This window comes from Bos indicus x Bos taurus, chromosome 9, assembly GCF_003369695.1.
Source record: "Bos indicus x Bos taurus breed Angus x Brahman F1 hybrid chromosome 9, Bos_hybrid_MaternalHap_v2.0, whole genome shotgun sequence".
Lineage (NCBI taxonomy): Eukaryota > Metazoa > Chordata > Mammalia > Artiodactyla > Bovidae > Bos > Bos indicus x Bos taurus.
In genome coordinates, this window is record NC_040084.1 from 46,901,364 (window position 1) to 47,045,542 (window position 144,179).

Sequence of the window (144,179 nt, forward strand, 5' to 3'; positions counted from 1 at the left end):
AATTTTAAAAAATTATCCTCTTGAGAATTAAATAAAAATACAGCTTTCTGAATAACTATTGAATCAAGGCAAATCAAGGCAAAACAATCAAGCAAAATTAAAATTATTAAATCAATGAAAAATTTAGATGAAATATTATGGTATATGGGCTTTCCAGGGGGCTCAAGTGGCAAAGAATCCACATGACAATGCAGGAGATGCAAGTTTGATCCCTGACAGGAAGATCTCTTGGAGGAGGAAATGGCTGCTGCTGCTGCTGCTAAGTCGCTTCAGTCGTGTCCGACTCTGTGCGACCCCAGAGATGGCAGCCCACCAGGCTCCGCTGTCCCTGGGATTCTCCAGGCAAGAACACTGGAGTGGGTTGCCATTTCCTTCTCCAATGCATGAAAGTGAAAAGTCAAAGTGAAGTTGCTCAGTCGTGTCCGACTCTTAGCGACCCCATGGACTACAGCCTACCAGGGTCCTCCGTCCATGGGATTTTCCAGGCAAGAGTACTGGAGTGGGGTGCCATTGCCTTCTCCGGGAGGAAATGGCAACCTACTCCAATATTCTTGCCTGGGAAATCCCATGGACAGAGGAGCCTGGAGTGCTATAGTCCATGGAGTTGCAAAGAGTAGTACATGACAGCAACTGAACATACACACACATTATGTTATATAGACAAAAACTCCACTCAAAGGAAAATGTACAGTGTTTTCTTTTTTTTTCTGTGGACAAGTGAAAGAATAAAAAGATTAGCATACTTCAATAAAATGTTTAATCTTAAGCATTAATGTATAAGAAGAATAGTAAAATAAACAGAGTGTGGCAATTGAGTTTTATTGAAACAAATTTGAAGTAATTAAGTAAAACAGCAGGGAAACCAAATATCAAATAAAATTAAGAGCAAGTTTTTCCAAAAAATGAATAAGACATACAATCCTCTGGTAAGGCTTTCTTTTTGAGAGCCTAAGATACAATTTCATATACCATACAACCTTTATTTAATGTACCAAATTGACTTTTAATGTATTCACTAGTCTGTGCAATTATCCCCACAATTTGAATTTAGAAGATTTATTTTCCTCTGGAAGAAACTCCACACATACTGACAGTCACTTCTCATTCTGCCCACCCCTCTAGGGTTGAGAAACCACTAATATGCTTTCTATCTCTATAGATTTGCCCATTCTAGACATTTAATATAAATGTAATCGTACACTATGAAATCTAGTCTTTTGTGACTAGATTATTTCATTTAAATAATGTTTTCAAGGCTCATCTATTAACATAGTCATAATTTTTATCCTTTAGTCTGTTGATTTTACGGAGCACGTGAATTGATTTTCAAGAATTGAAACCTCCTTTCCTATCCATTCTATTAGTTGTGGTATATAATTCTTTTTATACATTCTTGGAATAATTTTGCTAATATTTACTGAGGATGTTTGCATTTATCATGAGAGATATTAGTTTTTTATTTTCTTTTCTTATCATGTCTTCTTTGGTTGGAGTATTAAGGTATTGCTGGCCTCAATGAAAGAGTTAGGAAGTTTTCTCTTGGCTTCTATTTTATGGAAGAAAGGTTGGAAAATCAACATAATTTCTAATCCAACTGTTTTATAGAAATTATCAATAAACATCTTATTTTATAAAGTAATTAGCTAATTAATTAAATTTCCTTAATAGGTATAGACCTACTCAATAATCTAGTCCTTCTTGTGTGAATTTTGGTAGACTGTGTATTTCAAGGGATTGGTCCATTTCATCTAGCTGATCAAATTTTGGGGCACAAAGTTCTTAATATTTGGTAATACCTTTTTAATATCAATGAAATTGATAGCAATGGTCACATTTTTTCTGATATCGGTGATTTGTGTCTTTCCTCTTGCTCTCTTAGCCTGTTTCATTGATTTTGCTGATCTTTTCAAAGAACCAGCTTGTGTGTTCATTGAATTTCTCTACTGATTTTCTGCTTTCAATTTCTGTGTTCTGCTCTAACTTTTATTAGGACAAGTAAATGGCAACCCACTCCAGTATTCTTGCCTGGAGAATCCCATGGACGGAGGAGCCTGGTGGGATACAGTTTACAGGGTTGCAAAGAGCCGGACACGACTATTATTTATTTTCTTTTCTTTACTTTGGACTTAATTTGACTTCCTTTTCTAGTATTTTAAGCAGAAGCTTTTTATTTTATATATTTCTTCTTTTCTAATAGATGAATTCAGTGATTGATACAAAATTTCCTCTAAGTGCTGCTTTTGCTATATCTGGCACATCTTGAAGCTGTATTTTATTTTTTCATCTGTTAAAACTATTTTTTATTTCTCTTGAAACTTTTTGGATTCCATTTTTATCTGAGAACATTTTTGTATGATTTTTATTATTTTAAATTTGTTAAGGTGTGCTTTATGGCCCAAGATGTGGTCTCTTGGCGAATATTCTGTATATTTGAGAAGAATGTGTATTCTGCTGTTCTTACCTGAAGCAGTTTCTAATACTAATTACATTATGTTGGTAGATTTTGCTATTCTTTTGAATTCTCTTATTTGGAATTTGTTGGGATTCATGTACATATAGATTAATGTTTTTCATCAAGTTTAGTAGGTCTTTATCTGTAAGTTTAGAAAAATGATGTATCTTCCTTTCCTGTCCTTTTGATACTCCTATTATGCATAAGGTGGTGTGCTTAATGATGTCCCATATTTCTCTTAGACTTTCTTTATTATTTTTTTTCTTTCTGATTTTCAGGTTGTATAGTCTCTATTCATCTTTTCAAGCTCACTGATTCTGTCTAATGAAATCTACTATAGAATCTCTCCAGGAATTTTTCAATAAATAAATTGCAAATTCAGTAAATTTTTCAATAAATAAATTACAAATTCCAACTCCAGAATTTTAATTTTGTTAATTTTTAAAAATTTTAGTAACTTTATATTCTGTATTTGGTGAGATGTGGTCATCAGACTGTTTTTACTTACTAAAGAATGATGTTCTCTCATTCTCTGAAATGTTCATAATAGCTGTTTTGAGTTCTCTGTCACATAAGGCCTATACCTTGGCTCCTTCATTTGGCAGCTCGTTGGAGCAGCTTCTTTCCAAGCAGGGAAAGAAAGCCACTCATTTTCTACTTGTGGCTCTGTGGTCTCTCCCACGACTTCCAGATTTCCAGGTGACTTCAGATTGTCGATGTGGTGGAAGAGAGAGAGGGCATTCACTGCCTCAGCTTAGATATTTGCTTCTTTTGAGACAGGCCTGGGATGTGGGATCCTTGGCTGCAGTGCCCTTGGCTCCTTCAAAAGCAATTTCTATCATCTATTATTATTTTCCTGTTTAATGATACTTTTATGTTGGCCTGCCTTGTAAAATTTTTTTAACTGAAAACTGGACATTTAAAAAAATGTATCTTTGCTACTGTCGATGCTGAACCCTTCCTCCATGTAGCTGTTGTTGTGGTGTTCTTCATTGATTATTTACATATTTATTGACTTAGATGAATAGTTTTGTGAAGCATATTTCCCCTTCAATGTGCAGCTTCTGATGTTCTTCCACCATTTTTCCTCACCTTTGTGTTTAATCTCAGATTAGCTGCTTAGTGGTCATCTCCGAACGATCATCATCTACTTATTGGTCAAAGATTGTGCTTATGCTCATTTAGCCTGTTAAGATTTTTGACTTTACAGTTGGATGTGTTAGGTACTTGGAGTTCTCTGTTACACTTAGAGGATTTACTTTTTTTTGCTCCAAAATGCTTTTTTTGCCCCACAGCCTTGAGATTACTCCTTAGTGGGTGCAATCCTGTGCATGCACAATCTTCTAGACTATCAGGGATAACTAATATAATATTTATCCTGGCTTTCTTGGAGTCAACCCTAAGTCAAAGTAGCTTATTCTTCCTCAGTGTGTGGCAATGGTTATGTCCAGGTCTTTTGTGCCGTGAGGCTCCGGCCCTACTTAGATTGGTCTATGTGCAGATTGAGAAGAATTAAGAAAGGCCTCCCTTGAAGTTTCCAGTAAAATTCAGAGATTGCTAAATGGCTTTCTGTAGCTTTTCCTTATGCAGTACCAGTCAAAGCTCTGAAAACTACTCTTGGACCACAAAAGTCCTAAATGTAGTTTTGTCACAAATCAGTAGAATTAAAAATGCTGATGGATACATGACTGTCAAATATTTTTTCTGTTGTAATAAATCTATACCTACAATAAAATGTCATCATTTCCTCAGAATAGCTAACATTTTCAAAAAGAACAAGCATTTTATTAATCAGTTTAGTCTCTCAGTCATGTCTGACTCTTTGCGACCCCATTAACTGCAGCACACCAGGCTTCCCTGTCCATCACCAACTCTCAGAGCTTGCTCAAATTCATGTCCAACAAGTTGGTAATGCCATCCAATCATCTCATTCTCTGTCATCCGCTTCTCTTTCTGCCTTCAATCTTTCCCAGCATTAGGGTCTTTTACAGTGAGTCAGTTCTTCCCATCAGGTGGCCAAAGTATTGGAGTTTCAGCTTCAGCATCAGTCCTTCCAAAGAATATTCAGGACTGATTTCCTTTAGGATAGACTGGGTGGATCTCCTTGCAGTACAAGGGACTCTCAAGAGTCTTCTCCAACACCTAGTTCAAAAGTATCAATTCTTTGGCATTCAGCTTTTTTTTATGGTCCAACTCTCACATGCATACATGACTACTGGAAAAACCATAGCTTGACTAGATGGACCTTTGTCAGCAAAGTAATGTCTCTGCTATTCAATATGCTGTATAGGTTTGTCATAACTTTTCTTCCAAGGAGATAGTGTCTTTTAATTTCATGGCTGCAGTCACTATCTGCAGTGATTTTGGAGCCCACAAAAATAAAATCTGTTACTGTTTCTACTGTTTCTGCATCTATTTGCCACGAAGTGATGGGACCGGATGCCATGATCTTCACTTATTGGATGTTGAGTTTTAAATCAGATTTTCACTGTCCTCTTTCACCTTCATCAAAAGGCTCTTCAGTTCCTCTTTGGTTTCTGTCATAATGGTGATGCAATATGCATTCCTGAGGGTATTGATATTTCTCCCGGCAATCTTGATTCCAGCTTGTGCTTCATCCAGCCCAGCATTTCACCTGATGTACTCTGCATAAAAGTTAAATAAGCAGAGTTACAGTATATAGCCTTGACATACTCCTTTCCCAATTTGAACCAGTCCATTGTTTCCTGTTCGGTTCTAACTGTTGTTGCTTGTCCTGCATACAAATTTCTCAAAAGGCAGATAAGGTGGTCTGGTATTCCCATCTCTTGAAGAATTTTCCACAGTTTGTTGTGATCCACAAAGTTACAGGGTTTGGTGTAGTCAATAAAGCAGAAGTAGATGTTTTTCTGTAACTCTTGCTTTTTTAATGATCCAGCAGATGTTGGCAATTTGATCTCTGGTTCTCTGCCTTTTCTAAATCCAGTTTGAACATCTGCAAGTTCATGGTTCATGTACTGTTGAAGCCTGGCTTGCAGAATTTTGAGTATTACTTTGCTAGTGTGCAAGATGAGTGCAATTGTGTGGTAGTTTGAACATTCTTTGGCATTGCCTTTCTTTGGGATTGGAATAAAAACTGACCTTTTCTGGTCCTGTGGCCACTGATGAGTTATCCAAATTTGCTGGCATATTGAGTGCAGCACTTTCACAGCATCATATTTTAGGTTTTGAAATAGCTCAACTGGAATTCCATCATGTCCACTAGCTTTGTTTGTAATGATGCTTCCTAAGGCCCACTTAACTTCACGCTCCAGGATATCTGACTCTAGGTGAGTGATCACACATCATGGTTATCTGGGTCATTAAGATCTTTTTTGTATAGTTCTTCTGTGTATTCTTGTCACCTTTTCTTAATATCTTCTGAATTCAGATTGGCATGTCTTTCCTTTTCTCCTTTGCCTTTAGCTTCTCGTCTTTACTCAGTTCTTTGAACGGCCTTTTCAGACATCCATTTTGCCTTTTTGCATTCCTTTTTCTTGATGATGATCTTAATCACTGCCTCCTTACAATGTCACGCATCTCCATCCATAGTTCTTTAGGCACTCTGTCAGATTTAATTCCTTGAATCTATTTGTCACTTCCACTGTAGAATAGTAAGGGATTTAATTCAGGTCATATCTGAATGGTCTAGTGGTTTTCCCTACTTTCTTCAATTTACAATTTTACAATAAGGAGTAATTTTATTACTATGAAGGGCAAAAATAAATTAATGTTATAATAAAATAGAAACTTCAACTGTATAATCATAGTACTATGGAAAACTAACTACACTGCTGATGTCTTTTGCATTTACATTCGGACTGGCAAATATTTTATCATAGCAATTGTTCACAGACCAGACATTGTCAACCACATTCTAGTGTAACTACCCAAAGGAGACTTACATTTTATTTCTACTAAATATCTCTGTCAACTGCTTGTCATGAGTACTCAGTAGCTCAGTCATGTCTGATTCTTTGTGACCCCATGGACCCACCAGGCTCCTCTGTTCTTGGAATTTTCAGGCAAGAATTTTGGAGTGGCAAGAATATTGGAGTGGGTTGCCTGTTCCTACTCCAGGGGATCTTGCCAACTCAGGGACCAAACCAGCACCCCCTGTGTCTTCTTCATTGGCAGGTGGATGCTTTACCGCTGTGCCACCTGGGAAGCCTCAGCAGCTAGTCAGTTACTATTAAATTATTTATTCATAAAAGTAAATCTTATTGAGGACCAGAAAACAGTTAAGGTCCTTGGGATATATTTGTTATTTGTTTTCAATAAAAAAGAAAACAAAATATATATGTAAATTATACACTGAATTAAAAAGTGGTAGTTGCTATGAAAAAATAGACCTGGGTAAGAGGGCTTGAGAGAGTTGAAGCAGCCTGAGGGAAAGCATGTTCCATTATATATGGAAAGGTCATGTGGGTATATACACACACTCATACATAAGTACACCCATACTTACACGTATGCATAGTGAAAGTGAAAGTGTTAGTCTCTCAGTCATATCTGACTCTTTGCAATCCCATGGACTATAGCCTGTCAGGTCCCCTGCCCATGGGATTTTCCAAGCAAGAATACTGGAGTGGGTTGCCATTTCTTTCTCCAGGGGATCTTCCAAACCCACATGTGTATGCATATGCTAATGTATACACATATATCCATTCATTTATATATATATATATATGAACACACACACATATATATATATAAACTCTGTATCTATAAAACTCTCTCTGTTTATATATAAATATATATAAAAAACTCTGTCTCCTAATTTTTTTGAATTTGTATCTACTTCATTTTGTATATATGATATGTATATGTATATGCACATGCTGTTGCTACTGCTGCTGCTGCTAAGTCGCTTCAGTCGTGTCCTACTCTATGCGACCCCACAGACGGCAGCCTACCAGGCTCCCCTGTCCCTGGGATTCTCCAGGCAAGAATACTGGAGTGGGTTGCCATTTCCTTCACTAATGCATGAAAGTGAAAAGTGAAAGTGAAGTCGCTCAGTCGTGTCTGACTCTTAGCAACCCCGTGGACTGCAGCCCACCAGGCTCCTCCGTCCATGGGATTTTCCAGGCAAGAGTACTGGAGTGGGGTGCCATTGCCTTCTCCAGTATATGCACATACACACATATATATGTATAAGCATATGTATATATACACATACATATACAAGTCTAATTTCTAAAGTTAAAACTATTTTCACTTGAACTCATAATCTTACTTTAATGTAATTTACTTTTCTCTTCTTCACTATATGTTTGTCTTTGTGCCATCTTTCCCTTTCTTTTTATTTATTTATCTATTTATACATTTTTTATTTGTTTAATGCTGACATGCATATAAATTACTCTGGTCCACCACTTTCATTTCAGCTGCTTCAGCTCCTCAGAGTTCTATTTTCTTTCCTTTCAGATCTGACCTCTCACTTTCCCCTTATTAGTTGGCAGGCCATTGCTTTTACTTCCCTGCTCTTCTATATCAGTGAGCATTTAAGAGATGAGCAATGTCTAGAATTGTAAATCTTACACTTTCTCTTGCTAGCTTTTAGTAGGCCATGAATTTTAGATGAGATTTTCTTCTTACAACATAACATACAGCTTTTGAACACAAACTTCATCAGCCCCTCCTGATGTCTGCCTACCCTCCTCCTAGCGTGCCCTGCTTACTGAGTACAGCTTTATATAATGTTTGGTTAGTATTGTGTGAACAATTTTTATTAACAATTTAAAAATCCTATCTTTCAGCAGTCAGTGTTTACATATACAGTTATTTGTACTGAATATTACTTTTCTTTTAATAAATATATTTTAAATCCTTAACTTTATATTGCATATGTACGTTCCCAGTAGTTTAAGGAAGTGCATTTTCTGTGTCAAGTTATCAAAGTATCTACCTCTTTTATTCTTCTTTTTGGTCAAATTATTTCTTAAATAGTTTCACATTACCTCAGTCAATATCACTGATTATTCACAGTGCAATATATGAAAATTTCAATGGATACTACAAGTAAGCTTCCAGTCATTCTGTAATACTTTCTCTTTGGCTTGTGTTTGAATCACATTTTATGAATATCATTAGAGGTAAAGTTATCTAATTAAATATATTGTATAAAACAGCAGGAAAAGCTCTAATGGCAATAGTTCCACCTTTTATTTTCTTCAAAAAATACTAATATAGTCCATGGTTTCCATTATGCAAATACTCCTGTATGTCCAACTAATGAATATTTGGGAGAAGATAATCTAAGTTCTCCATAAATTAGCTATAGTACTGTTTCTTATTATTTACCTCATTTGATGCTCTGTATGTCAATAATATCAGTAAATTAGATATATATTATTTCATTTCATCTCCTCACGGACTTACACAAATTGTTAGTGCATGCTTTCAATTTTTTTTTTTTTTTAACTACAGACATTTGTCTTTCCTTGTTAAATAAAAAAGTGGGGCATTTTCCTAACAGGAAGTTGGCATTAGATTGCATCTGTAAAATATTAAACTAAAAATTGATAAAGGATTATTTTTATTTAATTATGAGCCACAAATCCCATTACTTTAAGGCTTCAATCTATTTTTAATGAATATTGAAACTGTGTGTGCAAAGTCGCTTCAGTTGTGTCCTATTCCTTGCTAACCCGTGGACTATAGCCCACCGGGCTCCTCTGTCCAGGGAATTCTCCAGGCAAAAATACTGGAGTGGGTTGGCATTTCCTTCTCCAGAGGATCTTCCCTACACGGATCCAACCCACATGTCTTATGTCTTCTGCATCAGGAGGCGGGTTCTTTCCCACTAGCACCACCTGGGAAAGATTGACTACCTCTGTTTTTATGAATTCTAAGTCCATGTGGGAATAGGAATGCCTGGTAAGCAGAATCTGGCAGTGATATTTTATGATATTATGTGATCTCCAGTAAGCCTGATCTTCCCAACCCAGGGATGGAACCCAGGTCTCCCGCATAGCAGGCAGACACTTTAACCTCTGATCCACCAGGGAAGCCCACAAAATGGATCAGACTTTGCCTAATACAGACAGAGATACTTTCACAGAGCACATGGCATGGTTCTCGAATTCCCTCCCACCAAATCCACTGCCTTCCTATCATAATACTTTAGCCACTCATATCTATTTAATAAGGAGCTGATCATCCCCAAAGGTCCAGCTCACCTGCAGAAAACTGAGCAATTGCATATTATCTTATTCATGTGAGTAGCCTTCCAGACTTTTCTGTCCATGGAATTTTTCAGGCAAGAATACTGGAGTGGGTTGCCATTTCCTACTCCAGGAAAGGAGATGCATGGGCAAGCAGCTTCTTTAGCACTGAATCACCTGGGAAGCTCCTATTCATTGCTAAGCACATAATATCTGAAATTTTCATATTACAAAGAGAATGTGAAGTCGCTCAGTTGTGTCCGATTCTTTGTGACCCCATGGACTGTAGCCTACCAGGCTCCTCTGCCCATGGGATTTTCCAGGCAAGAGTACTGGAGTGGGTTGTCATTTCCTTCTCCAGGAGATCTCCCCGACCCAGGGATTGAACCCGGGTCTCCCGCATTGTAAGCAGATGCTCTTACTATGACATAAATCCTTGCCTCCCCAACTCATGCAACAAATATCCTAAGCAATCTTCATCATTCTTAATCTACAGACTTGTTGACAGGGACCGCAATAAAACATAAGGATCTAGCTCTCCTGATCTTAACACATTCTTTCTGAGTTAGCTTGGAGACAAAGAAAGGAAAGGTATCGTGTAGATATTTGGACAAGCAAAACAGTTCCTACTTAAATAAAAAGTATCTTTCATCAACTAATGTAATAAACTTGAAAAAATAGTCTATTTCCTAAGAACTTGTTAACAGTATTTTAATTCAGGTAATTGGATAACATTATAAATAATATTGGGCCTTAAATTTTACCTCACACAAATTAAAAACAAAACTACTGTGGTAGGTATCCTCTCCATGTTTTGAAATCAGTACTGAGTTTTGATAAAATGATCTCTCCAACAATGGATTTAAGGATACTGACTATCATCATTATGTTATCTAGTCCATGGGTAATATGGTGTTTTGAGTCTTCCTCTGCATAATGAAGAGTATTTTATTTTATTTATTATTATTTTTATTTAAATTTATTTATTTTAATTAGAGGCTAATTACTTTACAATATTGTATTGGTTTTGCCATACATCAACATGAATCCGCCACGGGTGTACATGTGTTCCCAATCCTGAACCCCCCTCCTACCTCCCTCCCCATACCATCCCACTGGGTTATCCCAGTGCACCAGCCCCAAGCTTCCTGTATCCTGCATCAAACCTGGACTCACGATTCATTTCTTTTATGATATTATACCTGTTTCAATGTCATTCTCCCAAATCATCCCACCCTCTCCCTCTCCCACAGAGTCCAAAAGACTGTTCTATACATCTGTGTCTCTTTTGCTGTCTCGCATACAGGATTATTGTTACCATCTTTCTAAATTCCATATATATGCATTAGTATACTGTATTGGTGTTTTTCTTTTTGGCTTACTTCACTCTGTATAATAGGCTCCAGTTTCATCCACCTCATTATAAATGAAGAGTATTTTAAAAATGATTATTATACATAAACATTGCATTTATATAATGTGCATCTTGAACTGAAGAATATCATGACACTATGATCACACAAGGTTGTGCATTTTGTCTCAGAGAGGTTAACATTGAAAGTAAGTAAGTCTTCATCTATCTTCATACCAAAGTGTTGTGGTGTATTTTTAAATATACTATGTTTGTGAGTCTGTGATGCTAATCACAGAAAAAAATATAATAACAATAAAAGGATGTAAATAAAAATAAGTTCACATCTAATATTGGAAAGAAATGAAAGAGTCACATTTGTTTTTCTCCATGAATAGGATGAATATACATACGTTTATTACTATAAACATTTTAGCACATTATTTAAATCCTTTTTTCCCCATAAAATGAATTTCATGTTTGACTGAAAATATTTCTTTAATTTTGAATTATTGTGAAAACACATTTAAAGCAATGTAGCTTTAACATGAAATGAACTTTTTATCTGTAATAGCTATATTTTATAATGTTTATCATTGAATTATTCATATAGTTCCAGAATTCAAAGGTTGTAGTAAAGGACATTAGAACTTATCTGACTAAAGTATTTATTTCCATCTATTCTAATTCTAGGGGAAAAACCAAAAACCAAAATATAAAAATAAACATACATACAGAGGTATATACATATATACACATACCATATTAGTATATATATTTACTCAGTCTACCAATTCAAATGCTAATCTATGCTATAGATACCACTACAGACAAATCCAGAAATAAAGGAATTCGTTACCAGCATTCTAGGCATCCCTTAGCCCAGTCAACCTGACACATAAAATTAACCATCATAGCACACATATTTAAAAGATCCATGAAAAGCTGACAGAAGACTCTCACGCACACGAGTGAAACTTGTCTACTGGTAGGTTTCACTGTTGGCTGTTTTGATATGAACCAAGTGGTTCAATTGATGTTCAAAAAATGGAATAATTAACAGAAATTTTTTTTTCTTTAGATAATCCACATTTTTTAATCCCCTGTCCAGAAGTGTAGGTTTAACCTGGAAGCCTACATGCTGTTTTCCTGTGAATTATATATTTCATATGATTCAGTGAGGACTTTTTTCATTGAAATATATCTGACATATAACATTATGTAAGTTTAAAGTATACACCATGTTGATTTGATACATTTATACATTGCAGTGACTGTCATTATTAACCTTAGCTACTACCCTTATTAGGTCACAAATTATGTCTTTTTTGCAGTTGAGAATAATTAAGATCCAATGTCTCTTAGTAGGTTTGATATTTATAATACAACGTTGTCATCTATAATCACCAGGTTAGATTTATTTTATCTACTAGTTGCAAGTTTGTACCCACCCCTGAGGCCCTGGCAACTACCATTTTACTCTCTGTTTTTACAAATTCAGCTTCCTTTTATCCCCCCACTTTTAAGGGACAACTGGAGGTACATTTGAGTTTAGAGGGTTCTTTATAAAATAAAATTTTTGTATAATTGTTTTTAAAAAAGGAAAGTTACACATTGAAATCTAACTTTTCTGATATGCTTTAATTTTATTTTTATGACATAATCATTTGGGACTTTAATATAAGCATATTGTAAACTATTATTCTAACTACTAGCAATTAATAGTAAGCAAAATGCAATTCAATTAAGTGTAATTAATTTAAATGTACCTGTTATTATTTTGAATATAAACAACAAAAATAAAATTCATTTATTGCCAAAGAGAAAGATAAATAAAATACTTTACAAACTATTTTGACTAGTTTTACAAAAAAGAATGAGTTAAGTCTACTTGGCTTAATACAGAAAAATTCTAATTTAATCCCACTCAGATTTATCCAGTTATTATTTCAAGATTCTGTGAAGGCTATTAAATATTAGATAAGTTAATAAATCCTGGTATTTAAACATCTGGCACTTAAATTACAAAATGAAATGGCATGTTGTGTTTAATCAAAATTAATTGATGTTGTTAAAGAAATCGCACCTATCTGTAACAGTTTCTTGACAAATATAAACCTGAAAATAACTAAAAGCAACACTTTTTTAAACAGGAGCATTATTTTTCAGAGGTATAATTATTTTCCTTCAGCTCTATTTGAGAGAATAGGATTGACACATGTATATTATCATATGTAAAATAGATGACCAGTGCAAATTCAATGCATGAAGCAGGGCACTCAAAGTCGGTGCTCTGGGACAACCCAGAGGGATGGGATGGGGAGGGAGGTAGGAGGGGGGCTCAAAATGGGGAAACACGTGCACCCGCGGGAGATTCATGTCAATGTATGGCAAAAACCACCACAATATTTTAAAGAATTATCCTCCAATTAAAATGTTAATTAATTAATAAAATAAAAATCACAGATCCTATAAGTTAAATTAGACAGCAATTAAATTTGATAATGTTATACATTTTGGAATATATTTAAATGATTCCATTACATATTTTATTCATTTAGCAAATCCAACAGGAATTTAGAGAATGTTCTCCATTCCCCGCACTCAACAATTTCAGCATTTAGTTTACATTATACCTTTCAACTGAAAATGTGGCACACGTACACACACAGAGGCACACATATAAACTAATTTAGCAGTAACAGGATTTCTACCCAATAGATGTGGATGACCTTCCTTAAGTTTAGATATTTATCACTGATTTGTTCATCCCTGATCTGTCTATTCAATGTTCTCTAAAGTTACCAAATGTCCTCCTAAAGTAACATGTAAGCAGGTTCAAATGGCTATTTAATTTTAATTTTCCTAAACAATCACAGTCAGTGTTTTCAGGCTACTATGACAAATTACTAAAGACTGCTTCTGCTGCTGCGAAGACTAGGCAGCTTATAAATGACAGAAATTCATTTCTCAGTTTTGGAGGCTGAAAGCCTGAGATTGGGGTGCCAGTATGGTTGGGTTCCTGTGAATACTTCCCTTTCTTGTTCATAGACAGCCTTCTTCTAAGTGTCCTCACACTGAAAGACAGGAAGAGTGAGATCTGGGGCTCTTCTATAAGAGTACAGATCTCATTTATGAAGGCTGCATCCTCAAGACCTTGTACCCCCATCTCTCCAAGAATTTTCACAGTTTTTTGTGATCCACAGTCTAAGGCTTAGCATAGTCAATGAAGCAAAAGTGGATTTTTTTTCTGGATCCTCTTTGCTTTCTCTATGATCCAACAAATGCTAGCAATTTGATCTCTGGTTCCTCTGCCTTTTCTAAACCCAGCTTATACATCTGGAAGTTCTCTGTTTAAATGCTGCTGAAGCTTAGCTTGAAAGATTTAGAGCATTACCTTGCTAGCATATGAAATGAGTGCACTTGAATGTAAGTGTAAACATTCTTTGGCATTGCCCTTCTTTGGAATTGGAATGAACACTGATATTTTCCAGTCCTGTGGCCACTGCTGAGTTTTTCAGATTTGCTGACACACTGAGTGTAGCATTTTAAAAAAATATTTATTTTTAATTGGCGGAAAATTGCTTTACAATATTGTGTTGGATTCTGCCATACATCAACGTGAACCAGCTGTAAGTATACATATATCCCCTCGTTCTGGAACCTCCTTCGAACCTCGCAAGCCATCCAAGCACTTTAACAGCATCCTCTTCTAGGATTTTAAATAGCTCATATGGAAGTCCATCACTTCCACTAGCTTTTTTCCTTGTAACGCTTCCTAAGGGCCCCTTGATTGGCATACCTGTCTCCTGAGAAACTTGTATGCAGATAAAGAAGCCACAGTTAGAACCAGACATGGAACAAAGGACTGATTCAAAATTAGGAAAGGAGAACATTGGGCCAGTATATTGTCACTCTGCTTATTCACCTTATATGCAGAATACAAAATGTGGAATGCTGGGCTAGATGAATCACAAGCTAAACTCAAGTTTGCCAGGAGAAATATCAACACCTCAAATATGCAGATGACACCACCCAAAGGGCAGAAAGTGAAGAGGGACTGAAGAGCCTCTTGGTGAGGGTGAAAGAGAATGAAGGTTGGCTTAAAATTCAACATTCAAAAAACTAAGATCATGAGTTCTAGTTTCATCACTTCATAGCAAATAGATGGGGAAAAGTAGGAACAGTGGCAAGACTTTATTTTCTTGGGCTCCAAAATCACTACAGAAAGTGACTGCAGCCATGCAAATAAAAGATGTTTGCTCCTTGGAATGAAAGTTATAACAAAACTAGACATCATATTAAAAGGCAGAGTCATCGCTTTGTCAACAAAGGTCCATATAGTCATAGATGTGGTATTTCCAGTAGTCATGTATTGATGTGAGAGCTGGATCATAAAGAAGACTGAGCATTGAAGAATTGATGTTTTTGAATTGTGGTGCTGGAGAAGACTCTTGACAGTCCCTTGGACAGCAAGAAGGTCAAACCCAGTCAATCCTAAAAGAAATCAACCCGGAATATTGATTGGAAGGACTGATGCTGAAGTAGAAGCTCCAATACTCTGGCCACCTGATGTGGAAAAGACTTCAAAGCTGGGAAAAATTGAAGGTAAAAGAAGTGGGTGGCAGAGGATGAGATGGTTAGATAGCATCATCATACCAAAGGACATGAATCTGAGCAAACTCTGGGAGATAGTACAAGACAGAGGAGCCTGGCTTGCTGCAGTCCAAGGGGTCCCAAAGAGTTGGACGTGATTTAAGGACTAAATAACAACAATCACCCTCATGACCTAATCATTTCTCAAAGGTTCCACCTCCAAATTATATCACTTTGGGGGTTAAATTTCAATATATGAATTTGAGAGGAACACAAGTATTTGGTCTACGCCAATCACTCTATACTACTATTGATTATTTTTTTAATTAAAATAAAAACATATTGCATGCTGACTATACTCCAGAAACTTTTCAAAGAACTTCACATTTAATCTTTAAAATATCCCTTTGCAGAAGGTCTCTGTTATCTCTGATTACAGGTCATGAGGACAGCAGTTAGCTAACTTGACCAAGACTATAAACCTCTAAATGTCTGAACTGGAATTCAAACCCAGGACTGTTACTCTCCTAAGTATGGTCTTGCTTTTCCAGAAGTTTCTCATGTTCTGAGAAGGGCATACACATATTAAAGAAAACTATATTCAAAAGAGAAAATAAGAATACCGATATTGCTTCTTTCAACATGACAATGATCTTGATTCCCATATATAATTTAGCATTTTAAGAAATTCATTTGAAATCATAGGCATAATCAACTTTTAGACAACATAGTGAATACAATTTAAATCCCATGGTGTGTTTTGCTATCATTTAGCATGAAATCTACAAAAGTTTGCCTTGAGGGTATATTCTGACAGGATAGTGTTAAAAGATAATATGAAATTAGACAGTTTCTACAGCAATATGCTCCACCTTAAGATAAGGTCCAAGAAAATAATTGTTTTAAGACAGCACACTGAGATTTGGGGGGAGGCTGTCAGGACATTTAAATGTAACAAAACACATCATGCACCATACAAATATAAACCTCATTTGCATTTTCACACCAACAAAGAGCTAGCTATTTGAGAAAAATATACATAAAGTATTAAATTGCAGAAAATAACATTTCCTATAAAAATTCCATTTACTCAACAGGAGGATCTCAGTTTTAAGATGACATCTTTCCCCCACAAGTGTGTTAATCCTGCTCCCAGTCATTATGTTGGTATAGAGGCAAAGTTTTCTCCAAGTATTATTTGATCTTGCAAACTGATTCCAGAGTCACTAAACCATGACAATAACAGAATGAAGAGGCTAATCCCTTTATTGTTTTTTTTTTCTTTTAACTTGGCCAAAGAATTAGAGAAAATGGGGAAGTCCTTTTTCCCCAGAATCTTATAACTGTCTTTTCCCTGCAGATATGACTGGCACAGTCACTAGAGACAGGAATGAGTCACAGCACATAACTCAAATTCACAGCTGCAGATGGTTTTGTGGTTCAGAGCAACCCTCTTCCGCCAATAATTTTTAGAAAATAAAATAAGAGAAGGCAAAAGTGTAAAGAGAATGTAAGCAATAGAAGCTACTTCAAATCGAATAAAATACTTTTATTTTATTAATCAGTGCATTAAATAAAACTATGAGATACAATCATATCCAGGCTCAAATAGAGCTAGTCTCTTGAACTTCGTTGGTGGTGCAGAGGATAACAATCTGCCTGCCAATTCAGGGGACACAGTTTCAATCCCTGATCCGGGAGGATTCCACATGCCATGGAGCAACTAAGCTTGTGCACCACAGCTACCGAGCCTGTGCGCCCACAGCCTATGCTCCTCGACATGGGAATTTGCCACAATGAGAAGCCAGTGCAGAGCGACGAGAGTGACCCCTCATTCACCACAACTAGAGAAAGCCCATTCACAGCAGTGAAGACCCATTGCAACCATAAATAAATAAATAATTTTGAGTTTAAAAAAAAAAAAAAGAAAAGCTAGCCTCTAACAAAATGTGAAGGACATGGCAATCAACTTTGTAAATCAGTTTTCATAATGACATTTTATCTGGCTATCAATTTTTTAAAAAAACTAAAGCTCCATTCAAACCAAAAACATAATTCTAAAGACAGTATATATATGCACATGTAGATATAGAAACACACACACATATATTAGTGTCAGGAAAACTTAGAGAAACTAGAAATGGCTCTAGCAAGTCTAGCAATGGCTCTTAGATTCCAATTAAACTAGTTTTATATTTTAAAAACAAAGGGGATTTAGGGGCTATATAGGCATAATTTGTTATGTTTCAAAATTATGCATATTATACAAGTAATTGAACAAGCATTATCTCTTTGTAAGATAAATTTTGTAAACAACTGTCTTGCTTATTTCTATTTTTTTAACCCAAATTTAGGGCTTAAGTGTTTTAAAAATATGCTGACTATCTCCCTGTCAGCAAGTCCTTTTCTATCTCCCTGGTTTGATTTATACTTAGTATATTGAATGTGCTCTACATTTTCTGAAGACAGAGAGTATAATGGATACTGTCATAATATTAGGAAAAGAAAGTACTGTAATGTAAAGAGAATAAACATCCATTCAGATAGAACTGAGTTTGAATTGGAACTATATTTCTTAGTATGCGACTTTAGGTGAATTTCTAAACCACCTAGAGTCTCAAACTCCTGTATCTATTTAGTAATATAATTAGTAGTACCTATATTGAAAAGTGTTTATAGGCTTTGAAATTCTGTTTATAATGCATTGCTGCTGCTGCTGCTGCTAAGTCGCTTCAGTCGTGTCCAACTCTGTGCGACCTCAGAGATGGCAGCCCACCAGGCTCCTTTGTCCATGGGATTTTCCAGGCAAGAGTACTGGAGTGGGGTGCCATTGCCTGCTCCGTTATAATGCATTAGGATGTGTTAATATTCTAAAACTTGCATTCTCCAATATGGAAGACACTAGCCAAATGTGGCTATTAAACAAATAAAATGTGACTACGTACTGAAACTGAGATAATGCATTTCTAATTATATTTTATTAATTGATTCAGTTCAGTTCAGTTCAGTGGCTGGGTCGTGTCCAACTCTTTGTGACCCCATGAATCACAGCACGCCAGGCCTCTCTGTCCATCACCAACTCCCAGAGTTCACTCAAACTCACGTCCATTGAGTTGGTGATGCCATCCAGCCATCTCATCCTCTGTCGTCCCCTTCTCCTCCTGCCCCAATCCCTCCCAGCATCAGAGTCTTTTCCAATGAGGTAACTCTTCGAATGAGGTGGCCAAAGTACTGGACTTTCAGCTTTAGCATCATTTCTTCTAAAGAACACTCAGGGCTGATCTCCATTAGAATGGACATGTTGGATCTCCTTGCAGTTCAAGGGACTCTCAAGAGTCTTCTCCAACAAAACAGTTCAAAGGCATCAATTCTTCGGCACTCAACCTTCTTCACAGTCCTACTCTCACATCCATACATGACCACTGGAAAAACCATAGCCTTGACTAGATGGACCTTTGTTGGCAATATAATGTCTCTGCTTTTCAATATGCTATCTAGGTTGGTCATAACTTTCCTTCCAAGGAGTAAGCATCTTTTAATTTCATGGCTGTGGTCACCATCTGCAGTGATTTTGGAGCCCCCCAAAATAAAATCTGACACTGTTTCCACTGTTTCCCCATCTATTTCCCATGAAGTGATGGGACCAGATGCCATGATCTTCGTTTTCTGAATGTTGAGCTTTAAGCCAACTTTTTCACTCTCCTCTTTCACTTTCATGAAGAGGCTTTTTAGTTCCTCTTCACTTTCTGGCATAAGGGTGGTGTCATCTGCATATCTGAGGTTATTGATATTTCTCCCAGCAATCTTGATTCTAGCTTGGGCTTCTTCCAGCCCAGCGTTTCTCATAATGTATTCTGCATAGAAGTTAAATAAGCAGGGTGACAATATACAGCCTTGACATACTCCTTTTCCTATTTGGAACCAGTCTGTTGTTCCAGGTCCAGTTCTAACTGTTGCTTCCTGACCTGCATGTAGGTTTCTCAAGAGGCAGGTCAGGTGGTCTGGTATTCCCATCTCTTTCAGAATTTTCCACAGTTTATTGTGATCCACACAGTCAAAAGCTTTGGCATAGTCAATAAAGCAGAAATAGATGTTTTTCTGGAACTCTCTTCCTTTTTCTATGATCCACGGATGTTGGCAATTTGATCTCTGGTTCCTCTGTCTCTTCTAAAACCAGCTTGAACATCTGGAAGTTCACGGTTCAGGTATTGCTGAAGCCTGGCTTGGAGAATTGTTATTAGTTTTCATTTAATTTAAGAAATTGACCAATATTATTATGAATTGACAAACTTTAAAATATTTAAATTAATGTAAATTATTATATATAAGTATTATTAATTAGTTAATTTAAAAACTGATCATATTTCAAAATATAATCAATATAAAATTTTTGATGAAATGATTGATAAAATATGGAAAATTTTAAGTATGCTTGCAACAGTTTGGATATATGAATCTAATTTTTCATTCCTAAATTTTATGAATGATTGTAAGACATTTCATTAAAAATTTGTATATTAGTTTCATTTGAGATGAATGTATTTTGTATATATTAGGTAAAATTAAATATCTTGTTAATTCAATATGTTTCTTTTTATGTTTTTAATGTGGCTACTAAAAATTTAAAATTGTGTGCCTACACATATTTCTAGTGGCTAGCATTGCTGTACTGTGCTGTGCTTAGTCATTGGCATTGCTATATAGATACTGTTTGTCATTAAGCATACTGAAAAATAACAAGCTATAATTCTGGGAGAAGAAAAGATAATTGTTTCTTTTTCTTTTCTTTTTTTTTTACCAGTCAATGGGTTTTGCCTTTGGCTTCATATTAGGGTTACCTCGAGAGCCTGAAAAAAAAACAACAAAAAAACTCCCAAGTGTGGACTCTACCACAGAATAAAACAATTATGTCTGCGGCTGAGAAACTCTGTTCTAGATTTAAAATAAAACATATTTTTGCATCTGGGAAAGAAAGGATCAAAAAGTCTCAGCTGAGAAGCAAACTTCACTTTAGAGTAAGTGAGTGAAAGTTGCTTGGTTGTATCGAACTCTTTGTGACCCCATGGACTATACAGTCCATGGAACTCTTCAGGCCAGACTACTGAAGTGGGTAGCCTTTCCTTTTTCCAGTAGATCTTCCCAAACCAGGAATCAAACCCAGGTCTCCCACATTGTGGGTGGATTCTTTACCAGCTGAGCCACAAAGGAAGCCCAAGAATACTGGAGTGGGTGGCCTATCCCTTCTCCAGCAGATCTTCCTGACCCAGGAGTCAAACCGGGGTCTCCTGCATTGCAGGTGGATTCTTTACCAACTGAACTATCAGGGAAGCAGAATTTACAGTAACTCTTCATCTCCTTTTTCCTTTTCTAAGTCTTTTTGTATATTTCATTTTTTACACAGTGACGAGGTCTGTATAATAGAATCATGAACACCTAAAGGTAGAAAGGATATTGGAGTCAATAAGAGCAACCTCTCAGTCACCACGGGCTATGTTCCTAAGTTACTCACCTAGACCCTGTTGAGCACTTCCCAGGAGTTGGGTACAAGGAAGTAGTGGTGCATTCAATGTAGTCACATGAAATCACCTGATGTTCCTTTTTTATCCAAATCATATCATTTTTTAGTTTCCATTTCTCAATGAATGTCTTTTGCAAATACATATTTTTTTCTAGTCTGTGGCTTATCTTTTCATTTTCTTGATACCATCTTTCACAGAGCAGATTTTTTAAATAATTTTAATGAAGTCCAGATTATCAAAGATGTCTTTCATAGATTTTGCCTTTGATATCGTATCTAAAAAGTCTTGGCCAGAGTCATTGTCTATGTGTATGTGTGTGAAAGTTAATATTTTTTATCCATTCATTTATCAATGAACACAAGCAACACAAGTTGCTTACATTTATGATCTTGACTATCATAAATAATGTTACAACGAACAAAGGAGTGCAGATACCATTTTGAGCTAGTGTTTTCATTTTCTTCAGATAAATACCTAGAAATGGAATTGCTGGATCATATATTAGTTATATTTTTAATTTTTTGAAGAACATTCATACTTTTTTCTCTACCAATAGAGCACAAGTGCTCCCTTTTCTCCACAACCTCAATAACACTTGTTATATCTTTTTGATAGTAGCCATTCTAACTGGTATGAGATGATCTTACTGTGGTTTTTATTTGCTTTTCCTTGAATATTAATGATGATGCATCCTGTTGCCCATTTGCATGCGTTCTTTGGAAAAATGTCTGTTCAGATATTCTGCCCATTTTTCAACTGAATTGTTTGATGAATATATTGCTATTGATTTTGCTATTTGCTATTTTTAGGTTTGCTATTGAGCATTGCTATTTGTTTGATGAATTTTTGCTACTGAGTAGCATTCTCTATTATTGAATTATATTAACCATTAAGTTATATTTCATGTACATAAAAGGTAAATATTTTAATAGTCTCCAACTGAATTGAATCTCTTAGCAATATGAACACATATATACAAAAACCATAAATACACACATGTACTTACAACAATATTTGGGCTGTTATATATCGGTTCAGTGGTTAAGAATCTGTCTACCGATACAGGAGGCTATTTTGATTCCTTGATTGGGAAGATCCCCTGGAAAAGGGAATGGCAACCCACACCAGTGTTCTTGCCTGAGAAATCCCATGGACAGAGGAGCCTGGTAGGCTACAGGCCATAGGGTCACAAAAGAGTCAGACATGACTTAGCAACTAAACAACAACAACAACTGCTATATATAGTACAGTTTTGGCCTCAAGTTTATTTGCTTACATATAAATAGTTATATAATCATCTTTTGATTACTATTTGCCTCAGTTCAGTTCAGTTCAGTCCAGTCCAGTCGCTCAGTCGTGTCCGACTCTTTGCGACCCCATGAATTGCAGCACACCAGGCCTCCCTGTCCATCACCAATTCCTGGAGTTCACTCAGACTCATGTCCATCGAGTCAGTGATGCCATCCAGCCATCTCATCCTCTGTTATCCCCTCCTCCTCCTGCCCCCAATCACTCCCAGCATCAGACTCTTTTCCAACGAATCGACTCTTCGCATGCGGTGGCCAAAGTACTGGAGTTTCAGCTTTAGCATCATTCCTTCCAAAGAAATCCCAAGGCCGATCTCCTTCAGAATGGACTGGTTGGATCTTCTTGCAGCCCAAGGGACTCTCAAGTGTCTTCTCCAACACCACAGTTCAAAAGCATCAATTCTTCGGCGGTCAGCTTTCTTCACAGTCCAACTTTTTGCGTAGCACATATTTTTTTCACATATTCGCTTTGAAGTCATCCCCTTGTACTTTAGCAGGCTTCATATTTTTAAAATGTAGCTATGTATTTTTTTCTTCTACTGTTATATAATCATCTTTTATTTGACAATATGCTTCATTCATATTTTAGTAATTAATGCTACATATTCATTTCTGAAACCACATATCAATTTTCTATGAATATCATTGTCGTTTCTCTGTTAAACTTCATGCACTCCTTTCTAAACTCATCTTACATAGTTATGTATATCCCCTGAAGAATAATTTATGGTGGCTATAAATTATAGCTAAAATTAACCATTTTGCAATTAAGCCAGCATAGCAGTTTTTCTCTTGGGGTTAGAATGAATTATCATTGTTTACCAGGACATCAGACTAATAAGTTAGACAATAGTTTGAAGCTTTGATGGAATTTAATTATTTTTATGCCCTGGATTCTTGTACAAATAGAAAGGAGCCATGCATCAAGTGAGTTTACAGAAATTATCTATGACAAGATCTTTCTTAGCCTTATGCTAATTTAGTGGAATTGAAATAATTGTTTGTCTTTTGGTTTAAATTTTTCATTTTGCTTTATTTTCTTTGGCTGCATGCCTATGGGCCATAGTGGAATTCGGGAAAACTAAGTGTTCATACAGTGTTTATCTGCTTTTTAACACTACAATCCATGTTCTATCTGTTTCCGCTTATGGTTCTTTATCCAAGAATATGTTTATTAAAGGTTATACATAAGGCATGAATCATCTATCGAGGCACCCTACAGCTTTCTCTTTATACTCAGTTCGTCAAGTATGGTACCAATTATCACACCTAAAATCCAATCAAGTGATATGAGCATGATGACTTTCACATATTTCTACTTAATGAGCTCTCACATGCACTCTCATTCTGTGTTACCTACAGACATGCTTTTGAGCAATATGCTATCAAAGTTTGAACATCAAATCAACTGATTTCACTCTCAGATTCACACTCTAACTTAATTTATGATAGTCTCTAGATTGTTTCAGCAATTTTTTTATTCTTTTAGACTATAAAATTTTTAGTAATTTTTGCTTCTGGTTACCTTTCTACATCTCCTCTAAAACTCATAATTTACTTTTTGAAAGTTTCTGTATATATCTCTTTATCTCCATAAACAGTACCAGAGCTTCTACATTTCTTACTGAAATTATTTCAATGTCATCTAACTGCCTTTTTTGTTTTGTTAAATAAGCAAAGATTGTTTTAAAATTCTTTAGTAATTTAAATTACAAATTTTACCACTTTTACATACCTTTCATGTATTTTTATTTTTTATGTTAGTTTAACTATTTTTTTTATGTATGTTTAACATACATAAAATAGTTAAACTATTTTTTATGTATGTTTAACTAGCTATCATGTTAGTCTTTTTGTCTAAAATATACTTAACTATTGCATTTTATCTAAATTCAAATTTAACTATCATTATTTTATAGTAACATACATATAGTACTATATACAATTTATTAAGTACTCATTTTGCAACATAGAAACATATGCTAAAAATACCTTGTGTTTAAAACTCTAAACTATTCCTAATACAATAAATATTGCTCTATTTTATGGTGTGTCTTATTTTCATAGAAATAATTTTCCCTTATCTAACTAAAATGTATACATATCTCTGTTCTTGCACAGATCATCTTTATATGGCCAATTGTTTATGTGTCTGCAATGTATGAGACTATTATTGCCTCAAGGGCAGAGATGATGCCTTGTTCATCTTTAATTCCCTAGCATATAATACAGTGCTCAGTAGATAGTATTTATTTGGTATTTGCTTGTGAATTGAATTGAAAGTGGTTTACAAGTGTTTCTCAAAATTAAAAAGCCAGTAACACATGATTTTCAAGTGATTCTAGTAAATGGAACTGAATAGGTTATATATTTTTCCTTAGATTATCATCTATTACAAATAAATACTGACTTCTTCAATATTTTAACAGGAACTAGTATAGTACATTATTGCAATTTTAACTCATGACAATGAGACATCTTTTGCATAAACAAAATCAAAGGAGCCATTAAAATTATTATTAAAATTAATATTTACTACCATTTACACATATTCTTTGAAAGGACTGATGCTAAAGCTGAAACTCCAATACTTTGGTCACCTCATGCAAAGAGTTGACTCATTGGAAAAGACTCTGATGCTGGGAGGGATTGGGGGCAGGAGGAAAAGGGATGAGATGGCTGGATGGTATCACTGACTCTATGGACATGAGTTTGGGTGAATTCTGGGAGTTGGTGATGGACAGGGAGGCCTCACTTCAGTTCAGTTCAGTTGTTCAGTCGGGTCCGACTCTTTGCGACCCCATGAATCGCAGCATGCCGTATTCACAGAAAACTAGTCAATATGATCACATGGACCACAGCCTTGTCTAACTCAATGAAACTAAGCCATGCCGTGTGGGGCCACCCAAGACGGACGGGTCATGGTGGAGAGGTCTGACAGAATGTGGTCCACTGGAGAAGGGAATGGCAAACCACTTCAGTATTCTTGCCTTGAGAACCCAATGAACAGTATGAAAAGGCAAAATGATAGGATACTGAAAGAGGAACTCCCTATGTCAGTAAGTGCCCAATATGTTACTGTAGATCAGTGGAGAAATAACTCCAGAGAGAATGAAGGTACAGAGCAAAAGCAAAAATAATACACAGTTGTGGATGTGACCGGTGATAGAAGCAAGGTCCGATGCTGTAAAGAGCAATATTGCATAGGAACCTGGAAAATCAGATCCACGATTCAAATTTGAAGTGGTCAAACAAGAGATGGCAAGAGTGAACGCTGACATTTTAGGAGTCAGTGAACTAAAATGGACTGGAATGGGTGAATTTAACTCAGATGACCATTATATCTACTACTCTGGGCAGGAATCCCTTAGAAGAAATGGAGTAGCCATCATGGTCAACAAAAGAGTCTGAAAAGCAGTACTTGGATGCAATCTTTAAAATGAAAGAATGATCTCTGTTCATTTCCAAGGTAAACCATTCAATATCATCATAATCTAAGCCTATGCCCCAATTAGTAATGCTGAAGAAGCTGAAGTTGAATGGTTCTATGAAGATCTACAAGGCATTTCAGAACTAACACCCAAAAAAGATGTCCTTTTCATTATAGGGGAATGGAATGCAAAAGTAGGAAGTCAAGAAACACCTAGAGTAACAGACAAATTTGGCCTTGGAGTACAGAATGAAGCAGGGCAAAGACTAATAGACTTTTGCCCAGAGAATGCACTGGTCATAGCAAACACCCTCTTCAAACAACACAAGAGAAGACTCTACACATGGACATCACCAGATTGTCAACACAGAAATCAGACTGATTATATTCTTTGCAGCCAAAGATGGAGAAGCTCTATACAGTCAGCAAAAACAAGACCAGGAGCTGACTGTGGCTCAGATCATGAACTCCTTATTGCCAAATTCAGACTTAAATTGAAGAAAGTAGGGAAAACCACTAGACTATTCAGGTATGGCTTAAATAAAATCCCTTATGATTATACAATGGAAGGGAGAAATAGATTTAAGGGGCTAGATGTGATAGACAGAATGCCTGATGAACTATGGACAGAGGTTTGTGACATGGTAAAGGAGACAGGGATCAAGACCATCCCCGTGGAAAAGAAATGCAAAACAGCAAAATGGCTGTCTGAGGAGGCCTTACAAATAGCTGTGAAAAGAAGAGAAGTGAAAAGCAAAGGGGAAAAGGAAAGATATTCCCATTTGAATGCAGAGTTCCAAAGAATATCAAGCAGAGATAAGAATGCCTTCTTCAGTGATCAATGCAAAGAAATAGAGGAAAATCACAGAATGGGAAACTCTAGAGATCTCATCAAGAAAGGACAGAAATGGTATGGACCTAAAAGAAGCAAAAGATATTAAGAAGAGGTGGCAGTAATACACAGAAGACCTGTACAAAAAAGAGCTTCACAACCCAGATAATCAGGATGGTGTGATCACTCACTTAGAGCCAGACATCCTGGAATGTGAAGTCAAGTGGGCCTTAGAAAACATCACTATGAACAAAGCTAGTGGAAGTGATGGAATTCCAGTTGAGCTATTCAATCCTGAAAGACGATGCTGTGAAAGTACTGCAGTCAATATGCCAGCAAATTTGGAAAACTCAGCAGTGGCCACAGGACTGGAAAGGTCAGTTTTCATTCCACTCCCAAAGAAAGGCAATGCCAAAGAATGCTCAAACTACCACACGATTGCACTCATCTCACATGCTAGTAAAGTTATGCTCAAAATTCTCCAAGCCAGGCTTCAGCAATACCTGAACCGTGAACTTGAGATGTTCTAGCTGGTTTTAGAAAAGGCAGAGGAACCAGAGATCAAATGGCAACATCTGCTGAATCATCGAAAAAGCAAGAGAGTTCCAGAAAAACATCTATTTATGCTCTATTGACTATGCCAAAGGTTTTGACTGTGTGTATCACAATAAACTGTGGATAATTGTGAAAGTAATGGGAATACCAGACCACCTGACCTGCCTCCTGAGAAACCTATATGCAGGTCAGGAAGCAACAGTTCGAACTGGACATGGAACAACAGATTGGTTCCAAATAAGAAAAGGAGTACGTCAAGGCTGTATATTGTCACCCTACTTATTTAACTTATATGCAGAGGACATCATGAGAAATGCTGGGCTGGAAGAAGCACAAGCTGGAATCAAGATTGCCAGGAGAAACATCAATAACCTCAGATATGCAGATGACACCACCCTTAAGCCAGAAAGTGAAGAGGAACTAAAAATCCTCTTGATGAAAGTGAAAGAGGAGAGTGAAATATTTGGTTTAAGCTCAACATTCAGAAAACGAAGATCATGGTGTCTGGTCCCATCACTTCATGGCAAATAGATGGGGAAACAGTGGCTGACTTTATTTTTTGGGGCTCCAAAATCACTGCAGATGGTGATTACAGCCATGAACTTAAAAGACGCTTACTCCTTGGAAGAAAAGTTATGACCCACCTAGATAGCATATTAAAAAGCAGAGACATTACTTTGCCAACAAAGGTCTGTCTAGTCAAGGCTATGGTTTTTCCAGTGGTCATGTATGGATGTGAGATTTGGACTGTGAAGAAAGCTGAGTACTGAAGAATTGATGTTTTTGAACTGTGGTGTTGGAGAAGACTCATGATAGTCCCTTGGACTGTAAGAAGATCCAACCAGTCCATCATAAAGGAGATCAGTCCTGGGTGTTCATTGGAAGGACTGATGCTAAAGCTGAAACTCCAATACTTTGGCCACCTCATGCAAAGAGTTGACTCATTGGAAAAGACCCTGATGCTGGGAGGGATTGGGGGCAGGAAGAGAAGGGGAAGATAGAGTATGAGATGGCTGGATGGCATCACCGACTCGATGGACATGAATTTGAGTGAACTCTGGGAGTTGGTAATGGACCTGGAGGCCTGGTGTGCTGCGATTCATGGGGTCACAAAGAGTCAGACATAATTGAGCAACTGAACTGAACTGAACTGAACTGACAGTAGCTACTTCCAAGCATGCTTCTGTCTTACTGCTTTCATTTGTACCTATCTTTGAATTTAATACTCACTACTTCCCTCTCCAGTTCCAGGATATGCATCTAAGAACAGATTTAGAAATAGATTAATTGACTGAGACAGAGACACACTAGGTTTCAGTTCACTTCAGTCACTCAATCGTGTCCGACTCTTTGCAACCCCATGGACTGCAGCAAGCCAGGCTTCCCTGTCCATCACCAACTCCAGGAGTTTACTCAAACTCATGTCCATTGAGTCGATGATGCCATCCAACCATCTCATCCTCTGTTGTCCCCTTCTCCCACCTTCAATCTTTCCCAGAATCAGGGTCTTTTCCAATGAGTCAGTTTTTCTCATCAGGTGGCCAAAGTATTGGAGTTTCAGCTTTAGCAACAGTCCTTCAAGTGAAGATTCAGGACTGTTTTCCTTTAAAATGGGCTGGTTGGATTTCCTTGCAGTCTAAGAAATTATCATAAGGCTTCTCCAACACCACAGTTCAAAAGCATCAATTCTTCAGCACTCAGCTTTCTTTATAGTTCAACTCTCACATCCATACATGAAAAACTATAGCCTTGATTAGACAGACCTTTGTTGGCAAAGTAATATTTCTGCTTTTTAATATGCTGTCTAGCTAACTTTCCCGAAGGGGTAAGCATCTTTTAATTTCATGGCTGCAGTCACCATCTGCAGTGATTTTGGAGCCCCCCAAAATAAAGTCTGTCAATGTTTCCACTGTTTCCCCATCTATTTGCCATGAAGTGATGGCACCAGAAGCCATGATCTTAGTATTCTGACTGTTGAGCTTTAAGCCAACTTTTTCTCTTACCTCTTTCACCTTTATCAAGAGGCTCTTTAGTTCTTCTTTGCTTTCTGCCATAAGGGTGGTGTCATCTGCATATCTGAGGTTATTCATCCCAGCAATCTTGATTTCAGCTTGTGCTTCATCCAGTCCAGCGTTTCTCATGATGTACTCTGCATATAAGTTAAATAAGCCCGGTGACAATATACAGCCTTGACGTACTCCTTTCCCTATTTGGAACCAGTCTGTTGTTCCATGTCCAGTTCTAACTGTTGCTTCCTGACCTGCACACTTATTTCCCAAGAGGCAGGTCAGGTGGCCTGGTATTGCCATCTCTTGAAGATTTTTCCACAGTTTGCTGTGATCCACACAGTCAAAGTCTTTGGCAAAGTCAATGTAAAAGTAGATGTTTTCCTGGAACTCTCTTGCTTTTTCGATGATCCAGCAGATGTTGGCAATTTGATGTCTGGTTCCTCTGCCTTTTTTAAATCCAGCTTGAACATCTGGAATTTCACAGTTCACATACTGTTGAAGCCTGGCTTGGAGAATTTTGAGCATTACTTTACTAGCTTGTGAGATGAGTGCAATTGTGTTTTAGTTCGAACATTCTTGGCATTGCTTTTTTTTGGAATTGGAATGAACCTGATCTTTCCCAGTCCCGTGGCCACTGCTGAGTTTTCCAAATTTGCTGCCATATTGAGTGCATAACTTTCACAGCATCATGTTTTAGGATTTGAAATTGCTCAAGTGGAATTCCATCATGCCCATTAGCTTTGTTCATAGTGATGCTTCCTAATATCCACTTGATTTTGCATTTCAAGTGTCTGGCTCTAGGTGAGTGATCATACCATCATGATTATCTGGGTCATTAAGATTTTTTTTTTTTTTGTACACTTCTTCTGTGTATTCTTGCCACCTCTTCTTAATATCTTCTGCTTCTGTTGAGTGTCAAATTTACAATTATAGAGAAGATCTTGAATACAATTTGTATTGGTCCATGAAATGATCCCCCAAAGTCTGCACACGTGACACTACTATGGGCCTCATGGGCAACATCTTGGCTCTTACTAGCTGAGTCAAATAAATGAGGACTCTTTTATTTGGACATGGGACTTTCATGTTTAGAGTTAGGCTTTCAAAGTAGAAGTCAAAGATAGTTTCTGTTGGTCATATTTATCTTTTCTCACTTAAAGAATTTATGTTTTAACATTGGAGAGTATTTTACATCAGCAGTCTTGCTAATGTGTTTGTGCAAGTTTAAAGTTCAATGGATATATTTACTTGTATGTTACATGCTGTTACACAGATTATTTCTAATACCTTTAATCTTATATTTACTTTGCAATAATATATGCCAATAAGTGAAGTGTTGTTTGCATTCTTGAGTATTTTAGGATATATACCTGTGGTGGATTCATTTCGATATTTGGCAAAACGAACGCAATACTGTAAAGTTTAAAAATAAAATAAAATTAAAAATAAATAAATAAATAAATCTGACAAAGAAAAAAAATAAAAAAATAAAAGTAGTTCTCAGGATTCCTTTGGTGAGCATGAGGTTTGACTGATGTAGCCCAAGAAGAGGCAGAGAAGACAGTTGTTTTTCTTCCTAAGTTCCAACAGGAGTTCTGTAACCAAGGAAAGATCCTATCTCTTCTACTACCATCACTTCCGATGTCTCCCCAGATGGTGATGATGTGTTTAGGTAGTGGAAGATAGAAGAACAGGGTATTTCTTTAGACTCTTGGAGTAACACATGTGGCCACATGTCAAAAAGGAAGAAACGAGTTCTGCTTCTAACAGTGAGGTCAAAGCAGAACTAGCCACTGTCTAGAAGTAAGCACTCTGAGCATATGAGGAGTGAGAATGCATGCTGATAATCTGGGTAGGGAAATTCAACTGCTATATTCCAGTGCATTGGAGGGATAATAACTATTTGTACATCAGACCGTGAAGCAGAAAAATTTCTCATATATGTTGTTCAAGAATATTATAATGCTTTTCTATAATTACAAGATTTGTAACTATAAAGACTATATATACACACATATATGATACAGTGTAGAAGAAAACCAGTGCATCATAAACCTTGAATAAAAAATAAACTATTATTTGAAAATATTAGCTATATTATGTTTGACTTCATACATTAGATCAATTATAATCCCCAAGGAACATCACAATTATTGTTCTTCAAATGATGTTTTGTACAATGCTAGAAGTACGTACTCACAATTTTGTTGTTTACCATGAGGGAAAAGTGCTCATTTTGTGCTTTCTGAAAATGCAAACTAAATTATGCTAAAAGAGATATAAAATTGTGTCATCTACATGTAAATTGGTTTTGAAGCCTGAGGGAGGGATGGGTTTGTATATATTATGTTAAGATTCTATCATAGTATCTACAAGATTAGATTTTATTAAGTACAATAAAAACGTTTTTTTTTCCAGAAACTAGATTGAACTGAAGTAGATAATTAATTACTGAAACTCTTAAATTCCTTCACAATAGAGTTATAAAAACAGTAAAAGTGTAATGCTTTTAGAACATTAAAGTGTACACCCTTCTCACCTAATGAAGCATTTAACCCTCTAGCTACTACATAAATGAAGGTTTTAAAATCCAATTATACCTAAAAATCCTTTCAAACCTGAAACCAATAATGACACAAGATTGTTTTTACTGCCCTTTTGTCTAATAAGAAAGACCATTGTTTTTGGCGGTTTCTTGAAAAGGTCTCAATTTTATAAGTCTTTAGAACTCTAACTGTAAAAAACAAATTTTGCAAATAGGAGCAACTCATTAACTTCTTTAACATTAGAAGGAAAATATATTTGCTTGAAAGTATAACTTAGCTAAAATACTTTAAATACATTATACTATTCTTGAATTGTGAAGATAATGCATTCTACAAATATTTTTCATTGGGCCTCTATCTGAGGGTGGAAAGATTTATGTTTTAGAATATCATCAAACTGATAACATGAAATAGTTTCTAACATCAGTTTATTCTATTTCTAACTCTTCATTAAGAGGAAGGCATGGCACCCACTCCAGTATTCTTGCCTGGAGAATCCCCATGGACAGAGGAGCCTGACAGGTTAAAGCTCATGGAGTCGCAAAGAGTTGGATATGACTGAATGACTAAGCATAGCACAAGAGTGATAAATGCATCACATGGTGGTTAAAAATATACACATACTCCTTTAGAATGTCTGTATCACACAGTTTATTTGTGACTGAAGAGGTAGACAGTTAACTAACATTTAAATGCATAATTAAAAAACTTAGAGATTATTTAGTTCAACATTTTCTTATTCATTAATTAGGAAACTAAAGCTAAAATCTGCTTTTAAAAAAAAGTACATAGGGTTATATAGTAAGTTAATGACAAGGCTGGAGTTACAACTTTGAACTTCTATCAACCTAGTAAACCATGCCTTGCTATTGATAGAGCCAACTGTCGACCAAAATTTCTGCTCCCCTTCCACAGTACAGACATGCTAGGTAAGCAATTACCTAGCCAATTTAGCAATCCAGCTGTGGTTATTTGACTATTTCTAGCAGGTTTGGGGCTCCAAAATCACTGCAGATGGTGATTACAGCCATGAAATTAAAAGACACTTACTCCTTGGAAGGAAAGTTATGACAAACCTAGATAACATATTCAAAAGCAGAGACATTACTTTGCCAACAAAGGTCCATCTAGTCCAGACTATGGTTTTTCCAGTGTATGTATGGATGTGAGAATTGGACTGTGAAGAAAGCTGAGCGCTGAAGAATTGATACTTTTGAATTGTGGTGTTGGAGAAGACTCTTGAGAGTCCCTTGGACTGCAAGAAGATCCAACCAGTCCATCATAAAGGAGATCAGTCCTGGGTGTTCATTGGAAGGACTGATGCTGAAGCTGAAACTCCAATACTTTGGCCACCTCATGCGAAGAGTTGATTTATTAGAAAAGACTCTGATGCTGCGAGGGATTGGGGGCAGGAGGAAAAAGGGACAGGGGATGAGATGGCTGGATGGCATCACTGACTCGATGGACATGAGTTTGGGTAAACTCCAGGAGTTGGTGATGGACAGGGAAGCCTGGTGTGCTGTGATTCATGGGGTTGGAAAGAGTGAGATACCACTGAGTGACTGAACTGAACTGAGCAATTCACTTAAAGTGAAAATAATCTCTGTTATTTCCTGGTCAGACCTTTAAAAACTCAATATGTCTTTAACACTAACTTGCACCAGCTGGAGAGAAATAACAATGATTTCCTAATGGATGACAAAACCCCAACCAAATTCAAAGACTGGGTCTCTCAATTAATATTGGGAGGAAAAAAAAAAAAACTGTCTTATGACTTGTAGTTTGAACCTTGTTATCTTGGGTGAGAAATAAGCTTTTATTGTTAAGTCTATAAAATTTCAAAACATTTGCAGATTGCTTACTGAATACAATACCTTTTCCCATGTGAAATGAGATGTTTCAATAGAATTAACTCTACTATCTTTAATTTCTTTATTTTTTAAACCTATTCCTATGTTCTTAGAAAAAAGAAATAGAATTTGGTTGAGTTCTTAACTCATTTTTATTTTTTCCTTAGTTATCTTTGTATCATGCCTTAAATTTTATAAGGTGATAAAAGCATACAAATTTATTCTTCAATATACATTTGAAAAAATATTCATTTAATAGAATCTCTATTTCACTAATAAACCTGCCTGCCAATTCAGGAAACACAATAAATGTGAGTTTAGTCCCTCAGTTGGGAAGATACCCTGGAGTAGGAAATGTCAACCCAGTCCAGTATTCTTGCCTGGAAAATTCCATAGACAGGCGGGTTACAGCCCATGGGGTCACAAAGAGTCAGATGTGACTGGGCATGCATGCATGAACATGTATATATATGCATACATGTGGGGCTTATTGTTTATAATATAAGTATTCTATGGGCAGTAGTGTGTATGTGTGTGTGTGTGTGTGTGTGTGTGTGTGTGCGTGTATATATATATATATATATATATATATATATATTACCATGAACAACCCTGAATGAGGGACATTCTGTATTGTATTCTAATGAGGGTGGTCTAAAAACAAGAATCATTTGTCTAAAATACATAATCAATCTACTTACCAAGTTGTGTAGTTATTAATAGATTTATAGGAGACTATTTTTGAGTTCCTGCCTTCCTCCTCCACCCCATTTACAGGAAACTCTAGAAAACGTATGAAGAGTTGGTAACAGGCCACCTATTTAAATTTATTCTGCTCTTTTCTGGGACTTAGTCAATATCATCTTGCTACATGTTTCTCAGGTATTATTGTTTTTTTATAATTTCCTTACCACATATTATAATATCTCATATAAAGGAGTCAATAAACACCCCCAATGACAATGATTTGAACTTTCTGAAGTGAAGTGCAAATTATGTTACTTTGAGCATGTATCTACAAATTATGTTACTTTGAGCATATATCTCTTCACCTAATTATTCCTTGATATTCTTTTTCTTTGTTTGATCATTGATTTTCCTCTATCAACTGGTGTTATTTAGAAGTTTTAATATGTGTTAACGACAACATTCAAGTTTATTTATTTTTAAGAATGAGGCCCATTTATTGGTTTTCATGGCTTTTATATCAATTAGAGTTTTTTTCTTAGTTTTGCATAATACTTTCTAACTTTGGAACTCATCATTTACATAAAACTTGTTTTTATTTAATTTTATCAATAAACCTGTACAGGTTTTGTTATACTTTATTATGCTGTATCAGAGGTATTGGGGAAGTAAATAACATATAGCATCATTTCCTTTCTTATCTTATTAGAAAAAAAATGTGTTTTCCTTGTATCATATATTCCTGGTGTCCTGCGTGTTTAATAAGGGTTACTATTTACTAAATTCTAGATTTTATGTTGTTTGTGGATGTAATCATTTCCAGACACCACAGTACAATTTTTACAGAGAATTTTAGATGCCACAGTTAGAGAACAATAAAAAGACCTTATTGTTCAGTTACACGCTACACAGTGGTAATTGGCATAACTCATTTATTTTCCTTGATTCTCTAGTGTACTGAGCCACAGCTTTTAATAATGTTGAATCATTGGGATTAGATGTCCAGTGGTCTCCTTGGAAAGGACAAAAACCTTCTAAAAGCAACATTGAAGGGAAAGGTATTAGAGTACAGCCATTATTCAATGGGCGCTTTATTTGGATCTCTGCTGTATCTCCAGCTGCACCACTGTCCTGGAATTGAGCTTTATCAAATATCCCTATTTGGATTAACAATAATGATTATTATTTGAGTCCTGATGATGAGCCTGCAGAAATGTTATTTCCACCTGATTCAATACTGTAAATCCAGATTCTACTATTGCCAATGAAATTTGGCATAGTAGGGACACTGCTGATCAAGCCAACACATATTTGCCACTGAGCACTGGTAACATCCATGTTGTTTGGGAAAGTGTTTTACTATTATGTGTACCCTAGTGCTCAAATATTGCTTCCCAGGTGTCACAGTTAGTAAAGAATCCACCTGCCAAAGTAGGAAATGCCAGTGATCCCGGTTTGATCCCTGGGTCGGGAAGATCTCCTGGAGTAGAAAATGGCAAGCCATTCCTTATTCTTGCCTGGAAAATTCCATGTACAGAGGAGCATGGTGAGCTATAGCCCATGAGGTCACAAAGAGTCTGACATGACTGAGCATACACAGGACAAGAGCTCAATTGTTGTGTTTGACCTAAAATATAGCTCTTTTGGGGGTAAACCATATATTTTCCATAAGTATTCTCAGAATTGGGTTGTCTGTAATTCCATGCCACAAATCACACTTAAATCCATCTAACTTGATGCTGTTTTCAATTTAATCTTTTCTTAAATGAAACCCATCCAATGGGTTTGAAATATTTTTTTTCTGAAAATACTAGTAGAGTTCACCAACCTGGATGCCAGTGTCTTTTCTCATTTCTCCTTGATTAACTAGGCTAGATGTGGAGCCTTTAAGAGGTTATTGGACAATGAGGATGACACTCTCACAAATGGGATTGGTGCCCTTATAAAAGGTACCCCAGAATACTCCCTTGCCCTTGCCACCATGTGAAGACACAGCAAATTGTCGCTGCCTATTAACTAGAAAAATGTCTCTCAATGGACACTAAATCTGCCTATACCTTGTTCATGAACTTGCAATGAGATTTGCACCTGATGACCTTCAAAAGTAAGTTTATGTACTACAATGCTGATACAATAATTCCTTAGAGGAAGAATCACAGGATTTAAGAACTAAGTCTCCTATAACACCACTAGAGAGTGGCTCACACACAACTAAATGTAAGGCCCAACCCAGTCTGTGAAATGTTTGCCAACTACATGAGCAGGAGAAACTAGGAACATCCCTTGTAGTGTGAGACATAAATCATTATTTATTACTGACAGTGCCACTGAATAAGAACCCCAGAAACTGGCAAGACTGGACTTGGGCAAAACCATGTTGCTCAGTTAGGATTACTGCTGGCCTCTATTCACAAACTCACCAGAAAGATATGGATTTGAAAGGGCTTTGAGCAGAAACAGGCATTAAACTCTTCACAAAGGTTTGTGGCCTAATTCCCATTGGGATCTCATGACCTGACTTTTCAGATGATTTTAAAAGTGCCTACAACTAGAAAGCATAGCATGAACCTTTGGCAGAAACTGAATAATGTTACTCAGCAAAGACCACAGGGATTTTAGATTCAAAAGCTGCCTGATGCAGCCATTCATTATAGCCCTTTGAAAGATAATTCCTAGCTTTTTATTGAACATTTGTAGAAAATGTCCCCACCACAGAAGTACATAAAGTAATCCTGAGACAGGTAATACCTAAAGCATTTTGGGTAATATAAGAGAAACATTCAAGTACAAAAGGAACTGATCAGCAGAGCTCATTGATAAAATGGAAATGTCATATTCAAGATCATAAAACATTAAGGAGATCGGGGGAAACAGAAACACACATAATCAGATTGCCTGAAGGGTCATGACAGAACCCTCTGAGGTCTGCCTGCTCATTGTTCTGTTTCTGAATCCTGTGATCAGCTCCCAGCCACGACAAAACAAGCTGCCTGATTATCTGTTGGGAACTCCCAACAGATGGAGGTTTGCTTTGCTTTCTTGAAATTGGCTTTGATATATCCTTACAGTTCATCAAACTCTGATAGAAGAAAGCAAGTCAAATTTGCACAATCAGTGGAGCTATGTGCTACTTATCTAGGGATGGAGGAAGTCTTATTTTGCAGCCCTGCACAGAGTGGCCAAAGAGTGGTATGGTAGCCATATAACACTATTGTCTCTCCTTTCTTGCTTCTGAGGAGCCACAGCCAGACCGAGTTGTGCCTGAAGCTAGAGTATCGCCAAGTAACTATTATATAGAGTACACTGTAGCTTTAAAAAAATAATAATTAATTTGGATGCACCAAGTCTTAATTGCAGCACATGGGATCTTTGAACTTAGTTGCACAGTGCAGGTTTGTATAATCGCAGCATGCAAACTCTTGGTTGTGATATGTGGGATCTAGTTCCTTGACCAGGAACTGAAGTAGGGATGCACTGGGAGCATGAAGTTTTACTCACTGGATTACCAGGGAAGTCCCAAAACAGTAGCTTTTTTTCACATGGTCTACTCAAAATACAGATTTATGTGCACATGAAAACTTAAACTGTACTCAAGCCAGGGTTATACAATGTCAACAGTACATGTAGGTGATTAGCCCAGGTCCCCTTGTGCCAAAATTTGAGATCTAGTCTCAGATTACTATGTCAAAGAAAACTTACAATCTGGATACAAATCATTAAACTAAATAGACTTGCCTATTTATTAGGAACACTCCGTGGTGTGGAAGTAAATTTTATATTAAGCAAACAAATGTTTATGCAGTGCCTACTATGTGCCTGGCATTATACTAGAAGTTAGAATGATTAAGTCCTTGCAGCAGAAGCTCTGATGTTCTTCCTGTGTCCTCATGGTGATCACCAAGCTCTAGCAAGATCATTTAATAGTTTCTAAGATGGCCACAGTTGGTAGTCATCTTGGGAGATTCATAGACTACAAGAGGACTGAAAGTGTCAGCCACGTTGATAGATTACGAAAACTGTCAACCTTGCCTGAAGAGGGCTACAAGCTCACCCAGCAGGAACTGTTAAAGATTTTGATCATTCTAAATTGTAATATGGTTACAGAGTTGATTTACAGCTGCAGTGGGAACATTCTCTCTTTCTCTGGGGATGCCTGGATATCCAATTTTTCATTCTTGGCCAGGATGAGTGCAGGGAGATTTATGATATGCTGTTTAGAGTCTGAAGCCTCTGTTGATCCCCAAGGTTAACTTTTATACTAATGATTTACATATGGGCTAGTAGGTTTGAAAACCCTTCTTGTTTCCTTAGAGGGCCACTGAGAGCTTTTTCTGGCTGTTTTCTTCAAATAAATATTCCTGCCACAGACCTTAGTAGTTCAAGTCAGAGACTCAGCATGGTCTCAACACAACATTTCAACTGATGTGGCGCTTGTGCTATTGATGTCTCTCCAACCTCTGATCATTGCTTGTCTCTCTCTCTCACTTCACTGTATAATTCCCCTTTGAACAAAAAGCCTTATAAGACTGCACACTGTGGAGTCAGGTGATGGTTTTCAAATACTCACACTTAGAAAACAATACAAATGTCGCTATAGGTTAGAGCTAGAAGCTCAATTTATTGAGATGCATTTATGAAAAGGATGCCACTGGATAGTGTGGACTCATATTTTCTAATGACAAGAATACCATGGATAAAAAGGTAACATGTCTGTCTTGTGGTAGAGATAAAACAAATAAATTATCAATACAGTTTCTCTCTATACTAAAGGGGATATTATATAATAATACTTTGAAACTGATGTCACTAAAATCTTGTATATGATATCTGAGGTACAATTATGCCCATAAGCTAAATAGGGTATGCAATTTAATGAATAATATCCTCTACTTACATCCCCTCTTACTGAAGATGGGTGGTAAACAGGGTAAAGAGATTTCCATTGGAAAGTAATGAAAATGATACTATAAGTTAACTAATATATGGTATGTTAAAAATTACCTTACTTGATGGAGTTATATGGTGTAACAAGGACTGTGGATTTATTAATAGAATTAAGTGAAGATAATATGTATGTAGCTAGTGATTCCCAGGATTACAAAAGATTTTATGGGACCAGTTTGAAGCCCTCAACTGATTTGATAACTAAAAAAAACAATAGGGTAGGGGGAAAATGAAACAGGTCTTTCTTAGAAAATCTAAACATATAATTACATCTCCTCATCAATACATGTATAAAAATTCAAATAGCTATTGATGTTGGAATAGAAGAATAACTTGGTGTTTAAATAACATCAAAAGTTCTGTGAAAGAGGGATATTGTTGCAATTAATATGTTATGTAGAGGTAGTTACCACTCTATATTGGATGGCTCAAGACCAAGCCATCATCAGTGGCTTCAGTTCGGTTCACTCGCTCAGTCATGTCTGACTCTTTGTGACCACATGGACTGCAGCACTCCAGGCTTCCCTGTCCATCACCAACTCCTGGAGTTTACTCAGACTCGTATTCATTGAATCAGTGATACCATCCAACCATCTCATCCTCTGTCATCCCCTTCTCCTCCCACCTTCAATCTTTCCCAGCATTGGGATCTTTTTAAATGAGTCAATTCTTTGCATCAGGTGGCCAAAGTATTGAAGTTTCAGCTTCAGCATCAGTCATCCCAATGAATATTCAGGACTGATTTCCTTTAGGATGGAAGCTCTATACAGTCAGCAAGAACAAGACTGAGAGCTGACTGTGACTCAGATCATGAACTCCTTATCACCAAATTCAGACTTAAATCGAAGAAAGTAGGGAAAACCACTAGACCATTCAGGTATGACCTAAATCAATTCCCTTACAATTATACAGTGGAAGTGACAAATAAATTGAAGGGATTATATCTGATAGACAGAGTGACTGAAGAACTATGGACAGAGGTTCATGACATTGTACAGGAGGCAGTGATCAAGACCATCCCCAAGAAAAAGAAATGAAAAAAGGCAAAATGGTTGTTTGAGAAGACCTTACAAATAGCTATGAAAAGAAGAGAAATGAAACACAAAGGCGAAAAGGAAAGATATACCTATCTGAATGCAGAGTTCCAAAGAATAGCAAGGAGAGATTAAAAAAAAAACCTTCCTCAGTGATCAATACAAAGAAATAGAGGAAAACAATAGAATGGGGAAGACTAGAGATGTCTTCAAAAAAATTAGAGATACCAAGGGAACATTTCATGCAAAGTTGGGCACAATAAAGGACAGAAATGGTATGTACAAAACAGAAGCAGAAGATATTAATAAGAGGTGGCAGGAATATACAGATGCACTTGGCTATTTCTTGATCCTTTAGAAAAATAATGTTTTTTAATTCATAAAATAATGTTTTATGAATCTTTCATAAGGATTGATGTTGAGTAGAATATATGATTTCTTGTGAGTCTGTTTTGATAATTCAACCATTTGAGTTAACACAAGTCTAACATCATAAGCACCATACCTAAAGAATCTAACTCAAGAGAAAATATATATATAACTCAATTAGAAGCACAATATTGAGAAAAGTGAATTAGTAACTTAAAATATACACAAATTCACTAATAAAGAGTCAGTTTCTTTTATGTCCATGTTTCAAAAAAATTTCAAGGAAGCACTACACATATCTCAAAAATAAAAAAAAATTAAAAACTGAAAATAATAAATGTCCTTCAATAAGCACAATACATTATTAAAATGATTTCAATTAATATAAAATTAAAACCTTGCAAATATTAGTAAACTCTTTCAATTGATATTAAATTCACACACACACACACATCATACATCATTGGTCAATAAATTTCTAATCAGGAAATGATAAGCTTGTTTCACATTAGAAAATATATTAATGTAAGCTAGCATGCTGATAAATTAAAAGAGAAAGTTATATGATCATATTAATAATAAATGTTATCACAATACAGAATGATTTGCAAGACCTTTCTTAGTCTTCAGAAGATAGAGCTTTGCTTTTTGTAGCTGAGTGCTAAAAACTAAGCTCAGAAATTTAATCTGTGTGATACTGAATTATAATAATAGTTGAATGCATGACTTTGCCATGTATTTTAGGTGTTAGCAAATATGCTGATTGAAAAAAATGTGCATTCAACAACTAAAATAATCACATCTGGTAAATTGAAGACAGTGAAAAATATCTGACTGAAATGTTCCATATGTATAAAGCATTTTCCCTGATGCCTCCATTTCCTAAGAAAGATTTTCCTTTAGAGGAAAAAGCTTAAAAATTATTTTAATAACCTACTCATTACTGTTTTTTTTTTTTACATAAAGCATAAATGCAGTTCATCCAAACATTTACATTATCATACTACATATGGCAAGATATAGCATCATCAAACTTATTCATTATAGATAAGTTAACTATTAACATATAGATCTAGTTAACTGTGTGCCTGAAGAACTATGGACAGAGCAGTAAACAAAGCCATCCCAAAGAAAAAGAAAAGCAAGAAGGCAAAGTGGTTATCTTAGGAGGTTTTACAAATTGCAGAAGAATGAAGAGAAGCAAAAAGCAAGGGAGAGAGAGAAAGGTATATTCAGTTAAATACAGAGTTTCAAAGAATATCTAGGAAGGACAAGAAGGCCTTCAATTAACAGTGTTTAATAATAGAAGAAAACAACAAAAGGAGAAAGACTAGAAATCTCTTCAGGAAAATTGGAAACATCAAAGGAGCATTCACCCAAAGATGGGCATAATAAAGGGTAAAAATAGTAGAGACCTAGTAGATGCTGAGAAGATCAAGAAGAGATGGAAAGAATACATGGAAGAATTGCATAGAAAGATCTTAATGAACCAGATTACTATAATGGTGTGGTTAGTCACCCAGCTCCAGACGTTAAGGAGTGCAAAGTCAAGTGGGCCTTAAGAAGAACTTCTATTAATAAAGCTAGTGGATGTGATGAAATTGCAGCAGAACTATTCAAATCCCTATAGGAGGATGCCATCAAGGTTTTGTGTTCATTATGTCAGCAAATCCAGAAGACCGAGCAGGGGCCACAGGACTAGAAACGATCAATCTTCATCCCAATTACCAAGAAGGTTAGTACCAAAGGATGTGCTAACCATGGGACAGTTGCACTCATCTCCCCTGCTAGTAAGGTCATGCTTAAATACTGCATACTAGCCTTCAGCATTATGCAAACCAAGAACTTCCAGATGTCCAAGCTGGGTTTAGAAAAAGAAGAGGAACTAGAGATCAAATCGCCAACATTTGCTGGATTATAGAGAAAGCAAGGGAATTTCAGAGAAACATCTATCTCTGTTTCATCAATAATGCTTAAGCTTTTGACTGTGTGAATCATGACAAACTGTCATGATCAGATGGAAAGCTCTTAGAGAGATGGGAATATCAGGCCATCTTACCTGTCTCCTGAGAAATCTGTTATATGGGTCAAGAAGCAACAGTTAGAACTCTGTAAAGAAAAACTGATTGTTTCAAGATTGAGAAAGGAGACTACAGGGATGTCGGCTGTCACCCTCTTTGTTTAATCTACACTGAGCACATCATGAGAATGGCCAGGCTGGATGAATTACAAGCTGGAGTCAAGATAAGTGGGAGAAACATCAACAACTTCAGATATGTGGGTGATACCACACTAATGGCAGAAAGCAAAGAGGAATCTCTTGATGAGAGTTAAGGAGGAGAGTGAAAGAGCTGGCTTAATATTAAATATTAAAAATAATAATAATAAAACTAAAATCAGGGCATCTGGCCCCATTACTGCATGACAAATAGAAGGGGGAAAGGTGGAAGTGGTGACAGATTTCCTCTCCTTGGGCTCCAAAATTACTACAGATGGCGATAGCAGCCATGAAATCAGAAGATGATAGCTTCTTGGCAGGAAAGCAATGACAAATCTAGACAGTGTGTTGAAAAGAAAAGCAGAGATTCTGCTGACAAAGGTCAGCCAAGGAAGACTATAGCCAAGGTTATAGTCTTCCCGGTGGTCATGTATTGTTGTGAGAGCTGGACTGTAAAGAAGGCCGAACGCCAAAGAATTGATGGCTGCCTTCAACCTCTGGTGCTGCAGAAGACTCCCAAACGTCACTTGGAAAGCAAAGAGATCAAACCAGTCAATTTTAAGGGAGATCAACCCTGAATATTCCCTGGAAGGACTGACGCTGAAGCTCCAATATTTTGGTATTCTGATGAGAACAGATGACCCATTGGTAAAGTCCCTGGCTTCTCTGGTGGCTCAGATGGTAAAGAGTCTGTCTTCAGTGAGGGAGACCCAGGTTTGATCCATGGGTCGGGAAGATCCCCTGGAGAAGGAAATGGCAACCCACTCCAGTATCCTTGCCTGGAAAAGCCCATGAATGGAGGAGCCTGGCAGGCTACAGTCCATGGGCTCCCAAAGAGTCAGACACAGCTGAGCAACTTCACTTTCACTTTCTGATGCTGGGAAAGATCTAGGGCAGAAGGAGAAGAGGGCCTCAGAGGATGAGATGTTTGGATGGCATCACCAATGCAATGAACATAAACCTAGGCAAACTCCAGGAAATGGTGAGGGGCAGGAAGGCCTGGTAGTTCATGGGGTTGCAAAGAGTCAGACACAATTGGGCAATCGAACAACCACAAACACATATAACCATCATGTACGTCAAGAAACAGAGCATTATCAGCACTCTTGACAGTCCTCTATGTGCTCAACTGATGACAGTACTTTCTCTTTCTCCAGTGGTAACCACAACTGATTTTTGAAACAGTAATCATCTTTTTTTTTTTTTTTTTTAAATTTACATCAGTGAAGTTTGCTGGGGTCCAGCCCCGGTGGATCCAGGGAATTCGAAGGGGAGACGGCATCGGCGATCAGGAAACAATTGCTTAATTAAACGTTAATTAAGGATATAAAGAGTGGTTAAATAAGGATAGCTCAGTGAGGAAATTCAGTGGAGAAAAGAGGCTGAAATAAGGATAGCTCAGTGAGGAAATTCAGTGGAGAAAAGAGGCTGAATAATTCAGCCAGAAGGTGAGAGAAAGAACGACATGGGGAGACCAAGTTTCGGTGAATAAGGCCCGCACTTTATTTTCCAAAGTAGTTCTTATACCTTAAGTTATGCATAGAGGATAATGGGGGAAGGGGTAGAGTCATGCAGTAAGCCAGGCTTTCTTCCTGCAAACTTATCATATGCAAAAGTTTAGGTGATTTGCATCATCTTCTGGCCTGGAGGCCTGTTAACGTTTTAAAACCTTTTCTTCAGAAAACTTAGTTTTCTCTAAAGGTGATTAATCAGGCGCCACCCTCCAAAAGCCTTAAAGTTGCATTCCTATAGGGCAAAGGTGTGGTGGGCTACAACAAGAAAAAGAATTAACTCAAGGGTCCAAGGTTACAAACATTAAAGGTACTACTTACACCAATTATATTAATCAATACACTGCCAGGGACACAGCAGGTAAGGGATATGGAAACTTAGCAGCAAATATTGGCCCAACAAGTGAAAAACCCTTCACCAATACAATTTCTAATCAATATTTTAACTGCTCAAAGGAATCTGTATTTAGACAGTTTAGAACATCTCATGCCTTTCACAGTTGGGAGGCTCTGAGCAATCACATGTGGCCGGAAAAACCTATTCAGGCAGGCTAGAGGACTTCCAAAGGAGTTTGTAGGTTGAAACAGTATCACACCCAGGAATTTTTTAACTGGAGCTTAAGTTAACTCTTTTTTTTCAGAGAGAGGTAGTGGGGGACAGCCCCCCATAAAGTCAGAGGTGTGGGTGAGAGCACAAAGCAGAAAGTAGGCAGACTCTGGTTTTGGGGGGTAGATGCTCGAGAATTTCCAAGGGGACTCCTGAGGCTCGATCCCCCCGCCTTTGTGTAAGCCAAGCCTCCTTCCTCATGACCTTTGCCACGGGCGGAGCTCCTGCTCCTGACAGAAGTTATACTGTGATTTTAATCTTTCACTTACTGTTATGTTCATGAGATTCTTCTATATTCTTCATCTTCATTGCTTTGTAATAGCATTACTCTTTTGATTGTTAGTCAGAATGAAAACTCACTTTAGTCAGTTGGTATAAATGTGAAGGGAGGGATTATACTCAATATTCTAAGGAAGGGAGGGATTATACTCAAAGAGAATATAAAGTATTTACTAATATATACAAATGGAAATTTGGGGAATAATTATGGGAATATATTTTAAGGTGCTTAACCAAAGAGAATGGAACATACATTTAGCTTAAATTAAACATATATAAATCTGAACCAAACTCTAGCCCTGGAAATTATGAGGCCAGAAAGTCCATAGTATAATACAGAGGAGAAACATGGCCTTTCAATAATGTCTTCCATTTACTCCTGTCCAATGTGCTTCCACAGTTCTAGAGATTTACCTTCATTCATGCCATGAAATGCTACACTATTACAACAAATACTTGTATATGATTTCTCTACATTTAGAGTTCAGTTCAGTTCAGTCACTCAGTCCTGTCTGACTCTTTGGGACCCTATGAATTGCAACACACTAGTCCTCCCTGTCCATCACCAATTCCTGGATTTAACCAAACTCACGTCCATTGAGTCAATGATGCCATTCAGGCATCTCATCCTCTGTCGTCCCCTTCTCCTGCCCCCAATCCCTCCCAGCATCAGTCTTTTCCAATGAGTCAACTCTTCGCATGAGGTGGTCAAAGTACTGGGGTTTCAGCTTCAGCATCAGTCCTTCCAATGAACACCCAGGACTGGTCTCCTCTGGTATAGACTGGTTGGATCTTCTTGCAGGCCAAGGGACTCTCAAGGGTCTTCTCCAACACTGCAGTTCAAAGGCATCAATTCTTCAGTGCTCAGCTTTCTTCACAATCCAACCCTCACATCCATACATGACCACTGGAAAAACCATAGCCTTAACTAGACGGACCTTTGTTGGCAAAGTAATGTCTCTGCTTTTGAATATGCTATCTAGGTTTGTCATAACTTTCCTTCCAAGGAGTAAGGTCTTTTAATTTTGAAAGGTTGTTGTTGAATCACGTGAATACACCGGGATTCTTGGCCCCCAGAGGAGAAGAATTCAATCCGGGGCCAGAGACGAGGCTTGATCGCTCAGAGCTTTTGTGTAATAAAGTTTTATTGAAGTATAAAGGAGATAGAGAAAGCTTCTGACATACATCAGAAGGGGGCAGAAAGAGTACCCGCTTGCTAGTGTTAACAATGAAGTTATATACTCTCCAGTGAATCCAAAGAATGTCTGGAGGTTGTAAAGACCTCATCAGACCTACTCCCATAATTTACATTTTAAGATAACAGAATTAGCCAGAAGGTTTAATCCAAAGTCTGTCCTTAATCCAGAGACTGTCCTCAGGCAGGATACATTATTGTTATATAATCCTAAGGAATGTGGAGAAAGAAAAAAAAGTTTGTCCTTTCTTCCTCCTTGAGAATTCCAGACCCCTCTCTCCTTGGGGACCCCTAGACTCCCTATCAACCTGCCTAGGAAATGACTCTCTCAATTTCATGGCTACAATCACCATCTGCCATGATTTTGGAGCCCAGAAAAATAAAGTCAGCCACTGTTTTCCCATCTATTGGCCATGAAGTGATGGGTCCAGATGCCATGTTCTTCGTTTTCCAAATGTTGAGCTTTAAGCCGACTTTTTCACTCTCCTCTTTCATCAAGAGGCTTTTTAGTTTTTTTTCACTTTCTGCCATAAGGGTGGTGTCATCTGCATATCTGAGGTTATTGATATTTCTCCCAGCAATCTTGATTCCAGCTTGTGTTTCTTCCAGTCCAGCGTTTCTCATGATGTACTCTGCATATAAGTTAAATAAGCAGGGTGACAATATACAGCCTTGATGTACTCCTTTTCCTATTTGGTACCAGTCTGTTGTTCCATGTCCAGTTCTAACTGTTGCTTCCTGACCTGCATATAGGTTTCTCAAGAGGCAGGTCAGGTGCTCTGGTATTCCCATCTGTTTCAGAATTTTCCACAGTACATTTAGAGTTGGTAACTGGAAAACAGTGGAAGTGAGAAATAGATTTAAGGGCCTAGATCTGATAGATAGAATGCCTGATGAACTATGGAATGAGGTTCGTGACATTGCACAGGAGACAGGGATCAAGACCATCCCCATAGAAAAGAAATGCAAAAAAGCAAAATGGCTGTCTGGGGAGGCCTTACAAATAGCTGTGAAAAGAAGAGAAGTGAAAAGCAAAGGAGAAAAGAAAAGATATAAGCATCTGAATACAGAGTTCCAAAGAATAGCAAGAAGAGATAAGAAAGCCTTCTTCAGTGATCAATGCAAAGAAATAGAGGAAAACAACAGAATGGGAAAGACTAGAGATCTCTTCAAGAAAATTAGAGATACCAAAGGAACATTTCATGCAAAGATGAGCTCGATAAAGGACAGAAATGGTATGGACCTAACAGAAGCAGAAGATATTAAGAAGAGGTGGCAAGAATACACAGAAGAACTATACAAAAAAGATCTTCACAACCCAGATGATCACGATGGTGTGATCATTGACCTAGAGCCAGACATCCTGGAATGTGAAGTCAAGTGGGCCTTAGAAAACATCACTATGAACAAAGCTAGTGGAGGTGATGGAATTCCAGGTGAGCTATTTCAAATACTGAAAGATGATGCTGTGAAAGTCCTGCACCTAATATGCCAGCAAATGTGGAAAACTCAGCAGTGGCCACAGGACTGGAAAAGTCAGTTTTCATTCCAGTCCCAAAGAAAGGCAATGCCAAAGAATGCTCAAACTACTGCACAATTGCACTCATCTCACAAGCTAGTAAAGTAATGCTCAAAATTCTCCAAGCCAGGCTTCAGTAATATGGGAACCATGAAATGCCTGATGTTCAAGCTGGTTTTAGAAAAGGCAGAGGAACCAGAGTCCAAATTGCCAACATCCACTGGATCATCGAAAAAGCAAGAGAGTTCCAGAAAAACATCTATTTCTGCTTTATGGACTATGCCAAAGCCTTTGACTGTGTGGATCACAATAAACTGTGGAAAATTCTTCAAGAGATGGGAATACCAGACCACCTGATCTGCCTCTTGAGAAATCTGTATGCAGGTCAGGAAGCAACAGTTAGAACTGGACATGGAACAACAAACTGGTTCCAAATAGGAAAAGGAGTACGTCAAGGCTGTATATTGTCACCAGGCTTATTTAACTTATATGCAGAGTACATCATGAGAAACGCTGGACTAAAAGAAGCACAAGCTGGAATCAAGACTGCTGAGAGAAATATCAATAACCTCAGATATGTAGATGATACCACCCTTATAGCAGAAAGTGAAGAGGAACTCAAAAGCCTCTTGATGAAAGTGAAAGTGGAGAGTGAAAAGTTGGCTTAAAGCTCAACATTCAGAAAACGAAGATCATGGCATCCGGTCCCATCAATTCATGGGAAATAGATGGGGAAACAGTTGAAACAGTGTCAGACTTTAATTTTTTGGGCTCCAAAATCACTGCAGATGGTGACTGCAGCCATGAAATTAAAAGATGCTTACTCCTTGGAAGGAAAGTTATGACAAACCTAGATAGCATATTCAAAAGCAGAGACATTACTTTGCCAACAAAGGTTCATCTAGTCAAAGCTATGGTTTTTCCAGTGGTCATGTATGGATGTGAGAGTTGGACTGTGAAGAAGGCTGAGCCCCGAAGAATTGATGCTTTTGAAGTGTTGTGTTGGAGAAGACTCTTGAGAGTCCCTTGGACTGCAAGGAGATCCAACCAGTCCATTCTGAAGGAGATCAGCCCTGGGATTTCTTTGGAAGGACTGATGCTAAAGCTGAAACTCCAGTCCTTTGGGCACCTCATGCGAAGAGTTGACTCATTGGAAAAGACTGTGATGCTGGGAGGGATTGGGGGCAGGAGGAGAAGGGGACGGGAGGATGAGATGGCTGTATGGCATCACTGACTCGATCGATGTGAGTCTGAGTGAACTCTGGAAGTTGGTGATGGACAGGGAGGCCTGGCGTGCTGCAGTTCATGGGGTCGCAAAGAGTCGGACACAACTGAGCGACTGAACTGAGCTCAACTGAACTGGAAAATATGCAAATGAAGTGATATACCTGATATCAGCAAGGATAAGAGAAGCTCAAATCACAAAGCTGAATTATCAAAATGCTTATCAAATTAAACATCTGGGTGGCATAATCAAATTTAATATAATGGTCTGAGTGTTTTTCATTTGCTTAACAGGCAACTGTATTACATATAAATAATGTTAAAACACAGATTCCTACTGAGTAGGTTGGGGGTGAGATCTGAGATTCTGAATTTCTAAGACCTCTCAGGTGATGCCTATCTGCTTATCTATAGGAAAAAAAGGTTTTAGTATCAGGGGTCTTGCCCAAAGAGATCTCTCCATGAAGTTAATGAGTCATAATTTTCTAAGCAACTGAAAGATAATACACCAAAGCTTTGTTTGATTTATATAATAAAAACTTAAAAAACTAAAAACTACCTTTTAGGGAACAAAATCTGTTAATCTTCTCAATGTCTGTGTTAACATGTACAATTTCATATACAGTGGCCCTGGCCTCATTCAATTTCCAGAACTAATTAGCTTATAGAAGGATAGCATCTTAAATGAAAGAAAAGCAGATTCCTTGATATAATCCCCCAAGTTCATAACACATATTTTCAAGTCTGCTTTAATGGTATCCATGGTCATTTACTATGGCAAGGGAAATCTCCAATTTTTCAGAGATGACTAGATCCTTGTTAATGTGAAGTGTAACCTCTAAGCATACAGAAACATCCAGTATTCAGCTTGAGAACTAGGAACATACATGATTAATGTTCTTTTTATCTGAATTGACTTTACAGTAGGACCACTGGATCCTAGCACTCAACATTGCCTAGTTCCTGTGTCTAAGATTAACTATCCTCAGCAACTGGTATGATTCCTCCAATGTCTTTCTAACCTATAAAATAAGAACTACCATTGTAGGAGCACCTGACTAAAAGTCATTTGTCTCCCTCCTTCTTTGCCAGACAGTGCACCAAAAGCAAGACTAAATCCCTGAGGAAATGGCAGGGGACAGAGACACAGTCAAAGATTTGAAATCACGTTCATAACTGATATGTACAAAAAATACTTAAGGATCTTTGGAAATGACATAGTATTAATATAAATCTAACTGCATGATGAAGTTAATTAAAGCTGCTGTTCTAGATGAGATATGCTTACCAGAACAAATTAATACAACCTTGGCACCTAGGTGCAGCTTTAATGTTATGAATATTAATATGAATATGTATATATACATATATATATATTTAAATAGCTTTCCCTAAGTTAATACTATGATTTTCTCTCAAAAGCAGTCCAACTTCAGTTATACAAAAAACTTGGACAGCATAATGTACCAAAGACCCTATATATCTTGTTAAGATCCAGGTATATATATATATATATATATATATATATATATAAAATATATATATATATAATTATCAAACCTTGAGATAAGTAATCTTTAATTTAACTCAGTTGTGTCAACTGCATAGAGGAAGTTCAACCTAAAAGTTGTAGGTTAATTGGTAGCATAAATTATTGATACTATAATCAAATTTTCTTTCCTTATTTTTTACAAAAGCAAACTTTCTTTACTCTTGACTGTGTATTTCTATCTTTTCAGTACTTTTGTTGAATAATTACGTGCTATGTTTCATGTTTTATGTTTATCTGGTGAAACTACGAAAGATTTTTATACATTTTTTCAACTTTATGTGTTTATTGTATTCTTCTTTATGCATTTTGTTGGTTTGACTCTTAATAAAGTGAAGTCTATTTTATAGGAACTAGTTGTAAAAAGTGAATTATTCTTAAAGGACCTTTTCTCTATTCTTTTTTTTTTTTTAAGCAGGGCTGTTGGATATTTTTGTCTTTCAAGGAGAGGTGGCTCTTTATATTTTTGATGAAATTGAAATTAGAAGTCCTAAATCAATATAAGATTCTATTGTAAACTCTGTTAGAGGCTAATTAGTTGCCTGTTCATCTAACAATTTTAATCTATCACAGTTGCAGTCATTATAGGAAATTTCATTATGTTTGTTTGACACTAAGAAACAAAGCTGATAAGGAAGCATCTATAAGTATTATAAAAATTTTTTAAGTCCTTCACTTATTTAGTGATTACTTCTGAGTGTCCATTTTTAACTTTATATTAATAGTTCAGAACCTACCATTAGTAATTATGAACTAAACTGGGTCAATACTTGGTGAAAGAGAATCTCTTCGATGTTTCCACACTATCCCTCAGAATAGTATTTGAATCAGAGTGGGCACTCAGTAGCTATCTGTTGAAAGACTGACTGGATAATGATGATGACTCCGTCTTCATCTGAAGGACCATGGCTTCCCCTACCAACAGTCATCTACTTGCCAATGTATGTCACTGTTTCTTCACTTAGCTTATTGCTGAGAAAATAACTATCCTTGTTTCCACAGACTTAAATGTCTTTAGCTGAGAGAGTGGAGAAGGCAATGGCACCCCACTCCAGTACTCTTGCCTGGAAAATCCCACGGACAGAGGAGCCTGGTAGGCTGCAGTCTATGGGGTCGCGAAGAGTCGGACACGACTGAGTGACTTGACTTTCACTTCTCACTTTCATGCACTGGAGAAGGCAATGGCAACCCACTCCAGTGTTCTTGCCTGGAGAATCCCAGGGACGGCAGAGACTGGTGGGCTGCTGTCTATGGGGTCGCACAGAGTCGGACACACTGAAGCGACTTAGCAGCAGCAGCAGCAGCAGCAGCTGAGAGAGAATTTTTTTTTTTTTCCAGTAACATTTACTGCCTAGGTGAACAAGTAAGTTGGATTATTTGGTATATAATTATAGCTTAGATCAAGTTGGACAGAAAGCAGAAAACCCTCATGTCCAGGAGAACGTGTGCCTAAAGGAAGAAACAAATGCAGCAAATGTTGGGTATTTCATTAAACTTGTTTGCTGGGGTGGCAGTTCTTAAAATATGGTTTCAAGACCCCTGGGGTTCTCTGAGATTTATGAGAGAATTTGCAAGGTCAAAATTCTTTCCAAAATAATCCTGAAATATGATGTGATGTGCCTTTTCACTTTCATTCTCTCAAGAGTATGGAGTTGAGTTTTCCCAAGACTGTAAGAGGTATGAATTCACATACATGGAATGGAGAAACAGAGATTCTTGATGTCTTCTATTTAGCAAGACATTAAAGAAATCTGCAAAACATAAAAATGTGTTTTCATTCGAATTTTTTTCTGGACATATTGCCACTTTTCATAAAAAATTTTACTTTTGTTAAAAAATACTAGATTCATTATTGCTATTTAAAATAAATTAATAATACAATAGTTTGAAAGTTTTCTGTTTTAATTTCTTAACCACTGATTATCAACAGATATAACACAAACAAAAGCTCTGTGCTTCTTCACTACTGTGTGTGTAGGAGCCTGGTAGGCTGCAGTCCATGGGGTCACTAAGAGTCGGACATGACTGAGCGACTTCACTTTCACTTTTCTCTTTCATGCACTGGAGAAGGAAATGGCAACCCACTCCAGTGTTCTTGCCTGGAGAATCCCAGGGACGGGGGAGCCTGGTGGGCTGCTGTCTGTGGGGTCGCACAGAGTTGGACACGACTGAAGTGACTTAGCAGCAGCGGCAGCAGTGTAGTGTAGTTGCTCAGTCATGTCCAACTCTTTGCGACCCTGTGGACTATAGCCCACCAGGCTCCTCTGTCCATGGGATTCTCCAGGCAAGAATACTGGAGTGGATTGCCATTTCCTTCTCCAGGTGATCTTCCCGACCCAGGGATCAAACCTGTCTTGCGCATCACAGGCAGATGCTTTACCCTCTGAGCCACCAGGGAAACCCAGTTTACGTGTGTATGCTATGCTATGCTAAGTCACTTCAGTTGTGTCCGACTCTGTGTGACCCCATAGACGGTAGCCTACCAGGCTCCCCTGTCCCTGGGATTCTCCAAGCAAGAACACTGGAGTGGGTTGCCATTTCCTTCTCCAATGCATGAAGTGAAAAGTGAAAGTCAAGTCACTCAGTCGTGTCCGACTCTTAGCGACCCCATGGACTGTAGCCCACCAGGCTCCTCCGTCCATGGGAGTTTCCAGGCAAGAGTACTGGAGTGGGGTGCCATTGCCTTCTCTGTTTACGTATGTAAAGGGGTCTAAAAAGAGAGAGTGAGTGAATTGCTGCCAATGAGAAGTTGGCAAGCAAGAGAGAGTCTTGAGTGGGGAGCAGAAAAACATGTCAGAATAACCTGTGGTATCAAAAATTCAAGGTTATCTAGTTTAAATTGCTTCAACAAACTGCCAACCCCACATTTCTTTTTCTGCAAGATTTTTACATAATGTTCATATAACGTTTCATTTAATATTCACAAAGACCTGCTTCTCTCTCCTTCTCTTCACATGCCTAGCTAATTGCTACACAGTTTGTAATGTTGGTTCATCCTGTTTTTTTGTTTTGTTTTCCTTTTTAAAAATCTTTTCTTTATCTTCCACTAAGTAATATCATTCCCAAGGAAATGGAGGCTATGTAAATTTAGGTTGAGCAAAATTGAAATAAAAATTTTTACAGTTTCTATATTATATTTATGAGGCCATTTTAAGAATTTAGCATTTTTGCTAGTCACTTTGTACTCAAAAGGTACTAATTTGTATTGCTCATCATTCCATTTTGCTTTCACTTCACATGTTTATATTCTGTGAATGTGTGTATGTTAGTTGCTCAGTCATGTCGACTCTATGTGACCCCATGGACTGTAGCCCACCAGCCTCCTCTGTCCATGGGATTCTCCAGGCAGGAATACTAGAGTAGATTGCCTTGCCGTCCTCCAGGGGATCTTCATAACTCAGGGATTGAACCTAGGCCTCCTGCATTGCAGGTGGACTGTTTACCATCTGAGCCACAAGGGAAGTCTCCTATTATATAAATATATACTTATGACTCTGTACTGGTTTTTGGCAAATAATTTAATTTTTCATCCTTCTAAACTCTTTAATATTCAGAATTTGATTAGCTTTATTTTTTCAGCATTTCAATTGGTAATTCAATTTCCAAGGAAGGATAGTAGTCCTGCTATTTCTTGAAAATGTACCATGATTTTTCACATAGCCATCTTGAAAAACATATTCAAAGTCTCATACAGAGCCATGCACACAGTATTAATGCGTCTAACACAAAAGCTGGAACAGTGCAGTTGACTCAGTTGGGATTTAATACTATGGACTGCATTCACTATGATTATTATGGTGAGATCAAGACCCCATGAAATAATCTCTTCTAGCTTGAAATTGTTCTATCACTCAAAAATATAAGCAAGAAGGAAAAGCAAAGGAAAAGACTAACTAAACCCAGATACCCTATTCTGGAGTGGTTAGAAGCATTAAGTTGTTCATGAATTGATGTCACTATAGCTTTGTTCAGTAGAAACACATTCTTAATGATTAAAACCTTACTGAAGCTTTTGATAAAACAGTTTTATAAGCACAGTGGGCTGTAAGAAGCTTCCTTGAGGATGATTTTGTTTCATCTTATTACTTTCCTTAAAGAATCGTGGTTGTTTACTTATTTTAAACCTCACCATATCTTGAGGTAATTGAACACTAAAGAAACAAACTTCAGCTTAGATGTTTCTTAGCATTTCAGTCTGTTGTGCACAGTGAGCTGGAAACATGTAAAGGATTATTTGAACTTACTCCCAGGACTTATAAACATTGTCTGTTTCACAAACAACTTTTCTAAGACATAATGACAGACGAGCCTATGAAAATAGAAATTATTGAAGAATGGTTTGTTCAGTGTCCTAAGTGGAATAGCAGGTCAAGCTATCATATAAAGGGCTCTGATATGTAGGTCGGAGAGACCAGAGTTTGAGAATATTTGGCTTATTTTACAAATTATAATTATTTCTCACAGTAATATACCAAAACAAAATTAATTCTACTTTAATGATTAAAGGGGCATTGTCTGAGAAATATGAGTGTAATTCATAAGTTGACCTTAGGAATAGAAATATTTAAATCACATTAATAAAACTATTATTTGTAATAAAACTGACAGATTTCACAATATAGAGCAATTGTTGTATCCTTCACAGGTCAATTTGGTCATTATATGTTTATAAAGGAAAAGAAGTAAACATTGATTTAATAGCAAAACATTGTATTATCATCATACAATTTAAAGTAAACAGTATGTAGCAGTGCTGCAGATTTACTTTTTGCAGTTTGTATTTTGCAAATTTTCAAACTAAAGCAAAGTTTAAAGAGGAATACAATGATCACAACTTGGCCAAGCTTTAGCTTTATTTACTCAGTGTTAACATTTTGCTGAAACCCATTATCTGTCTCTCCCCCTTTTCCTCTCCCCCTCACTCTCCATTCTACTTAACTGAGAATTGTATCATCTGTGTTCTCACCTTCTGGGCCACTAATCTCCTCAGCATATTAAAACCTAGACAGTATATTAAAAAGCAGAGACATTATTTTGCCAGCAAAGGTCTGTCTAGTCAAAGCTTTGGTTTTGTCAGTAGTCATGCATGGATGTGAGAGTTGGACCATAAAGAAAGCTGAGTACTAAACAATTGATGCTTCTGAACTGTAGTGTTGGAGAAGACTCTTGAGAGTCCCTTGGACTGCAAGGAGATCAAACCAGTCAATCCTAAAGGAAATCAGTCCTGAATATTCATTGGAAGTACTGATGCTGAATCTGAAGCTCTAATACTTTGATCACCCAAGCAAAGAACTGACTCCTTAGAAAAGACCCTGATGCTGGGAAAGATTGAGGGCAGGGGGAGAAGGGGACGACAAAGGATGAGATGGTTGGATAGCATCACCGACTTGATGGACATGAGTTTGAGCAAGCTCCGGGAGTTGGTGATGAACAGGGAAGCCTGGCATGCTGTGGTCCAGGTGGTCACAAAGAGTTGGACACAACTGAGCGACTGAACTGTATCATCTGTATTCTTACCTCCTCAGCCACCGATCACTTCCTCTCCTTTTTGTGCAACTTCTACCTCTATGCTAGGCTCTGGACCTATGGATGGATTTGGCAATTCATTTCCATATGGACATATAGTTTGAAATTCACTATATTCTTCTCCTAATTGTATTGTGGACAGAGGCTATAAACTGCTTTATTTGTTCTTAATCTGTACTAAATATTATATTGTATGTTCATCATTATTCTATTGGAAACATACTGAAATATTTTCCCTTTCTCTCAGTCAAGTCATTTAACTTAGCTATAAAGATAGTTCAAACTGAAACAAAAGAATCCCTCTCAGTGCCTCTTGTACCCCTCCAGTTGTTCCTATGATTCTATTTATAACTAAATTTCTCAATTTCTCAATTTTCTTTCAATTATTCTCTCTCATTCTGGCTTTACCTTAGCTTACTTCGCAGAAATAACTCACTATTTCTGCATCAGTTTCCTTCCATATTATATATTTTATTTCCCCTTGTTTTCTCAGGAACACTCAATACTTTCAATGGTCCATCCTGTAAAAATGCTGGCTTTTGTTTTGTTTTGTCTTTTGTGAATTGTCTTTTAATGTAATGCCTACCTTTCAGTACATACCTTCTGGGTCTCCTTTGTTGCCTTATTATTTTCCATTTGGAATTTAAACATTCTACTAAGTACATTTTATCCTAAATCCTCTTCTCTTTCCATGTCATGCGTTCTTTAATAGATGAAATTTGCCTAAAACTATAATTACCCTATGCCTACAAATTACTCACAGTTAATATCCAGCATGATACCCACCATTCCCAGATGCCTCTGGATATCTCAAAAATACTTCCTTCTTTGGCTGTTCTAAAGCAACCTTCGGAGAAGGCAATGGCACCCCACTCCAGTACTCTTGCCTGGAAAATCCCATGGATGGAGGAGCCTGGTAGGCTGTAGTCCATGGGGTCGCTAAGAGTCGGACACGACTGAGTGACTTGACTTTCACTTTTCACTTTCATGCATTGGAGAAGGAAATGGCAACCCATTCCAGTGTTCTTGCCTGGAGAATCCCAGGGACAGGGTAGCCTGGTGGGCTTCTGTCTGTGGGGTCGCACAGAGTCGGACACGACTGAAGCAACTTAGCAGCAGCAGCAGCAGCAGCAGCAGCAGCAAAGCAACCTTATTACCATATTCCACTCACCTTTAAATTTACTTTTTCCAGTTTTCCCGATTGATTATACAATCATTATTTATCAAGTCCCAAATATCAAAAGTGTCTGTGATACCATCTGTTTTTTTCACAGCATTATGCAATCATTCACAGCATTATGCAATCATATGCAATCATTATGCATCAAAATTCTTTGATCTTTGCATCCTATATATCTTTCAAACTCACATCTTTTCCTTTTATTTATACCCCTCTATTCTATTCCAAGTGATTATAATTTCTTTTCTGGACTCTCACACTCCTTATATGCCGTTTTGTATTCTTCCAATTTATTTTCTACATTGCTATGCACATAACTTTTTCTTATCTATAATTTGATTATGTTATCCCCTCAACAAGATGATAAAATAGAAAGCTGACTTTTTGGCTTTGGCTAAAGATGATAGTCAATTATGACCTCCAATCACCGACACTGTTTGACTTCTCTCTAACTCTCTGTCTTCAACTCCCTTTATATTACATTTTCTGTTTCTCAAGTCCCATTTCTAAAATTTTCCATTTTCGGATGATGGAAACCATTGGGAGAAAATACAACATTGTATATCTATATTCATTTTTTATCAACTCCTCCACAGTAGAATATGACTGGAGTAAGATGAATCTTTTTTCAGACTATAGAGTAAAGGAGAGAGTATATATGATGTTCAGTGTGAATACTCACTTCCAAAGTACAACTGTGGAGTGGGTAGATATTATACCTGCCTGAATGCATAACTGATATATAAACTATAGTTTTCTAAGTCTGTTAATATAGTGACTATGGATACCACTTTAGCCCTGTAAGTAGCTTCTTTCCCATCTATAAATATCAGGTTTCAAAGGCTAGAGTACACAAAATAGCACCATATCTCAGTGCATTCTGGAGATTTTATGGTGAATTCTTTTACTTTACAAAATTGTAATAATAGTAACAGAAGAAAGGAAAACTGTGTGACTACCAGTGTCTATTTGTGTTTTCCTAGAAAGTTAAGGAATGACCCACATTTAATTCCAATATCTATTATTCTAAGTAATTAATAACATCCTTACACAATAAATTTATTCTCACACATTTAAGTTAACTCAATGCTAATTACCCCAATAGTAGTGCTTTTTGTGCTTTGCTTAGTTCTTCAGTTGTGTCTGACTCGGAGACCCTTTGGACTGTAGCCCACCAGGCTCCTTTGTCTATGGGGTTTTCCAGGCAAGAATACTGGAGTGGGTTGCCATTCCCTTCTCCAAGGGATCTTCTGGACCCAGGAGCTGAACCCACATCTCCTGCGTTTACTGCACTGCAGGCAAACTCTACCTGCTGAGTCACTGGGGCTCATTTGGACCCTGATAATAGGCATGAATTATCTCCTTAAGGAAATCAGAAACACTTTCCTTTTTTGAAAATTCACTTTAAAAGCATGATAATATAACTTACCTAAAATATCCACGATATTGTGCTGTGCTGTGCTTAGATGCTCAGTCGTGTCCAACTCTTCACAACCCCATAAATCTTCTGTCCATGGGATTTTCCAGGCAAGAATAAAGGAGTGGGTTGCCATTCCCTACTCTAGGGGATCTTCTTGACCCAGGGAATGAACCCAGGTCTCCTGCATGGCAGGCAGATTCTTTACCATCTGAGCCACCAGGGAAGCATTTTGGGGAGATGGACAAAAAATGGGGGAGATGGGCAAAATATTGTGGAACACCCTGCAGTATGTTGCACAAATAATACGGAATCTGGAGAGGTCTTACATAACAGCTAGGCCAGGATGCTTGTTATGGGTCATCTAAAACTTTTTATGGAAAAGACTTTTGGTAACTCAAAACACTTACTGTTCTACTATATATAGATCAGGCAGTTGGGAGAGATCGGTTTTATAACCTATCTGTTATGTTTCGGCAAGGAAGAAACAAAACAATCATTGACACTCCATAGATATATTTGGTTCTCAAAGCAGTTTCATAAGCTTCAATCATAAACTGTGCTCATATTAGCTTTAAATGACACAAAGTGAATATCCAAAAGGCAGGCCTGGAAAGCAGTCAGTGATAAGCAATTCCTGTCACAACACAGCTCTGCTTCAGGAAATGTGTGTAGGGTAGATGACAGCAAGATGCCCAACAGCTGCTGCCTGCTGAACTAACATGAGATGACACAGGGGTGGCAGGCAGAATAAATTCTTTAAGGATATGCTGAAATGAACCATAATTTCACATGGGGAAAAGGCTAGAAAATAAGATCAGCTTAAGACGAACTAGTTCTTAAAAAATCATAGAAAGTGTAACTAGATTAAGTTTAAGACCCGTTTTGTTTAAAGAGAAAAGTCTTCAGTCATTCATTTGTTTTTTAAGCATGTCCATGTATGTATATGATTTTTGTTTTAGATGAAGAAACTGTTGATTTTAAAATATTTTTGATTTATTTTAGGCATATTTACTCTCGGCTGAAGCAAAGTAAATAATACTGAGTTAAATTTGTTTTAAACAAAAATATCCCATAATCCTGCAAACCATTCTAGAACATTAATCTTTTGTACCTTTTCAGGGTCAGTCTTGTCAAAGATAAGACTGTCTTCTCTATCTGACAGTTACAGTTTATCTTTTCAGTAAATGCATTTTCTCCTTTGGAAAATTGACAAGGAGCACATCCACATCCCTTGTAGCTAATGGCTGTTATTGCTTTAGGTTTACAGATGATAGATTTTCTTCTAAATACCCTCAAGGATGAGCTTCACTGTCAGTACTGTCATCCCTTGAATGGATATAGTTGATAGAATTATGCCAATGCAGCAGTGAAATTTCTCCGTGACCAAGATTTTACTGTATTTTATACTGATGGTACTAACAAATTGGCATATTATGCTCTTTTCTACCAAATTATTTATGAAAGCTATAGAGTATAAAAACTCATAAAATAATAATAATAATAATAAATATAAAATTTATTGTATTTCATGATACTGAATAAAACTGGTGCTTTCAGCATCAAAAAAATAAAAATCTGACAATCACTTAAATGCTACATTTGCAGTAATATCTCTTAGCTGAATTACTTTTTCACTGAGATGAAGATTAATATAGAGAAGAGTGCAATCTAATTTAAGGTTTCAGTTTTAATACAAACTGCTTGAGAAACCATGGTGATATGCCTATCTTCTATTACTCTGTCAAAATATTTCCTTAACCCAACTTCTTGAATATAACCATTATGTATGACAAAACATCACCTCTTTTTAATAATAATCTCTAAAAGTTCAGATTGACAAACATTTATTCTTGAAAATATTATGGTATAATGTCTGTGAATTCTGAGAAAAGAGCATACCTGTAGTATAACAAATATAGTAGTTCACATAAGATATAAGAAAAGTAAAGCTACTGAATGTTACTGATAGTGTTCAAGTCTTCATGGTAACATTATTAAGAAATAACCTCAACTCTGTAAGAGTGATTTATTCTGAAATACTGTAGATTAAATATATTTTTCAAAACATATCCTGAATACTCTTTTTGAAATGATCACACTTTTTTTGTAGCAGGCAATCCAGGATAGTAGTAATATTGCCTTATTCACTGATGATCTTGACTACATAACTTCCAAACTGTTTTCCATGCTGAAGTGTATCAACCATGACATACAATATGATCAGAGCCACATCTTAGTGGTAGTGATACTGCTGACCTCAATTTGTTTTAACGCAGTGAAAAATATTTCATGTTATTATGTGCATCTGGATTTTAGCCAAGTTTCAGTTTGTTGGAGAGTAGCCAGCAGAAATTGATATGCAGTTTCAACAAACATCACAAGTTACACATTTGTAAGGAAAATTTAAAATGTAAGTGAAAGTATGTTTATTTTCATATCACACTTTAGTAATCCTGTATTATGGGTATATATTTAATATATCCTGACCACTTAGATGAATTATTACTTTTAATTTGTAAATCAGCATTTGAAAGCATACATTTAGGAGGAAATCTTAATGGAAGACATTAGTATGTACATACCCAGGTTTACAATATCTACAGGTTATTCCCATAACATAAAATCCACAGGATTCTCCAGGCAAGAATACTGGAGTGGGTTGCCATTTCCTTCTCCAATGCATGCATGCATGCTAAGTCGCTTCAGTCGTGTCCAACTCTGTGCGACCCCATGGATGGCAGCCCACCAGGCTCCCCTGTCCACAGGATTCTCCAGGCAAGAATACTGGAGTGGGTTGCCATTCTTAAGTTGTGTAGTAATAGGGTTGGATTCTAGAAATTCTAAAGTCCCTCTACTTTCTAAACTTTCATATATCTGACAGAATTTGTAAGCAAAAACTATTGCTAAATGCTTATTAAATGTTTTGATATTTTCCTTCTAGCAGCTGTTTTGGTTAACTGCTTAATGGAGCTCTGAATGCACTTCTGTATGCGCACATGTATATTTTGTAATCATTAAAAATAAAAGCTTAACTTCACAAGTTGAATTAAGCTATTTAGGAAAGTTTTGATATCCATTACAATATTTTAGCACCCAGTTTAGCTCCCCTCTTCAACTTAAAACCTAGAGACACAACAATGGTATATTATTTTAAGAATGGATTCATTGTCTTTCACTATAAACAGATACTTAGTATGACCAATACGGCAGTACAACCACAACACAGACTCAGGAGAGCTGGGATTTTTAAAAACCACTTTTAATTTGGCAGAAATTCTTAACTATTATGCAATTGCCATCAAACTGATGGCTTCAGGGCTTCCCTGGAGGCTCAGTGATACAGAACCCACCTGCCAATGCAGGAAACAGATCTCACATGCCATGGAGCAACTAAGCCCATTCCCCAGAATTATTGAGCCTGTGCTCTAGAGCCTGGGAACCTCAACTACTGAGCCCACACGCTACAACTACTGAAGCCTGCGTGCCCTAGAACCTGTGCTCTGCAACAAGAGAAGCCACTGCAGTGAGAAGCCTCACACTGCAACTAGCGAGTGGCCCCTGCTTGCTGCAACTAGAGAAAAGCCCATGCAGCAATAAATACCCAGCATAGCCAGAAATGAATAAATAAATAATTTTTAAAAATTGAGAGATATGAGTAGAGGTTAACAAAATCATATGGTCATCCTGAGAAGGGGTGATTTTAATATATTTTATTTACCTTTTAAAGTCATACTTGCTGCAACTCTCCTTCATTGATCTAAGATTTCTTTGAATGGTTTGATGATCAGGCTCCAGGGTTAATTGCTTTCCTGTTATCTTCAGAAAGTTATTGCTTTGGTCATCTGGCATTGTGATTGTTGCCTTTTTGAATGTTGAATTGCTGACATTTATTTCCTCCTGGAAAGTAATTGCATTTATATTTGATTTTTTTGACATGTGAACAAAAATGGAACAAAACAGCAGGATAATGAGCATCCAATTCTAAGTTAATTGTGGCACTGTACATAATTTGTATACATGAATTCTGTTTCAGCATGTAATTTGATCTGAGCTTCACTTCACTAAATCTAAATGAGGTGTCTCACACACACACACACAAAATCACCCTATTTTTATCCATTGTAAACATGCCAATTTTGAGGGCCTTTGGGAAAGTGCACAAAAATAGCAACATAAATTGAAATAAATCCAAGAGGCAAAATTTTAAATTATTTAATAAAATAAAACATGTAGAATCATTTCTTAGTAAGCCTTGGAACATGAGAAAGGTTAAGTTTATTATAAAATTAATATCGAAACTGTTGCACAAGCAAATGCACTGATCTAAGTGCTACAATGCATACTAGATTCTTCCAGATCTCTGTTCCTCAACACATGATCACTAAAAAGATACAGATATACATCACTAAAAAGATATAGATCTGCATGAATTATTTGTGTATCTGTAATACCCACATTTCGGAGAAAGCAGTGGCACCCCACTCCAGTACTCTTGCTTGGAAAATCACATGGGCGAGGAGCCTGGTAGGCTGCAGCCCATGGGGTCGCTAAGAGTCTGACACGACTGAGCGACTTCACTTTCACTTTTCACTTTCATGCACTGGAAAAGGAAATGGCAACCCACTCCAGTGTTCTTGCCTGGAGAATCCCAGGGATGGCGGAGCCTGGTGGGCTGCCGTCTATGGGGTTGCACAGAGTCGGACACAACTGAAGTGACTTAGCAGTAGCAGCAGCAGCAGCAATACCCACATTTATCGGGTCCATTATTGTCAATTACAGGTTTTTGTATATTTAAATGATATCAAATTATCTATAAGCAAGATTCTTATTGTGTATCAGTTCATATCATAAGCCACTTTGTTATAAGAAGTCTCACACATAAGTATTAATAAGCCCTACCCTGTTTTACTGATAATTTATGAGGAAGTGAGATATCACGGAGGAAGAACATGATCCCAAAATACTTGGGCTACTCATACTAGCTGCTTCATCTTAGACAGACTACTTTATCTTTCAGAGTCTCAATTTCTTCATCTGTAACCTGAGACTGAGACTTTTATGTGAATTTGCAATGTGCAAAGTATCTCAGTTCAGTTCAGTCACTCATTCCTGTCTTTGCCACTCCACGAACTGCAGCACACCAGGCTTCCCTGTCCATCACCAACTCCTGGAGCTTGCTCAAACTCATGTCCATCAAGTCGGTGATGCCATCTAACGATCTCATCCTCTGTTATCCTTTCTCCTTCTGCCCTCAATCTTTCCGAGCATCAGGGTCCTTTCCAATGAGTCAGTTCTTCTCATCAGGTTGCTAAAGTATTGTAGCTTCAGCTTCAGCATCAGTCCTTCCAATGAATATTCAGTACTGATTTCATTTAGGATGGACTGGTTGGATCTCCTTGCTGTCCAAGGGACTCTCAAGAGTCTTCTCCACCACCACAATTCAAAAGCATCAGTTCTTCGGCACTCAGCTTTCTTTCTTTTTCTTTTTTTTTTCCACAGGTATACATGTGTTCCCCATCCTGAACCCTCCTCCCTCCTCCCTCCCCATACCATCCCTCTGGGTCATCCCAGTGCACCAGCCCCAAGCATCCAGTATCGTGCATCGAACCTAGACTGGCGACTCGTTTCATACATGATATTATACATGTTTCAATGTCATTCTCCCAAATCTTCCCATCCTCTCCCTCTCCCACAGAGTCCATAAGACTGTTCTATACATCAGTGTCTCTTTTGCTGTCTCGTATACAGGGTTATTGTTACCATCTTTCTAAATTCCATATATATGCGTTAGTATACCGTATTGGTGTTTTTCTTTCTGGCTTACTTCACTCTGTATAATAGGCTCCAGTTTCATCCACCTCATTAGGACTGATTCAAATGTATTCTTTTTAATGGCTGAGTAATACTCCATTGTGTATATGTACCACAGCTTTCTTATCCAGTCATCTGCTGATGGACATCTAGGTTGCTTCCATGTCCTGGCTATTATAAACAGTGCTGTGACGAACATTGGGGTACACGTGTCTCTTTTCCTTCTGGTTTCCTCAGTGTGTATGCCCAGCAGTGGGATTGCTGGATCATAAGGCAGTTCTATTTCCAGTTTTTTAAGGAATCTCCACATTTTTCTCCATAGTGGCTGTACTACTTTGCATTCCCACCAACAGTGTAATAGGGTTCCCTTTTCTCCACACCCTCTCCAGCATTTATTACTTGTAGACTTTTGGATCGCAGCCATTCTGACTGGTGTGAAATGGTACCTCATAGTGGTTTTGATTTGCATTTCTCTGGTAATGAGTGATGTTGAGCATCTTTTCATGTGTTTGTTAGCCATCTGTATGTCTTCTTTGGAGAAATGTCTATTTAGTTCTTTGGCCCATTTTTTGATTGGGTCATTTATTTTTCTGAAATAGTCCAGCTCTCACATTCATAACATCCTGGTGGCTCAGACAGTGAAAGCATCTGCCTACTATGCGAGAGACCTGGGTTTGATCCCTGGGTCAGGAAGATCTCCTGAAGAAGGAAATGGCAATGGAGGAGCCTGGAAGGCCACAATCCATGGAGTTGCAAAGAGGCGGACACGACTGAGCGACTTCTCTTTCTTTGTTTCTTCTTCCTTCCTGTTTCTCCTTCCTTCCCTCTCTCCCTCCCTCTCTCTATCTCTTTCTTTCTCATCCATACTTGACTACTGGAAAAACAATAGCTTTGACTAGATGAACCTTTGTGGGCAAAGTAATGTCTCTGCTTTTTAATATGCTCTCTGCTGCTGCTGCTGCTGTTAAGTCACTTCAGTCGCGTCCGACTCTGTGTGACCCCATAGACGGCAGCCCACCAGGCTCCCCTGTCCCCGGGATTCTCCAGGCAAGAACACTGGAGTTGGTTGCCATTTCCTTCTCCAATGCATGAAAGTGAAAAGTGAAGTAAAGTCACTCAGTCGTGTCCGACTCTTAGCGACCTCATGGACTGCAGCTTACCAGGCTCCTCTGTCCATGGGATTTTCCAGGCAAGAGTACTGGAGTGGAATGCAATTGCCTTCTCCATTAATATGCTCTCTAGGTAGGTCATAACTTTTCTTTCCAGGAGCAAGCGTCTTTTAATTTCATGGCAGCAATTGCCACCTGCAGTAATTTTGGAGCACAAGGAAATAAAGCCTGTCACTGTTTCCATTGTTTCCCCATATATTTGCCATGAAGTGATGGGACTGGATGCCATAATCTTTGTTTTTTGAATGTTGAGTTTTAAGCCAACTTTTTAACTCTTCTCTTTCACTTTCAAGAGGCTCATTAGTTTCTCTTTGCTTTTTGCCAGAAGGATGGTATCATCTGTATAACTGATGTTGTTGATATTTCTCCTGGCAATCTTGATTCCAGCTTGTGCTTCAGCCATCCCAGCATTTCACATGATATACTCTGCAAATATGTTAAATAAACAGGGTCACAATATACAGCCTTGACATGATCCTTTCCCAATATGAAAACAGTCCATTGCCCTGGTCCGGTTCTAACTGTTGCTTTTTGACCTGCATACAGGTTCCTCAAGAGGCAGGTAAGGTGTTCTGGTATTCCCATCTGTCTAAGAATTTTCCACAGTTTGTTGTGATCTACATAGTGAAAGACTTTAGGGTAGTCAATGAAGCAGAAGTAGACGTTTTTCTGAAATTCTCTTGTTTTTTCTGTGATCCAACCCATGTTGGCAATTTGGTCTCTGGTTCCTCTGCCTTTTCTAAATCCAGCTTGAACATCTGGAATTTATCAGTTCACATACTGTTGACGTCTAGCTTGGAAAATTTTGAGCATTACTTTGGTAGTGTGTGAGATGAGTGCAATTGTTCAGTAGTCTGAACTTTCTTTGGCATTGCCTTTCTTTGGCATTAGAATGAAAACTGACCTTTCCCAGTCCTGTGGCTGTTGCTGAGTTTTCCAAATTTGCTGGCATATTGAGTTCAGCACTTTGACGGCATCATCTTTTAGGATTTGAAGTAGCTCAATTGGAATTCTATCATGTCTACTAGCTTTGTTCATAGTGATGCTTCCTAAGGCCCACTTGACTTCACACTCCAGGATATCTGACTCTAGGTGAGTGATCATACCATTGTGGTTATCTGGCTCATGAAGATATTTTTTGTTTAGTTCTTCTGTGTATTCTTGCCACCTTTTCTTAATATCTGCTTCTTCTCTTAGGTCCAAACTGTTTCTGGTCTGTCCTTTATTGGGCCCGTCTTTGCATGAATGTTCCCACATGCTTAGTATGCTCTAATATGCTTAAAATGCTAGTTAATAACAGTTGTTAGTATAAACTCTAACAGTTTAGTTAGACTAAACCAAATAGAATGAAGCAGTTTAGAAGCTGAATTTCAGAACAAAACTTCAGAAGGCATGGCTGCCCACAAGTATTTCACGTGTGTGTGTATACTTGTGTATTAATATGTGTTTGTGTGTTGCTTAGGCTTCCATGGTAGCTCAGATGGTAAAGAATCTGCCTGTAATATAAGAGACCTGGGTTTGATACCTAGATTGGGAAGATCCTCTGGAGAAGGGAATGCACCCTAAACCAGTATTCTTGCCTGGAGAATTCCATGGACAGAGGAGTCTGGAGGGCTACAGTCTGCGGGGTCTCAAAGAGTAGGACACAACTGAGTGACTAACACTTTCACTATACATATATTTCTTAAGCTGTGAAATAATAGGTTTGGATTCTAGAAATTCTAAAGTCCACCTGCTTTCATATATCATATAGAATTTGTAAACAAAAACTATCACTAAATATTTATTAAGTATTTGATACTTTCGTTCTAGTGGCTGTTTGTGTTAACTGCCTAATGGAGCTCTGAATGTACTTCTATACGTGTGCATGTATGTTTATTTTGTGATTATTACAAATTAAAGCTTAATTTTACAATCTGTCACCTATCCAGATGTTTGACAAAATTAAATGACATTGAACATGCATGTTTACTTCAGATAATATGATAGAAATGTTTTGCAAACATGAATTTTAATAACTGCTTAATTGTATGGATAAATGCATGAAATGGGATAATTCCACCGTGATATCACATTTAGTATTTTGAAGTTATTTGTTAAAGCAGACAATACTTCAATGGATAAGTTAGCACACAATTATTTTCATTTATCTTAGACCTTTTCTTTAAAGTAAACTGCTATGTATACTATTTGTGTTTTAAAGTGCACAAACAATTGAAAGCTCTTCATATACAGATTTCCCTTTAGAAAGATGGAACCATTGTATACCAACAGCAATTATCCTGGTGATAAAGCACATTTTTATCAAGGCCTTTGTTAGAATCTTTTTTTTCAAAAGTCTTTCATGTTTTAATGACATGTATTTTACTGATAGTTATTTGTTAGATAGTGAAGTTATGTCTATTGGTAATTTGCATTTATTTTGTCAATTCATTTTGTGAATTTCATTTTGTTTTCTCTTGCCCAGTTTTGTATTTAATTATAAAAACTCCTTGTAGATAAAGAAACAGACTTTATAGATAAAGATACAAGCTTTGTCACACATGCATCCATCAGTATCTTTAAGAAAACTGAATGCAGAGAAATATATGAAATTATAGGTATACTTATGGCTGATTTGCTTTGCTGTACTGAAGAAACCAACACAACATCATAAAGCCATCATCCTCCAATTTAAAAAACAAAAGCAAAACAACAAAAAAAAGAGATTAATTCACAGAAACTATTATGATATATTTAAAGTAGTAAGGGATTAATTGAGTCACTTTTCCATATAATTACTCATAAAAATACTATGTATTTTCAGAAATACTATATTTACTTATATAAATACTATACATATATCCATATTGAGACTTGTACCAATTATCTTTACTACCTCAATATACAATTATGTTGCTATTTTGACATTTTTGTGTAGACAAATTAAATATGTTACTATCAAAGTTAAATTCAATATAATCCTCTTTTATAAATATATAATCTATGTTAGGAAACCCCATGTGTTATTATCAGGTTGGTGCAAAAGTAATTGTGGTTTTGCATTTTTGAAACTTACTGTTTGATATAGGCATACATCCTTAAATGAATGTGGTTGTGTTTAAATCATTTAATGCACATTTCTCACTTTATATTCTTTTTTTGATAAAGACTTATTACTTGCTGTTTATTTTATATTTATTTTACACCAGGGAAATTATGTTAGACAAAAAGCAAATTTGAGAAATTTACTTATTTGAGTTCAAAATGGGTGGTAAAGCAGCGGAGACAACTTGCAATTTCAACAATGCATTTGGCCCAAGAACTGCTAACAAATGTACAGTGCAGTGGTGGTTCGAGGAGTTTTACAAAAGAGACGAGAGACTTGAAGATGAGGAGTGCAATGGCTGGCCATCGAAAATTGGTAACAACCAACTGAGAGCAATCTTCAAAGCTGATTTAAAATTACACGAAAAAGTTGCTGATGTACTCAACTTCAACCACTCTATGGTCGTTTGGCATTTGAAGTGAATTGGAAGGGTGAACAACCTTGATAAATGGGTGCTTCATGAGCTGACTGCATATCAAAAAATCAGCATTTTGAAGTGTTGTTTTCTTTTATTCTATGCAACAACAACAAACTGCTTCTTGATCAGATTGGATTGTGACACACAATGAAAAGTGGATTTTATACAACCAGCAATGACCAGCTCAATGGCTGTACTGAGAAAAAGCTCCAAAGCATTTCTCAAAGACAAACTTGCACCAAAAAATGGACATGGTCACTGGTGGTCTGCTGCCCATCAGATTCACTACAGCCTTCTGAACCTGACGAACCAATGCATCTGAGAAATATGCTCAGCAAATTGATGAGATGCACCAAAAAATGCAATGCCTGCAGCCAGCATTGGTCAACAGTAAGGGTTCAATTCTTCTCCAGGATAACAACCAACGGAGCATTGCACAACCAATGCTTCAAAAGTCTAATAAATTGGGCTATGAATCCTGAAGCAAGGGTGTTTAAACTACAGGAATAAATAAATTTATTTCTCATTGGCAGAAACGTGTTGACTGTAATGGTTCCTCCATGTGTGCATGCTGAGTCGCCATAGTTGTGTCCAACTCTTTGTGACACTGTGGGCTGTATTCCCTGTACATGTGATTCTCCAGACAAGAATACTGGAGTGGGTTATGGTGCGCTTCTTCAGGGGATCTTCCCAACCCAGGTATCGAACCCACATCTCTTGAGTCTCCTGCATTGGGAAGTGGATTCTTTACCACTAGTGCCACCTTGTCGCTCAGTCATGTCCTACTCTTTGTGACTCCATGGATTGCAGCACATCAGGTTTCCCTGTCTTTCACCATCTCCTAGAGTTTGTTCAAACTCACATGCATCAAGTCAGTGATGCCATTCAACCATCTGTCCTATGTTGTACACTTTGCTTCCTGCTTTCAATCTTTCCCAACATCAGGGTCTTTTACAATGAGTTGGCTCTTTGCATCAAGTGGCCAAAGTATTGGAGCTTCAGCTTCAGCATCACTCCTTCCAATGAATATTCAAGGTTGATTTCCTTTAGGACTGGCTGCTTTGATTTTCTTGCTGTCCAAGGGACTCTCAAAAGTCTTCTTCAACACCACAGTTTTAAAGCTTCAATTCTTTGGTGATACAGCCTTCTTTATGGTCCAACTCTCACATCCGTACACAACTACTGGAAAAACCAGAGCTTTGACAGATGGGCCTTTTTTAGGAAAGTATGTCTCTGCTTTTTAATATGCTGCCTAGGTTTGTCATAGCTTTTCTCCCAAGGAGGCTGTGTCTTCTAATTTCATGGCTGAAGTCACCAACCGCAGTGATTCTGGAGTCAAAGAAAGTAAAGTCTATCACTGTTTCCATTGCTCCCCATCTATTTGCCATAAAGTAATGGGACCAGATGCCATGATATTCATGTTGGAATGTTGAGTTTTAAGCCAGCTTTTTCACTCTCCTCTTTCACCTTCATCAAGAGACTTTTAGGTTCCTTTTTGCTTTCTGCACTGAGCTTGTTGTCATCTGCATATCTCAGATTATTGGTATTTCTCTGGACAATCTTGATTCCAGCTTGTGCTTCAATCAGCCTGGAATTTAACATGTACTCTGCATATAAATTAAATAAGTAGGCTGACAATATACAGCCTTGACATAACCCTTTCCCAATTTTGAACCAGTCCATTGTTCCATGTCCAGTTCTAACTGTTCCTTCTTGACCTGCATACAGGTTTCTCTGGAGGCAGGTAGGGTGGTCTGGGATTCCAAACTCTTTAAGAGTTTTCCACAGTTTTATCTGATCCACAAAGCATAATCAGTAAAGCAGATTTTTTTTTCTGGAATTCCCTTGCTTTTTCTATGATCCAGTGTATGTTGGCATTTTGATCTTATGTTTGCTCTCATGTGAATGTGTGCAATTGTGTGGTAGTCTGAACATTCTTTGGCATTGCCTTTCTTTGGGATTGGAATGAAAACTGACCTTTTCCAGTTCTGTGGCCACTGCTAAGTTTTCCAAATTTGCTGGCATACTGAGTGTAGCACTTTCACAGCATCATCTTTCAGGATTTGAAATAGCTCAGTTGGAATTTCATCACCTCCACTAGTTTTGTTCATAGCAATGCTTCTTAAGGCCCACTGGATTTCATACTTCAAAATGTCTGGCTCTAGATGAGTGATCACACCATCATGGTTATCTGGGTCATTAAGGTCTTTTTTGTATAGTTCTTCTGTGTATTTCTGCCACTTCTTTTTAATATCTTCTGCTTCTGTTCCATACTGCTTCTTCTTTATTGTGCTGAGTAAAGGACAGAAACAGTATAACAAACCACTTCAGAATTCTTGCCTTGAGAACCCCATGAACAGTACGAAAAGGCAAAAAAATATGACACTGGAAGATGAACTAGCCAGGTTAGTAGGTACTGAATATGCTACTGGAGAAAAGTGGAAAATCGCTCCAGAAAGAATGAAGATGCTGAGGCAAAGTGGAAACAATGCCCAGTTGTGGATGTGTCTTGTAGTGCAAGTAAAGTCCGATGCTGTAAAGTACAATACTGCATAGGAACCTGGAATGTTAGGTCCATGAATCAAGGTAAATTGGAAGTGGTCAAACAGGAGATGACAAGAGTGAATATTGGCATTTCAGGAATCAGTGAACTAAAATGGACTGGGATGGGCAAATTTAATTCAGATGATCATTATATCTACTTCTTTGGGCAAGAATTTCTTAGAAGAAATGGAGTAGCCCTCATAGTCAACAAATGAGTCCAGAATGCAGTACTTAGGTGCAGTCTCAAAAACGACAGAATGATCTCGGTTTGTTTCCACGGCAAACCATTCAATATCACAGTAATCCAAGTTTATGCTTCAACCACTAATGCCCAAGAAGTTGAAGTTGAACGATTCTATGAAGACCTACAAAACCTTCTAGTACTAGCGCCAAAAAAATGTCCTTTTATCTTAGGTGAGTGGAATGCAAAAGTAGGAAATTAAGAGATATCTGGATTAACAGGCAAGTTTGACCTTGGAGTACAACATGAAGCAGGGCAAAGACTGACAGCAGTTTGCCAAGAGAACGTGCTGGCAAGAGCAAATAAACTCTTTCAGCAACATACAAGAGACAAGTCTACACATGGGCATAACCAGATGGTAAATACCAAAATCAGATTAAGATAGTCTTTTCAGCTGAAGATGGAAAAGCTCTACACAGTCAGCCAAAAACAAGACTGGGAGCTGACTGTGACTCAGTTCATGAACTCCTTATTGAAAAATTCAGACTTAAATTGAAGAAAGTAGGAAAACCACTAGACCATTCAGAGATGACCTAAGTCAAATCCCTTTTTATTATACAGTGGAAGTGACAAATAGATTCAAGGGATTAGACCTGATGGAGACAGCACCTGAAGAACTACAGATGGAGGTTTGTAACATTGTACAGGAGACTGACCAAAACCATCCCAAGAAAAAGAAATTGAAAAAGGCAAAATGTTTGTCTGAGAAGGCCTTACAAATAGCTGAGAAAAGAAGTGGATGCTAAAGGAAAAAAGGAAAGGTATATCTATCTGAATGCAGAGTTACAAAGAACATCAAGGTGAGGAGAAAGCCTTCTTATGTGAACAATGCAAAGAAATAGAGGAAAACAATAGAATGGGAAAGACTAGAGGTCTCTTCAAGAAAATTAGAGATACCAAGGGAATATTTCATGCAAAGATGGGGCACAGTAAAGGGCAGAAATGGTATGGAACAAACAGAAGCACCACCTAATGATTCCCAATTTGGTTAACAAAAATGTGTTTGAGCCCATTTACAATGATTTAAAATTAATGGTCTGATACCGCAATTATATTTCACCAACCTAATAAATAAACCTTATTTTATTTTCTAAATTGTTTTGTTAAAATTCTGCATTGATATTTGTTCATTGTAAAAAATCTAAAATTATATGACAAAATACAATATCAAATACTGTCTATTTACAAAAAAGTAAACAAAAAATCTCCAATTCATTCCTGTCCCCAGAAGTAATACTATATATATTATTCTGACAATTATTTTGTAATTTGAGTTCTTATAGAAATCATTCTTTTTAATGCATACTTATATTTCCATAGATTGGATTATTACATCTGTTTATGTAAATAATACAATACTGAACATGATTTTTATAAACAATTCTATAAAGTGCTCTTTCTTTCTTTCTTTTTTTTCTTTTTGCTTATATAAGCAATGCTCCAATGAAGCATTTTATAAAAACATATTTTGTATACACATGATTTTTTTTTTTTAGGATAAAATCCTAGAAGGAAATGTTGGGTCAGTGATTATGTGTATTATATTTTTTGACTGATATACGTATAAATTGCTCTCTTAAACACAATATTACTGTTCATTCTCAACAACAAGATGTGGAAGTACTTATTTCACCACACCTTTGTTTTTAAAAAATTGGGTATGTGAATAACATCTTGTTTTTGTATTAATTTACTTGCTCCTAAATAGCATCACCCTTGAATATTAGAACACATTTTCATTTCTCAAAATTTAAATATGTTTTATCTAGCTGCTTTTTTTTTAATCAGTAATAATGACTCTGAAACAAATGGCATTTACACTGTTAGGCAAGGAAAAAAAATTTTTTTCATGAGAAAGAGAAAAGGAGGGCAAAATGATTCAATTATTCTCAGTAAAACTAGTGGGAATCAATGCAAGTGGGTCAGAAGGGCACTACTTCAATCCAGAAACAATCTGTTCTGAATGTAGATAAAGTGTGTTTGTGTTTGGTAATTAGTTCAATGTAGATAACGTCTATTCATCCTAAAAAAGGCTAGCAACTAATAAATTTATAAACAGATCTGACAGGCTTATTTTTGCTCTGGGCAAGGGCATTATAAGTCACAGCAGCCATAGGAGAATGGGAAAAACATCTTAAGTCCACTCAAGTGATGACTGTAGTGTGACTTTAGAACAGAAGATTGAGTTTAAGCTCTAAAGAAGGTTTCCACATTATAAAGGTGGTAAAACACACATTTAAAAACACTGGATTAAGGCACTAATGTAGCAGATGAATATCAGTCCAATATTAATACATGCTTAAATTATAGTGGTACTTCAGAAATTTATCTCTCCACAGTGAAAGCTGCAATCACTTTTGTGCATTACAAAATATTAATGATATTTGAAATTCAGCTTATTTTTCAATTTGATCAGAAGTGAAATAATGGGATATTTTCACATAATAAATAAATTATCATCTTTCCTAATTAATTTGGAAATCAATACCTATAATAGGAATTACTAGGGCTTCATTAACCTCAGATTCACAAATGACATTTGATATCTATTTTCTGACCATAGGAGATTCATATAAAATTTGGAGTGTTATTCTAGTAGTTGAGACAGCTAAGATACTAAATTAGTCTTACAATTATAAATTCCAAGTAATTTTGTTTAATATTATCAAAAAGAGAGGCAGGAAAGTTTACTTTAATTTACCCTAAAAGATAGTATGTATTCCTGAACTCAAATCTTACTTGTGTATGTGAAAATATCCTTATATTTTCTTCTTAATACATAACAAATAACACTTATTTAAAGAGTATACTGCAACCAATATTAATATATTTAAGGATATTTATTCACATATAGTAAGTGCCTTTCTTGTACATCCAAAATAAACACAAATTATTGTTTTTTTTCCTGGATGGAATGGCCAGTTTGGTGAGCCCTTAAATCCCAGGGACAGAGGAGCCTAGTACGCTAGTCCATGGGGTCGCAAAGAGTCAGACACGGCTGAGCACTTCACTTCGTGGTCACAGTCTTTTCTAATATAGTTTTCCTAGAAAGTGTTTAGCCACATACATTGCTACAACTATTACTCTTTTGATAAATGACAAATGGAGGGGATCGATGAAGATAGTGGAGTAGGAGGAAGGCACCTCCCCTCACAAACAATTCAAAAATACCTCTACATGTGAAATGACAAGGTGGAAACTGACAGAAAGACTCCATTTACAAACAAAGCTATAAGATATAAGAATAAGTAGGAAGGGGAGAGAAAGGATCAGACTGGGACCTGTGCCCCAGGGAAGTGACTCAGAGGAAAAGAGAAAATAAAGGGCTGGGCATCCACCCTCAGAGTGAGCAATTAGAGTCCCATACTGGGGCACCCTTGTCCTGAGGTCCAAAAGAGAGGAAATCACCCCCCACCCCGAAGCCCCAGTTGGGTGGAGGGTCACTGGGACCAACGAGAGGGCTGTAGAAGCCTGGACTTTGATTGAGAGGAGTATGTGGGTGTTGGTGGGCTCTGGAGGCAAGGCAGAAAAGATAGACTGAAAACTCACAGGGAGCTGCCCCCTTTTTCTGTTGCCACTTCAACGCATGATCCAGCCTGAGTCAAATGAACTCTCTAGCTCCACTTGCTTCCTGTCATAGCTCACCACCGAGCAAGGGCTACCTCGAGCAGGGAGAGTGTCTGGTCCCAGGACACAGAGGCAACTCTAACTGGCATAAGCAGCATCTTAGTGGGCAGGGATGACCGCTACTGGAGTTCACGCAGGGAGCACACCATGGGGTGGTCTCCAGTCTCTGACAGTGGCCAAGACAGCCCCAACCCATGTCCAAGTGCATGCTGAGAGCCCAGGAGGGCCCTGCCTATGTTATGACACAGCTCTACAACAGAAAGGAGGGGGGGAGGCGGGGCTAAGCTTGGGGAAGTGATCACCAAAGAGGGGCAAAAGAGACTCAGATGCAATGGGGGCAGCCATTGCTGACACTTGCACAGGCTACATGTTGGAAACAGCCTAGACCTCTATCTCTAATTGGCCTGCCACAGTCTGTACCCTATCACGAACTGAGGGCTCCAACCTCTGGAGCAAACGTATCAGAGCTGCGAGAGGGGAGAATACACACTTAAAGGGAACATAGACACCTGGCTGTAGACACTTGGGGCTTCAGCTCCATCACCTTGGGATTCAACATCACCCCAATAGGAAGGCAATGAACACTGAGGAAAGGAGATGCCCCACCATCTGCCTGGCTCTGGCCCTAAACACACTGTCTTCTACCCCACTTCCTATCAAGGTGATAACTGCCAGAATCCCCTGAGGAGAGACATAGCTTCTGTTCACATCAAATCCAGCAATTCCACCAAAGACAATAGGCATACACTAACTGTATAAGGAAATTCACACATAAGGAACCCCTTCAAGATGCGATAGTTTACTGATCAAAGTAGTCTCCATTGAATAAGTAAGAAAAAAAACAAAACTCCAGAAAAAACAAATACTGAAAGAGAAATAAACTTACCAGATAAAGAATTTAAAGCATCACTAACAAGATAAATTAATTAGGGGAAAGAACAGAAAAAATAAATATTTTAGAGTGACGTCAATCTAAGTTTAACAATGTAGTGATGGTGGGTTAAGAGTGATATTTGATATTAAGAAGCAGATAAATGCACAAATGAAAATTCTTTGAAGCCTAATACATTTACTGGAGCCTAAGTTTAGTCAGGATAAAATGTGAGCTAAAATGAATGAGTTCCTGAACTATAAACAGAATAAGTATTCAAAGAGAAGGAAGAACAATGAGCAGACCATTTAGTTAACAGAGGAAGATCTATTTGCTCATGAAAGAGAGAAGATAACCAACATGCATTTGATACTTTCCTTCAGTGTCATTAAAACTTTTTCTAATTTAATTTTTAATTGAAAATAAAAGACAGATTGGCTAGTCTGATAAGCCATATTTATAATTCTAAATGATCTGTCTACTTTGACCTTTTAATCTTAAAAAATCCAAAACCCAGACTAATTCTAATTGCTGTACTTAAAACAACTTAATAAGACACCTGGTGACAGAGTCCAAATACAGGTGTAAAAGAAAACACGATGTGACAAATTTAAATCTTTCACTCTTGCACTGAATCCCTTAGCTTCATCTAATGAATGACATACCAATTCTTGAAAATGACATAGCTAGATATTTTGAAACTCCTGAAATATTTATCTCTTCATTATATTCTATTAATTACAAAATGAATAGCTTTTTAGTTACACGAAATGTAATTGAAATTTGTATATTTACTGAGATGCTTGTAGATTTCATCCATGTGGATAAGTCACCTATGGGAGAAAAAGAAATGACTCTCAACAAAAAGTTCTGAAATCTTTATCTACTGCAAAAAAATGAGAAGTACAGACATCTGACCTTGTGTACCCTAACAAGCCTATTCAGTGTTCATGGAATTATCATATGCAATATTGATGGAAATACAATCACCCATAGGTGGAGTCAAAACTATGTGGGTTTCAATTTCTGCCGTAACTATTTGGGTGACACAGATAGTTTTTCTACCTGTTTGAACCTTGTTCACCAATGTGACTAAAAACGGGATTATAATATGCACATCAGCAATTAAACTTTTCCAACATCTCTACTCCCTAGTGTAATTTTTTTTTTTTTTGAGCATTTGTTTTATTTTGGCAAAGTTTTAAGCTTTATAGTTACAGCTGTGAGTACAAACACATAACTAAAGGCTCTACTTTCAAGATTTACATATCAGTGAGAGAACAGCAATAAATAATCAAATAAATAATTGTCAGAGAATGATAAGGGCTAACAAGAAAATAAAACTAGGTCATGGGAGATAGTGGCTGAGAGGAGAGGGTTGATATTAGATGTCCTAGTTAAGAACTCTATGCTGAATGGCACTTGAGCCAAGAACTAAATGATAAATGGAGTGAACCATGTGATAGCCTAAAGATCTCAGTAAAATCTAGAAAAATAAAATTGTTCAGGCAGGGTGGGGGACGTGCAAAATGTGTAGTGGGAAGGGATACAGAATTATAATTTTTGATAGATTTAAATGAGATCAGTGTGGCTGGACAAATAATGAATGTGAGAGTATAGATTAAGATAAGGCTTTAGGAGAGAACATGGGTTAGGTCATACAGAGTGGCCTTTTAAAAAGTTTGAGATTTTATTTTGATTACAATAAACACATTTGCCGAGGCAGGGGTTGACTAGCACTTTTTTAAAAACTTTTTATTTCATATTGGCTTATAGCTAATTAACAATGCTGTGATAGTTTCATGTGGACAGCAATGGGATTTGGCCATACATATACATGTACCCATTCTGCCCTAAACTCCCTCCCATCTAGGCTTCCACATAATGTTGAGCAGAGTTCTCTATGCTATGCAGTAGGTCCTTGTTGGTTATCTATTTTAAATACTAACAGACCAGTGTGTACACGTCCATCCCAAACTCCCTAACTATTCCTTTCCCTCGTGTTTCTCCATAGGAGATCACTCCTGTCTTTGTATGAAAAGAAAAAACAGACACAAAGCAAGTATTTTTAATATATTTTCTTATGGAGTAATTTTGATTCAACATGTGATCATTTATAACAACCACCTGGCATCTGCGGACCTACCTACCTCCAACTTCTTTACCCTTTAATCTATCCATTTTAGACTCTAATATTGAAAAATGATAAGGCTTTGTGAGGAAGAAATTAAATGTTAAGAATATATATATACACATACATATATGAATACATATATACTCATCAACTTTGCTGCATAACAGGAAAATAAACAAACTCTCATTTAAATACTCTCATAACATACATGGAAGGAAAAGTAATGACCAACCTAGATGGATGTGAGAGTTGGACTGTGAAGAAAGCTGAGCGCGCAAAGAATTGATGCTTTTGAACTGTGGTGTTGGAGAAGACTCTTGAGAGTCCCTTGGACTGCAAGGAGATCCAACCAGTCCATTCTGAAGATCAGCCCTGAGATTTCTTTGGAAGGAATGATGCTAAAGCTGAAACTCCAGTACTTTGGCCACCTCATGCGAAGAGTTGACTCATTGGAAAAGAGTCTGATGCTGGGAAGGATTGGGGGCAGGAGGAGAAGGGGACGGCAGAGGATGAGATGGCTGGATGGCATCACTGACTCGATGGACGTGAGTCTGAGTGAGCTCCGGGAGTTGGTGATGGACAGGGAGGCCTGGCGTGCTGCGATTCATGGGGTTACAAAGAGTCAGACAGACTGAGTGGCTGAACTGAACTGAACTGAATGGATCAATTAGAGAGGTTGTACTGACTCAGCCGACTTAAAATCTCTACAGAATAGATGGGCCTGGGTTGGCTGCTGAGTCATTAATACCAATAGGCTAGCAAGGGCATCTGCTACTCATGGAAACAGCATAGGTGCAAGAGTGTAGACTCTAAATGGGCACACTTCACTTTCACATACGTTTTATAGGCAACGGTGAGTCAAATAGCCATGCCTGGAGGCAAGAGACAAAGGAATACACTCTGTCTTCCAAAGGAGGAAATGCAAACTTACACAGCAAAGAGAGCATACACAGGAGAACTGAGAACTATGGAAAACATTTCAATCTAAGGGATTAAAGGTTTGATTTTCCATAATGCCACAAGAACATTAAAAGGAAAAATAAGTAAAAAAGAAAAAAGGCCTTTCTCACTCAGAATCCTCAGTTTCAAATGTCATGTATGTTATGTTGTTTGCTATCATATATTCAAGCATGAGTGAATAAACTGTGTTCATCATTTCGTACTTCCCTGGAAACCTATGCTCCACACTCATTGATTAAAACATTTTAATGACTCTGATTGTAATTAAACACAAGCATGATTTCCCACATCACAGTTTAAGCTTAAAATCCTCAGCTTTCTATAGCTTCCTGAGTTGGTGTTAACCATACCATTTTACACCTCTACACATTTGTGTCTGTCATTTTCTCTACTATAAAATATCTTCCAAAAAGTAGATATTCAGTAACCTTAGGGAATTAAAGTACTAAAGAGATAACACAAGGAATAAAATATCATTTCATTTACTAAATGAAAACAAAGTGTAAAGTGTTAGTTGCTTAGTCATGTCTAACTCTTTGTGACCCCGTGAACCGTAGCCTGCCAGGCTCCACTGTCCATGGGATTCTTCAGGCAAGAATACGAAAGTTTCAGGGAAGGCTGATACTAGGTTGTCAATATACTTAATTAATAATATTGATATTCATGGTCTGAATCTAGTTTTAGTGAACTCTACAGGGCTCTGTCATTGGATTGGGAAAGGTCATGTAGCTAGAATGAGCCTATCTGGGAAGCAGGGTATAGTAAGTTCTAATAGAGAATCCATATTGAGTGTCCTTGTCTCAGGGTGTTCCATTCCTGTATCCTTGGTTCTCGATTCAAGAGAGAAAGTGTGTCCTCTATTGCCCAAGAGAGGGCAGAGGAGTGGAACCTGTGCTTAGTCTTTAGGATTATTTGCTGTGAGGCAACTTTTGGCAATGGGGAATATCCTTATGTAATGCTTTGCATTCAACTGTAAAACTGCATTAAACTCTAGCTTCAGAGGCATTGCCATTAAAGTCCTGTTCATCTTCTTTAGGAATTAAATTTGACTGTCGCCCTAGTGCAATTACAAGTGTTATTACATGGGGAAAAAAAAAAAAAAAACTTGATAAGTGAAATCAAAATGCATCTCTCCAGCAGGCAAATTTCCTTAGTGATGAGGATTTGAGGGCTCACATTTTAAGCAAGTATTTCTTTTGTCCCACATTGATTGTACAAATTATCTTACACGTCATGAATTAGATTTCTGAACGTGCTTTGAGGGACTCTGGATGTATGTCTTGGTCATTAAAAGTGTAGTAAAACTGAAATTATTGCAAAGACATGCGACTACTTTGTTAAGTAATGAAAGTGTAATAAACAAAGTTAATTAAAGGCAATTCATCCCTAGGAATGAATTTTGCTACACTCCCAGTAGGGGATTAGGGAAACTCGTTTAAAAAAATTGTTACATGTCATTTTTGTTTTATATACTTAAAATTATTTTATAATTTGAACTCATTTCCTTTTTAAAATTTTTCTAAACATATGGATGGATTAATGTACAAACCCCACCATTCATAACTCCACTTTTATCTAAGATAGGTCATTATATTTTTGGAATACTTCTAATTTTAAATTATATGTATGTACTTGAGATCTGTATGTTTTTTGTAACATTTTGCAATACATTTAGCTGTTTCATTTTTGTATATTCTCCAGATTTTTCAAATGTAACATTAAAGCTATATATTTGTAATCTAAGTCAGCTAGCTTTGAGTTTTTTTTTTTAATTTTATTTTATTTTTAAACTTTACAATATTGTATTAGTTTTGCCAAATATCAAAATGAATCCACCACAGGTATACCTGTGTTCCCCATCCTGAACCCTCCTCCCTCCTCCCTCCCCATACCCTCCCTCTGGGTCGTCCCATTGCACCAGCCCCAGAAAGAAAAACACCAATACAGTATACTAGCTTTGAGTTTTGATCATGGAAATTAAAACACAGTTAAATTTGTAATCCAAATCATACCAAACCAAAATTTAAAAATCATATATAGCATATTGTATATCTACCGGACTATTTAAGAGGGATAATTTGATAATTGGTTCTCTTGGAAATTTTATGTTAAAACAATTAGTATCAATCTATTTATTATTCAATCTAAAATAGATCTTTAATGGATGACTTCTAACAGGAGCACAGTGCTTTTATGCTTTCTCATTTTATCAGCCTTATATTTTCCATCAAGCATAAAAAAGCAATGCTCTAAAAACAAATTATTTCCTTTTATGTACATGATTGACTCAAGTAATTGTGAAGGTTAAGACAATGCACATTTTCATAGAAAAATGGATAAATAAATCTCAGGAGACTTAATTTCCAGTTTTGCTTGAGTTGTCTGCTAGGAGGTTAAAAGCAATGAGTTCTCAAAATGTAGTAATATGGAAGTGAATCACATCATATTTTAAAATAACATTTTTTTTCCTTAAATCTTACATTTGAAGTTTGAACTCATACATTTTTATGGAGTTTAAGAATGCATCACTGAAGGTGTATGAACATGCATAGTAGTATGATTATTTAAAATATTTTCCTTGATCCAAAATTAGTGATTCCACAAATACATGGTTTGTACCTATCCATATGTACCTATCCATATGCTAACACGGAGAAGGAAATGGCAACCCACTCCAGTGTTCTTGCCTGGAGAATCCCAGGGACCGGGGAGCCTGGTGGGCTGCCGTCTATGGGGTCACACAGAGTCGGACACGATTGAGGTGACTTAGCAGCAGCAGCATACGCTAACAAAATGAACTCTGTATCTAAGATTATTGTATCTTGTTAATTATCTCTTTTAGCTAGTTTACAACCATGATCCTCTCGTTTATGTTATGTCTGGTTCTGATTGATTTTACATTGTACTTGAAGTAGAAAAACCTTAGGCAAAGACTTGGAATTTATTTTAAATTATCTATCACAGAACTGTAGTTGTGAACTCCAGGTACCCTATTCCCCATCTTCCACCTCAATGGCCAATAATCCTTGAACCCCTTTAGAGTTTGATTCTTTTCTATCATACTAAAAAAAAAAAAATAGTGTAGTTACTTGTTCCCTCTGTACTTTGACCTTTAGTACTCTTGCCTGGAAAATCCCACGTACTGAAGAGCCTGGTAGGCTGCAGTCCATGGTGTTGCTAAGAGTCGGGCACAACTGAGCAACTTCACTTTCACTTTTCACTTTCATGCGTTGGAGAAGGAAATGGCAACCCACTCCAGTGTTCTTGCCTGGAGAATCCCAGGGACAGAGGAGCCTAGTGGGCTGCCGTCTGTGGGGTCGCACAGAGTCGGACACGACTGAAGCGACTTAACAGCAGCAGCTGCATGTTGTCACTCTTGGGGATTCCTTCTCTTTCACAACTTTAATTCCAATCTATATACAGATAACTCTCAAATTTATAATTCTATTCTTGAACTCTCCTTCAAGATCTAGACATACATACTGAAGTTCCTATTTGCTCTCTGCTAGTAAATGTCTCAAAATTTGCTCAGATTCACATCCAAAACCAAAACCAAACCTTTGATCTTTCATTCAGTCAAATCAAGATGTTTTCAAGTATTACTTTATAGTTTCTTACAGAATCTTACAGTTCCTTTGTGTGTATGTGTGCTGACTCACTTCGTGTTACATTCTTTGTGACCCTGTGGACTGTAGCCCACCAGGTTTATCTTTCTATGGGATTCTCCAGCAAAGAATACTGGAGTGGGTTGCTTTGCCCTCCTCCAGGGGATCTTCCTGACCCAGGGATGGAACCTGCATCTCCTGCATTGCTGGAGATTCTTTACTTCTGAGTCACTGGGGAAGCCCATAGTTCCTTTATAAGGAATCAGATATTGAAATTGTACATGCATCTCAATTATCTGATTGATACTTGTCTTTCCTATTACAGTATAAACCCTTTAAGAGAAAAAGAATGTTCTGGTCAACATTTGTCTCTTAGTCAACACTCACATACTCTTTATTTAATAGAGTGTGGGGATGTAACGGAGAAGGCAATGGCAACCCACTCCAGTACTCTTGCCTGGACAATCCCATGGACAGAGGAGCCTGGTAGGCTGCAGTCCATGGGGTCGCTACGAGTCAGACACGACTGAGTGACTTCACTTTCACTTTTCACTTTCATGCATTGGAGAAGGAAATGGCAACCCACTCCAGTGTTCTTGCCTGGAGAATCCCAGGGACAGGGGAGTCTGGTGGGCTGCCATCTATGGGGTCATACAGAGTTGGACACAACAGAATTGACTTAGCAGTATATATATATAATAGATGCTAGATGGATAGATACATACATGCATATAATTTTTTCAAGATGAACCTTAGGTTCAGAGGCATGTGGCAAGCTTAGGGAAGTTTTGAAATTTGGGAGATTTTTCTGTAAAAACATATTGAGAATTTCAACACTAGTTTTGGTTTTTGTCCTTTAAATCTTCTTATTCTTAAAAAAAAAAAAAAAGAAATCCAATAATTCCCAGTGCATGACCTAGGAGAAATGGCACTACGTGTGATTGATCCTTGGTAGTTTTAGGTTTCAGTTGCACTCTGGACATAAATTTTCTCTGTCAAACAATCTTCATTAAGGGCATGCTGGTGTCTCTTTGAAAGAGATGAAAAGACAACTTAAATAAATAGGTCCCTAGAGCTCTAAATAATTTAATTCCTTCATATGATTAAACACTTTATCCTTAAAGATTCTATTCCCTTGGTTTTAACATGGAAAAATATTCAGCATTTGCTTTTATGTATATATATATATTGATTATATATATATATATATATATACACACACACACACATACATACATACACACAAGCACAATAATAAAATCACTTCTTTTTCAAGCAGCTGCCTGTATATTTTTAAGGAGTAAATATTCAATCTTCAGTAGAAATAGCATTAGAAATTTACAAATTTATTTCAGGAAAGTGGAGAACACATTTAATAAAATAGGAAGGTTTTTTTTTTTTTTTTTGCATTATTCTAACAAAATGTCCAATTTAAAAATAACATAGAACTCTTATCACAAATAAATTATCAATTAGCCTTATATCAAGTAACAGAACAGTAAAAAAAAAAAAAATACATGACATAATAAGGTTAACATACTTAAATAGATGGCTTTCCTCTGTTTCTCTCTTTCCAATGTATTTAACGAAACAGAAGTCCTAGAATAAGTTTTGAGACTCTATTCTGTCTGCAGATATCTTCAGTTGTTAAAATTCATGCAGTAAGTTGAAGCTTTATGGCTATGTTATAGCTATTTTGGATCAACAATATTCTGGTTATATTGTATTCATATTTTTAAAAATATCAAAGTAATAAGAGTTACTGATTAATTACAATTTACTCACAATTCCCTTAAATCTACTGGAAATTCAATGAATTCTTGCTTTTAGCATTCCCTATGTACCTGTTCAATTTTCTTTTCCTTTTTTCAATGAGAGCAAATATTTCTTTAGCACTTTCTCTATTATAGGTGTTTTGCTAAAGAGGTATGCGTTGTTTTACTTAGTCCTCTCAACTTCAGAACACAGAAAATGGTTTGTCCTAATGTTATAAATTGGAGAAGGCAATGGCACCCCACTCCAGTACTCTTGCCTGGAAAATCCCACGGACAGAGGAGCCTGGTAGGCTGCAGTCCATGGGGTCTCGAAGAGTCAGACATGACTGAGCGACTTCACTTTCACTTTTCACTTTCATGTATTGGAGAAGGAAATGGCAACCCACTCCAGTTTTCTTGCCTGGAGAATCCCAGGGACGGGGGAGCCTGGTGGGCTGCCGTCTATGGGGTTGCACAGAGTCGGACACGACTGAATCGACTTAGCAGCAGCAGCAGCAGCAATGTTATAAATGGAATATGGAAATTAAGAAACAGTTATATATTTTTTTTCACAGAAGAGGACAAGAATACTTTTACCCATGGCAGTCACCAGATGTACACTTTACTCTCTACATTCCTTTATACCTTCAAGCAATTCTTTTCAAACTGTGTTTAAGAAGCATTTGCGATTCATTTTTTTAAAAAGTTACCTATTCTCTAAAACAGCACTGAAAAACACTGCCTTAGGGTTAAAGTTTCAGATAGAAATAAAACACAACATCCTAATTACTTTTTTGTTTAGATTTTTTCATGTGGACCATTTTAAAGTCTTTACTGAATTTGTTACAATATTGCTTCTGCTTTATGTTTTGATTTTTTGACTCTGAGGCATGTGAGATCTTGGCTCCTCAGCCAGCAATTGAACCTGCATGTCCTGTATTGGAAGGTGAAGTCTTAACCCCTGGACCACCAGGGAAGTCCCCCATCCCAATTACTTTTGAATATCACCAGTTTGATTCCAAATCTAGGCTTATTATTTATGTACCTCTGAAAGTAAAAATATTTCACTGTATATTTATGTGAAATATATTAGTCTTCTAGACATATACATATATCCTTAATCATGGCTATGGCTTCATGTTATATCAGCCTCTCTAACTGCCTGGGTTTTTTTATTTTCAATTTTTTTTTCTGTTTCTATCTTTACATAACACTGGAAATAATTGACTTTTTATGTCAGTTATGATTGTTTAATGCATAGACTATGCCACTATAATTTCTTATCATTAGTTGACATAGTATATTTTTTCTGTGTTTAGGATGCAATATTGATTGTCTTATGTAGAAACTACCTATATTTGTTGTTTCATTTTCATTCAACTGGTCTTTCAATGTAAATTCTAAGCTAAATGTGTGGATTTCTAATTTACTGTTTCTGAAGAGATTAATTTTCATGATAATTAACATTTTACAAAGAAACTGTCACCTTTAAAAATTTGTAAAAATGTCAATAGGGTAATTGGTTTTCTGTTTCTTTTTTTCATATATTTAATAAATTAATAGAGTGAATTTTTTAAGTATAATTTTGTAGTTTAGAATCATGTGCTTGTGTAACATGGATATACTGATCATAAATAATTCTGATTCATTGATTTGATTCTGTATTTTAAGGTAAAGCTTTTAATCAGACTTAATTGCGAATGTAAATTCTGAAAAGTATTAAAGAGGAACCTTTAAAACAGCACTGAAAAACAATGTCTCAAAAAGTGAAAATTATAAAGGTAACACATATCATTCTAGTTTCTTTTGACTGTCTCCAGATTAAAAAAATAGCTACTGATATCTCACTACATAGAAATGAATGTGCTCAGTGCACAGATACACATTCTAACCTTAATAAATTATTAAACAGGAATGACATGTGCCTAAGTGTCTTAGTCTGTTCAGGAAGTCATAGTCATATCAAAATACCACAGATAGCAGGCTTAAACAGTAAGAATGTACTTGTTACAGTTTTGGAGATAGGGAATTCCAAGATTAAGATGCCAGCCAGTTATGTCTCCTGGTGAGGGTTTTCTTCCTTAGTTGAAGACAGTAATCTCTTGCTATGGCCTCACATGATGAAGAAAGAAGTGGCGACAGAGATAGAGACAGAAGCTGACAGAGTTTTATTGTAAGGAACTGGCTCACACAATTATGGAGACTGAGAAGTCCTAGACTCTGCAATTTACAAACTAGAAATCTAGCAGAAAATAATGCAAACTCCAATGTAAGTCCAAAGGTAAAAGAAGACTCGAGTTCAGTTCAGTCGCTCAGTCATGTCCGACTGCCACCACCCCATGGACTGCAGCATGACAGGCTTTCCTGTCCATCAACAACTCCTGGTGCTTGTTCAAACTTATGCCCATCAACCTGGTGATGCCATCCAACCATCTCATCCTGTCATCCCCTTCTCCTCCTGCCTTCAGTCTTTCCCAGCATCAAGGTCTTTTACAATGAGTCAGTTCTTCCAACCAGGGGGTCAAAGTATTGGAGCTTCAAAGCTGAAGCTGATTTAGCATCAGTCATTCCAATGAATATTCAGGTTGATTTCCTTTAGGATTGACCAGGTTTCATCTCTTTACAGTCCGAGGGACTCTCAAGAGTCTTCTCCAACATTGTATTTCAAAGGCATCAATTCTTCAGCACTCAGCCTTCTTTATGGTCCAACTCTCACATTCATACATGACTACTGGAAAAACTGTAGCTTTGAATAGACAGACTTTGTTGGCAAAGTAATGTCTCTGCTTTCTAATATGCTGTCTGGGTTTGTCACAGATTTTCTTCTAAGGAGCAAGCGTCTTTTAATTTCATGGCTGCAGTCGTCACCATCTGCAGTGATTTTGGAGCACAAGAAAATAAAGTCTGTCACTGTTTCCATTATTTCCTCATCTATTTGACATGAAGTTTGGGAACGGACACCATGATATTTGTTTTTTGAATGTTGAGTTTCAAGCCAGTTTTTTCACTCTCCCCTTCACTTTTATCAAGAGGCTGTTCAGTTCCTCTTTGCTTTGTGTCATAAAGGTGGTGTCATCTGCCTAGCTGAGGTTATTGATATTCTCCTGGCAATCTTGATTCCAGCTTGTGCTTCATCCAGCCTGGCTTTTCACATGATGTACTCTGCAAATATGTTAAATAAGCAGCATGAAAATATACAGCCTTGACGTACTCCTTTCCCAATTTGGAACCAGTTCATTTTCAGGTCTGGTTCTAACTGTTGCTTTTTACCTGCATACAGATTTCTCAAGAGGCAGGTAAGGCAGTCTAGTATTCCCATCTCTTTAAGAATTTTCCATAGTTTGCTGTGGTCCACACAGTCAAAGGCTTTGGTGTAGTAAATAAAGCAGAAGTGGATGTTTTTCTGGAATTCTCTTGTTTTTTATGATCCAATGTATATTGGCAATTTGATCTCTGGTTCCTCTGCCTTTTCTAAATCCAGCTTGAACATCTGAAAATTCTTGGTTCACATACTGTTGAAGTCTAGCTTGGGGAATTTTGAACATTACTTTACTAGCATTGAGATGAGTGCAATTGTGAGGTAGTTTGAACATTCTTTGGCATTGCCTTTCTTTGGGACTGGAATGAAAACTGACCGTTTCCAGTCATGTGTCCACTGCTGCATTTTTCAAATTTGCTGGCATATGAAGTGCAGCACTTTGACAGCATTATCTTTTAGGATTTGATAGCTAAGTTGAAATAGCTCAACTTGAATTCCATCACCTCCACTAGCTTTGTTCGTAGTGATGCTTCCTAAGGCCCACTTGACTTCAAATTCCAAGATGTCTGACTCTAGATGATCTGGAGATATTTTTTTGTAGACTTCTTCTGTGTATTCTTTTTTTTTTAATGTTTCTTTGATTTATCTACTAATAAAAAAATAATTGTCTTAAGAAAAGTTAGTGATATGCTGCTTTGCAACCTAATTTTTTTTTAATTTTTTAATTGATGGATAATTGCTTTACAGAATTTTGTGGTTTTCTGTTATATACCAACAAGAACCAGCCATAGGTACACCCATGTCCCCTCCCTCCCACACCTCCCTCCTATCTCCCTTCCCACCTCACCCTTCAGTCTGTCCCAGAGCCCCTGTTTGAGTTCCCTGAGTCATAAGCAAATTCCCATTGGCTATCTGTTTTACACAAGGTACTGTAAATTTCTATGTTACTCTCTCCATAAATCTCACCTTCTTCCTCCTCTCCTCCCACCTTCTCCATAGGTCTGTTCTCTATGTCTGTTTCTCTATTGCTGCCATGAAAATAAACTAATCAATGTCATCTCTTCAGATTCCATATATCTGTTTCAGTATACAATATTTATATTTCTCTTTCTGACTTACTTCACTCTGCATAATGGCCTCAAGGTTCACTGACCTCATTAGAACAAATTCAAATGTGTTCTTTTTATGGCTGAATAGTATTCCATTATATATATGTATACCAGCTTCTTTATCCATTTATCTGTTGATGGACATCTAGGTTGCTTCCATGTTCTAGCCATTGTAAATAGTGCTGAAGTTAACATTGGGGTACATGTGTATTTTTCAGTTTTGATTTCCTCAGGGTATACGCTTAGGAGTGGGATTGCTTGGTCATATGGTGGTTTTATTCCTAGCTTTTTAAGAAGTCTCTATACCATCTTCCATAGTGGCTGAATCAGTTTACATTCCCACCAGCAATGCAAAAGTGTTCCCTTTTCTCCACATCCTCTCCAGCATTTATTGTTTATAGACTTTGATGATGGCATTCTGACTGGTGTGAGGTGGTATCTCTTTGTAGTTTTGATCTGCATTTCTCTGATAATGAGTTATGTTGTGCATCTTTTCATGTGATTGTTAGCCATCTATATGTCTTCTTTGGAGAAATGTCTCTTCAGGTCCCTTTCCCACTTCTTGATTGGGTTGTTTGCTTTTCTGGTATGGAGTTGTGTAAGTTGCTTGCATATTTTTAAAATTAATTATTTATCAGTTGTTTCCCTTGCTATTATTTTCTCCCATTATGAGGGTTGTCTTTTCATCTTGGTTGTAGTTTCCTTTGCTGTGCAAAAACTTTTAAACTTAATTAGGTTTATTTTTGTTTATTTATTTATTTTTGTTTTAATTTCCATTACTCTAGAAGGTGGGTCATAGAAGATCTTGCTTTGATTTATGTCATTGAGTGTTCTGCCTATGTTCTCCTCTAAGAGTTTAATAGTTTCCAGTCTTACATTTCTTGCCTAGAGAATCCCAGGGACAGGGGAGCCTGGTGGGCTGTCGTCTCTGGGGTCACAGAGTCGGACACGACTGAAGTGACTTAGCAGTAGCAGCAGCAGTGTTACATTTAAGTATTTAATCTATTTTGAATTTATCTTTGTGTATGGCATTAGGTAGTGATCTAATTTCATTCTTCTGCACATAGCTGTCCAGTTTTCCCAGAACCACTTATTGAAGAGTCTGTCTTTATCCCATTATACATTCTTGCCTTCTTTGTCAAAAATAAGGTACTCATAGGTGCATGGGTTTATCTCTGGATTCTCTATATTGTTTCATTGGTATATATTTCTGTTTTTGTGTCAGTATGATACTGTCTTGATGACTGTAGCTTTGTAGTATTGTCTGAAGTCAGGAAGGCTGATTCTTCCAGCTCCATTCTTTCTCAAGACTGCTTTGGTTATTTGGTGTCTTTTGTGTTTCCATATGAATTGTGAATTTTTTGTTCTAATTCTGTGAAAAAAGCCATAGGTAATTTGATAGGGATAGTATTGAATCTGTAAATTGCCTTTGGTAGTATAGTCATTTTCACAATATTGATTCTTCCTATCCAGGAACATGGACTATCTCTCCATCAGTTTATGTCATCTTTGATTTCTTTCATCAGTGTCTTATAGTTTTCCATATATAGGTCTTTGGTTTCCTTAGGTAGGTTTATTCCTAGATATTTTATTCTTTTTGTTGCAATGGTGAATGATATTGATTCCTTAATTTCTCTTTCTGATTTTTCATTGTTAGTATATAGGAGTGCAAGTGATTTCTTGCAATTGACCTTGTATCCCATGACTTTGCTGAATTTGCTGATTGGCTCTAGTAATTTTCTGATAGTTTCTTTTGCATTTTCTATGGATAGTATCATGTCATCTGGAAACAGTGAGGATTTTACTTCTTCTTTTCTGATCTGGATTACTTTTATTTCTTTTTCTTCTCTTATTGTCATAGCTATGACTTTCAAAACTATGTTGAATAATAGTGATGAGAGTGGACATCCTTGTCTTGCTCCTGATCTTAGAGGAAAAGCTTTTAGTTTTTCACCATTGAGAATAATGTTTTCTGTGGGCTTTTCATATATGGTCTTTACTATGTTAAGGTAGGTTCCTACTATACCCATTTTTGAAGCATTTTTATCATAAATGGATGCTGGATTTTGTCAAAGGCCTTTTCTACATCTATTGAAATGATCCTATGGTTTTTATCTTTCAATTTGTTGATATGATATGTCACGCTGATTGATTTGCATAAATTGAAGAATCCTTGCATCCCTGGAATAAACCCAATTCGATCATGGTGTATAAGCTGTTTAATGTGTTGTTGGATTCTGTTTGCTAGAATTTCATTGAGGATATCTGCATCTTTGTTCATCACAGATACTGGCCTGCAATTTTCTTTTTTCATATTGTCTTTTCATGATTGTGGCCTCATAGAATGAGTTTGGAAGTGTTCCTTCCTCTGTAAATTTTTTGAAGAGTTTCAGAAAAATAGGCATTATCTCTTCTCTAAATGTTTAATAGAATTCCTCTGTTAAGCCACCTGGCCCTGGGCTTTTGTTTCTTGGGAGATTCTTGATCACAGCTTCAATTTCAGTGCTTGTAATTGGGTTGTTCATAATTTCTATTTCTTTTTGGTTCAGTCTTGGGAGGCTAAACATTTCTAAGCATCTGTCCTTTTCCTCTAGGATGTCCATTTTATTAGCATATGTGGTTAGTTGCTTATAATATTCTCTTACAATCCTTTGTAATTCTGTGTTGTCTGTTGTAACCTCTCTTTTTAAATTTCTAATTTTATTGATTTGATTTTTCTCCTTTTTTCTTGATGAGTCTGGTTAGATCAGATCAGATCAGTCACTCAGTCATGTCTGACTCTTTGCGACCCCATGAATTGCAGCACGCCAGGCCTCCCTGTCCACCACCAACTCCCGGAGTTCACTCAGACTCACGTCCATCGAGTCAGTGATGCCATCCAGCCATCTCATCCTCTGTCGTTCCCTTCTCCTCCTGCCCCAATCCCCCCAGCATCAGAGTCTTTTCCAATGAGTCAACTCTTTGCATGAGGTGGCCAAAGGACTGGAGTCTCAGCTTTAGCATCATTCCTTCCAAAGAAATCCCAGGGCTGATCTCCTTCAGAATGGACTGGTTGGATCTCCTTGCAGTCCAAGGGACTCTCAAGAGTCTTCTCCAACACCACAGTTCAAAAGCATCAATTCTTCGGCGCTCAGCCTTCTTCACAGTCCATCTCTCACATCCATACAAGACCACAGGAAAAACCATAGCCTTGACTAGACGAACCTTTGTTGGCAAAGTGATGTCTCTGCTTTTGAATATGCTATCTAGGTTGGTCATAACTTTCCTTCCAAGGAGTAAGCGTCTTTTAATTTCATGGCTGCAGTCACCATCTGTAGTGATTTTGGAGCCCCCAAAGATAAAGTCCGACACTGTTAACACTGTTTCCCCATCTATTTCCCATGAAGTGATGGGACCGGATGCCATGATCTTAGTTTTCCGAATGTTGAGCTTTAAGCTAACTTTTTCACTTTCCACTTTCACTTTCCTTAAGAGGCTTTTGAGTTCCTCTTCACTTTCTGCCATAAGGGTGGTGTCATCTGCATGTCTGAGGTTATTGAGATTTCTCCTGGCAATCTTGATTCCAGCATGTGTTTCTTCCAGTCCAGCGTTTCTCATGATGTACTCTGCATGTAAGTTAAATAAACAGGGTGACAATATACAGCCTTGACGAACTCCTTTTCCTATTTGGAACCAGTCTGTTGTTCCATGTCCAGTTCTAACTGTTGCTTCCTGACCTGCATACAAATTTCTCAAGAGGCAGATCAGGTGGTCTGGTATTCCCATCTCTTGAAGAATTTTCCACAGTTTATTGTGATCCATACAGTCAAAGGCTTTGGCATAGTCAGTAAAGCAGAAATAGATGTTTTTCTGGAACTCTCTTGCTTTTTCTATGATCCAGGAGATGTTGGCAATTTGATCTCTGGTTCCTCTGCCTTTTCTAAAGCCAGCTTGAACATTAGGAAGTTCACGGTTCACATATTGCTGAAGCCTGGCTTGGAGAATTTTGAGCATTACTTTACTAGCGTGTGAGATGAGTGCAATTGTGCGGTAGTTTGAGCATTCTTTGGCATTGTCTTTCTTTGGGATTGGAATGAAAACTGACTTTTCTAGTCCTGTGGCCACTGTTGAGTTTTCCAGATTTGCTGGCATATTGAGTGCAGCACTTTCACAGCATCATCTTTCAGGATTTGGAATAGCTCGACTGGGATTCCATCACCTCCACTAGCTTTGTTCGTAGTGATGCTTTCTAAGGCCCATTTGACTTCACATTCTAGGATGTCTGGCTCTAGGTCAGTGATCACACCATCATGATTATCTGGGTTGTGAAGATCTTTTTTGTACAGTTCTTCTGTGTATTCTTGCCACCTCTTCTTAATATCTTCTGCTTCTGTTAGGTCCATACCATTTCTGTCCTTTATCGAGCTCATCTTTGCATGAAATGTTCCTTTGGTATCTCTGATTTTCTTGAAGAGATCTCTAGTCTTTCCCATTCTGTTGTTTTCCTCTATTTCTTTGCATTGATCACTGAAGAAGGCTTTCTTATCTCTGCTTGATATTCTTTGGAACTCTGCATTCAGATGTTTATATCTTTCCTTTTCTCCTTTGCTTTTTGCTTCTCTTGTTTCCACAGCTATTTGTAAGGCCTCCCCAGACAGCCATTTTGCTTTTTTGCATTTCTTTTCTATGGGAATGGTCTTGATCCCTGTCTCCTGTACAATGTCACGAACTTCATTCCATAGTTCATCAGGCACTCTATCTATCAGATCTAGGCCCTTAAATCTATTTCTCACTTCTACTATATAATCATAAGGGATTTGATTTAGGTCATACCTGAATGGTCTAGTGGTTTTCCCTACTTTCTTCAATTTAAGTCTGAATTTGGCAATAAGGAGTTCATGGTCTGAGCCACAGTCAGCTCCTGGTCTTGTTTTTGCTGACTGTATAGAGCTTCTCCATCTTTGGCTGCAAAGAATATAATCAGTCTTATTTCGGTGTTGACCATCTGGTGATGTCCATGTGTAGAGTCTTCTCTTGTGTTGCTGGAAGAGGGTGTTTGTTATGACCAGTGCATTTTCCTGGCAAAATTCTATTAGGCTTTGCCCTGCTTCTGTATTCCAAGGCCAAATTTGCCTGTTACTCCAGGTATTTCTTGTCTTCCTACTTTCGCATTCCAGTCCCCTATAATGAAAAGGACATCTTTTTTGGGTGTTAGTTCTAAAAGGTCTTATAGGTTTTCATAGAACCATTTGACTTCAGCTTCTTCAGCGTTATTGGTTGGGGAATAAACTTGGATTACTGTGATATTGAATGGTTTGCCTTGGAAACGAACAGAAATCATTCTGTCGTTTTTGAGATTGCACCCAAGTACTGCATTTCGGACTCTTTTGTTGACCATGATGGCCACTGCATTTCTTCTGAGGGATTCGTGCCCACAATAGTAGATATAATGGTCATCTGAGTTAAATTCACCCATTCCAGTCCATTTCAGTTCACTGATTCCTAGAATGTCGACATTCACTCTTGTCATCTCTTGTTTGACCACTTCCAATTTGCCTTGATTCATGGACCTGACATTCCAGGTTCCTATGCAATATTGCTCTTTACAGCATCGGACCTTGCTTCTATCACCAATCACCTCCACAGCTGGGTATTCTTTTTGCTATGGCTCCATCACTTCATTCTTTCTGGAGTTATTTCTCCACTGATCTCCAGTATCATATTGGGCACCTACTGAGCTGGGGAGTTTCTCTTTCAGTATCCTATCATTTTGCCTTTTCATACTGTTCATGGGGTTCTCAAGGCAAGAATACTGAAGTGGTTTGCCATTCTCTTCTCCAGTGGACCACATTCTGTCAGCCCTTTCCACCATGACCCGCCCATCCTGGGTGGCCCCATGGGCATGGCTTAGTTTCATTGAGTTAGACAAGACTGTGGTCCTAGTGTGATTAGATTGACTAGTTTTCTGTGATTATGGTTTCAGTGTGTTTGCCCTTTGATGCCCTCTTGCAACACTTACCGTCTTACCTGGGTTTCTTTTACCTTGGGTTTGGGGTATCTCCTCATGGCTGCTCCAGCAAAGCGCAGCCATTGCTCCTTACCTTGGATGAGGGGTATCTGTGAATTTTGTTTATCTTCTCAAAGAATCAGATTTTAGTTTATTAATCTTTGCGCTCTTGTTCCTTCATTTATTTTTCATTTATTTCTGCTCTGATTTTTATGATCTCCTTCCTTCTTTGACTCTGAGGGTTTTTTGTTGTTGTTGTTGTTCTTTTTCCCAGCTGTTTTAGATGTAGAGTTAGGTTGTCTATTCAATGCTTTTCTTGCTTCTTTAGGTATGATTGTATCACTATAAACCTCCCTCTTATAATTACTTTAGGTGAGTCCCATAGGTTTTGGGTCATTGTGTTTTCATTGTCATTTGTTTCTAAGAATCTTTAGATTTCCTTTCTTATTTCTTCAGTAACCTTTTTGTTATTTAGTAATGTATTGTTTAATGTCCATGAGTTTGTGTTTTTTGCTGTTCCCCCCCCCCCCCGCCCCCCGTAGTGGAGATCTAGTCTCATAGCATTGTGGTCAGAGAAGATACCTGATACAATTTCAATTTTCTTAAATTTACTGAGGTTTGATTTGTGGCCCAAGTGGTCTATTCTGGAGAATGTTTCATGTGCACTTGAGAAGAAAGTGTATTCTTCTGCATTTAGATGGGAAGTCCTGAAGGTATCAATTAGGTCCATTTGGTCTAATGTTTTATTTAAAGTTTGTGTTTCCTTATTGATTCTCTATTTTGATGATCTGTCCATTTGTGAAAGTGGGGTGTTAAGTCCCCTACTAGTATTGTGTTGCTGTCAATTTCTCCTCTTATGCCTGTTAGTGTTTTCCTTATGTATTGAAATGCTCCCATGTTAGGTGCATAGACATTTACAATTGTTATGTCTTCTTCTTGGATTGATCCTTTCATCATCATGTAGTGTCCTTCTTTGTCTCTTATGATATTCTTTTTTTTTAAAGTCTATTTTGTGTGAAATAAGGATTGCCACTCCAGCTTTCTTTTGGTTTCCATTCTCATGGAAAGTCTTTTTCCACCCTTTTACTTTCAGTCTGTATGTGTCTCTAGATCTGAAGTGGGTCTCCTGTAGGCAGCATATATATGGGTCTTGTTTTTGTATCCATTCAGTCAGTAACTTTTGGTTGATGCATTTAATCCATTTACATTTAAGGTAATTATTGATACATATTGATACATATGTTCCTATTGGTATTTTCTTGATTGTTTTGGGTTTGCTTTTGTAGGTCCTTCCTTTCTCTTGTGTTTACTCGCTATATAAGTCCCTTTAGTATTTGTTGCAAGGCTTGTTTTGTGGTGCTGAATTCTCTTAATTTCTGCTTGTCCATAAAGCCTTTGATTTCTCTATCAATTTTGAATATCTGCCAGGTATAGTAATCATGGCTGTAGATTTTTCTCTTTTGGTACTTAAAATATATTCTGCCATTCCCTTCTGGTCTGTAGATTTTCTGCTGAAAGATCTGCCATTAATTCTATGGGTTACCCCTTGTATGTTACTTGTTGCTTTCCCCCTCTGCTTTTAATATTCTTTCTCTGTGCTTAATCTCTGTTAGCATGATTAATATGTGTCTTGATGTGTTTCTCCTTGTGTTTAACCTGTAGGGGACTCTCTGTGCTTCTTGGACTTGATTGACTATTTCCTTTCCCATATTGGGGAAGTTTTCAACTATAATTCATTCAAAAACTTTCTCAATGCCTTTCTTTTTTTATTATTCCTCTGGGACCACTATAGCTCAAATGCTCATGTGTTTAATACTGTCCTCAAGGTCTCTGAGGCTTTCCTCAATTCTTTTCATTCCTTTCCCTTTATTCTGCTCTCAGCAGTTATTTCCACCATTCTATCCTCCAGCTCACTTATCCATTCCTTTGTCTCAGTTATTGTGCTATTGATTCCTTCTAGAATATTTTCAATGTCAGTGATTGAGTTATTCATCTCTGTTTGCTTATTCTTTATTTCTTCTATGTCCTTGGTGATTGTATTAACTGTGTTAAATGCTTCTTGCATTTTCTCCATTCTATTTTCAAGTCTTCAGAGCATCTTTATTATCCTTATTCTGAATTTTCTCTCAGGAAGATTACTTATTTCCTCTTTGTTTATTTGGTCTTGTGAATTTCCACCTTTCTCTTGCATTTATGCTGTATTTCTCTGTCTTTTCATCTTTTTTTTTTTTCTAGCTTGCTCCACTTGAGGTCTCCTTTTCCCAGGCTTTAGGGTTGTATTACTTCTTCCTTTTGATTTTTGCTCTTGGAGGGAAATATTTGTTGTGTGGTTTGTGTTGATTTCTTGTTGGGGATGACTTGTCTCTGTCTTCTAGTGGGAGGAGATCAAGTAGGTAATTACAGAAATACTGGGACATATATACACACTTCCATACATACAGTAATAACCAATGTGTTCTAAAGAAAAGAGCACAGGAGATTGACTTGGTGAGAAAGGGAAAACAGAGGTGATATCAACCAATTGAAAGCAGAGTTAGTTAATGCTCAGTCTGGAAATCTGAGCATGAGCAGAGGGCCAACTGGGGAATACAGCATAGAGATCTCAATAATTTAACTTACTTGGTGAAACAAGAAAGAGTGAGGGAAAAGGGAAGAATAAAAAAAGAGAGAGAAAAAAGAAAGACAGGAAGGGATTAGAAAAGGAAGGGGTGGAGAAGAGGATTTAAAAAATTTAAAAAGAGAGAGAGAAGAGAAACAAATAGAAAAAGATGAATAGATGTATGTGGAAAAGATTTATATATATTCAGGAAAAGCTACAGCCAGTAAAGAGCAGTAGGAAAAACAGTTGAATATTAAAAAAAAAGAGAGAGAGAGAGAGAGAAAGAGAAAAAAGAAAAAAAAAACTTAAAATGAATTATTTTCTTTCTTTTTTTCTTTGACAAGAAACATGAAGAAGACACTTCCACAGCACTACAAAAGACTAATATGGAGGTGGAAATATGTAGGGGGAATAAACTGTATGATTAATAAGAAAAAAATTTTAAAAATCTTAAAATGATTTTTTTTTTAAACAAGGAAAACAAAGGGGAAAACTCCACAGTACCACAAAAAGCTAATATGATAGTGGAAATATGTTGGGGAATAAGCAGTGTGATTTATAAGAAGAAAGAATCTTAAAATGATTTAAAAAAATTTTATAACAAGAAAAACAAACAGGAAAATTTCACAACACCACTAAAGTCTAGTGTGAAGGTAGAGATATGTTGGGTGAATAAACAGTGTAATTTATAAGAGAAAAAAATAGAAAAATAATTTTAAATAGATTCTCAAGGTCGTAGTTCTCGGTTGTGGAGTCTGCCCCTGTGGATGGGGTTGGGTTGTTGTCTTACCATGTTTTCCTGATTCACGGAGCTTTTGCTTGTGTTCTGGCTGATGGAGCTGGATCTCCTCTCTATTAAGGGCAGTGCAGTGTCCAGTAGTAGGTTTTGGAGTGTCTATGGGTTCAGTATGCCTTTGGGCACTCTTTCTAAGCTTTCAAGGTGTTAGGCAAGTCTGTTTCCACAGCTGCTTCAAAGTGGCCCTCTCAGCATAACTGCAGCCACCAGCCCCCTACTTGTCCCTGGGATCATCGCCGGTGCTTCTGTTCCCCTGTCCTGCCCTGTGCTGCTGGCCGAAACTTGCTAGGTAGGTACTTTTGTGGATCCTTCTGCCTCACGGTGACTTGTGTGGGCTTCCCTCACCCCTCCAAGCTCACCTTCTGTGTTGTGGGGCTTGTGTGCACTTGACTTAGTTCCTGAGGTCCACTCTCTGTCGTGGGCTTGTGTGCACTTATCTCAGCTTCCCGGGCATGCACTCTATGTTGTGGGGTTGGTATGCACTCGTTTCAGTTTCTGGGCTGGCCCCTGCATCGCAGGGCTAGTGTAAATTTGTTTCGGCTCACCGTGCCCACTCTCTGCATTGTGGGGTTTATGTGCATTTGTTGTGTCTCACTGCCTACACTCTTTGTTGCGGAGGTTATTCTTTCGGCTGTGCTGGAAGGGTTGTGTGCACTGCCCAAATTTGTGTGCCTCCCCTCAATCAGCACCCCAGTCCTGCCCTTTGTGCTGGCTGTGTTTGTCTGGCAGGTCACATTTGGCTACCTGGGCCCACCCTCTGAGCTGCATGCCATCTAGGTTTCTTCTGTGTATTCTTGCCACCTCTTATTAATATCTTCTGCTTCTGTTAGGTCCATACCATTTCTGTCCTTTATCGTCCCCATCTTTGCATGAAATGTTCTGTTGGTATTTCCAATTGTCTTGAAGAGATCTCTAGTCTTTCCCATTCTATTATTTTCCTCAATTTCTTTGCATTGATCACTGAAGATTGCTATCCAGCAATCTTGTCCTTATCGTGTCTTTTTTTCTTTTTTTTACTTCAATAGCTATGTATTTTCCAGTAGTCATGCATGCTGGTATATAAAAGTCTGACAATTAAGGATGAGTGCTGAAGAACTGATACTTTCAAATTTCAGTACTGAAGAAGACTCTTGAGAGTCCTTTGGACTTCAAGGAGATCAATCCAGTCAATCCAAAAGGAAATCAATCCTGAATATTTATTTGAAGGACTGTTGCTAAAGCTGAAGCTCCAGTACTTTGACCACCTGATGTGAAGAACTGACTCCCTGGAAAAACTCTGTTGCAGGGAAACATTGAGGACAGAAGGAGAAGGGAGCAATAGAGAATGAAATGGCTGGATGACATCACTGACTCAATGGATATGAATTTGAGCAGACTCTGGGAGATAGTGGAGGATAGATGTGTGCTACTGTTCATGGGGTCAAAGAGTCCAACATGACTTAGTGATTGAACAACAGCATCCCATCTCTAAGTCAATCAGAGAGGGCAAATTTGTCCTTATCATGTCTTTTTTGACTCAGGCCTTCAACAGATTGGATGAAGTCCATCCACACTGAAGATGACAATGTATTTACTTAGTCTACAGATTCAAATATTAATCTCATCCAGAAACACTCTAATAGACAGATGCTGGATAATGTGTAATGAAATACCTGGAATTTCCAGTCAAATTGACATATAAAATTAATCATCACAACCTGGGCCTAAATAAAGCTTCATATCAGGTAAAAAGTACCAAATATTATAAATTAGTTATAAAACTTTGATAGATCAAAGTCAAGAGAAATAATGTGTTACATTTAGAAATTGGGAACATAGCAAAGGCCATTATTGGAAGGTTGCCATGGTCAAACCCTGTGAGAGGTAGAGGTGGGTCTAAGTATTTTCTTTCTCCTCTGTTCCATGTCTAGCACATCTCCACAACTGTTAACTCTATTTGGCAACAGAAGCTCCTATCCCATCACCAGGCACTCATGTGAGACCCACAAAATCAGCAGATGAAATGACTGTTTTCATCCATCTCTCCATGAGCTCCCACTTCACCGACCAGATTGGCTTCTTAGGTATTCCTGTAAACTGACTTGTTCACTCATGTGTTCAGGTAGAAAAGCAGGTGTCCCCCCAACCCCCGCCCTGCCATTCAGACTTTAACTTTCCCAGAATCTCCTGAATATCTGTTATCTAATTTCTATAATATGTCTCTCATTGCCAATAATTGTGGTGTGCATTCTGGACACTAAAGATAAACCAATACTATTCATAGAGCACACACTGTCTTGTAACTCATATGTTCACTGTATATTAACTTTACCCTGCTGACAGGCATTATCATTATGGTTACATGGACTAAAAAAAACTGAGACAAAAAAAGGTTACCATTTTTCCCCAAGCACAGATCACAGGTCACAGAGCTAGAATCAGAACTTTGCTCTTTTTTTTTTTTTTTTCAGTTTTTATTTTTTCTTATCTGCTGTAACAATTTCCTGTGTGAAAATGTGGAGTGGCAAATGGCAACTTACCTAAAAGCCAGATATTTTAATAGTGTGAGGTGGATGCGTCCCTGACAAAAACTACATCTGATACAGTGTAAGAGTTGGCAGTTCTGCTAGAGAAACAGAACTATCTCAATATGCATGAAGCACACCATCTCAGTGAAACAGCAATTTCTACCCTATAGTTATTTTGCTGAATGTACCCAAAGCATAGAGTACAAACTATATTTCCTAAAATGCTTGCTTCTTCTAACATTTTGGTGGGTGGCAGGTTCTTAGCAGTGTGCTGTATTCTGCTTTGTGCTGTATGCTGACAGATCTAATCCTCACCAGAGCTATGCTTCCCATCAGAGATATTTAGAAAGTGTTTTTACTATGAGGATACTTGAGTCAAGTTACTGACCTTTGTTCTGATGCAGAATCAAAACTGTTTCCATACTATTGTCGCCTTGACTCATCTCAATTATAACCAAACAAAATAAATCTTTAAGACAGAACTGCACTTAGGATTGCTGGTTTACTATAGTTTGAAACTAACAAAAGTCTTTTTCTTTCTTCCTAGTGCATTTCAGATGTGATAATAACAAAATAAATCTCCTAGAAGCAAACAAATCTCTTTGGGAGCCAGAGAAAGCTCTTAAAAGAGTCATTTTGAGGTACCCAATTTCCTCTCTTTCACATTTGGATGTTCAGATATGTTTTGGAGAGCAAGGCACTTAAAAGACTAGATGTCAGACACCTTGTCTCCTTTTTGGGACACTTTTTGAAAAACAAATCATTTAAATGTGCTGCCTAATAGCTCATTTTATTTTTATCTATTTCTTTCATTTCTTCCAAGGTGTCAAATGTGTTCTAATGGACTCAGACTAACGTTTATATATAATGAAAGCAAATGATTTTGAAAGAGAGCATAATAGTGTTTATACCATACAACTTCAGAGGGAAACAGACAAATGTTTTTTCTTTCCATACTGCTCTCATTTTTTCTGAATTTGTACTTTACCAATCATCGCCTCCACTCTGTGATATTACTGCTGTCCTGCAGAAAACTTAAGCTTATTATCCTGGCAACCAAACTCCTCATTCTCCACCCTTCTCCTGAGGCTCTTTTCAAATGCTTCCTCTTCCTTGTTAACAAAGGCCAGTTAGTTCCCCTTGTCTCTTTGTTGCTGCTGCTACTGCTAAACTTCAGTCATGTCTGACTCTGTGCAACCCCATAGACGGCAGCCCATCAGGCTCCCCCGTCCCTGGGATTCTCCAGGCAAGAACACTGGAGTGGGTTGCCATTTCCTTCTCCAATTCATGAAAATGAAAAGTGAAAAGTGAAAAGTGAAGTCGTGTCGACTCTTAGCAACCCCATGAACTGCAGCCTACCAGGCTCCTCCGTCTATGGGATTTCCAGGCAAGAGTACTGGAGTGGGGTGCCATTGTCTCCTTGTTACTTTCTGTATATTCCCAGGAAGCAGGGAAGAAACTCTGTCCTGAACTGCCCACAGGCACAGACCAAAAGCTCCAAGCTGAATCTACTGTCCTCCCTAGCCAAAGGGTCAGAAAAAGGGTGGCTTAATAACAGAAATTGGCAATACTGGCAATACTGACCCCGATCCAGCAAAACAGAAAAACTGCATCCCTCTTCCACTCCCACCCCCCACTTCTGTGACTTCAGTGGGGAACACTGGCAGCTGATTTTCAAATTCTGTGCCCCCTGCCCAACCCTGGAAGCAGGAGGTGGGTAGTGTCAATTAGCAGGGAGCTGGTTTTCCATCCTTCAGACACCAGAGGCAGATGGCAGGCAGCACACTGATTTCACCCCAAAATAGTTTTAGTAGGCTTACAAGCTGAGCTTTCCCCACTAGACTCAATGAGGCAGGGCAAAGAGGAGCTAGTCACCACTCTGCTCCACTCACACATGTACACTCATCGCCAGATTGAGGAACCAAGCAAAACAGAGTCAAGGGCAGGGCTGGTTGGCACTCTCAGCCTTTCCCTTCCCTACCCCTTGTGTACACCAGACCTTGCTGAAAATTAAGACAGAAAGAAGTGGTACAAAATTTCAGGTACTGAAAGAAATGAAAGATCCACCACAAATTCAATATCCAGTGAAATGCATCAAGAATGAACAAGAAGTACAAATTCAGATGAAAGGAAACAGAATTTGTTGCTAGCAAAACTATTCTTCATGATAAGCTAAAGGACTTCTGCAAATAGACTTGTAACTTCAGAAAAGGAAAGAACAAATTGGGGTAAGAAATGAAAGAACAAACAGTCCTTCATCTTATGTGTGCCATATCATATTTTATGTCCAAGGCTAAAATAATATTACCATTTGATATTATGATCAGCATATGTAGAGGAAATGCTTAAGAAAATTATATTGAAAAAGGATGGAGAGTAAATGTGGTTTCATGGAAGTAAATGTAGATCTAATCATGTGACTCTCCTACATTATGCTTTCTGTGGTTGAAATTGCACTTATGATAAAAATGAAATTCTTCATAAACCTGAGGGGACTCATACACTCTGGTGACATTATACCTTTTGTCCTCACTTTAAACCACTCTCATTCTCCCTTTGGGCTCCTCCCACTCTGACTTTCTCTTACTTTCCCATCCAGGACTTTAACTTATGGGTTATAATTTCTGAGATATTTTTCATCTATTTTACTACTATTTAGCCTTTAAGATGCAAGTTAAAAGTCACCTCCACAGAGAGGACTTCTCTGACTCCAATTCAACCTAAATTAGATACTTGTTTATACTCTTCCATTACATCATTCCAATTCCTTCATAGCATGCAATAATGGTTGTCATTATGAGATCAGAAAAGTATTTATGTCTCTCCTCACTCAATTCTTTGCTCCATAGGGGCAGAAACCATGCTATTTTTTTTCAACCATTATTATCATCACTGAAGTGCAGTTGATTTACAATGTTGTGTTAGTTCCAGGTGTATAGCAAATCATAGGTGTATATATCTTCTTTTCCAGATTATTTTCCTTTATATATATTACATATATTATGATACTGAATGTAATTTCCTATGCTATACAGTAGGCCCACATTTTTTATCTACTTTTATATATAGTAGTGTGCATCTGTTAATCCCAAACTCCTAACTTATCCCTCCACGTCTTTCCCAACCCCCCAACCCCCACCTTTCCCCTTTGGTAATAATAAGTTTATTTTATTCTGTGTCTGTGAGTCTGTTTATGTTTTGTAAATAAGTTCATTTATACCCCCCTTTCTTGCATATAGGTCATATCATATGATATTTGTTTCTCTAGGCTACACACTTTTCCCCACTGTCCTCTCACTGCCAGCATAGGACAGAGTCTGGCCTTAAGGAGGAATTCAGTAAAGATTTGTTCAACTGATGAATGAAGTAAAGGTGACTGTTCTCATGGATTTGTTTTAAATACATTTATCATTATAGGCACAATATCTGATGTTTAGGCATTTTATAAAAGCCAATGAAATGTTTTAAACCTGAATGAAGCATTATTAATTAAAAATATGTAATAAAATATATACTTTAACATTTTAAAAAATGACTGGCTTGACCTACTCTAAAACACCAAGATCATGAATGTCAAAGGTTTGACATTCTGAGGTACTATTTCAGAATAAAGTAAACTTTAGTTTCATGATGACTAATAGAAATGACTTATTCTGAATTGAACCATGGACCAGACATTTTAAAAAGGTATTAAAAGACAATCAACAACATTTGAATATAAGCTAAGAATTTGTAAATATTTGATTTTTAATAGTATTATGTCAAATTCATCTCAAATTATTTAAAAGAAACAATACAATGAATTATTTCTGTATAAATGTAAAAAAAATGTATGAGTAAGAGAGTAAGCAAGTGATAAGGCTACAGAAAACCAATATCTGATACATGGAAATTACATATTTACATGCAGTCCTTGAAAAATTTTCTTGAAGTTATAGTTTCACTAGTAAAAAGATTAATTAATACTAGAAACTCTAAGATAATCAGAAAATAAATAATACATAAAAATAAGCATTTGAATTGATCAGTGAACCCATTAATAGAATATGAATCAAGTTAGGCTTCATTACATGTTCACAGATATGCAGTTTTTAATTTTTTTTTTAACCCATGGCATTAGATATACCAACAATGAAGGAAGACATTTAAAAAACCTGGCTGACAAAACCTTACCCCAAGATTTAGACTCAATATGACTGCCTGAATTTTAGGCTTAATCAAAACAATGAAAAAAAGAGAAAAATAAAATCAACAAAACATAATATCTAAGAACTGTGAAATTTAAAAAAAAAAAAAAGGGTTTAACATCTTTACAATTTGGAATGCCAAAAGGGGGAGATAGAGCAAGCACAACAAAGAAATATTGGATGGAATATCAGTTAAACTTTTTTCCACACTTAATGACAGATTCCCAAAGATTTAAGAAACTTGCAAAATATCAAACAGGATAATATCAAACATAATCACACATAGTCATGGCATATTGAAACTACTTTATTTATTTATTTATTTATTTGAAACTACTTTAAAGGAAAGAAAAGGCTTCACTACAGCCACATACACACTTTTTTCCTTTTTTTGGTAAAGGGGACAAAATGAGTAATGAAAACAGACTTCTTATCAGAAATTATGCAAGCCAGAACAGAATGGAATGATGTGAAACCAGTATTCTATCATCAATGTGAATATATTTCAAAACTGAAGGGAAAACAAAAACCCTTTAAGTAATCAAACATTAAGAGAATTCTGTGGCAACAGATCTATAGCTCAATAAATGTTAGAGAAAATCTTCCAGCTAAAGGAATATGTTATTAGCTAAAAACATGGATTTCTTCTTGTTACAAACACAAAAAATAAAGTGCTGAAAATAAAATCAAGGTAAATGTGAAAATTACTTTTCTATTATCTTTAATGAAACTAAATGTTAACTATCTAAAAAGGAGGTAGTCAGACACAACTGAGCCAGCTAACACTTAACAGCAATATATTGTGTTTTTAACAAATATAAAAATTAAATAATAACAAAGAAATGAAGGAGGGAAATGGGAGTGAATTTCTGTAATCTCCTTAGCCAAAAGAAAGGCATAAGAACTAAGAAATGAGTTTGATAAGGTTGTAGGTAAAAATCAACATGTAAAATTAATTTTATATCTACATACTAGCAATGAAAATTTGGATATTAAACTTTTTAAAAATAACATTTACAATAATATCAAATAAAGGATTTGTAGGTATAAAGGTTTGATATCGATTCTGTTACCTTAAAATCACCCAAAGGCATGTAGAATCATACTTGTCTCACCTGGGAATATAGATATAGATACATGTGTATATATCTATAGCTATATCTATACATGTGTCATATATAAGCCAAAGTATATTTACTTTTAACATAAGGAAGGATGTCTTTTTTTCTCAATTTTTGCTTAAGGGTATATAAAGTTAAACTTTAATTGCTGAAAATAAATAATAGCGTATTAGGTAATGAGGAATTTAAATGTATCAAGTGTTTCAGAAAAGCCTTAATAATCTGAAGTTTCACATTTTCATTTATATAATATGTGAGTTCTAAGACTTTTGAAGTTTACTTATTTCACATCCTGAACTCTAAAAGCAGCATGTGCATCTTTCTGAGGTATCAAATATATAATCTTGGAATGGTATTTGAAGTACAAAAAGCATTTAATGAACAAAAATGATTCAAGAAGAGCATATTGCACTTACAACACTTATACTCTATACTACCAGCATCTAAAGAGAGGTGGGTGTGATGCTGTGAAGAAAAGCAATTCCAGTCTCAGTAGGTTATCACAGTGTATTTTCAGAAGTTTCTAATTGAAGGCATGCTTCATTTGCCTTGGCTATAAAAAAACGTACATTTGCTCATGATTATGTCTGCAAATGCCCTCATAAAATGTACTCTAGCAAACATGCCCGCACACTTGCATATGTGCACACACATGCACATAAACACAAATATCTTATGGTTTGCTAAGGAATTTTCTCACATAGAGTACTTCTTATTCCTTGTGTGGTTTTCCTGAGATCCTTAAGAAAATGGAAAAGTTAAAGTTAATATAAATTAAGTATTGAAACATATTAAATACCCTTGCATTCAGATTTATTAAATTTAAAATAAGAGAATGTCAGAAAAAATTTCCTCATCTATGTGTCCCATACCTTTTTTGTTTTCCCAAACAATTCAGTTTTTCTAAATGTTTTGCTTTGTTTAGATTTTCTTGAAAACATTCATAGACACACATGTACACACAAAGGAACAGATAATGTATATCCAGGATGTTCAGTTTTTCACTTCATCTTGTCACTGTCTAATTCCTTGTTCAGGAACAAGGAGAAACAAGGGGTGCTTCCTTATATGCTCATGTGTTTTCAAGATAGTTGCACAGAATTAGAATGATTATTATAGAAAACTAAAGGACTGAATTGGGAATTGAATATTACTAGTGAATCTAAGACGGAGAAGGCAATGGCACCCCACTCCAGTACTCTTGCCTGGAAAATCCCATGGACTGAGGAGCCTGGTAGGCTGCAGTCCATGGGGTCGCTAAGAGTCGGACATGACTGAGCGATTTCACTTTCACTTTTCACTTTCATGAATTGGAGAAGGAAATGGCAACCCACTCCAGTGTTCTTGCCTGGAGAATCCCAGGGATGGGGGAGCCTGGTGGGCTGCCATTGGACACATCTGAAGCGACTTAGCAGCAGCAGCAACAGTGAATCTAAGAACAATGTTCAGCCAGCCAGTTGCTGGTGTAGTGAGGTTTTGCTCAGCTTCCCTGATTCTCTCTAGATGGTGGAGATTAGAGTTCACTGGACACTGAAGTAATCTCCACCCTGAAACTCATTCTCATTTATAGGATGGATTATTTACAATTTCTGAGACTTTCTCCCTCACAAATTCTACACCTTCAGAGATGCACAATCCAATAAAGTACCTACTAGTAACATGTGGCTACTAACAATAAAATAAAGCTAAAAGATTCAGCTTCTTAGTCTTTTTCTAGCCACAATTCAACATGTTAATATTCAGCTATGGCTAGTGGACTCCATATATACTGAACAACACGAGAACGGAATATTTCTATTTCCAGGGCAAGTACTATAGGGCAGTGCTACTATAGTTTTAAGGGTCAACAAGATTTTCCAGTGATAATATTTTAAAGTTTTTTTTTTTTTTTTTAATTCAGAAGGAAGGCAGTACCTATTGATAAATAATATAAAATAACAATTATGACAAGATATTTGAAAAGAAAGTATTGAACTTAAGGACAGACAGTTAAGAACAAAACTCTACAGACTGCTCAAAGCAATAGGAAGTGGCAGAAATCATGATGGAGATAGGAAAAAACATAGGAGAAAATATGAAATAATTACTTCTTTTTGTCATAGAAAGCAAAAGAACAAAATTAGTGTCCAAAAGGATTGGGCAATCTAAAAAAATAAGCAAATAACAAAATTAGAAACCCTAACAGTTATCAAAGGCTAAAGATTAAGAAGAGATGACTAAATTTCTGGATTAGTAACTGTAATTTATTTGTGGGTTCATTAGTGTTACTTTTCTTAACCTGTAAGAATTGGAGATAAGAAGAACTTGGAGAGAATTATATAAAGTATGGATCTTAATAATAAAATATTTTTATTTTGGGGGCCACATTTTGTAATAAGAAATGACATGATGTGACAAACATAATGGAGCATGTTTCACATAATATATTCAACGGGAGATTAAAATACTATGCCTAAGGAGAGGTGAAGTGTCATCTTCATATATCTATATACACAACATACTGCGCACACACGTTTGATATGAAAGTAAGAAAACCAGATGTCTTGGAGCCCCTAATGCACCTCTAGGATAAAATCTTCACTACCAGTATCCTTCAAGTATGTTTGTGAAAGCACAACTCTCAAAAGGAAGCTGACCATCAGTCCAAGGATTATACAATACAAAATAGTGAAAACGTTAGATTAGATATTGCTTAGAAATAATGCTACTACATTAACTAAAAATAAGAATCTCACAAAGATTATCAACATTTATCATGGAAAAGAGTGGCCGTGTGCAGGCTACACATTCTTAGAAAGCTGGTCTTATAGAAATCAGTTGTTACCATCAGGCAAGGCTGACTTTGAAATTATAAAATTAGTTGTGTGTAACCTATCTGGGCAGGGCTATTTTCCCCCAACCTTTAGAGTGATTCTCTATAAACTGCAATTGCTTTGGAGACATTTACCTTACTCTCTCCTCTTGTAGCAATAGTGTTGGTGGTGATTTTCTATTGTTGTCCCCCGAGGAAGAGGAGGAGGAACATAATAGCTTCAGACCCATTATTCTAGCACTCATAAGGACAGTCTGTCCCAGGAGACCCTGTCTTTCTAGCCTTTGCCAGACCACACCAACACAACCATATTGGGAATGCTTGGTGTTTCTTACTGGAGGATTGTGTAGATCTCAGGCATGTGTACTGTAATAGGAAGAAAGGTCATAACTGTCTTTAGTTTAGGGGCTGCCTTATCTCACACAAAGCAAACATTACCAAACAATAACCACATAGTTGAAGAGGATAGGATCTCTGTGGAATCCAACTACCTCTCAAGATCTCTTTGCCTCATCTAGATCTTCAAGTCCTCTTTCCTTCCTCCCATAATCTTCTGTTAATATTTTTCAGTATCTGCATTTACCCCTACCCTCTGGAAATTATATTTCTCTCCAATGAAGGGCTTCCCTCATGGCTCAGATTATGTAAAGAATCTGCCTGCAATATGGGAGACCTGGGTTCGATCCCTGGGTTTGGAAAATACACTGGCACTCCAGTATTCTTGTCTGGAGAATCCCCATGGACAGAGGAGTCTGGTGGGCTAAAGTCCATGGGGCTGCAAAGAGTCAGACACGACTGAGTGACTAAGCACACAGCACACCCGTGCAGGTGCATAATTTGTCTCTTGGTTCTTTGAACACCATGGCCTGGAACAGGGCTTCAGCATTTAGTTAATGAGGCTTGCCTCTGCTTCAATTAGCAGACCTCATCAGGGTAATATGGGCTCCAGTCCAGTGAAAGTGCAAATGGGACATTCAACTTTAGTTCAATCTTCCTTCCAGAGACAGCCATGCCTGCTTTCTTTCTAGATCACATAAGAAGAAAACAACACATAGCTCTCTAAGAAAAGCCTATGTTTTTCTTTATCAAAACAGTAGGCTCTTTTCACTAAATGTTAAGAAACATTGACCCATTCTTTAAGTTTTCTTTCTTAAAACTACAAATAGTCTCCTCTTTGGTATCCAAGGCAACGATATGCCATAGATTATTTAAAATATCCTCTTTCCCTGATAAGAGGGAGTAGAAACACTGATGATATGGTTTAGGCAAGTCTGAATATTGAGCTAACACTCATGGCACAGTCAATAAAAACAGATAGTCAATAAAAGCAGCAAATGTATTAAATATTCAAATACCAAATTTATATTTTTCCTAAATTTCACCTTTATGTCATAATCTTTACAATTACTTCTAATGGTACAAAATCTGTCTTTCAGAACTTTTCTATACATTGTTTCCTTGACTACTCTGTGGCAAATTATGAATATATTAAATGAAATTGGAAATCACATTTTTTGAATAGAAAGCATTTCTTTAACTGAGGTATGCCTTTGCAAAAGCCTACTCATTGATTTTAATATCCATTATTGCCTTCTTCTTCAATGAAAGAACACAAGAATTTTAGCTAAAACACGTGGCTGCTCCAACTAAAGACTACAATTCCTCAGCTTTTCTTTTCTGGCACCTGCTTATAGTCAGGGGCGTAAATTGTGGGAGTTGTGAGCAGAAGTGAGAAATGCCACGCACCATTTGTGAGAAATGCCCTTGTATAGAGGGCACATACTGTCTGTGGTCCAGCTCTGTTCCTCGTGGATGGAATGTGTGTGCTATGGGTTGAACTAGAATCTCTGTCTTCTATTACACATGGAGCACTCTGTGCACCACAAGGCAGCTAGAAGGAAGGTAGGTCCATCTGGACTGTGTGACTGCACTAACAATGATGTATTTTCCAGAATGTGATAAAAATTACAGGACTTTGTTCCTGGTGAAATGTAACCTGCTTTTCAGTAAGTACATAGTTTTATTGCTTATGGCATATAGAACTGGCTAAGCAATTCAAGAGCTAGACATACACACTATTTTAGCTTTTCAAGAAGACTTTTCAGTCACAGGGGAGCAGCTTCACTAGCTGTATAACCTGAAGCTGATTAAGACATCTCTCTGGACCTCAGTTTGCTCAGTAGTAGATGGAGATAATAATATTACTTCACAAAGCTATTATGAAAGCTAAAGATGATATAAAGTAAAAATCTATTAATATTGTGCAGGACATAAAGATCTTACTTAAAACTATCAGTTATTATCATTGTAATGACAAAATGATACTGGAAATGATCAGTAAATAGGATATAACTGCATGTGAAACGTACCACATGTGATTTAAGTCAATTCTCACATTATTTAGATATTTGCTTCATGTAAACTTCAAAACAGAATGAACAATGGGTACTTTTGTACATTGTTTGGTGTGTCAAAATGACTCTAAAGATAAATCCTATATTAAGGATAAATTCCTATATTAAGGAAGATTCTAGAAGAGCAATGGGGTCATATAACAAAACATAATCCAGCCCCAGTGAGATGAGTGCTTCTGAAAAATTATTTTCACTTCAAATTCTCACAGATCCATTTTAAAATCTAATGGGTCAGGACTAATTTAATGATTCTAGACCCAGGAATCAAACACACATCTTTATGTCTCCTGTGTTGGCAGGCCAGTTCTTTACCCACTACTACCACCTTGGAAGCCCCTGCATAATTTAGTTAAGACTAGGTTTTCTAGTTTTTTTCACCCTGGGGTTAGACTGTAAACACAGTGAAATATTTACCATAGACAACCTATTACCTGGAATTTATATAATAATTGCTATATATGCTAACATGGTCTAAACTTTATATCATAATTGAATGACAAAAAGCAAAATGAGTTTACTACAGTAGTAATGTCTGGAAATTTAGTTCACTTTTGACACTAAGAAAAATTAAGTTTGTCAACCATGTGTGCATGTTGACTAATTCCAGGCAATCATGTCTACGAACAGTACAACATATGCAACTAAACGATGCAATTTTCCAAAAATGACAAAAAGTGGAACTCCTGCTGAACACTTTTAAGTGGGGTACCTATCTTCAGATGTTCTTACTTTGCATAATGGCATCCTAGTTGAAATAACAGCAAGCAGCAGCAAAAACTCGCTAGTGATGCTTGACTTACTCCGATTGCTCGTGAATTAAAAGCAGCTGTGGACAGTAGGAGGTTGGCCTCTCCTTAACCGCCATGTTAGTAATGTGGATAAAGATATTATCTCCTCTTTGGTGATAAATGTTAAGAATCATGAATAAAGAAGCAAAGGGCTTAAACGTGCTATGAGACATTTTCAGTGAGGTAGTTATATTTTAGGAATATTAAAAAGAATTTTAATCATTTGATTTCATCTTATTAGTAGTCTTTTTCAAAACATTTTAAAATCACTGAAATTACCACACAAATCTATTTTTTTTTCAATTACAGAAGATTTGATCTGCATTATTTAATTATGTAACAATAGGGGATATTTAAGTAGTATTCTGTCTTATATAGTCAATATTTTCAGAAGACAAGTCTTTAAAATATTTATCACTTCAAAATATTATACTTAACACAACTGTCTGTGTTATGATTGTACCCTTGTTAACATTTTTTGAGATGTGTTTCTATTGTTGGCAGGTGTGTACATACAGATATTATTAATAAAATTCACAATTCAGTGAATTTGTAGCATTGCTTACAAATCAGTTGTCACTGTTTCTGGAATGCAACACAGGAATAGAGGACTGGTATTTTGTAAATTAAAATAAGAACATTTTTCAAGGGATTAATAGTAGTAGCTAGTTTCATGATGCAATAATTCCTGTTCATAGACAAAATACACAAATTCCATTTGTTTCCTTTTTTCCTCCTCAGTTGTTAAACATATATCTACGAAAAATGTGACCTATCTTTCAGAACGTTTTTTCTGATTTGGAACATGCATGCCATGAAAATTTAGTATTCCTGGAAGGGAAAGGTGCCATTGTAATCAATAAAGAGCCTGGTGGCTGTTCACTGGCTGTATGTCCAGTTTTAGGAAAGTCAGAATTGTAGAGACTAAAGGGGAGAGTTAGGTTTCTTCGATAATTATAGATCACTAGAGAAGAAAATCAGAGAAGGCAATGGCAACCCACTCCAGTACTCTTGCCTGGAAACTCCCATGGACGGAGGAACCTGGCAGGCTGCAGTCCATGGGGTCGCTAAGAGTCGGACACGACTGAGCGACTTCACTTTCACTTTTCACTTTCATGCATTGGAGAAGGAAATGGCAACCCACTCCAGTGTTCTTGCCTGGAGAATCCCAGGGACAGGGGATCCTGGTGGGCTGCCATCTATGGGGGTCGCACAGAGTCAGACACGACTGAAGCGACTTAGCAGCAGCAGCAGCAGCCAACTCTCAGACCTTAGAAAATCATGTTAAGATTTCTTCAGTAAGAGTATGACATCACAACCTTGGATTGAAGAATTTTAAGAATCTATAAACTAATTTAAATTATTCAAAACACCTAATTAGAAAACAAAAAGAATATCCATCAGGAAACTATGTTAATAATAAAAAAAAAAATCTTTCCATTTGGGTGAGGTGGTAGAGTGTCAATTGATCTTAGTGGTTCTGAAGTTATTAAAAGATTAATAGATAATATGCATATATATGAGCTTCCCAGGTGGCACTAGTGGTTAAAGAACCCGCTTGGCAATGCTGGAGATGTAAGAGGCATGGGTTCAATCCCTGGGTCAGGAAGATCCCCGAAGGAGGGTATGGTAGCTCACTCCAGGATTCTTGCTTGGAGAATATCATGGACAGAAGAGCCTTGCAGGCCACGGACCATAGAGTTGCAAAGAGTTGGACAGGACTGAAGCGATTTATCACACATGCATATATATGAATATGCAGCAGATATATGTATATGAGTAGATGTATGCACAAACACACACATATATATGTAGTGTATGTCTATGTGCATATGATTTCATTAATATCAAGCAAGAAAAATTATGCATTTTTGTGCATTGTAATTTCATTTTCTGGAATGCATGGGTCAGAAAATGGAAAGCAGAATTTTTAAATAAAAATTGGAACATTTTAAAGGATGGTCACTATATTCTTAACATATTTAACTTATAAAAATCTCTTCCTTGCCACCCACCCTCTGATTTCAATTATGACCTCAATGCTGAAAGTGTTAGTCACTCAATCATGTTTGACTCTTTCTGACCCCATGGACTGTAGCCCACCAGGCTCCTCTGTCCATAGAATCTTCCAGGCAAGAATACTGGAGTGGTTGCCATTTCCTTCTCTAGGGGATCTTCCTTAACCTGGGTTGACCTTGGGGATTGAAACTAGGTATCCTGCATTAGAGTTTCTCTGATAGCTCAGTTGGTAAAGAATCTGCCTGCAATGCAGGTGACTCCAGTTCAATTCCTGGGTCAGGAAGACCCGCTGGAGAAGGGATAGGTTACCCATTCCAGTATTCTTGGCTTCCCTTGTGGCTCAGCTGGTAAAGAATCTGCCTTCAAGGTGATGTGGATTCAACCCCTGGGTTGGGAAGATCCCCTGGAGAAGAGAAAAGCTACCCGCTTCAGTATTCTGACCTGGAGAATTCCATGGACTATATAGTCCATGAGGTCACAAAGAGTTGGACACAACTGAGAGACTTTCACTCCTGCCTTGCAGGCAGATTCTTTACCAGCTGAGCCACCAGAGAAGCCTGACCTCAATGCTAACATACCCTAAATAGGTATCTGTCTTCATTAGTTCTGTATCATATTTCAGACTGTATACTGAATATTTAACATCTGTAAACTTATTAGCATCTCAAACAAAAATATCTGCTCCATTTTCCCCCTAATTTCCCTTTCTATCCTCTTTCAATGAAATACCACTACTTTATTAATACCATTTGCTCTGGCTCAAAGTTTGACAATTATGGGTAATGTTTTTGATGGAACCATAACACATACACACACAATTTTACAACTTGGTTAATTAACCCAAAGTGAAAAGAAAAAGTAATTATCACTCAGGTCAATAAACTCTGTGCAATCCCATAGACAGCAGCCCACCAGGCTCCCCCGTCCCTGGGATTCTCCAGGCAAGAACACTGGAGTGGGTTGCCATTTCCTTCTCCAATGCATGAAAGTGAAAAGTGAAAGTGAAGTTGCTCAGTTGTGTCCGACTCTTAGCGACCTGGACTGCAGCCTACCAGGCTCCTCCATCCATGGAATTTTCCAGGCAAGAGTACAGGAGTGTGGTACCATTGTCTTCTCTAAAACAGATAGCAGAGAGACTTAATGAAGTCCCTGACAGTCAAAGAATCCAGGAATCAAATCACTAACATATAACTGCTTTCATGTTGGGAGGTATTCACTCTGCTTGGAAAGCTTGGCTCCTAAATATGAGAACAGCCAGTAAAACCTGGAGAAGACTTCACAGTTGAAACTGAGATTCAAAGTTTGAGGGTTAATGAGAGGTGACCCTAGTGAGAGGTAGCTTAAGCCATTTGACCAAGTTTTTGGTCAAAAGGTCAAAAAGAGCACCTTTTCCAGGACAAAGATTTACAGGAATGACAAGCCGCTGAGGACTAAATTTAAGTTGGTCAGGACAAAGATGTTAGTGGAAACGAAAGAGACCATTAAGGTGTAAACTGGGAGAAAAGCTGAGAAAGTGAATCTTGTGAACTATAAGGTCTGATAGAAGACGGAGTCCTCATTTTCTACATGAGGTAAATAACACTACTTTTGGAAATGAAATATACCAGAAAGACAAGCATGTACAACAGGTGAATACCTCAGGTTTATAGTTCAATATGAAATGGAGTCAATTTAAGTAAATGATAGAACTATGAAAGGACAGTGTCAATTATGTAACTATGGTCTCTCAGCTTCACATCTACCTTCCTATACTTCATTTTATGTTTAATTTTTATTGGAATATAACTGCTTTACAATGTTGTGTTAGTTTCTACTGTATAGCAAAGTGAACCGGAAGAAACACAAGCTGGAATCAAGATTGCCGGGAGAGGGGAGAAGCTAAGATGGCGGAGGAATAGGACTGGGAGACCACTTTCTTCCCCACAAATTATCAAAAGAACATTTAAACGCCGAGTAAATTCCACAAAACAACTTCTGAATGCCGGCAGAGGACATCAGGCACCCAGAAAAGCAACCTATTGTCTTCGAAAGGAGGTAGGAAAAAATATAAAAGACAAAAAAAGAGACAAAAGAGGGAGGGACGGAGCTCCATCTCAGGAAGGGAGTCTTCAAAAGAGAGAAGTTTCCAAACACCAGGAAATACTCTCACTGCCGAGTCTATGCCAAGCCTTGGAAGCACAGAAGGCAACATAACAGGGAGGAAGAATAAATAAACAATTAAAACCCACAGATTACGAGCCCAACAGTAACTCCCCCAGCGGAGAAGCAGTGCAGACGCCTGCACCCGCCCCTAGCAAGCGGGGGCTGGGCAGGGAGGCGCCAGCTGCATCGCTTAGAGTAAGGAACTGGCCTGAATGCCCCGAGCGCTATCTGAGCTAATTTGGGGTAGCAAACCAGACTGTGGGTTTGCGACCAGATGCGAAAAGCCAGCCCTAACCTAAGACACCGCCAGGCCCGCGCACAGAACAAAGGACTGAACAGAGATAGCCGGCTGCAGACCATCCCCCTCCGGTGACAGGCAGCCAGAGCCAGAAGGGGGCAATCGCAGCCCCAGAGAGACATTATTTACAAAACTGTAGGCAGGTTTCTTTGCTAACTAAGACTTCTTGGGGTTCTGGATGGTCAACATCCGCCTGAGAAGGTGTGCCGGTTGTACACCCAGAAAACTGAGCGGCGAGGAGGCAATAAGTCACAGCAACCGTGCTCGCCAAACACCTCATCACCTGAGCTGCTCACACCTGGGAAGGGCACAAAACGCAGGCCCAACTGAGTCTGCGCCTCTGAGGACTACCCGAGTGCCTGAACCTGAGTGGCTTAGACCTGGGAGGTGCAAGCAGCCCAGGGCTGGCCACGGATGGTTCCCAGCGGAGCAACCTAGAGCCCGAGCAGTGTGGGCAGGGAGGCTACATGCGCTGTGAGTGGGGGCAGGCCCAGTGTGGCTGAGGCACTGCGAGCACACGCCAGTGTTATTTGTTTGCAGCGTCCCTCCCTCCCCACAGCGTGACTGAACAAGTGAGCCTTAAAAAAAAAAAAATAGTATCCACCACCGCCCCTTTGGTATCAGGGTGGAAATCAGACACTGAAGAGACCAGCAAACAGAAGAAGCTATAACAGAGGGAACCGCCTTGGAAGCGACAGGCAATAGATTAAAACCCTGTCGTTAGTACCGACTACATAGGAAGGGGCATATAGATCTTGAGAAATATAAGCTGGACCAAGGAACTAGCCGAAAATGAACTGACCCCACAATACCCACAACAACACCAGAGAAAGTCCTAGATATATTTTCACTATTTTTACGATCATTCTTTCTTTCTTTTTTTTTTTTAATTTAAAAAAAATTCTGAAGTCCTCTATTGCTCCTTTAATTTTCACTTTTATAGCCTACTATTACTTTGCAAAAAAAAAAAAAGACCCTATTTTTTTAAAAAAGCAAACAAGGCTATGGTTTTTCCAGTGGTCATGTATGAATGTGAGAGTTGGACTGTGAAGAAAGCTGAGCACTGAAGAATTGATGCTTTTGAACTGTGGTGTTGGAGAAGACTCTTGAGAGTCACTTGGACTGCAAGGAGATCCAACCAGTCCACCCTAAAGGAGATCAGTCCTGGGTACTCATTGGAAGGAATGATGCTGAAGCTGAAAGTCCAATACTTTGGCCACCTCATGCAGACAGTTGACTCGTTGGAAAACACCCTGATGCTGGGAGGGACTGGGGGCAGGAGGAGAAGGGCATGACAGAGGATGAGATGGCTGGATGGCATCACCAACTCGATGGACATGAGTTTGAGTGAACTCCAAGAATTGGTGATGGACAAGGAGGCCTGGCGTGCTGCAATTCATGGAGTCGCAAAGAGTCAGATATGACTGAGCGACTGAACTGAACTGAATATCTCTTAAGTAGGTGAAGATGCAGCCCCATAAAATTGTCTCTAAAATTCTAGATCAACATCAAAATAGAAAAGAGAATTAAAGGAGTTTTCTAGTGGAGCATTGTGTAAGACTACATTGTGGAGAGTAAGAGTGGGCATTTTCTGCCATTTGATTAAAAAGTATTTTCTAGGATCCTGAAAAATAAAAAAAAAGCAAACTTCATATATACATGTTTTATAATTTTTGTGACCTTTCTTTTTTCTTTCTCTCTCTCTTTTTTTTTCTTCTTTTCTTTAACAGTGTATTTTTGAAATTCCAAACTCTACTCTAGATTTTTGATTTTAGCTTTTTGGTATTTGTTATCAATTTTGTACCTTTTTTTAAAAATAATTTTTGTGACTTTTTTTCTCTCTCTTTCTTTCTCTTCTTCTTTTCTTTAACATTGTATTTCTGAAATTCCCAACTGTACTCTAGATTTTTAATTTATGCTTTTTGGTATTTGTTATCAATTTTGTACCTATATTTTCTTTATAATTTTTGTGACTCTTTTTTTTTTTTTTTCCTTTATTTTCCTTCTTCTTTTCTTTAACACTGTATTTTTGAAATTCCAAACTCTCCTCTAGATTTTTAATTTTTTCTTTTAGGCATTTGTTACCAATTTTGTACCTTTAAGAACCCAATCTTCAGGACCCATTTTTTACTTGGGAGCGAGATTACTGGCTTGACTGCTCTCTCCCCCTTTGGACTCTCCTTTTTCTCCACCAGGTCGCCTGTGTCTCCTCCTTAACCCCTCTCTACTCTACCCAACTCTGAATTTCTGTGTGTTCCAGACGGTGGAGAACACTTAGAGAACTGGTTATTGGCTAGATCTGTCTATCTCCTTTTCATTCCCCCCTTTTATCCTCCTGGCCACCTGTGTCTCCTTCCTCCCTCTTCTCTTCTCTGTATAACTCCGTGAACATCTCTGAGTGGTCCAGTTGTGGAGTGCACATAAGGAAGTGATTACTGGCTAGCTCACTCTCTCCTCTATTGATTCCACCTCATTTCATTCGGGTCACCTCTAGCTCCCTCCTCCCTCTTCTCTTCTCCATGTAATGCTGTGAACCTCTCTGGGTGACCCTCACAGTGGAGAAACTTTTCATCTTTAGCCTAGATGTTTTATCAATGGTGCTGTATAGAAGGAGAAGTTTTGAGACTACTGTAAAAATAAGACCTATAACTGGAAGCAGGAGGCTTAAGTCCAAACCCTGACTCCAGGGAACTCCTGACTCCAGGGAACATTAATCAACAGAAGCTCATCAAACGCCTCCATACCTACACTGAAACCAAGCACCACACAAGGGCCAACAAGTTCCAGGGCAAGACATACCAAGCACATTCTCCAGCAACACAGGAACATAGCCCTGAGCTCCAATATACAGGCTGCCCAAAGTTACTCCAAAACCATAGACATCTCATAACTCATTACTGGACACTTCATTGCACTCCAGAGAGAAGAAATCCAGCTTCACCCACCAGAATACAGACACAAGCTTCCCTAACCAAGAAACCTTGACAAGCCACCTGTACAAACTCACACACAGAGAGGAAACTCCACAATAAAGAGAACTCCACAAACTGCCAGAATACAGAAAGGGCACCCCAAACTTAGCAATATAAACAAGATGAAGAGACAGAGGAATACCCAGCACATAGGAGGAACAGGATAAATGCCCACCAAACCAAACAAAAGAGGAAGAGATAGGGAATCTACCTGATAAAGAATTCCAAATAATGATAGTGAAATTGACCCAAAATCTTGAAATCAAAATGGAATCAGAGATAAATAGTCTGGAGACAAGGATTGAGAAGATGCAAGAAAGGTATAACAGGGACCTAGAAGAAATTAAAAAAAAGTAAATATATAATGAATAATGCAATAAATGACATCAAAAACACTCTGGAGGCAACAAATAGTAGAATAATAGAGGCAGAAGATAGGATTAGTGAATTAGAAGATAGAATGGTAGAAATAAATGAATCAGAGAGGATAAAAGAAAAACGAATTAAAAGAAATGAGGACAATCTCAGAGACCTCCAAGACAATATTAAACACTACAACATTCGAATCATAGGAGTCCCAGAAGAAGAAGACAAAAAGAAAGACCATGAGAAGATACTTGAGGAGATAATAGTTGAAAACTTCCATAAAATGGGGAAGGAAATAATCACTCAAGTCCAAGAAACCCAGAAAGTCCCAAACAGGATAAACCCAAGGCAAAACACTTCAAGACACATATTAATCAAATTAACAAAGATCAAACACAAAGAACAAATATTAAAAGCAGCAAGGGAAAAACAACAAATAACACACAAGGGAATTCCCATAAGGATAACAGCTGATCTTTCAACAGAAACTCTTCAAGCCAGGAGGGAATGGCAAGACATACTTAAAGTGATGAAAGAAAATAACCTACAGCCCAGATTATTGTACCCAGCAAGGATCTCATTCAAATATGAAGGAGAAATCAAAAGGTTTACAGACAAGCAAAAGCTGAGAGAATTCAGCACCACCAAACCAGCTCTCCAACAAATACTAAAGGATATTCTCTAGACAGGAAACGCAAAAAGGATGTATAAATTCGAACCCAAAACAATAAAGTAAGGGGCAACGGGATCATACTTATCAATAATTACCTTAAATGGAAATGGGTTGAATACCCCAACCAAAAGACAAAGACTGGCTGAATGGATACAAAAATGAGAACCCTACATATGTTGTCTACAAGAGACCCACCTCAAAACAGGGGACACATACAAATTGAAAGTGAAGGGCTGGAAAAAGATTTTCCATGCAAATAGAGACCAAAAGAAAGCAGGAGTTGCAATACTCATATCAGATAAAATAGACTTTAAAACAAAGGCTGTGAAAAGAGACAAAGAAGGTCACGACATAATGATCAAAGGATCAATCCAAGAAGAAGAGATAACAATTATAAATATATATGCACCCAACATAGGAGCACCACAATATGTAAGACAAATGCTAACAAGTATGAAAGGAGAAATTAACAATAACACAATAATAGTGGGAGACTTTAATACCCCACTCACATGTATAGATAGATCAACTAAACAGAAAATTAACAAGGAAACACAAACTTTAAATGATACAATAGACCAGTTAGACCTAATTGATATCTATAGGACATTTCATCCCAAAACAATGAATTTCACCTTTTTCTTAAGTGCACATGGAACCTTTTCCAGGATAGATCACATCCTGGGCCATAAATTCAAAAAATTTAAAAAAATTCAAAAAACTGAAATCATTCCAAGCATCTTTTCTGACCACAATGCAGTAAGATTAGATCTCAATTACAGGAGAAAAACTATTAAAAATTCCAACATATGGAGGCTGAACAACACGCTGCTGAATAACCAACAAATCACAGAAGAAATCAAACAAGAAATAAAAATTTGCATAGAAACAAATGAAAATGAAAACACAACAACCCAAAACCTGTGGGACACTGTGAAAGCAGTGCTAAGGGGAAAGTTCATAGCAATACAGGCATACCTCAAGAAACAAGAAAAAATTCAAATAAATAACCTAAATCTACACCTAAAGGAACTAGAAAAGGAAGAAATGAAGAACCCCAGGGTTAGTAGAAGGAAAGAAATCTTAAAAATTAGGGCAGAAATAAATGCAAAAGAAAGAAAAGAGACCATAGCAAAAATCAACAAAGCCAAAAGCTGGTTCTTTGAAAGAATAAATAAAATTGGCAAACCATTAGCCAGACTCATCAAGAAACAAAGGGAGAAAAATCAAATCAATGAAATTAGAAATGAAAATGGAGAGATCACAACAGACAATACAGAAATACAAAGGATCATAAGAGACTACTATCAATAATTATATTCCAATAAAATGGACAAGGGGGAAGAAATGGACAAGTTCTTAGAAAAGTACAACTTTCCAAAACTGGAACAGGAAGAAATAGAAAATCTTAACAGACCCATCACAAGCACGGAAATTGAAACTGTAACCAGAAATCTTCCAGCAAACAACAGCCCAGTCCAGACAGCTTCACAGCTGAATTCTACCAAAAATTTAGAGAAGAGCTAACACCTATCCTGCTCAAACTCTTCCAGAAAATTGCAGAGGAGGGTAAACTTCCAAACTCATTCTATGAGGCCACCATCACCCTAATATCAAAACCTGACAAAGATCCCACAAAAAAAGAAAACTACAGGCCAATATCACTGATGAACATAGATGCAAAAATCCTAAACAAAATTCTAGAAATCAGAATCCAACAACACATTAAAAAGATCATACACCATGACCAAGTGGGCTTTGTCCCAGGGATGCAAGGATTCTTCAATATCCACAAATCAATCAATGTAATACACCACATTAACAAATTGAAAAATAAAAACTATATGATTATCTCAATAGATGCAGAGAAAGCCTTTGACAAAATTCAACATCCATTTATGATAAAAACTCTCCAGAAAGCAGGAATAGAAGGAACATACCTCAACATAATAAAAGCTATATATGACAAACCCACAGCAAACATTATCCTCAATGGTGAAAAATTGAAAGCATTTCCTCTAAAGTCAGGAACAAGACAAGGGTGCCCACTTTCACCATTACTATTCAACATAGTTTTGGAAGTTTTGGCCACAGTAATCAGAGCAGAAAAAGAAATAAAATAAATCCAAATTGGAAAAGAAGATGTAAAACTCTCACTGCTTGCAGATGACTTGATCCTCTACACAGAAAACGCTAAAGACTCCACCAGAAAATTACTAGAACTAATCAATGATTATAGTAAAGTTGCAGGATATAAAATCAACACACAGAAATCCCTTGCATTCCTATACACTAATAATGAGCAAATAGAGAAATTAAGGAAACAATTCCATTCACCATTGCAATGAAAAGAATAAAATACATAGGAAAATATCTACCTAAAGAAACTAAAGATCTATATATTGAAAAGTATAAAATACTGATGAAAGAAATCAAAGAGGACACTAATAGATGGAGAAATATACCATGTTCATGGATTGGAAGAATCAATATAGTGAAAACGAGTATACTACCCAAAGCAATTTATAGATTCAATGCAACCCCTATCAAGCTGTATTCTTTGCAGAGCTAGAACAAATAACTTCACAATTTGTATGGAAATAAAAAAAACCTCGAATAGCCAAAGCTATCTTGAGAAAGAAGAATGGAACTGGAGGAATCAACCTGTCTGACTTCAGGCTCTACTAAAAAGCCACAGTCATCAAGACAGGATGGTACTGGCACAAAGACAGAAATATAGATCAGTGGAACAAAATAGAAATCTTAGAGATAAATCCACGCACATATGGACACCTTATCTTTGACAAAGGAGGCAAAAATATACAATGGATTAAAGATAATCTCTTTAACAAGTGGTGCTAGGAAAACTGGTCAACCACTTGTAAAAGAATGAAACTAGAACACTTTCTAACACCATACACACAAATAAACTCAAAATGGATTAAAGATCTAAACGTAAGACTAGAAACTATAAAACTCCTAGAGAACATAGGCAAAACACTGACATACATCACAGCAGGATCCTCTATGACCCACCTCCCAGAATGTTGGAAATAAAAGCAAAAATAAACAAATGGGACCTAATTAACCTTAAAAGCTTCTGCACAACAAAGGAAACTATAAGCAAGGTGAAAAGACAGCCTTCAGAATGGGAGAAAATAATAGCAAATTAAGCAACTGACAAACAACTAATCTCAAAAATATACAAGCAACTCCTACAGCTCAACTCCAGAAAAATAAATGACCCAATCAAAAAATGGGCCAAAGAACTAAATAAACATTTCTCCCAAGAAGACATACAGATGGCTAACAAACACATGAAAAGATGCTCAACATCACTCATTATCAGAGAAATGCAAATCAAAACCACTATGAGGTACCATTTCACGCCAGTCAGAATGGCTGTGATCCAAAAGTCTACAAGCAATAAATGCTGGAGAGGGTGTGGAGAAAAGGGAACCCTCTTACACTATTGGTGGGAATGCAAGCTAGTACAGCCACTATGGAGAACAGTGTGGAGATTCCTTTAAAAACTGGAAATAGAACTGCCTTATGATCCAGCAGTCCCACTGCTGGGCATAGACACTGAGGAAACCAGAATTGAAAGAGACACGTGTACCCCAATATTCGTCACAGCACTGTTTATAATAGCCAGGACATGGAAGCAACCTAGATGTCCATCAGCAGATGAATGGATAAGAAAGCCGTGGTACATATACACAATGGAGTCTTACTCAGCCATTAAAAAGAATACATTTGAATCAGTTCTAATGAGGTGGATGAAACTGGAGCCTATTATACAGAGTGAAGTAAGCCAGAAAGAAAAACACCAATACAGTATACTAATGCATATATATGGAATTTAGAAAAATGGTAACAATAACCCTGTATACGAGATAGCAACAGAAACACTGTTGTATAGAACAGTCTTTTGGACTTTGTGGGAGAGGGAGAGGGTGGGATGACTTGGGAGAATGGCATTGAAACATGTATAATATCATATATGAAACGAGTCACCAGTCCAGGTTCGATGCACAATACTGGATGCTTGGGGCTGGTGCACTGGGACGACCCAGAGAGATGGTATGGGGAGGGAGGAGGGTTCAGGATGGGGAACACATGTATACCTGTGGCAGATTCATTTTGATATACGGCAAAACCAATAGAATTTTGTAAAGTTAAAAAATAAAATAAAAGTAATTTCATAATAAAAAAAAAGATTGCTGTGAGAAATATTAATAGCCTCAGATATGCAGATGACACTACCCTTATAGCAGAAAATGAAGAGGAACTCAAAAGCCTCTTGATGAAAGTGAAAGTGGAGAGTGAAAAAGTTGGCTTAAAGCTCAACATTCAGAAAACGAAGATCATGGCATCCAGTCCCATCACTTCATGGGAAATAGATGGGGAAACAGTGGAAACAGTGTCTGACTTTATTTTGGGGGGCTCCAAAATCACTGCAGATGGTGACTTCAGCCATGAAATTAAAAGATGCTTACTTCTTGGAAGGAAAGTTATGTTCAACCTAGATAGCATATTCAAAAGCAGAGACATTACTTTGCCAACAGAGGTTTGAGAGAGTCAGTTCCTAGGCAGGTTGATAAGGAGTCTAGGGGTTCCCAAGGAGAGAGGGGTCTGGAATTCTCAAGGAGGAAGAAAGGACAAACTTTTTTTCTTTCTCCACATTCCTTAGGATTATATAACAATAATGTATCTTGCCTAAGGACAGTCTCTGGATTAAACCTTCTGTTATCTTAAAATGTAAATCATGGGAGTAGGTCTGATGAGGTCTTTACAACTTCCAGACATTCTTTGGATTATATAACTTCATTGTTAACACTAGCAAGGGGGTACTTTTTCTGCCCCCTTCTGATGCCTATGTCAGAAGCTTTCTCTATCTCCTTTATACTTTAATAAAACTTTATTACACAAAAGCTCTGAGCGATCAAGCCTGGTCTCTGGCCCTGGATCGAATTCTTCTCCTCCAGGGGTCAAGAATCCCGGTGTCTTTGTGTGATTCAACAACAACCTTTCAGGTTCGTCTAGTCAAGGCTATGGTTTTTCCTGTGGTCATGTATGGATGTGAGAGTTGGACTGTGAAGAAGGCTGAGCACCGAAGAATTGATGCTTTTGAACTGTGGTGTTGGAGAAGACTCTTGAGAGTCCTTTGGACTGCAAGGAAATCCAACCAGTCCATTCTGAAGGAGATCAGCCCTGGGATTTCTTTGGAAGGAATGATACTAAAGCTGAAACTCCAGTACTTTGGCCACCTGATGCGAAGTGTTGACTCATTGGAAAAGACTCTGATGCTGGGAGGGATTGGGGCAGGAGGAGAAGGGGATAACAGAGGATGAGATGGCTGGATGGTATCACTGACTTGATGGACATGAGTCTGAGTGAACTCCGGGAGTTGGTGATGGACACGGAGGCCTGGCGTTTTGCGATTCATGGGGTCGCAAAGAGTCGGACATGACTGAGCGACTGAACTGAACTGAAAGTGAACCAGCTATAGAGAGATAGATAGATAGATAGATAGATAGAGAGACTCCCTCTTTTTTGATTTCCTTCCCATTTAGGTCACCACAGAGCACTGAGTAGGGTTCCCTGAGAACGGTAGGTTCTCATTAGTTACCTATTTTATATACAGTATCAATAGGGTACATATTCCAATATATATTGGGTTGTCAAATCCAATCTTCCAATTCATCCCACCCTGTACTTCACTTTGTGATGTAAGAGCAGGGAGTCTGTAAATTGTTTTCACTGTCATTTGTCTCCTTGTCATGCTTGGCCAATAGAAACTTCTGTGCTTCCAGAGTTCTGGGAGACAAAGGGCAAAGAGAAAATATGTGCTTCCCTGTTTACCTCCCTTTTTGTTTTTAATTCCAGTATCTGTCAGTATTACTCTAGAAGTGAGTTAACCTTGACAGTTAACCTTTAGTAGAGTAGCAGCTGTTGATTCTAGTTTGCAGATTTTCAGCCATCACAAATCTAGGTTTCTTGCATCCTTTCAGAGATTTTTAGCATCAGCCCATCAGTACCTTTTTTCTCAGAGCTCTGTGCTCTAGTCCCTCAGGGTCTCTCATCTGAACTCAGAGAAACTAACACTAGCCAATCAGTGAAGCCTCCTTCTAGGCAAACCCTTTTTCTATCTTCAAATCTTTAATGATTCTAATCTCCTTTTTGTTTTCTGAGATCTCAGGTGGTAACTACTTTGTCCTCTATTGTAATGCAAGGCTTTCTTGTCATAAAAGTTTAGTTCTTGATTATCTAGTTAGCATATGTATATTACATTGTTTATTAAAAATAACTGATTTGTTTCTGTCTCCTGGTGGGGCCAGACAGATATTTGAAGAAATTTGAAGAAATCAAAATTAGCAAAACTCAAAGAGTTCTAATGGAAAAGCTAGCAACATGCAAGACCAGATGGGTAATGTCATCAGACAGATGGAAACCATAAGAAAGAATGAAAATTAAAAGTTAGAAATAAAAGACAAGGAAACAAAACAAAACAAAACACTTTTGACATTCTTGACACAGACTTGACATAGCATATAAAAGGATCAGTGAATTTAAGGATAGAGTAGAAACCTCTCAAACTGAAGAATGTTTCACAAGAAATGTTAAAAGAAGTTCTTCCAATGAAAGGGAAGTATTTTGGATTTGCATAAAGAAGAGTGTCACAAAAAGAATAAAGCTAGATAAAACTTTTTTTTTTTGGTCTTTAACTGATCTAAAAGATAATTTTAAGCAATTATAGCAACAATATATTGGGTGATTATAGATTACACAAAAATAAAATATTTGACAGTAATGTCACAAGGAGCAGGAGAGAGGAAATGAGGATACTCTGCTATTTAGTACTTCTGCTACACACAGTGATATAATTTTACTAAAGAGAACTGAGATTATTTAGAAATGTATATTGTAAAGTGCAAGTGTTAGTCACTTGGTTGTGTCCAACTTTTTGCAATCCCATGGACTGGAGCCCTCCAAGTTCCCCAGTCCATGGGATTCTCCAGGCAAGAATACTGAAGTGGGTAGTTATTCCCTTCTCCCAGGTATCTTCCCAATCTAGGGATTGAACACAGGTCTCCATTATCGCAGGCAGATTCTTACTCTAGAGAAATTACAACAACACTTGTAAAAAAGTATTAATATTGTGACAACAGTGAAGAAAAATGAAATCATAAAATGTTTAAGTAAAAACAGAGAAGACTAAAAAAAATAGGGGTGGTGGGGGTACAAGGATAAAATTAAAAAAGCACAATAGAAGACAGCTACAAAGATGGTAGATTTAAATCTAAATATGTCAACAACCACTGTACAAATGAATGTTCTAAACAAGCCAGATAAAAGACAAATAATGTCCAATTAGATTTAAATGTAAAACCTGTAATTATATGACGTCTACACAATATCAATTTTAAGTATAAAAATTCAAATAGGGTAAAGGTAAAGGGATTGAGAAAGATACCCCATTAATCAGAAGAAAGCCAGAGTATCTATACTAATTTCAGACAAAGCAGACTTCAGGTAGGAAAATTACCAGTGACAAAGAAGGAGATTACATAATTAAACATAAGTCAAGTATCCAAGAAGATATACCAATTTTAAATTTGCATCTAACAAGGAAGTGACAAAATATACAAAGCCGAAAACGATAGAACTAACAGAAAAAAAGAAATCTACTATTATTCTTGGAGACTATAATATCCCTCTATCTGTAATTATTAAATCAAGTTGGTAGAAAAGAACTCTAAAGAAATATTTCACACAAAAATCAGAAGAGTGATCACCAATGGAGAAGGAAGTGGCTGAATCTACACAGCACTCCTAGGGTTTTAATAATACTAACAATGTTCTCTTTCATAGAGGGTATTAAAAAAAATAGTTTTGTCTTCCTTCTTTTTAAACTATATATCTCTCTTTTTATACAGCAATTAGACATTTACTACATTTTCCAATAAAAGTGATTTAAAAATTGTTAGCTAAAATTTCTAAAATCAAACGTATCTAAGTTTCTATTAATTTGACAGCCTAATGGATAAGCCAGAATTAGAAATGAGTCTGTAACTTTTAGAATAAATAGAATCACAATGGGCAAGAATTAAGACTGTGGATTATCAATTTGGGCATATAAAAAAATTGTCTAAATTACTTTCCCTTTCCTTTTACATTCTTTAATATAATTTAGTTTTACCCTTCTATTTGATTGGGAGACAAAACGTGCCTGGCAGACAATTAATTGGAAAGTTCAACTTTTTCCAGTGAGCCCAGAATCTTGAGGTATTTATGTAGTTTAATGCATTTACTGTAACTTTATAAATGTCTGAAAAACTTTATAAAGCTCAATTAGGATCACAGTTATAAATTCATTGTTAACTACCAAAACTATTATTTGATGTGTTCTTTGATAAATTTTCTTCCAAGTTATACCTAGTTAAACTTTCAGGTAAACATATGTTCAGTTCAGTTCAGTCACTCATTTCTGTGCGACTCGTTGCAACTCATGGAATGCAGCATGCCAGGCTTCCCTGTCCATCACCAACTTTCAGAGTTTACTCAAACATATGTTCATTGAGTTGGTGATGCCATCCAACCATCTTATCCTCTGTTGTCCCCTTCTCTTCCCGCCTTCAATCTTTCCCAGCATCAGAGTATTTTCAAATAAGTCAGTTCTTCGCATCACATGGCCAAAGTATTGGAGTTTCAGTTTCAGCATCAGTCCTTCCAGTGACTGTTCAGGAGTGATTTCCTTTTGGATGGAGTGGTTGGATCTCCTTGCAGTCCAAGGGACTCTCAAGAGTCTTCTCCAAGACCACAGTTCAAAAGCATCAATTCTTCAGTGCTCAGTTTTCTTTATAGTCCAACACTCACATCCATACATGACTACTGGAAAAACCATAGCCTTGACTAAATGGACCTTTTTTGGCAATCATGTCTCTGCTTTTTAATATGCTGTCTAGGTTGGTCATAAGTTTTCTTCCAAGGAGCAAGCGTCTTTTAATTTCACAGCTGCAGTCACCATCTGCAGTGATTTTGGAAACCAAAAAAATAAAGTCTGTCACTTTCCATTGTTTCCTCCTTATTTGCCATGAAATTATGGGACTGGATGCCAATCTTAGTTTTCTGAATGTTGAGTTTTAAGACAACTTTTTCACTCTCCTCTTTCACTTTCATCAAGAGGCTCTTTAGTTCTTTGCTTTCTGCCATAAGGGTGGTGTCATCTGCATATCTGAGATTATTGATATTGATATTTCTCTGGCAATCTTGATACCAGCTTGTGCTTCATTCAGCCCAGCGTTTCTCATGATGTATTCTGCATATAAGTTAAATAAGCAGGATAACAATATATAGCTTCGGGTCTCCACCATGACCCATCCATCTTGGGTGGCCCTACATGGCACTGCTCATAGTTTCTCTGAGTTAGACAAGGTTGTGGTCCATGTGATCAGATTAGTTAGTTTTCTGTGACTGTGGTTTTTAGTCTGTCTGCCCTCTGCTGGATTAGGATAAGAGGCTTATGGAAGCTTTCTGATGGGAGAGACTGACTGACTGAGGGGGAAACTGGATCTTATTCTTATAGGCAGGGTCATGCTCAGTAAATCTTTAATCCAATTTTCTTTCAAAGGGGTGGGCTGTGTTTCCTCCCTCTTTTTTGACCTGAGGCCAAACTATGGGGGAGGTAATGAAGATAATGGTGACATTCTTCAGAAGGTCCCATGCAGGCACTGCTACACTCAGTGCCCCCAACCCTGCAGCAAGCCACCGCCAACCCACTCCTCTGCCAGAGACTCCTGGACACTCATGGGTAAGTCTGGGTCAATCTCTTGTTGACAACCCTCTGAGCATTTCAGGAGGGTATGGCATTTGATTCTAAACATGATTTTGCCACTCCTACCATCTTGTTGGGGCTGCTCCTTTGCCTTTGGACATGGGATATATCCCCAGAGTTGCTCCATCACCAGGCAACTGCCACTCCAGCGCCTACAGTCTTGCTGGGGCTTCTCTGCCCTTGGATGTGGGGTATCTCCTCACAGTCGCTCCAGCCCCGAGTGGCAGCTTCGAGGTACTCCTTTCCCTATTTGGAACCAGTCTGCTGTCCCATGTCCAGCTCTAACTGTTGCTTCTTGATCTGCATACAGTTTTTCAAGAGGCAGGTCAGGTGGTAGGTATTCTCATCTCTTTAAGAAATTTCCAGTTTGCTGTGATACACATAGCCAAAGATTTTGGCATAGTCAATAAAGCATAAATAGATGTTTTTCTGGAACTCCCTTGCTCTTTCAATGATCTAACTGGTGTTGGCAATTTGATCTCTGGTTCCTCTACCTTTTCTAAATCCAGTTGGAATATCAGGAAGTTCACAGTTCATGTACTGTTAAAGCCTGGCTTGGAGAATTTTGAGCATTATTTGTTAGCGTGTGAGATGAATGCAACTGTGCAATAGTTTGAGCATTCTTTTGGCATTGCCTTTCTTTGGGATTGGAATGAAAACTGACCTCTTTCCAAATTTGCTGGCATATTGAGTGCAGCACTTTCACAGCATCATCTTTCAGGATTTGAAATAGCTCAACTGAAATTCCATTACCTCCACTAGCTTTGTTCATAGTGATGCTTTCTAAGGCCCACTTGACTTCACATACAGGATGTCTGGCTCTAGGTGAGTGATCACACCATCATGATTATCTGGGTCATGAAGATCTTTTTTGGACAGTTCTTCTATCCAAATAGGGACTTTTTTAAAAATTACTTTTAAAAATTTAATAAATTCAGTCTTGTGAAAAAAGGTACTGAGAGTGCTGTATAAGTCAGGTAAAACATATGTTTTCTTGGCTCATTCAGTTTTAAAAGACACATTGATTCAGACTGCTCAGTTGCTTCAGTCATGTCTGACTCTTTGCAATCCATTGGACTGTAGCACACCAGGCTCCTCTGTCCATGGGATTCTCCAGGCAGGAATACTGGGGTGGGTTGCCATTTCCTTCTCCTGATTCAGATTAGCTTACATACAAAGGAATTGCAATAGTCCAACCTAAAATCAGAAAGAAAAAAAAAAATGTGAAACCTCACCAAAATATTTCCAGAAATTCATGCAACTCACTAGACCATTCAGGTATGACCTAAATCAAACCCCTTACGACTGTACAGTGGAAGTGAGAAGTAGATTTAAGGGACTAGATCTGATAGACAAAGTGCCTGATGAACTATGGACTGAGGTTCGTGACATTGTACAGGAGACAGGGATCAAGACCATCCCTGTGGAAAAGAAATACAAAAAAGCAAAATGGCTGTCTGAGGAGGTCTTACAAATAGCTGTGAAAAGAAGAGAAGTGAAAAGCAAAGGAGAAAAGGAAAGATACCCATTTGAATGTAGAGTTCCAAAGAATACCTAGGAGAGATAAGAAAGCCTTCCTCAGCGATCAATGCAAAGAAATAGAATAAAACAATAGAATGGGAAAGACTAGAGATCTCTTCAAGAAAATTAGAAATACCAAGGAAACATTTCATGCAAAGATAGGCTCAATAAAGGACAGAAATGGTATGGACCTAAGAGAAGCAGAACATATTAAGAAGAGGTGGCAAGAATACACAGAAGAACTGTCCAAAAAAGATCTTCACAACCCAGATAATCATGATGATGTGATCATTCACACTCACGTAGAGCCAGACATCCTGGAATGTGGAGTCAAGTGGGCCTTAGGAAGCATCACTATGAAGAAAGCTGGTGGAGGTGATAGAATTCCAGTTGAGCTATTTCAAATCCTGAAAGATGATGCTATGAAAGTGCTGCACTCAATATGCCAGCAAATTTGGAAAACTCAGCAGTGGCCACAGGACTGGAAGAGGTCAGTTTTCATGCCAATCTCAAAGAAAGGCAATGCCAAAGAATGCTTAAACTACCGCACAATTGCACTCATCTCAAACACTAGTAAATGCTCAAAATTCTCCAAGCCAGGTTTCAGCAATATGTGAACTGTGAACTTCCTGATGTTCAAGCTGGTTTTAGACAAGGCACAGGAACCAGAGATCAAATTGCCAACATCCGCTGGATCATCAAAAAAGCAAGAGAGCTCCAGAAAAACATCTATTTCTGCTTTATTTACTATGCCAAAGCCTTTGACTGTGTGGATCACAATAAACTGTGGAAAATTCTGACAGAGATGGGAATACTAGACCACCTAACCTGCTTCTTGAGAAACCTGTATGCAGGTCAGGAAGCAACAGTTAGAACTGGATATGGAACAACAGACTGGTTCCAAACAGGTAAAGGAGTACGTCAGGGCTGTATATTGTCACCTGGCTTATTTAACTTATATGCAGTGTACATCATGAGAAATGCTGGGCTGCAGGAATCACAAGCTGGAATCAAGATTGCTGGGAGAAATATCAATAACCTCAGATATGCAGATGACACCACCCTTATGGCAGAAAGTGAAGCAGAACTAAAGAGCCTCTTGATGAAAGTGAAAGAAGAGAGTGAACAATTTGGCTTAAAGTTCAACTTTCAGAAAACTAAGATCATGGCATCCGGTCCCATCACTTCATGGCAAATAGATGGGGAAACAGTGGAAACAATGGCTCGTTTTATTTTTCTGGGCTCCAAAATCACTTCAGATGGTGACTGCAGCCATGACATTAAAAGGTGCTTACTCCTTGGAAGGAAAGTTATGACTAATCTAGAAAGCATATTAAAAAGCAGAGACATTACTTTGCCAACAAAGGTCCGTCTAGTCAAGGCTATGGTTTTTCCAGTGGTCATGTATGGATGTGAGAGTTGGTCTATAAAGAAAGCTGAGAGCTGAAGAAATGATGCTTTTGAACTGTGGTGTTGGAGAAGACTCTTGAGAGTCCCTTGGACTGCAAGGAGATCCAACCAGTCCATTCTAAAGGAAATTAGTCCTGAATATTCATTGGAAGGACTGATGCTGAAGCTGAAACTCCAATATTTTGGCTACCTGATGCAAAGAGCGACTTATTTGAAAAGACCCTGATGCTGGGAAAAATTGAGGGCAGTAGGAGAAGGGGACGACAGAGTATGTGATGGTTGGATGCATCACCCACTCAATGGACATGGGTTTGGGTGGACTCGGGGGGTTGGTGATGGTCAGGGAGGCCGGGCGTGCTGCGGTTCATGGGGTCACGAAGTGTCGAACACGACTGAGCGACTGAACTGAACTGTACTGATTCTTGGTAACTTTTTTATATAAAAGGCTATATTGTAGGTTTTTGATGTTACAGGCATGTGATTTTTGTCCCAACTACTCATCTCTGTTGTTACAGTTTTCAGCATCCATAGACAACACAGGGACAAATGGGTCTGGCTGTTTTTCAGTAAAACTTCACTCACAAGAGCACGTGGCCATCTTGTGGGCTTTTATTTAGCAAGCTGCTCTAGACTTTTAACAGTCAATCTTTCACAAAATTATAAAGAGGATTAAATTTACTTATGTTTCCCAAGTATGCTTTCTTTCTCCTTCTTGCTTTCATATTTCTGCATCAAAATAATTTTCCTCTGTTTTCCTTAAACTCATATGCTTTAAGCCATGTTACATCTCCTCCGATTTCATACTTCATTAACCTCCAATTCACTGTCCCTGACTTCAGGTCTTTCCCCATCTATCCATTCTTTTACTTTCAGCCAGATAAACGCTTTCAAACACAAGGTTGATCATGCTTCTCTACACCTTAATACACTTGAATGGTGTTCCACTGTTAATACAGCAATGTTTTTCTGTTTAAAATAATACTAATAATTTTCCAAATGCAAAACTCATGTGCTTCTACAATTTTATATAAAATGTAATTATTTAAACTTTTTTTGTTAAAAGTTTAAAATTTAAAATCTAATGAATCATTAATATTTCATGAATAAAATTCATGAATATTTCATGAATATTTAATAATGAAATTTCATTTCATAGTATTACATAAGCTATCTAATTTCTCAACAAAATATCTATATTTTCTCATAAAATATGCACAGAAGTCTTGCTTATAAAGCTATCTACTAATTCTGTCTTCAGCATAATATATATATTGTGAGATCACTCCATGTTACTAGCATTGATGATTTATGATATTCTAAGAATACAATAATTAATTCAAGGTATTTTTAGGAAGAGTAGAGATTAAGGACATTTTTAGGAAAATTTGTCAACTATCCTATACTTCAATTTTCCCATTTAGGAAATAAATTATAATATGTCACAAATAAATCCTAATTCTATCATTTCTTCCCTCAGTCTTCTCTCCTTAATACCTGAGAAAAAGAGGTGTTTTATGAATGAAACACAACAGAAAATGTACAGAAGTTACCTATCAACTTAAAAGTATATCATGAAGATTCAATTATTTTTTTCATAGAATGTGTGTAGAGATTTTACCACATCAAATATTTCAGAGTACTCACAAGACACCACAGAACATATTCATATATAGCCTTTACTTAAAGGCAAAAGACACAGAATGGGTGAAGAAACAGAGTGTAGATAAGCAGTGGAAGTCCAAGGAATATCTGGTACTTTAAAATCCCCTGAATATTTATACATAATTTTGAAGCTCTGCAGGTCTTTATCCACACATGAACTCCCTTATCTTTAGATTGAACCACTGATATGCGAGGAATCTTACTGAAGGAGAGTGTAAGGAAATATTTCGCAACAAGTGTGGTTTTGGCTCTGTGGATCACCAAGAGAGCTTTGGACTTTAAAATGCACATCATAAATTCCAATGCCCTTATCTTGGCTGAGAGTCAAAGACAATCATCTGGGCTCCCAAGAAGTGAAGATGTTTACTCAGTTTACAGTGGTATAAAGGTTGCATAAGCATTTTATTATTTGATTCCATTATTTGGTTATTAAAATCTGTGTGTGGTTCCCTGCATTAATATATAATAATTTATTAAAATGTATTAAAGTCAAGGTTCCCTAAGCCATTAGAGGCATGTTTCACCAAAAAATAAATAAAATAAATAAAGATTTTGGAATATTTCTCCTTCTAAAAATAGGAGTGCCTCCATTTTAACTGATTATCATGACATAAAGTCAGTTTTATTACCTGGCCTCTGCTTATCTCTAATTTTCCCTTACAAACTCCCTTCTGCTTTGTTTTTGCATACATACACACACACAGGTGTGTATTATATTCATTTTGTTGTACAGTAGAAACTAATACAACATTGTAAAGTAACTATAATCCCATAGAAATCAATTAAAAAATAAAAGCATTCAGTTAGCATTTTTAAATAGTTTTTTTAAAAAAGAGATACAAACAAAAAAAACAAGCCAAAAAAACCCACATCTCCTTTCCTCAAAATTCTGTCGCCCAGGCTCTTTACTGAATATTTCCTACACTTCTCCCTTGATTTAGGATGACCAACTTTGCTAATCAGGACACTTCCTGTTTTAGCTCTGAAAATTATATGATCTGGGGAATTTATTCATTTGGGAAAATTCTTCTATTCTGGTCATTCTCCCTATAGTGTGAAACCTGGTTTCTCTTCCATAAAAACTAAACTCCATTCTGTCATCATTTCCTTCATCAAAAGGCTCCTATACTTCCTGTTTCTGAGTAAAATCTGGGTCCAAAAGCATTAAAAGAGCTAATTCTAACTCAAGTAAGCTACTTAGGTAGGGATGGTATCCTCTATTCTCACAAGAGAGAGAGACCCTGATCATATTTTTTTCTCTTACCAATAACCCTTCTCCTTTGAGGTTCATGCTATTAATTTGTACTAACCCCCTACACTTATCATCTCAGATACTTTCAAATATTTCATTGCTTTGTGCATTACATGGTAAATATAAGCCTTAATTTGCTTAGGAAATTCTGTTTATATTAGTTATTTACAAATAATTGTTTGCAAACTTTTTTACTCTCAAAAGTATTGTTTAAATAATTTTATTATAAACTGTGGCATCTATCTCAAGTTTTATTTATTTTTACTATTTGCCCAATATCTGCATTTATCCCACATTTTGTTAATTTGCATACAGATTATCCATTGATTACTGGAATTTTTTTTTTCTCTCATTTTAATGGATATGTGCCTTCACTTGACTTTAGTCATTCACTTTTATTGTCACAGCAAAAATCACTTACATCTCAAGATTTAACCATAATTTCATATCCCATTAAATTACCTACTCATTACAACCATAATGTTTACTGTCAACAGCTTTTTTTTTTTTTAATTGGAGTATAGTTACTTATAATGTTAGTTTCTCCTGAACAGCAAAGTGAGTCAGCCACACATATGCATATATATATATATATATATATATATATATATATATACACACACACACACATACTCACATATATTTTTGGATTCCCTCCCATTTTAGGTGACCACAGAGCACCGAGTTTCCTGTTCAATAGCTTTGATTTAAAAAAAAAAATATATATATATGTATATATGTCAACTTTGGCACTTCTTTATGTTTTTTCAAAATAGTTTATAAAATAGTCAATTACTAATTTCACTGTCATCTTGTTAAATGTTGTAGCTTCAATGTATTTCTTTATTATTACCTACAATTAGGATGCTACTAACAATATCCCCCCCCTTTTTTTTTTTTTGCTCGCTAGAGTCTGAGCCTATAAATGCACAGCCCATGAATCCCTAATATATTCCATGCATGAGTAATGTGCCTGGAACATACCAGGCCCACAATAAATACTCCCAAGTGATAGAAATATGAAAGCAACAGATCTTTAGACTCTTCTAATTAAGATGTTATTTTCACTTCACTTAAACATGGATATTATTTCTATGTCAACAAAACTAAGGGAATTTATTGCAATTCCAGGTAACCAGAATTTATACATTTATGCAGCAATATTATTTTCTCTGTAAAAAAGAATATGATAGAGTATTCCTATAAAACATGTAATAACATAATTTTGAGAAATTTTTAAATGTGTTCATTTGTAATTACCTTGAATTAATGATATCCTTGCTCCACTATTACTGTGCACTGCCTGATTATGTATATTTAAGCATTTGTGGATATTTTTTTAAAAGTACAAATTAAAATAGTTCTAAATTTTACTTTATGAATATATGCTTTAACATGTATACATGTATGCACTTCATAATTTGCTACTGTTCAACGCAGCAGCAGCAACATGTAAAAAGGAACAAATTAAATAATTTAAACATGAATTTTCTCTTTAGGTAACAGGCAGATACCAAAGTTTGGATGAGGTGGTGACTTTCAAGCACCTACATTTATTCTACTGCCACTTCAAGTATAAAATCTGGATCGCAGAAAAGGGATTCAGTATTCTCATGTCATGAATATTATGCAACATCCCTGCTTAAAATTTTTACTTCATAAATGAAAATTTTTATTTTTCATGAAAGTGTATAGAATTAAACCTTGATAACCAATTTAACAATTATTCCTAGGGATTTCACATACTTTCCTTTATAATTTATAAATAAAGAGGTACCTAAAAATAAACTCTCAGTCCAAGTACCTACCAAAATACTGTTTTTTATATCTAATTTTGTCATCACATTTAAGAAAATGTGGAATATTATTCAGCATTTAACAAGAAGAAAATTCTATGATTTGAATTATCATGGATGATACTGCAGGACATTATACTAAGTGAAATAAGTCAGACACAGAAGGACAAATATTACATGACACCATTTATATGAAGACTCTAAAACAGTAAAGTCATAGAAGCTGCAATCGTAACCCACTCCAGTACGTGAATGTAAAATCCTATGGAGGGATGAGCCTGGTGGGCTGCAGTCCATGGGGTCTCGAAGAGTCAGACACGACTGAACGACTTCACTTTCACTTTTCACCTTCATGCATTGGAGAAGGAAATGGCAACCCACTCCAGTGTTCTTGCCTGGAGAATCCAAGGGACAGGGGAGCCTGGTGGGCTGCTGTCTATGAGATCGCACAGAGTCGGACACGACTGAAGCGACTTAGCAGCAGCAGTAGCAGCATAGAAGCTGAGATTAGAATGGTCATTTCTAGGACCTGGGGAGTGGGAAATGCAGACATATTAGTGAAAGTAAACAAAGTTTTAGTTATGCAAAATGAATAACTCCTAGAGATCTATGGTACAACACGGGGATTATAGTTAACAACAGTTTCTATATTCTGTATTCTAACAACAGTTAACAAAATTCAGCAGTGGCCACAGGACTGGAAAAGGTCAGCTTCCATTCCAATCCCAAAGAAAGGCAATGACAAAGAATGCTCAAACTACTGCACAACTGCACTCATCTCACACGGTAGTAAAGTAATGCTCAAAAGTAATGCTCAAAATTCTCCAAGCCAGGCTTCATCAACACGTGAACCATGAACTTCCAGATGTTCAAGCTGGTTTTAGAAAAGGCAGAGGAACCAGAGATCAAATTGCCAACATCCACTGGATCATCAAAAAAGCAAGAGAGTTCCAGAAAAACATCTATTTCTGCTTTATTGACTATGCCAAAGCCTTTGACTGTGTGGATCACAATAAACTGTGGAACATTCTGAAAAAGATGGGAATACCAGACCACCTGACCTGCCTCTTGAGAAACCTATATGCAGGTCAGGAAGCAACAGTTAGAACTGGACATAGAACATGAGAGTGGCTCCAAATAGGAAAAGGAGTACGTCAAGGCTGTATATTGTCACCCTTCTTATTTAACTTATATGCAGAGTACATCATGAGAAATGTTGGGCTGGAAGAAGCACAACCTGGAATCAAGATTGCCAGGAGAAAATATCAATAACCTCAGATATGCAGATGACACCACCCTTATGGCAGAAAGTAAGAGGAACTAAAATGCCTCTTGATGAAGGTGAAAGAGGAGAGTGAAAAAGTTGGCTTAAAGCTCAACATTCAGAAAATGAAGATCATGGCATCTGGTCCCATCAGTTCTTGGGAAATAGATGGGGAAACAGTGGAAACAGTGTCAGACTTTATTTTTTTGGGCTCCAAAATCACTGCAGATGGTGACTGCAGCCATGAAATTAAAAGACACTTACTCCTTGGAAGAAAAGTTATGACCAACCTAGATATCATGTTGAAAAGCAGAGACATGACTTTGCCAACAAAGGTTCATCTAGTCAAGGCTATGGTTTTTCCTGTGGTCATGTATGGATGTGAGAGTTGGACTGTGAAGAAAGCTGAGTGCCAAAGAATTGATGCTTTTGAACTGTGGTGTTGGAGAAGACTCTTGAGAGTCCCTTGGACTACAAGGAGATCCAACCTGTCCATTCTAAAGGAGATCAGCCCTGGGATTTCTTTGGAAGGAATGATGCTAAAGCTGAAACTCCAGTACTTTGGCCACCTGATGTGAAGAGTTGACTCATTGGAAAAGTCTCTGATGCTGGGAGGGATTGGGGGCAGGAGGAGAAGGGGACGACAGAGGATGAGATGGCTGGATGGCATCACTGAGTCGATGGACGTGAGTCTGAGTGAACTTCAGGAGTTGGTGATGGACATGGAGGCCTGGCTTGCTGCGATTCATGGGGTCGCAAAGAGTTGGACACGACTGAGCGACTGAACTGAACTGAACTAAACTTGAAGAGCATAAGTTATATGTTAAGCATTCTGAAGGCACAAAGTAATAAAGATAATAAAAGTGAAAGGAAGGAATTTTTTGGAAGGAGTGTATATGTTTATGGCATAGATTATAGTGATGAAAACTCATCTCCAACTTATTAGGTTGTATACATTAAATAAATATACATGGCTTTTATATGTCAATTACATCTCAATGAAGTGTTTTTTAAAAGGCACGTTGTATTTTGCTTCCATCTAAGGGACTGAGACTCTTTATAAATTATGCATCTAAGACCTGTGTCTATATTGAAAAAAAAAATTTGTTCTTCATTTGATGAAGATATGTCAAGAGTTGTTTAATTTTAGAACAAATTGAGTTTGTCAGAGAAAATATATATTGCTTCATGTGACAAAATAGAGTTTAACTCTGATGATCCCACAAGTAATTTTCAAGTAATCTTGTCACAATATTGCATTAATTTGGAAGTATAATGTATGTTAGATGCTAGGGATGCCTTAGAAAACAGGGCAATGTGTTGCTAGTTAACAAGACGTGGATTCTATTTTTTTTTAATTGAAAGAATATTTGATCTGAATATCATTATTAGAATCTTTACTGAGAGCAGTAATACAATTCTACTATAAGCCATTATATCAAAAATATAATTATAAGATACTCCAATTATATTTTCCCCATATCTTTTATAATTGGCTTAACTTGGGATGAATACTTTAGAGCCAAATGTAAGGATGGAAAATATATAGAAGTGTTCAATATTGTTTACATATTTCTTGAATTTTTTAAAAGATGATAGTAACATTAGTGTATGTGTCCAGTTCTATAAAATCTATAATATTTAATTAGATTGGGAGAAATACTTATTCAGTATTTTATAACCAGTAATTCATATCTATTTTATATTGATGTCAAGGTAATCTGATTCATTTTATTTATAAATTTTGTTTATGCAGTTTCAGTTCAGTTCAGTTGCTCAATCGTGTCTGACTCTTTGCAACCCCATGAATTGCAGCACACCAGGCCTCCCTGTCCATCACCAACTCCTGGAGTTCATTCAAACTCGCATCCATCGAGTCAGTGATGCCATCCAGCCAACTCATCCTCTGTCGTCCCCTTTTCCTCCTGCCCCTAATCCCTCCCAGCATCAGAGTCTTTTCCAATGAGTCAACTCTTCGCATGAGGTGGCCAAAGTACTGGAGTTTCAGCTTTAGCATCATTCCTTCCAAAGTACACCCAGGGCTGATCTCCTTTAGAATGGACTGGTTGGATTTCCTTGCAGTCCAAGGGACTCTCAGGAGTCTTTTCCAACACCACAGTTCAAAAGCATCAATTCTTCTGCGCTCAGCTTTCTTCACAGTCCAACTCTCACATCCATACATGACCACTGGAAAAACCATAGCCTTGACTAGACGGACCTTTGTTGGCAAAATAATATCTCTGCTTTTGAATATGCAGTTTACAAGTTTAATTATTTGTGAATTAACACAAGATGAACATGCCTATTTTGCCAGAAACAATCTCAATATAAAAAATTTTCAAACCATTCTAAAGCCCTTCTCGTGTCCCTTTCTGAGACTAACTTCTTTCTCTTAATTGTAGCTACTACTTCACTTCTTAATACAGATTTTTTTGTTTTTAAATTTGATATAAATGTAATCATAAGACATACGTTATTTTGTGTTTGGCTACTTTTACAAAGTGTTATGTTTGTGATATCCATCATGCTCTTTAGGAGTCTAATCATTTTGATTGCTATATATTTTTCTATTGTTAAAATAGGTCAAAGTTTATTAATCACTGTTACTATTACTGGACATACAGTTTTCTCTAATTTGAGGGTGTTATGATTAAAGTTCCTGTGTGTGTGTGTGTCTAGTATGTATATATCCAATGCCAAGTCAGTTCAGTCTTGTCCAGCTCTTTGCAACCCTATGGACTGTAGCCTTCCAGTCTCATTTGTGCATGGGATTTTCCTGGCAAGAATACTGGAGTGGGTTGCCATTTCCTCCTCTCTGGGATCATCCCAACACAGGAACTGAAGCCACATCTCCTGTGTCTTCCACTGGAAGGTGGATTCTTTACCAATGAGTCACCGGGGAAGTCCAAAGTTACTATATGTGCTGTGCTGTGCTGTGCTTAGTTGCTCAGTTGTGTCCGATTCTTTGCACAGCAAAGACTGCAGCCTGCCAGGGTCCTCTTTCCATGGGGATATTCCAGCCAAGAATACTGGATTGGGCTGCTATGTCCTCCTCATGTTGCTATATACATCTTGGTAAATATCTTTAATTTTCGTATATGGACATATCTATTGGATATATGGGCTTCCCTGGTAGTGGTAGTGGTGATGAAGAACCCATTTGCCAATGCAGGAGACATAAGAGATGCGGGTTTGATCCCTAGGTCAGGAAGATCCCCTGGAGAGGGGTACGGCAACCCACTCCAGTATTCTTGCCTGGAAAATCCCATGGATAGAGGAGTCTGGCAGGCTATAGGCCATAGGGTCGCATTTCAGCCAGACAGGATTGAAATGACTTGGCATTGGGTATATACATACTAGTGAACTTTTTGAGCACAGAATATGCATAGCTTCAACTTATCCTTAAACAGTTTTCCACTGTAACTGTGGCACTTTACAACTGCCCCAGAAGAGCATGAAAATTTAGGTGCTCCACATCCTTGCTGATACGTGTTCTGTCAGCTTTTCCAGTTTTGATTGCTATGTGGTATGCACATGAGAAATAAAGGAATAAAAAATTAAAAAAAAAAATTTGTACTTTCCTGATGAATAATGAGGCTTGAGTGTCTTCCTCAATATCAATTGGGCATTTCAATATTTGTTGCTGTTATATGCCAGTTCAAGTTTTAGGTCATTTTTCTTGAGTATGAAAATTTTCAGTGAGCCCTGAGAGTCTGCTGTATAATTTGGACACAAGACTTTTGCTGTTTGTATGCATTACACATATCTTTTCCATTCTATGGATTGCCTTTTCAATATCTTAATTGTTTTTGATAAAGAAAGCTTTTAATTTCTAATGTAGCCAAACTTATCAGTATTTTCAATTGTTTCCATTACATGAATTATTTTAGATATTCTAACTTGTTAGAATAATCCATTTCAAATATTATACTTTTAAGATTAAAAGATACATATTCCTATATTTCTTCTTCCAAATTCTCCAGAGTTCCAAAGAATAGCAAGGAGAGATAAGAAAGCCTTCCTCAGTGATCAATGCAAAGAAATAGAGGAAAAAATAGAATGGAAAGACGAGATCTTTTCAAGAAAATTAGCAATACCAAGGGAAATTTTCATGCAAATATTGACACAATAAAGGACAGAAATGGTATGGACATGGACCTAACAGAAACAGAAGATATTAAGAAGAGGTGATAAGAATACACAGAAGAACTGTACAAAAAAGATCTTCATGTCCCAGATAATCACAATAGTGTGATCACTCACCTAGAGCCAG